Raw genomic sequence first — 130197 nt, 5'->3', positions numbered from 1 at the left:
TATATATATATATATATATATATATATATATATATATATATATATATAATAGTAGTAACATGGAAGACATAGTCAGGTTTATCTACGATGCATCTGATTCTCTACAAAGGATGCATAGGTACCTACAGTAGGCCTCTGTCCAGTCCTGCTCAGCACATCTATTTCTCTTTATATATTCTCTTATATATGGAAACAGATACCTTCTTGCACATACAGCTCAGGAGCTTCCAGGAAATAAAGAGTAAGAGGTTGATCTCACTATACCACTAGTAGAATAGTGTTATTAGGGAAATCACTTAACTCTGGAGTCTCAATTTCCTCATTAGTAATATAGTAATAAAATATCTGTCCTGTTGTCTTTGAAATTTGCTATGAGGATCAGGTGAATTATTATTTTTTGTCTGTTTTTAGTGAAACAACTTTAAAAACTTTAAAAGTATTCACTAGCTTCTCTTCCAGGTGGTCAGGCTCACAAAACTCAAAATAATTAAGTATTTTAAAAAAACAAAAACAAATTAAAGGACACTGAAAAAACTCATCCAAATCTATAAAGTCAATCATCACAGTAGGAAAGCCTTTTTGTGACATAATAGGTTTTGGTTAGAAATCAATCAATCAATAAACATTATTAGGCTTCTTGCATTTTGTAAGTCTATGTGCCAAGTTCATATAAAATATACTAGCAGATCCTGCTAATTGCTCTCTGTACCTCCTCTAAACTCAGCTCCTTTGCTTGATAGTGTTATTTTGACATTTCCCAACAGAAGAGTTGTAACCTTTCTCAGGGGATCAGCTCTCTTACAGATTTCAAGAGTCATTCTGGAACTTTGTCCCAGAGTACTATGACTTAAAAACACACCTTTGGGCAAGAATAACTCCATTCTTCAGGAAAAATTTCTTAAAAACACCTGGGGCCAGAGGATAGTGGGTGTCCCAGTAGGTTAAAATCCAGGCCTATAGATAGGAGGCCCTGAGTTCAAATCTGATCTTAGATACTTCTTAGCTGTGTGATCCTGAGCAATTCATTTAACCACCATTGCACCATTGCCTAGCCTTTACCATACATCTGCCTTAGAAGTATTCCACAGTGCTGATTCTAAAACAGAAGAGTTTAAATAAAAAACACCTGGGACCTATAACCTCTACCATCCTACTTTAAATAGTGTCAGTGTGCTATGAAGTACCTATCTTGACTTGGTGAGTTACAAAGTTTTAAAGGAGTAGAATTCTTTGGCATATGAGGACCAAAGACTGAAGAGAAGTTGGATCTAAAGGTGACAGTGATATGTTTTTCCTGCCATAAAATGGACTCTGATTCAAGTGATTCAAGGGCAAGTGAGTAATTTGAGGGACAGTAAGTTGAGATTATAAAAGATGGGAATAAGACATAAAAGGCTGCTGATAAAAATGGAATCACTACAAGGTGACCCAGAGTCACTACTGACTACCACAGTCAGATAGGATATGTCTGGAGCTGAGGCAAGAGGCAGATGTGATTGTTTCTGAACTTTCTCTTGGAAAAGGATTAATTCAAATGGGGACATTGGAGAAGGTAGATGCAAAGTCCAAATTTTTCTGTTCTTTAAGGTTACATTTATAAATTTCTGGCTAATTAGTTGTGAATTAGCCAGCTACATAAAATAGCCAGTTATAACTATCTTATCTCTCTGTTTGATTCTGTATCTATTGGGAATTGGAAAAAAAAAAAGGAAGGAAAAGTGATTGATATGTCAGAGAATGAAAGGGACTGAAATATAGACATTTTTCAAACTGTCTAGAGGTAGGAGAAAGTACTACCATACCATAAGTAGGGGCTCTAAGTGTGTGTCATAAAAGAGTATGCCTTACACACAGGTATACATATATACATGTGCATATGTAATGTATATATGTATGTATGTAGTACATACATATGTGTGTATACCATAAATGTTCCAAAGCAAAGTAAAAGCTGAATCCAGGGTTCCCCTCTCTACTTAGTTCAAAGGTTCTTCAGTTGTGTTCTATGAACCTGAGTGGTTTTTAAAAACATATATATGTATATATATTGATAACTATTCAAAATAATTGATTCTTTTGTAATACTATATTTTAAAATTCATTTAAAACATTATTCTGAGAAGGGTTTCAAAGGGTTAGCTAGACTAAAAGCCAATCATTTAATTTTTATCTGATAGTGTCCTGTAAACTATTCAATCTTGCTTGTCTTCCCCATTACTTTACATTGTTTCTTCTCCATTGCCTTCCTCCCACCTCCATCTCTTTGTCAGGTAGTGTGTAGCGACTAGATCCCCCCCAGTAAAAGGAGAAAGAAAATGGCTGATAAAGACCCATTGCACTAATATTCCAAGCATAGGATCATCTAAATTTTCCTTTTCCCTTTATTCAGGTGATTCTCAAAGACACCTGGTTATAACTAAATTGAACTGAATGCCACTGGCTCAGTATCCTAGATACAGCTAATGAAACCATGATGTGGAGTAATTCATGTTAACATCAAAAAAAGAAATAACAGAGCTAAAAATAAAAGGAAAGAGGGATAATATATTATGATGGGATTCCTTATGAGGCTAAACTAAAATAATTACAATTAAAATAAAATATAAAAAATAAAATAATAAAATAATTACAACTAAGAATAACATTTATAACATTGTGCAAAAAATTACAGCTATCCCTGAACTGGGGGCATACTTTGAAATTTGAAAGGGTTTAGTTTTAAGACATATCTGAATCACAGTGAAAGAAATCCTCTCACAGAAAGTAGATCATTGATACATGGGTTTTTGAGTATCTCAGCAGATGTTTTTCTTTCCCTCATCAGTCTGAAGATACTTTGTTACTATACAGATGATACTCTGACATTCAATACCTTATGGTACATTATGAAATCCTTTTCTAAACTGCTAATGTACCTACTTTTTTGCTCTACCAATTTGGCTCACTCTTAACTCTGTTGCTGAGGCTGTTTGATCCAGAAGCTTTGGGATATTAAAAAAAAAAAAAAAGTACTTGCAGATACATTTTAACTGGCAGTTTGTCTTATCACTAAATATTTTCATGTTACTTTCACCTACCCAAAGACTCCCAGATAAGCTCCTGTAAGGCAATATTTTTTATTCTTTTAAGGAAGAAAAGTTTGCTTTTGTTGTCATAGTAACCACTATAATTTTTTTCACCAATTGAAACTGGTAATTTAAAGATGGTTTTGTTTTGGTTTGGGAATAAAATTAGCTATTAAATAAGCTAGATACTTTCATCTACCACTGTCTTACCTTAAAATCTTTATATTCCACCTGGCACCCCCAATCACCATTTATTATTGGTTCAGTTTTAGCAGTTGGAGATTTATCCATTTGTTTTGATGACTAGATCTCATTTGTGAATCATGAAAGTATCCTGAAGAATTGATTTTAAAAAATAATGTTATAGGGGCAGCTAGGTGGCTCAGTGAATTGAGAGTCAGGCCCAGAGACAGGAAGTCCTGGGTTCAAATATGACCTCAGGTACTTCTTAGTTCTGTGACCCCGGGCAAATCACTTTAGCCTCATAGCCTAGCCCTTATTGCTCTTATGTTTTGCAACCAATATATAGTATCAATTCTAAAAGAGACAATAAAGGATTTAAAAAACAAAACAAAATCCCATTATCTAAAAGAACTGATTTTTTTTAAAAATTAATTTATTTAAGGGTCAAAAATGGATAAACTTGGTAGCATAAGAGGATTTCTAGTTAAATTTGCCTCTATTTTACTTAAGATAAAGAAGCCAGCCAGTGTCACTAAATCACAAAGTATTTTATGGGGAATAAAGTGTAAGAGGACTGAAAGGGACCAGGTTATAAAGGGCTTTAAAACATTTGTTAAATTGAATTGAAACTAAGGGATGGAATTATTAGAGGTCATAGTGAGGACAAGGAAAATAGCATTAGAGGTTTTAAGGAAAGGGGAAAGATAGAATGACAGAAAATTGCTCAGAAAAAGGAATTTCAGATTTTATGAAAATGGAAGTGGGACAACTATGAATGACAGCAACATCAAGGATGTGACCATCTTTGTTTATAGGTGGAAGAATAAGTCATGGGAAATAAGTAACTCGAGGAACCAGTAGGTTAAGGTGTTGGGAGGAGTATCAAGAAAGCCTGGGAGCCAAGCACTGAACCCATTGAGAAAAGAAAGGAAATTTTGGAGGTTACAAGAAAACTACCCAAATTTTGATTAAGTGGTAAATTTTGCTTTAATAAACCTCAAAAGTGTGGACTGTTGAAGATAACCTAGAGATAGCTGGGAAGATACAAGGTGGATCAGGGATAATTCTCCCTCCAAAACCAGTAAGTTAGGAAGAATATGGGTGAAAGTACACCTAGAAAAGTTGGTTAGAGAGGTTGTGACAGCCTGAGGAATAAAACCAAACTTTAGTGAAATACAGAAAATGGAAGGAATAGGAAAGAAAAAAGAATTAAGATGAAAGCACGTTTGTAACCTATGGAGCAGATATTCCAGAGATCCTGGTGGAAGGAGTGTGTAGTATTAGAATGGGAGGTTGGGGAATGTAGAGAAAGAAAGTTGGCTGAAAGAAGATTGAGGATTGGGAACAAAGAAGCAAGCAATAAGAGGGCTTTGGAGAATGGGGTTTGAATGATGACAAGTGAGATTCAGAACCATTATATTGAGTTGGTAGTTATTCAGCCATTCATGGAAGAGTTAGGGTAGGTTAACAACCCTAAGTGTTAGGCCTCAAGGAAGAGTCCTTTTTGGTATTAAACAGTCATAGGTATCTAGAAAGTGGTGGAGGCAACTGGGGCTGGGCAGACTTATATGTGACCAATCAATTAAACAATAATCAATTTTAAGCACCTGCTATGTGCCAGACACTGTGCTAAATGATGGGGATATAAGAAGGGAAAAAGTTAGTCTCTATCCTTAAGGAGCTCACAATCAAATGGAATATATGCTCAACAGTTTGGGAAGTTCTTTTTTAAGGATTTCCACTAGAATCTATCCCTGATGTTCAAGGCTTTATCTTGGAGGGTAGGTATTGAAAAGTGAAGGGAATAACTACTGTGTGTTAGGGACCTGCTAAGTACTTTTTACAAATATTATTTCCTTTGATATTCACAATAGCTTTGCCAGGTAAATATTATTATCATCCCCATTATTATCATATCCCCATTTTACAGTTGAGAGAACTGAAACAAGCAGTAGTTAAGTGACTTGTCCAAGGTCTCACAGATAGAAAGTATCTGAGGCCAGAAACTCAGGTCTTTCTCATTTCTGTATTAGTGTTCTATCTACTGGACCACCAGCTGCTTTTGATTGGTGGGTTTTGAGGTGGTTTATTCAACCAATGTACACTCAGAAGACAGAATTCAGAAGAGTTAGATTCTTAACTCTTCATTTTACGACTGGTATGATCTTGGCAACTTCACTTCAACTCAATGAGCCTCAGTTTCACAATCTGCAAAATGAGAGAGCTGGATTAAATGAATATTGAGTGCCTTCCAGTTCTAAATCTATGATCCATATGAACCCCCGCATTTGGAGATATTTAATCCATCCTCAGTAGATATGACCTAAAAACCCAAGCAGATATTTCAGGTTTGTGTCTGAATTTAGGAATCATTTAATTAGTATTAATTGCTGTACTTAATTTATCTCTCTAAATGGCTCAGTTCACACAGATTCAGGTCTTGAAACAAAACCTTTTCTTTCTGCAGCTACTCAGAACTCTATTCCAATTGAAAACCAACTTTTAATGACTATATTGAAAAATGGCAATCACTGATCCTACTCAGTTCCTATTATTCCATTCTGTCAAATGAAAAATAGGCTGAATGTATGAATAAAGCCTGTTCACCTACCCTCCTGTTGTCTTCTAGATGCTTCCTTTTCTTTTGGCTTTTTAATTATCCAAGCAAAAAAGGGAATACTCACAATCAGCATTTTAGCTGTCTATAGCCAGTATGGTTTATATTTATTCATAAAATTTATATACATTTATATAAATATATATTAATATTTAGTGCTGTGGAAAATATTAATAAGGTAATGAGGTCTCCAGGGATATTATAAATAAACTAAGTGGTTTGTGGGAACACACACACTGGGATTTATGAGAGACTGGACCAAGATGGAAAGACCAGAGTTTACTGGATTCCCACAGGAATAGCAGTTTATCTTAACTGTCACTCAGCTTCCCCTAGGCCAGAGTCTAGAAACAGGCTGACAAGGTAAAAGGAACTTAACAGCTTTAATTATGTTTGACTAAAAGGTGGGAAAGGGATTTCTATACTTAAAATCTAAAGGATAAAACCACAGGGCAATGGGAGGACTAATTCTACTCTTATCTAAGTGATCTAAACTAACAGGGCCCAAGGAGCTGTAAATGGAGTCTCTGGGTGACTGCCTCAGACCTGGAACCTGCTAGGTTTGAGTACAGCTAGGGGCTTTGTGGCTTTGTGATTCTCAGTGCAATCCACTGATGATCTCTAGATGCCAGGAGCTAAGGTTGTCTCAGGAACCAAGTAGGAAGGGATTGCTTGAAACACTGTCCACCAGATCTCAAACTTCTCCTTCTTCCTTTGGCTCTGTAGATCTTGTCCTCTTTGCTAGATGCCACACCACACAAGATCCCAGGGGAAAAACAGTGTGCAAGGTGTCCTTTTACTCTGAGTTCTCCCAGGGCTCACCACAGTTTGTGTTAACCCCTAATGGAGTCCCTTCTCAGAGCCAAGTCACTTCTTCCTGCTTCTTCATTCCAACCTGGAATTCCCAGCTCCAGCTCCTTCCTGCTATGTACAACTTAATTCCTAATCACTAGCTAATCTAATCTTCCTCACAACAATGCCCACCACATTATATACATAATATCTGAAAATAGAAGATTCATAAAAAACAATACTTTTTCTTTTAAGTAGCAAAACACCTTTTTAAAAACATAGAACATATTTTATACTTTTGAAACAGATACAGAACTATTGTATCTGTTAGTTCAAACCCTGAAAAATCTAGTTTAAACATCATTCCCTTCTTGTATTTCTTCAATATATAATGCCTTTTACAAAGTTCTTTCTTTGTTTTACAATTTCCTCATGCATTTTTTCATATATTATAGCTTGTTATCTGTGTAAATGTGAAATTCCTGACTATACATACTTCTAATTAGCTTTTTTCATGGAATTCTTGATTGGCAATGAATTATAGTCTACTCAGGCCAATCATATGTTCCTCTCCTTTGCCTTCTGGGACACCCTTAACTTCAGTTCTTTTGAGACTGGTAGTCAATCAATCTCAGCCATATGATATTATCAAGATAATCCTGACATTAAAAAATATGTGTGTTTGTTTTGGAAAGAAACTTTGGATCATTAAAAACTATAATTTTTCTGGAAGTGATATAGTCTATTCTCTTCCTTTTCAATTCTGAAACCAGCTGATTGAAGATCGAGCACTATTTGTCTAATTTATTTGTATTGATATGCTGATGGCATGGGTTGTCTATTCAACTGCATATTACAAAGTTGGAAGGACCATAGGTATCCTTCATATGATTGAATGGAAAATAAAGTGGGTTGATGAGTTGGCAAGAACATACGAAAATTAATGGACAGCAAATGATTATATTGACACAATGTTAAGAGAATTAGAAGAAGCCCTGCCATCCTTTATACAATGGGTAAAATCTCCATGTAGGATTTATGGGACTTATGTTCTTATCAGGGCAGATTAAAAAAAGACAGCATTTTTTTCACTGTTTCTAGAGTCTCTACTTCTTAATGCCCAAGATTACATTAGAATTTTTGGTTGCCACACCTCATTCATGATGAGCTTGCAATCTCAGGCTGACTTGAAGGCCATCTGTCTCTTTATTTCCTACCAAGGTAAGCTCCTCTGGACTTCATCATGGCCCATTTTTTCTCTTTCCCAACCAGTTCAGTTTTCTTTTATGTGTTATCTTCCCTTTTATAAAGCTCCTTAAAGACAAAGGGATTGTTATCCTTTTTCCTTCTATTTGTATTCCCAGCACTTACCAAAGTACCCACCACATTGTGTTTAAAAAGTTCTAAATGACTGTCTTAAATCCATAGATCTTTTCCAAGTATCTAACTGCTATCTAACCATGTCTCCACCATTCTATATTGATATTTTTAACCTATCTGTAAGGTTAATTTATTAATCACTATTGAGTTTCATCTTATTAGATTTAGCCAAATACTCTAGTCAGTCAATTAATACTTGTACTTGAAAATATATAATTGAAAAGACTATAAAGTATTCCTTGGTTCATCTATACTGGCTTCTAACAATCCAATAAACTGTGATAATACTGTATTATTTAAAAGCTAGAAGATTTTAAATTCATTTTTGTATATTTCCTAGAGGCTAGTACTACAGTAGTGTGCTACAGGTTATCTTATTCATAGTAAAAATAAAACAAGTAAGAGGCTTGTGATTTGATATTTAGAAAACTACTTCCAAATACAGTATTGTAGAATACTTAACCTGAAGAGTTGACAAGTGATGAGTATTACATTCATCTTCTGAAGACAATATGGCAATAGTGTGTGAAAGGATAGATAGTGAAAAGGACACAGAGACAGGGTCAAACTAAGTTCGAATACCTCCTCAGATACTTAACTATCTCTGTGACCCAGAGCAAGTTATTAATTTTAGGCATGGATAGTTTGTGATCTGTAAATCTGCATCATAGTGAGGATGGGGGAGGAAGAGGGACATGAAAACTGTTTAAATCATAGATTCAATTGTGTATAAAGAAAACAAACATTAAAGGGTTTTAATAAAATAATGTATAAAGTCATTACCTAAAAAGTCTTAATTCATCATAGAAATTAACTGATATTCTTAGTAGAAATTACCCATAGTCTGGCCTGTTTTACAAGAGTATACTGTGGATATGTGAATGTTGACATTCTACCATTTGAAAAAATATTTATGAAGTAAAAATATATTTTGCAGAAGGGAAAAAAAGGCAGGCTTCAATTTTCTACAGTTCTTCCGTTTTTCTCTGTGGACCTTCACATTTGTGCTTCTGGAAAGGCACAAATAAAAGCAAGTATTTAATTCAAAGGTAGGTTAAAACCTTAATGGAACTTTAAAACGAAGATCTGGTTAGAGGGTACTTTTAATAAATGCGATGGTTGGGGTACACTTCTAATATTCTGGGTCCCATGTCCCATGTACATGTCACCATCCAAGCCTTCCTCCCATCCATTTGGACAAAAGGATATAATCGCTCTTATGAAAGGGCTTATCTATTTAAATGTACCAAGGCAGTTCAAAGCCCACTAGTGTAATTAAGCAGACTGCTGAACGACAACTGTAGACAGGTTTAATCAGAAGCCCATACAGCTGAGCCCAGGCTGTTCTGGGTTTTCCCACCCTCCCCACTCGCTCTTCATCCACAACAGACTTTTGCCGCCCAGCACCCTTCCTAAACTAGCACCTAGGTAACACGCTTTCGTACTAGCAGAGACAGTAAATAGAGGGAGAGAATAGGGCTAAGTGGTAGAAGGCGAGGGGAGCGGTGGAGCATGCGTGGAAGGAACCATTCTACGCATGCTCAGCAGTCAGGGCAGCTTCCTGAGGCGATTAATAGCTGTGCTTCTCACACCTTCTCTTCTCTTCCTCGCTGTGACAGCTGAGCTTCCCCTTCCGGCAGCTGCTGCAGAGGCGGAGTGGCCTTTCCACTCTGCTCAGTTCCTGACTAGCACCACTTCTTCCTTCACCCAAGGTCTCCCGCTTCTCTGCATTGGTGAACATGAGAGTTGGAAGCGCTCGGCAGATCCTGCTCTTCTGTGCCGCAGGTAACTGGGGGGTCTGGTCTGGAAGGAGGCTTCCGGACTGGGAAGGGATCAAAGACTGGGCTGGTCCCCTCCTTTGCCCATCTGCTGAGGGCGGGAGGGGGCAGGAATGGAGGCAGAGGTGAAATATTGTGGGGGGAGGGGAGGGAATAGAGGAAGCGCGTGCGCACGCACTGAAAGCTGGGTTGTTGTTGCGTGGTCCTGGCGGGGGAGGGAGAAGCTGGAGGGTGATTGCACTGCCTGAAATTCCACAGGTTTCCATCCCACCTCCAGTGCATCCCGTCAGTCACCTGACTGAACCTAGGTCCCTTCTCAACTTACCTACCCATCATCTTTCCCTGAGATGCATCCTCCAAAGAGAGGCAATATGGTGTAATGGAAAGAACCTTGGCTTTGTAATCGTAGTCCCTAATTTTAAATCTGGGTGGTGTGGCTTTAGGTATGTCACTCCATCCCCACCCTTCGTTTCTCCCTCTGAAAAATAAGAGTTTTATTGAATGTTTTGTAAGCACCCTACTCTGAGGGCTTCTCCTCCCCACTTCCCGTGTTTTGCCTATGGTAGATGCTTAATAAAAGTATTGCATTGAATTCTGGGGCTACATCTTATGAAAGGATGAGGTCTCTTTTGGTTTAACATGGAGGTTGAAGAGTAGAAGGAATGAAGCTGCAGGTGGATTCGAATCCCATGAGAGTGAGCCCAGGCAATAAACAACCTGCTAACTTGTAGCAAAACCTCACCTTTGCTTTTTAGGCCCTTAGTGTGGTCTTAACAACAGAGAAGAGTTAATCGTATATATGGCTGAGGAGGAATATATATGGGAGAATATGCTAGAATAGGTATTGAATTTATATATATAGTTATTGCAGAGAGAAAATGGCAGCATATATCAGTGAATTGATGCAGGTCTCTTGTGAACTTGATTCTATAAAGCTGTAATTTTTTTAACTACCCAAAATTATTTTCTTCAATTAAAAGAAGGGGAAATTTAAAGGTAAGGGCTTTAATAGTTTGGTGGTCAAATAAATTGGAGGAAAAATTGCGTTGTATATTTTTGGGAAGAGGAACACAGGACACAACTGCCACTTATCCATAGAAATGATGCACAAGTACAATGGGTTAAAAATATTTTTGGATTGAATGAACTCACACTGTGTATTCTAGTTGTATACTATAATGAATTAAGATCTCTGCTCACTGTGGATGATGAAGCTTTTTGGCAAAAGATATTCCTTTACCTTAAAATACAAAGCCAGCATATGTATGTTTTGTTCCTCTTCTATTTTTCAGTTGCTATACTTGGTCAGACTTTGGATGCAAATTTTGTGGAAGAGTTAGATGAATCGTGAGTATATGGATATATATGCATATACATAATTTTAAAATATTTAATATTACCTGTTTAGTGTTTCCTTAATATAGATGCATTTGTAACAAGAGGCAAACACACAACCTGATACACTTGAATAAATGTACTTTTAGGAGGTCTGGATCATTCAGTCAATAAGTATTAAGTGCCTGCTATGTATAGCCAGGCATTGTGCTAAGTACAGTAAGACAGAAGACAGAAAGAAGACAGTTCCTGCTCTCCAGAAACTCATAACTTAATATGCAAGTTACAAGAAAGGAGATTGTCAAATAATTCATTTTCTTACATTTTAAACATGAAAAGTGAAATAATATGACACGTAAATTTTAGAAAGATTACATAGTTATAAATTTAAATGGTGATTTGTTGTAGAAATCATTTCATTTTAAAAATACAGTCATTGACTGTTTACATACATGTAATTCTCTTAATTACAAACCTTTTTGGAGCTCAATAAATTTTCTCCTAAAAAAAATAATATTGACTTTAGGGTCACAAAAGCCTGTTTAACTTCTAGTATAATTGAAGTATACTATTGTTAGTATGACTTCTTTATGCCTCGATTTCCTGAGCTTAAAATGATAGTTGAACTAGATTATTTCTGAGTGTCTTTTCATCTTTTAAGCTATGATCCTAGAATAATAAATGGACAAAATACCAGAGTAAGACTCACTCAACAAGCATTTATGAAGTATTTATTATATTCTAGGCACTGTGTTAAGTGCTAAAGACAAAAATATAAAGTTTTCTTCCATGCCCTCAAAGTTCTTACATTTTAATAGAGGGTGCAACATGTTCATAGATAGATAAATATAGGATATATACAGAATCACTACAAGCTAATGCAGAAGTAGAGGGGAGTGGGGCAGGTTGGGCTAGCAATATTTCTTGAAAATATTTCTTGAAAAAGGTGGCTATTAAATGGAAATGTGGAGGGAACTAGAATCTCCAAGAGGCAGAAAGGAAGGAGGGTATTCCAGGCATGGAGGACAGAACAAAAGTTGTTATATTATTTTATGAGAAATGTAACAAATGGGTCACTTAGTCTGGAGTGTAGAGGATATAAGATAGATTAAGATGTAATTAACTTGTAAGATAGGCTAGAACCAGGTTGTAAAGAAATGTTGTTCAGAAGAGTTTGTATTTTATCCTAGAAAAACTTTTTTAAACTCTGCTTTAATATCATAGTGGTAGTTAGGTGAAAGATGCATTGAGGAGAACAACTAGAGACAGAGAATCTTAATTATGAGGCTGTTGGAGTAGTTCAGGAAAGAGGTGACACAAGCCTGGACTATGGTGGTTATGGTATAACTATATAGAAACCAAGTAAAGTGACTTCCAAGTGCTAAGCACTGCATTAAACTTCAGGAATACAAAAAAAGACAAAAGTTTCTTCTCTCAAGAAACTCACAGTATAATAGTGGAGACAAAGATATGTTCAGAAAAAGTTGGAGCTAATCACAGAGGTAAGGCACTAACATTAAGAAGGCTAGGAGAGGCTTCTTGAAGAAATCAGAATTTTAGCTAGAACTGAAGGGAGCCAGGACAGCCATGAGAGGGAGAAGAACAAAGAGGCCAGTGTTACCAAACTGTAGAATTCTTGGAAGGGAGTTAAGTGTAAGAAGACTGGAATGGTAGGAAGGGACAAGGTTTTTTTTTTGTTTTTTTTTTAGACATTTATTAATATTCGTTTTTAATCTGTTTACATACTTTATGCCCCTACTTTCCCCTTCACCCCCCGCTCTCCCCCCACCCATGGCCAATGCACATTTCCACTGGTTGTAACAAGTGTCCTTGTTCAGGGTCTATTTCCCATTCATGTCCGCCTCAGTCCATGCATTCAAGCAATTGTTTATCTTATATGTTTCCTCTCCTGCAGTCCTTCCTCTGAATGTGGGTAGCATCTTTACCATAAATCCCTCAGAGCTGTCTTGTGTCATTGCAGTGCTGCTGGTACAGGAGCCCATTACATTTGATTTTACCATAGTATTATCAGTCTCTGTGTACAGTGTTCTTCTGGTTCTGCTCCTTTCGCTCTGCATCACTTCCTGGAGGTCTCTCCAATTTGCATGGAATTCCTCCAGTTTATTATTCCTTTTAGCACAATAGTATTCCATCACCCGCATATACCACAATTTGTTCAGCCATTCCCCAATTGAAGGACATCCCCTCATTTTCCAGTTTTTTGCCACCACAAAAAGCGCAGCTATACATATTTTCATACAAGTCTGTTTATCTATGATCTGTTTGGGGAACAAACCCAGCAATGGTATGGCTGGATCAAAGGGCAGGCAGTCTTTTATAGCCCTTTGGGCATAGTTCCAAATTGCCAGCCAGAATGGCCGGATCATTTCACAACTCCACCAGCAATGCATCAATGTCCCGATTTTGCCACATCCCCTCCAACATTTATTACTCTCCCCTTCTTTTATTTTAGCCAATCTGCTAGGTGTGAGGTGATACCTCAGAGTTGTTTTGATTTGCATTTCTCTAATTATTAGAGATTTAGAACACTTTCTCATGTGCTTATTGATACTTTTGATTTCTTTACCTGAAAATTGCCTATTCATGTCTCTTGCCCATTTATCAATTGGGGAATGGCTAAGGGACAAGGTTTTAAAGAGTTTTAAAATTTTATTTTTGAAACGGAAGGCAATAGGGAGCTACTGCACTTTATTGAATAAGGGGTTATAGGGAGCAGCTGAATGGATTGAGAGCCATACCTAGAGACAAAATGTCCTAGATTCAAATCTAGCCTCAGACATTTCTCAGCTGTGTGACCCTGGGCAAATCACTTAACCTCCATTGCCTAGCCCTTACTGTTTTTCCACCTTGTAATCAATACACACAGTATTGATTCTAAGATGGAAGGTAAGGGTTTAAAAAAAAATCAAACTGAATAGAAGGTGACATAGCCAGTTAGTTAACAAGAATCTATAAAGCATGTTTTCCATGCTGGTCACTGTGCTTCATGACAGGGATACAAATTAAACAAAAGATAGTCCTTTCTCCTAAGGAGCTTACAGTCTAATAGAGACAACATGAAAACAACTGTCACGATAAGATATATACCAGTTGAATTGAAGTTAGCAATAATGAGGATCAGGAGACTTTTGGAGAAGATGGTATTTTAGCTGACACTTGAAGGAAGTCAAAAAAGCAGGAGATAGAGATAAAGAGGCAGAGCATTCCAAGCATAGAGGGCAGCTAGTGAAAATTTTGGGTTAAACCAATCCGACTCTGTAGGGATAGATTTGATAAGACTTTGGAATTAATTGGATATAGGACTTGAGACAGTGAAGAGTTGAATATGACTTTTAGGTTTTAAACCTGAGTGATAGAAAAAAATGGTACCCTCAACAAAAATAAAGAGATTATTTGAAGTAGTTTTAAAGAGAATGAATTCTGTTCTTTACATACTAAGTCTGAGATACCTTTGGTAAGATGTCTATCTAGCAGGTAATTGAGAGGTAGTTCTGTGAGTTAGAAGGGACATGAGGGCTGAATATTGTGATTTTAAAAAATGATGAAGGCTGATATTATGAGAGAAATTAATATTTTAATGAAAGCCATGTTGATAGAATAAATCGACCACGCTCCTGGCTAAGATCTATTCAAAATGCCTGCCAGTCCATACCTCCTGTTCCCTTTGGCTGCTTCCTATCAAAGTGCCCACTCAGGTAGCAAAGAGGAAGTTCAAAGTAACTTCCCAGTATTTAAAGACATCCTTTACCTTGAAGACGTCATTCAAAACAGGAAACCCGTTGGACCACGGGAAATGTAGTTCCAGGGTCCCCCACATGTCCACAGGAAGTTTGTCAAACACTACATATCTTGAGGCTCAGTACTTCCAAATAGAACCCCAGTAATTTTAAATAACACAATATGAAGATCTCATAGTCACCTACATAAAAATGATATTTGAATCCATAAATGATGAAGATATCACCAAAAGATAGAAGAGGAGGGAGCTTCTGATAGAATCTTTGGATATATTTCCAGTCTACTCTCATTTCTTTCCTTTCTTCTTCCCTATCCCTCTCTTTCTTTTTGTTTTAGAATTGATATTAAGTATCAGTTCTGAGTCAGAAGGGTAGTAAGGGGTAGGCAGTTTGAGTTAAGTGTTTTGCCCAAGGTCACATAGCTAGGAAATGTATGGGATAAGATTTGAACCCAGAACCTCCCATCATCAGGCCTGGCTTTTATCTAGTGAGCTACTTAGCTGCCCCATCTTCTCACTCATTTCTTAATAGTCCATATTTCAAAACACTTATTGCCCCACTGAAACTCCCAAGTTGCCAGTGATCTCTTAGTTGTCTAATCCAGTGGCCTTTTCTCATTTCTTATCCTTTTTTTCACCCTTTGTACCATTTGACTGACTATTCTCCTCTCTCTGGGTTTTTGTGACACTTCTAGAACTCTTGATTTCCCTCCTATATAACAACTGCTATTCAGTTTCCTTTACTGTTATTGGATCATACTTCATATTAGCCCCTTAACTTTGGGTGTTCTCTAAGGCCAAGGCTCAGTCCTAGGCCCTCTTCTTTTCTCTTTGTATACTATTCTTTTTTACTTGTTGACCTTATTAGATCCCAAGACTTTAAAACCTTTTTGTATAAATGTAGATATTTTTCTTCTTTGTCTGCAAGTTATTTAGCCTGCGTTTGTCTCAGTTTTACTCTTATAATATGATGGAGTTGGACTCTATTCTTATTATTTTTTTTTTTTTATCCTGGGACTCCATTCTAGGAGCATAGGGCCACAACCAGTAGGCAATGGGTCGCTCAGGGTCACCCAGCTGAAAAGTGTCTGAGTCCGGATTTGAACCTAGGACCTTTCCTCTCTAGGCCTGGCTCTCAATCCACTGAGCTAGCCCAGCTGCCCCTACTTTAGGTTGCAGTTTCTTTAGCAGATGTAGTTTTTACAGGGTGGGGTTGCAAGCCCCACACCCAACCCTCCTCCTTTTTCATCCGGGCTAGGGACTGTCCTTAGCCCCGGAGTGGTAAGGGTGGGCGATAGGGGTCAAGTGACTTGCCCAAGGTCACACAGCTGGAAGTGTCCGAGGCCGGACTTGAACCTAGGACCTCTATTCTTAAGCCCCTTCTAACTCTAAATGTATTAAGATTCTATGTTGCATTTTAAAATAGCATATTAAATATTGTAATGTTATATTAGTTCATTTTTTCCAAACCACAGTTAGAAATTTTTTTGGTTAAATTTTTAGAAGTATCTTATCTTAGCATATGAAAATATTAATATTTTATGTTTTTCCTTGATTACCTAAAAATAGGTTACTTTAATGGCTTGTAGGTCACCTGAAACAAATTTTTAAAATGAAATGATATACAATCCATCTCAGTGTGGGTGATAAACAATTGGATGGTGTGTTTGTGTTGGAAATTTAGTTTGCTTTTATGCCAACCCTAGGGAAGAACAACTATTGGGTTCGTATTTCTAGCATACTGGTTTTGCTGCTTTAAAAAAAAAAAACACTAAATATTAATCAGGTCACATTTACCATCTTCCTTAACGCTACAGTGGTAAATAATATATTTTAATTTTATGTTTTCTTTTCCTATTAAGTCTTTTATTATCTTAACAGATGCAGATAAAATTCTATCTTAAAAATGTTATTAGAGGGGGCAGCTGGGTAGCTCAGTGGATTGAGAGCCAGGCCTAGAGACTGGAGGTCCTGGGTTCAAATCCGGCCTCAGACACTTCCCAGCTGTGTGACCCTGGGCAAGTCACTTGACCCCCATTGCCTACCCTTACCACTCTTCCACCTATAAGTCAATACACAGAAGTTAAGGGTTTAAAAAATAATAATAAAAAAAAAAGGATTGTAAAAAATTATTTAAAAAAAATGTTATTAGAGATAGAGGCTATTTCAGGGTCCTAAAAGACAATTCATTTTAATGTCACTTTGCTGATTTGATTATAGTAGGTATTATTGACCAATAAATGCTGTAAAAATAAATACTTTTCCAAGTATTAGTTTAAATCAATCTGCTTAATACAGATGTCTTTTTGGTAAGGTATTTTGTTCAGTAATTTCTAGATTAGTCTCTAATATTAAGTATTTCTAAAATAATTCTATGCACAGACACATTTCACAATGTGCTGCCATAGTATCTTAGTTAATGTATTTAGTTACCAGAAATTGAAGTCTAGACATAGGAATAATTTCCAGGACTTAAAGTGAAATTAATATAATAAATTCCTTTATTATAAATTAGGACATTTGCCTTTCTTTGGTATTGTATAATCTCTATAGATCAATAACAGTAATTCAGCAATTGTATTTGCTATTATTTATTCCCTTTATTAGGTTAATGATAGTGACCAATGAGTTTCATCTATTTGTATCAAAGGCTCTCTTTCATTGGCTATTGCAATAGCCTCCTTATTGGTTTTCCTGCCTCCAATTTCTCCCCCTTGATTTGATTCCATCATCTACTTTGACATAAAATTGACATTCCTCTCCTTCACACATTCTGATTTTGAAACTGTCCTGCTTTTTTTTCCCTATTGTCATAATCAAACTCTGGGAGTTGAGAGTCACATCTTGATTGACAGGTGAAGGCTGTTGGACATCAGAATGTTCCCAGAGGCCATGAGGACAGGAGGAAAGGCAGTTGGCCAGAAAGGGTATAAATAACCTGGCAGCCCCTGATAGGACCCCTTAGACCCCTTGTCTTTTGGGACCTTGGCTTTGCCTTGGCTGAGCCTTGCCTAAAATCTTGCCTTGGACATTTGATCTTGAACATTGATTGACCTGTGGGTCCTCTGATTCTCTCTGAATCCCCTTGATATTTAGGCACTTAAACCATCTCTAGATATTTAGGTATCCCAGGGCCCGGGGGGGGGGGGGGATCTGGGAAGTGGGTAGGAGAAGAAGAGGGGGTGGTAAAGGGTGGCATTTCCTGAAGGCTGTAGGACTGGCACAATAACGAGCAGTAAGAAGCTGAGAGATCATCAGTATTTGCATCATCCAAACAGTTTGCTTACTCTGGTTTGGCTTTGGCTAGGCTAAGCCAGAGGAGGTGAAGAACAAGCCCAGCATTACTGAACAGCTTACAGTTCTGAGTGATTATTGTCATAGATTTAGTGATAGGGTCACCTATTCCCCAACCCATTCCTGATCATTTCTTTCCCTTGTTAAACAACATAAAGTTATTAAGTACCTTCCTGGAGTAGTTATTCCATCACCACTCTGGGAAGGGAGCAACACAGACTTCTTGTGATGTTAAGAATTGTAAATTAAGAAAATGTCCAAATGAGGAATGGCTGTACAAATTCTGGTATATGATAGTGATGGAATATATTATTGTGCTATAAAAAATGATGAGTAAGATTGTAGCAAGTTAGTAAGGGATAGAGTAAATTTCACAGATTAGCTTTAAGAGGAAAAAAGGGGAATCTGGATACAAGCCCTGAGAGAAGATTCTGACAAGGAGAAAAGGATCTTAAGATTTTTACTGGAAATTAACGGTCACTCTGAATCTGGTTTTGAGCTGAGAAGGAGGATCTTTTGCTCCGGCAATTTTCCCTCTAGAAATCCTAATCTTGTGGAGAGATTAGTGATTCCTGGGTTTGAGAATCTACCTTGGAGTATACTGCTTTCCCTGAAGCATAGAGACTATCTGCTTGAGATCCATCTGTCAGAAATCCACTGGTGAAAGTAAAACCCAGAGTTTGGTCATCTAGGACTCTAGGGATCCCTATGAACAACCCCAGGCTTTAGGTAAGGACTCAAATACATCTGTGAGTCCTTCCTATTTATCCCTTTTTTTGTAATCCATATTAATTAAGTTAGTTTATAGTCAGATAGCTGGGTTTTTTGGGTCTTAGAGAAAAAGAGGTTGATTGATTAATGGTATTGGGTTCTATCAGCCTTTGGGAGTTAGGTAGTTAGTGAATCATTTATAGATAATGTAGGTTAGATAGACCTGGTGTTTGCCAGCCAAGAAGAAACTGTTCTCAGAAGACAATTAGAGGTAGTTATTAGGAATTTTAGGTATATTTATATGGTAGAAGATTAGTAATCTCTCTTCTTTTCTATCTTTCCCTCCTTTACTATATTCTTTTTCTATCTCTATTTTAATTAAACTTAATTGTTAATTGTTAAAAGCTGTTAGAAGTTTTCTTTTCTTTGGCTTAAAGGGATAATATTTATTTACAATTCTACTATATTCTCATTTAAAAGCTGCTCTCTTATTTTGTCAAAATCCCTATTTTAGCCCTTACACATTTTTTCATATAGAACTATAAACAGTTTGACCTTATTGAATTCCTTAAATTTTCTCTTCCTGATTTACCCTTTTATGCTTCTCAAATCTTGTATTTGAACATCACATTTCCTTTTTTAGGTCTAGTCTTTTCATTGGAAATCTGCTATTTTGTTAAATGACCAGTTTTCCCTTGAAAGAATACACTCAGTGTTGCTGGGTAGGGGATTCTGGGTTGTAAACCTACTTCTTTTACCTTCCAGAATATCATATTCTAAGCCTCCTAATCCTTTAAGGTGGAAGCTGCTAAATCCTGTGTAATCCTTACTGTAGCTCCACAATATTTAAATTTGAAAATGATTGTAGCATTTTCTTCTTGCCCTGGAAACTTTTGAAAATCTAATTCTAAGGAGCTGTCATTTGGGGATTTATATCATGAAGTGATCTGTGGATTATTTCTTTTTTACTTTCTTGTTCAAGAATGTCAGGACAAATTTCTTTGATAAATTCTTGCAGGAAGTTGTATAGGATTTTATTTTCTTTATCTTGACTTTTTAGGTAGTTCAAAAATTCATAAATTGACTCTCCTGGATCTATTTCCCAGGTCACTTTTTTTGAGAGATATTTCATGTTTTTCTCTATTTTTTCATTCTTTTGATTTTGTTTTGTTGTTTCTTGATGTCTCATGAAGTCATTAGCTTCTACTTGCCCAATTCTAATTTTTAAGAAATTATTTTCTTCAGTATGGGAGAGATTAGGTTTAGGTCAACATTTCACACCCTACACCAAGATAAATTCAGAATGGGTAAATGACTTGAATATAAAGAAGGAAACTATAAATGAGTTAGGTGAACATAGAATAGTATACCTGTCTGATCTATGGGAAAGACATTTTCTTGTGAGCTTTTCAACCTCCATTAACATTGGTCAATTCTACTTTTTTTAGGAATTCTTTTCTTCATTGGATTTTTGTACCTTTCTTTCCTTTTGGTCAATTCTGCTTTTCATTGCTTTCATTTTTCTTCTCCATTTTCCCTCTGCCTCTTTAAATTAATTTTTGAAATCTTTTTTGAGCTCTTCCCAAGCCTGAGACCAATTTATATTTTTCTTTGAAGTTTTACATGTATCTCTTTTGCTTTCACTGCCCCATTCATATTCTGTACCTTGTCTTCTTTGTCTCTATTTTCTGTGGTTAGGTTTAATGTTTGCTCATTTTCCCAGCATTTTTTCCCTGACTTATTTTTTATCTTAAAGTTTGTCTAAGTTCTCATAGTAGAGGGGATACTCTCTTAAACTTTACTACTACCATTAACTATTTCTGGGTTTCTGCAAGATTCAGTTATTTGAAGGAGATATGATGGCCTATGGGCCCAGAACTCTAAAAGCCACCTCTTATTGCTCCTTCAGTCTCTCCCTGGTACTGTTGATGGCTTGCAGAACTCAGAGCACTGTGAGCTGCCTTGTACTGGGGCTCAGAGTCCAATCTCAGGCTTGAGCAGGAGCTTTGGGACTCACTTTGAGCTTGCACAGGCCAGGCACACTGGGGACTTGCCTTGGGCTTGGCCAGGGGGGCTGAGGAGTGCCTTGTGCTTGAAAGTTCAGGCCCTGACTCCAAGCTTATTAGCCTGGGACTCTGGACTTCACTTTGCACTTACACAGCCCAAGTGTACTTTGAGCTGAGCTGCCTTGTGCTGAGGGATTTCTGAAATATGCTGGGGGGATTTCTGAATGTGCTAGGGGATTTGTAAAACCTGAATATCTTTAAAGACAATAAGATGTGGAGAGATTAAAAATTCAGGAGATAGGTTGAGCATACATTCTGATAGGCAAGGTAGGAGAGGGTAGGATCCAAGTACACATATATAAAGGGTTTTTTCAGTATAAGAAGGGACACCTCATTTTCAGATAAAGGAAAGGAGAAGAGATTGGGAGATGCTGTCAAGGGATTTTGAGGTGAGGTGAATGGGAGAAGAGGAAGGTCATATTAAATGACTTCAGTTTTTTTAGTAAAGTAAAAGACAATTATCAGAGGAGTGAAGAGAGTCTAGAGCAGTGATTCCCAAAGTGGGTGCCACCGCCCCCTGGTGGGTGCTACAGCAATCCAGGGGAGCGGTGATGGCCACAGATGGATTTATCTTTCCTATTAATTGCTATTAAAATTTTTAAAAAATTTAATTTCCAGGGGCACTAAATAATATTTTTTCTGGAAAAGGGGTGGTAGGCCAAAAAAGTTTGGGAACCCCTGGGCTAAAGGATGGGAAAAAAGGAGAAAGTTTGGAAGAGCTTCTGTGAGGCACGAGATAGGGAATCAATTAGGGAAGAATAAAAGAAATGCTTTGTTACAATGTCCTAATTGAGTTTGAGTTGTAATGTATTCAGTCAGCATGAATAGAGTATTTCCTCCAACTTAGGTAGGATAGTGAGAAATGAAAGATGAAAGTAATCCAGCCCTGTAGTTTGTCAGGCAAAGGATTTAATAGCAGTATAGGGTTTTAATGGCTAACTACTCATTGGAGATGAATAAGAGTGAACTCAGTGCCAGGATAAAATGCCAGTGACTAATTATTCCAGGAATAAGGGGAAAAAAGGAGAAGCCATAGAGGCAATATAATAATGGGTTTCCGGTAAAGAGTATTATAAGAAATTATAGCATAGGTAGTAACTAACATATGACGATTTCCATATATAGAATGTATGTGTATACATATTGACTTAATGTATGAACAGTGATATCAGTGTTCTGAGTCATCTCCTTTGGGAAATGTATTACAGAATTGTAATTTGAGCTCATCCATAAATCAGACATGTTTTTTTTTTTCTCTTTTAGATTTAAAGACAATCGGAAAAATAGCATTTGGCTTGTAGATGTGAGTATATGACTTTGTAGTAGGTTTTCTTTTAGATAATGCTTTTTGTGTTACTTTCTGCCATTTTTTTCCTCCCTGAAAGAAATGATAGGCACTTTCAATTTTTCCTCTGAGTAACACTTAAGTGAGTTGAATCAGTATTTGTATAAATTGATAGAGTAAATAACCTGAGAGTTATACTAAATTTTCATTAATAGTGTTGATCTCAGAGTCAATGCCAGGGAACCAATTTATTAGGAAAAACCATCCTACAATGTGGCCCTTTTTGACATATCATTATTAAACCCTCTTTTGATGAGGTCCATGGTAGGTCTATCTTAAATTGAACTCTACTTTATAATAAAAATATCATAGTGTGATTATAGTTTAATTTGCTTATAAAAATAGACCTCCAGTCATCCAAGCCTTATAAAAGAGGGTTAGAATAAATCAACAAAACCCACTAATGACCCCAAATCTATTTTTTGTCACATGTTTATAGCCAAACAGTTCAGTTTTTTTTCTTACTGAGTATTTTGTTAGATCTGCAAATGATGAGCAAAATTGAATTAATTTGAGTTTCACCTTACCTTCCTTTCCTCACTTTCAGGTCAGGGGATAAGTTTAAATCTTATGGCTCTTCAACAGGTGGACCTGGCCAAGACCCCAGCCATCTGGTGGCAGAAAAGGTCAGGTCCCTACCTGGTTGGGTGGTCAATGGATATTTATTTAAACAGGCCAACTTTTTACAGTCCCAAAACAGAAGCCCTGGAAATTCCCCTATAGATATGGGGGGAAAGTCAGGGAAACCCCTAGTAATGTGGGGATATAATGATAAATCTGATCTAAAAAAAAGAGTGGCAATTAGCTTCAACTATTAATTTTCTTTTTGTATTAACTTATGACCCTTGTGAATATAAATATGAACATATTCACTTGGGATTAATGACTTCTATACTATAACTAGTGTACCCAGTTAAACAGGTATCTCTTTTAAATGAACCTGGCATAATTATTTTTGAACATTTCTTAAACATTTATGGAAAACAAATGATTAACAGGTAATTTAGTCAGAAAACAGAATTTAGTTAGAATAATAGTTCAGAGGCCCTTTAAAAATCTATGTAATATTTTGCAAATGTTTGCTTTAACATTTAGAATCACTGACTTTTAAAAAAAAAAGTTGTCTTGTTCATTCTAGTTCTATGCACCATGGTGTGCACACTGCAGAAGACTGGAACCAGTTTGGAATGAAGTTGGCTTAGAGATGAAAAGGCTTCATTCTCCAGTTAAAGTTGGAAAGATGGATGCTACTTCCTATACAAGTAAGCCTTTCTTTTTTATATCTTACTTGCTTATTATCAGGAATATTGATATCCTAATTTATATAGGCTCATGGTAGTGACATTAAAGCAGTAGCATTATCTTTGCCCTTCAATCTTCTTATACAATTAGAATATTAGTAATTTCTGAGACTATTTTTACATTGTTAAATTAGTTTTTCTTGTTAAACTACTGTTTGATGAACCTTGTTAGACATTTGGGAATACAGAGTGAAAAACAGTCTCAGTCTTTAAGTGATTTGCAATTAAACTTAAGGAGGCAACTTCCTTTGGAACAATTTGAGAACAGTTCAGAGCAGGAGAGCTCAATGAAGATTTGATGGAGGATTTGAGACTTGAGCTATTTCTTAAAAGAATTTAAACAAACAAAGGAGAGGAATGAAAAGATTCCAGGTAGGGAAATAACTGAGCACTGAAGTGAAAATGAACATCAAGTACATACTTAATTTGTTCCACTGATTGAACACTGTTGTTTTTGATTTACTACCAAATAGTTATTTCTTGATATCTGATACCACTACATCTCTTTCATTTGCACTATTTTCCCATATTTCACTTGAATTTATTGTCCTTTTTTCCTTCCAGATAGATGTATTTTTTCCCTAGCTCTCTAAAGTAATACTTCTATAGGTTGTTATGGCAGTGAATGAATACATTAATTTAGATGTGATTGTTATTTTTTATTTGCTGGCAAGACCTAATCATGGGTAATTAATACGTCTTTATTTACACTTATATGATTTTCTATAAAGAGTGTTTTGTAGTTAAATCTCTGTAGTTTCTTTGTGTGTCTTATGAGAAAACTCCAAGTGTTTTGAACATTCTCTTATACTTTTGAATGGAATTTCTCTTTCTCTGTCTTCTAGATAAGTTTTTTTTTTCCTAATAGAAATACTGATTTGCATGGATTTATTTTATATATATGACATTTTGTGTGTTATTGTTTAGTTAATTTTTAATTCTAATTAAAATTCTTATTTGACCATTATCTTATTTACATAAAATGGTAAATTTGTTTCCTTTTTGTCTGTGCTTTTGCTTTGAATTTTTTTCTTTTCTTAAGGCTATCGATACTTTTGGGCAGCTAGGTGGTGTATTGAATAGAATGGCAGACCTGGAGCCAGGGAAAACTCATCTTCCTGAGTTCAAATCTCCAAGCCTGGCTGACTCTCCACTGAGCCACCTCACTGCTCCATTTCCCTTCTAACTTGTGCTACATTGTTTTTATTTGTGCAAAAACTTTTATTACATTTAAATTACCCATTTTCCATTCTGTGATCTTTATTCTTTGTTTAGTAATGAACTCTTCCCTTATCCATAAATCCAAGAGTTAATTTCTTTCTTCTCTTAATTTGTTTGCAGTGTCATCCATCTAAGTCAAATATGCTTTTTGAATTTATCCTGGTATATAATGTAATGGGGATAATTTGAGGAAAGGTGTGTGGTACAAGGGAATTTGAAAGGAGGTTATCAGGGATTTATTAAGATAGTAAATCTAGGCTACAGGTAGGCTGGAATAAGGAGATTCAGGATATAATAGGGCTGAAGTCAGGAGTATAACACAGAAGGGAAATAGAGATCTTCAGGGAGAGGAGAAATTAAACTAAACAGATAAAACAGCAGGCTTTACAGACTGGGACTTAGACTTAAACACAGGCTGAGGGAAATAGACTAAACTGAAATTAACAACAGGCTTAGTTAATTTCACAGGAAGGGACTTGTTTTGAAGTTACACCTTCCTTCAAGATGGATACCCCGGCTTCCCTTCAAGCCCAGAGTATGTTGGTTCTTTCCCTCTTCTTCCCTCTTTTAATAACTAATAGACAAATTATACTAATAGGTCTGTTGAAACACAAAAGGGTTTATTATCTTTAAAGGATGATTTGTCAGGAAAGTGGATTGAGGAAAGCCCTAACAGTTGTCTCAGGAACTTCAGGTGGGGGAAGGGAGGCAGAGATGGAGTCTGAGTAAGGACCAGCCTTTAACTCAGCTTACAAAATGCTCTTGATATCTAAAGGGAATAAATGATGACTGACTAGTTTCTTTATATCTAATACTGTCAAATAACAATTAACCCTTCACAGATTTGAACTCCTCTCTAATTACTCTCCTTATTAACTCCACAGACATGTAAGGTAAGGGAGGGAAGGTAGAAAATAATATTGGGAAGGAAGATATAAAGGGTTTATCCAAAATAACAGTTTCTTAAATAAATATTTCAAAGCTAGGCTAAATTTCAATTGTACAGATAGGTAATGAGGCAGCTTGGCTGGTCAGACATCCTCCCTCCACGGGAGATCCAAACCAACTGTCCCTTCCTCAAGATTCCAAACCCCTAACTGCTTTAGAACTCAGCCAAAGCTTGAAAAAACCGTATGACCCCTTCTCTCTATACTACAAATATGTAATGTCTTAGTCCATAATGTTAGACTATTTGCATTTTCCTATTGCATTTTTTGTGAATAATGAGTCCTCTCAAATGTGATCAATTTTTGCAAACTTGGTATATGCAGCTGAGAATATAGATTCCTCTTTTTTGTTCTCATCCAGTAATCTCCAGTGATGTAGCATATTTAAATTTTTTGAAAGTATTCATGTTGTTAAATTTCTTACTTTTTATCAATTTTTCTAATTGTGAAAGAGATACAAAGAGATTCATTTTTCTTCCATAATTCATTTATCTTTTCTTTTAAGTATTTAAATCTTTTGTCTTTTGATGCATAAGTATTAATATTGTTTATCTATGGTGCTTTTAAGGAAAATGTAATTTCTGTTTGTCTCCTTTAACTTTTGTCTGTTTTAATTGTTACCTTGCTGAGATCCTGATTACTATGCCTGTTTACTATGCCTGTTGAGTTCATCTAGCTTATAATAGATTTTGTTCTGGTTCCTTATTTTAACTATGTGAAGATATTTGTTTCAAGTATATTTCCTATGACAGCCAATTGCTGGATTCTTCTTTCTAATCCATTCTGCTATCCTACTCCCTTTTATGGGTGACCTTATCTCATTGAAGGTTACAGTTGTAATCATAATAGCATTTATATAGTGCTTGAATGTTTGCAAAGTATTTTACATATGTAGATACTTGCAGCAATCCTGTGGCAAGTACAGTTTTTATCCCCTTATACAACTGAGAAAACAGGACTGAGAAAAGTTAATTCACTTGTCCAAGGTCATACAGCTAGTATTAGTGATAGGATTTGAGCTTGTTTTCCTACATCCAACTGCAACTTATCTTTTACTCCACTTAGCAGATCTATCATTGTGTATTTCCCTTCATTCTGTCTTTTTAGATATTTTCTCTTCTTTGTCTTCTGACTCCTTTATAAAGAAAGTCATGAAAAAAAGACAGTGCTTTAACACTGTTGAACTATAATTTGTTCTGTTTTACTTATGACTAATTCCTCTCACAGAATTTACCCTCTTTCTTAACTTCCCTTTCCCCTTTTGTTTCTTATACTTATTTTTTTCTCTTTTGAGTTTAATGTATATCTATACCAAATTCTGTTTTCAGCCTTCTGTTGTGCTATTCTAATGCATGTGTTTCATGTGATTCCCATTTCCTCCATCCCTTTCTCTGTTTTTATATTGTTCATCTAATGTAACTTTATCATATGAGGTGTTAAATTTCCTACCCCTTTTCTTCTTTGCTTCTGTAGGATATTCTTTTTGCACTCTCTTCTCTTTATTCTTTTAAGATCAAAACAAATTAAATTAGTTTAGGTCTCACTCTCTCAGAGGCCCTTGAAGATAGCAAGTTGTTTAAATGGTTGATTGTCTTGGCACTGGTTTGGGTCTGCTTCCTGCTGTAGCTTGTGCAGGGCTCTGTGACCACTGTTTTTTCTAGATACTGAATCTAATCTGTTGCCAGATTTTGTCAATTTTACTTTTAGAACATCTCTCTTATATCCCCCATCTCTCTAATTGATACTGCCAACACTGTGGACCTTATTATCTTATATCTGGACTATCAAAATAACTTTTTGATCTCCTTGCCTCCAGTTTAGTGTAACACTAGACCGTCCTGCACTCCAATATTTGATCTTTCTAAAACTCAGGTCTGTCTGTGTCAACCACCCTTCCTCTTCATGCTCCCCCATTCAGTAAGCTCCATTGATTCCCAGTTGCTTCCAAGATAAAACATAAAATCCTCTCTCTGCTATTCAGAGTTTTTCATAAATTGGCCACCTTCCAGTCTTCTTACAACTTACCTCCACATACTTCGAGATCCAGTGACACTGGCCCCTCTTTTGTTCTTTGCACAAGATGCTCCATGTCTAGACTCTGGGTATTTTCACTGGCTGTCCTTAGGCTTGAGAGTCTCCCTTCTCTTCTCCATCTTCTGGCTTCCTTCAAGTCCCAGCTAAAATCTCACCTTCTCCAAGAAGCCTTGATCCTCTTTAATACCAGGGCCTTCCCTCTGTTAACTACCTCCAACTTTCATGTTGTCTCCTTCATTAGATTATGAGCTCCTTGAGAGCAGGGATTATCTTTTATTCTTCTTTTGTGTCTCTAGCATTTAACATAGTTCCTGGCATGTAGTAGGTGCTTAATGAATGTTTATTGACTGACCTCCATCTTCTTGAGTTCCTTAGTTCCTTCAAAACTAAGCTCAAGCGCCATCTTCTACATGAAGTCTTCCCCAATCTTCTCAATCACTAGCACTTTCTCTCCTTAAATTACTTTATTTTGAAAAAGAGAGGAATGGGTTGAGAGAGAGGGAGAGGATCAGAAAAAGGGGGTGAGTGTATCACTCCCAGCCATCAAGGAGGGGAACAACCCTGGTATGGAAAGATCTGACATCTCTATGGCAATTGTCATTAACGAGCAATGGTCAAGAGCTCTTGAAATAGCAGGGCCCTACAAAACATGGCTAATGCTTCAAGCTAGCATCTACAGTGTTATGATTAAAAATGATGAGGGCCGAGATCAAAAGGGAGAATAGTATTTTAATAAAAGCCATGCTGATAGAGATAAACTGACCACCCGCCTGTAGGAAACCTATTCCAACCTCACCTCAGCCATTTACCTTCCTCTCTCCTCGAGCTCAGGTAACTCAAGAGGAAGTTTCAAGTCACTACCCCCTACTTAAAACAGTCCCTCACCTTGAATACGTCATCCAAAACAGGAAACCCATGAAACCCGTTGGACCACGGGAAATATAGTTTTAAGGACCCCCACAGGTCCACAGAAGTTTGTCAAACACTATATTGAGGTTCAATCCTTCCAAATAGAACCCCAGATGATTTTAACTAACACAACAGCCAGTATCCAGGGAGACAAACTATGGAGAAGCCACATTTCCATCAATAGTAACCACTACCTATAGGACAGGAAAATCATTTTAGCTAAAATTAGCAACTCATTCTGAGGGAGAGACAATTGGGGTTATTGTGCCAGGCAAGTCAAACCATTTCAACTATCACCTTCCCTTGAACTCCAGTGGAGACAGGCCTTAGACTTAAAACTCAAGAACTCCAAGAAACAGAGATTCCCCTCGATCAATTGTCCTGCACTCACCTGACCCCTGTCATGAAAGAGAGAAATCCTGGTGGAGAAGAGTCCCATTGTCCCCACCACAAAAACCATAAACAGTTGCTGGACAGTTGTCTTTGATTAGAAGCACAAGAGCCCTCAGAATAGCAGTCCTGTCCTTCTTCCCCAAGACTACCAACCCTGCTCCTGGCCTTGTAGCTTGTCATTTGGGAATGACTCTTATGGAGACAGGACTTGTCAGTTACCTCTGAAAAGTGCTTCAAGTGCTCCTTGGAGTTGCAGCTATTGAAGACATAGAAAAGGGTTGGTTTTGTTTTTTTTTTTTTCTCATCAGAGTCCTTGGCATTTTAAAATTATTCAGATTTAGAAATCTATATGATTTTATCAAATAAAGAAACATTAAAGAATATATTACTCTCTCTTTTGCTGCTGTATTGAATGACCACTGGACCATCAAATTTGCAATCTAAACCTCTGATATTGTTGTCTTCTGCTAATAGAAGTGTAAACTACTTGAGAAGAAGGAATATCTTGCCTTCCTGTTTTCAATATTCATCATAATGTTTGTGCATAGTGGTGCTAACTAAATGCTCTCTTTTAAGCTATTGTGTGTATTGGAAGAAGTAGGATCATAAATATTTAGCTAGAAGAGACAAGAGGACAAATGGTCCAAATTAGTTGAGGTCCAGGAAATTAAAAGTGGCTTGTCCAACATCACAAATCCTGCTTTTATCATCCACTCTAGAGTGTGTACTCATTCTGCCTTCCTTTATGTCCCTGGTATACTATTTTGCTTCAGACTTGATTAGCATTTAATTTAAAACTTTTGCATTAGTGATATTAGTCCATAGTTCTTCAGCTGCTTTTTCCCCTGCCTGATTTAGTTTTTAGGAGTAGATTTGTCTCATGTAAAAGAGTTTGGCAGAGTTCTTTTTTAGTTTTTTGAAAGTAATTTCTTTATCTTAGGCGCTAATTGATTTTTCTTTTATTAATTAATTTGTTTGTTAGTTACATTAAAATTACTAGTTATCTCACCCCTCTGTTCTTGTATCATAGCTACTGCTTATAATGCTTTCTTGGTTCTCATTTCACTTTTAACATTTTTCATGTAGATCTATCCAAGTTTTGTTTTGTTTCTGGACATCATTTCTTATTCCATCACAATTATATCCTACAGCTTTTTCAACCATTTCCCTATTGATATAATAACATATCTATTATTTCTCCTTTGCCATCCCAAAGAGAGCTGCTATAAATATTTTAAACATATATGTTTTTTTTCCTTTTTCCCTGGTCTTCTTTAGTTAACAGACCCAACAGTGATATTGCCGAGTCTAAGGACTCTAGGCATAATTCCAGATTGCTCTGCTCTCCAAAATAGTTGGATCAATCAGTTATACTTAATTGTTTTTTTAACTGAAAATCTGGACCAAAAGGCATTCTCTCTCAATGGATAATTCCTTTATAAGATATTCATTTTCACTTTTCAAGTTTGAATTGTTTAATATCATTTGTGCATGTTCTATTAATTTTTGACTATTCTATGTTTTTTTTTTCTTTCTTTCTTTTTTGTTAAAAACCCTTAACTTCTGTGTATTGGCTCATAGGTGGAAGAGTGGTAAGGGTGGGCAATGGGGGTCAAGTGACTTGGGCAGGTCACACAGCTGGGAAGTGTCTGAGGTCAAATTTGAACCTAGGACCTCCTGTCTCTAGGCCTGACTCTCAATCCACTGAACTACCCAGATGCCCCCTATTCTATGTTTTAATGAGTATAAATCCATTTTCTTTAATGTCTTTGTTTTTCTAGCATAGAGTTATGTATATTGTTTTAAAATTTTTATATTTTCTTTTTTCAAATTACATATAGATACAACTTTTAATAATCATTTTCTTACAGTTTGCAATTCATATTCTCTTCTCTTTTCCTTCTCCACCCCACTCCAAGATGACAGGTAATATGATATAGGTTATACATGTGCTATCATGCAATACATAGTTTCATGTTCATGTTGGGAAAGAAGACATATTTCTTTTTCTGTGGTTGTTAAAATTAAATTAAAATTTTCCTCCAATTATATGTAAAAATAGTTTCCAACATTTAAAAAAATATTGAGTCTCAAATTCTTTCTCATCCTCCCCAACAATTGCTTCTTGAGATGGCAACCAGTCTCATATTTACATGTACATTCCTGGAAGACATTTTTCCATATTAATCCTTTTGTATAAGGAAACTAAAAAAAATTAAGGAATTAAGTGAAAAAGTTTGCTTTTGTTTGGATTCAGACTCTCAGTTCTTTTTCTCTGGAAGCAGAGGGCATCTTTTTTTTTTATATCATAAGTACTTTGATATAGTTTTGGATCTTTGTATTGCAGAGAATGGCTAAGTTATTTATAGTTGTTCATTGTACAGTATTCCTGTCATTGTGTACAATGTTCTTGTGTTTCTGCTTATTTCAGTTGGCTTCAGTTCATGTAAGTCTTTCCAGGTTTTTCTGAGTTCCTGCTGGTCATTTCTTACAGCACAATAGTATTCCATTATAATAATATACTTATTATTATATCTTACTTAGCCATTCCCCAGTTAATGGGTATCTTCCCACTTTCAAATTCTTTATTTCCACAAAAAGAACTGCTTTCAGTATTTTTGTACATGTGAGTCCTATCTTTTTTGTTTTTTTATCTCTTTGAGAAACAAGCCTAGTAATAACATTACTGGGTCAAATATATGTACTATTTTATAACTCTTTGGGCATAGGTCCACATTGATCTCTAGAATGATTGAATCGTCACAAGTCCCCCCAACAATATATTCATGTCTCAATTTTCCACATTCCCTCCAAGTTTTATTATTTTCCTTTTTCTGTCATAACAGCCAATCTGATAGGTATAAGGTGGGACCTCGGAGTTGTTTTAATGATTTAGAACATTTTTTGCATAAGTATAGAGAGCTCTAATTACTTTGTCTGAGAACTCCCTTGACCCTTTATCAATTGGGGAATGACTTGTATTCTCATATGTTTGACTCACTTCTATATGAATTTGAAAAATAAGACCTTTATTAGAGAGACTTACAAAAAATTTTTGCAACATTATAATTGCTGTGTATTACTCCTCATACTATTTCCCCATTTAGTTTCTCACCACCACCTCCCCCAATTTGCCTTCTTTTCTATCATCTCTATCCCCTTTTCTCTTTTTTCTTCCCCTTTCTTATCTTCTTCCCCTCCTACTTTCCTGTAGGGTAAAATAGAATTCTATACCCTGTTGCTTGTTTATGTTTTTCCCTCATTAAGTCAATTCTGATGAGAGTAAGGTTCATGTGCTCTTCCCCCATTTTCTGCTCTACTATAAAAGTTCTTTCATGCTTTTTTTTTTTTTTTTGAAAAATTAACTTCATTCTATTTTCCATTCCCCCTCCTCCAAATTCATTCCACTTTCTCATGACAATTTATTTTCATTCTATCATGTTCAACTCACACCCTTGTATTCTTTCTATGTATACTTCCTCTAACTGTCCTAATAATGATAAAATTCTTTGGAGTTATAAGAATAATCTCCCCATGTAGGGATGTATCCAGTTTAACATTATTGAATGTCTTATGATTCTGCTTTACTATTTACCTTTTTATCGTTCTCTTGAGTCTTATATTTGATAGCCAAATTTTCCATTCAGCTCTGCTCTTTTCATCAAGAATGTTTGAAAGTCCTCTATTTCATTGAACACCCATTTTTCCCCCTGAAGGATTATGCTCAGTTTTGCTGGGTAAGTGATTCTTGGTTGAAGTCCTAGCTCCTATGCCCTATGGAATATCATACTACAGGCTCTCTGATCCTTTATGTAGAAACTGCTACAATTGTTTTGTTCTGACTATGGTTCCATGATATTTAAATTATTTCTTTTTTGGCTACTTGCAGTGTTTTCTCCTTGACCTTGGAGTTCTTGAATTTGGCTAAAATATCCCTGAGAGTTATCCTTTTGGGATCTCTTTTGAGAGGTGATCAGTAGATTCTTTCCATTTTTATTTTGTCCTTCAGTTTTAGAATATCAGGGCAGTTTCCTTTGATAATTTCTTGAAAGATAATGTCCAAGTTTGTTTTTTGGTAATGACTTTCATTCCAATAATTCTTCCAATAGTTCTTAGATTATCTCTCCAAGATTTATTTTCAAGGTCAGTTATTTTTTTCCAATGAGACATTTCACATTTTTCCTGTTTTTTTTTTTTCATTCTTTTGACTTTGATTTTTGTTTCTTGATGTCTAATGGAGTCTTTAGCTTCCACTTGGCCAACTCTAATTGTTAAGGCATGGTTTTCTTGAATGAGCTTTTGTACCCCCTTGGCCAATTCTATTTTGTAAAAAGTTCTTTTCCTTAGTGAATTTGTGTATATTTTTTTCCATATGGTCATTTCTGCCTTTTAAGAAGTTCTTCTGTTCAGTGTATTTTTTTTTATCTTTTCCCTTTTCACCAAATCTGCTTTTTAAGAAATTTTTCTCTTCAGTGCATTTTTTGCCTCTTTTCCCAAGCTGTTTAGTTTTTAATGATTTTCATCAATCTCATATTTTTTCTCCAGTTTTTCTTTTACCTCTCTTTTGAGCTCCTCCATTAATTCTTCTTCGGTTTCAGAGCAATTTATATTTTATCTTGGAAGTTTTGGATGCAGCAATATTGACTGTGTTGTCTTCTTCTGAGTTTGTGTTTTGGTCTTCCTTGTCACCAAAAATAACTTTTTATGTTGAATTTCTTTTTTTGTCATTGTTATTTTCTCCAACCTTTTCTTTTCTTTTAATTAAAAAAAACAACTCTTTAAGTCGGCCTCTGTAACTGTGGCGAAGGAAGCACTTCCATGCTTCAGATTCTTTGTGCAGCTAACTTCAGAGCTAGCTCTGAGTATCTATCTGCTTTCAGTTCTTTCAAGGTGGTGTTTAAGGATAATTGTGTTTAATATTCTCCAGGCCTATGCTCTGGTTTATGAATAACCACAAGTACCCTTTTCTACCTTGTAACTGTGACCATAGTTTCCTGCTATTTTGTTGCCACAAGTACTGGTGCATGCTGATGCTCCTCCTCACCCTGAAATTTTTCCCCAAAACTGCTACTTGGATTTGCATGTAAATAATGCAGCAAGAGTCTTTGCACCTAGATCCTGCAGAGGTACTCCTGTAATCTCCTCTGGAACAGTTGTCCATTGCGCCCATCTCCCCCCAAACTGTTTTTGGCTGAGAGCTCCAGAAGCCTTTGCTGTTGCTTCAGCTGTACCCATGGTCTTTTGCAGAAGTGGAGCCTATCCTAGCATGCTGCTTTGTCTTCTACTTCCACCTCAGTGCATTAGAGATTTTATCCTGCTCTTCTAAATTCCTTTGCATATAAATTACTTCCCCACATCTTTTTGTGCTCTAAAATTCTTTCTGAGGCATTATATCACAGGTTTTTGGAAGATAATTTGGTAGAAATCAGATAGGTCCAACCTTTGCCACCATCTTGGTTCCTCCCCGCCCCCCACCCTTTTTTTTCTCCCCATATATTTTTTAAGAAAATTTTATTTAAGAAAAAAACTCATAAAGGAAATGAAGTAAAAAATAACATGCTTCACTTTGCTTTGAGACTCTCAGTTCCTTCTATCACATTGCATAGCTTTTGAAAATCTGTATTTGCTATGAATTGAATTCAGACAATTCTCATATTTCTCATATCATGTTTATTAGTCTTTAATGTTGGAGGGATTATGGGAAAACTGGAACATTAATGCCCTACTGATGGAGCTAGAAATTGGTTCAGCCATTCTGGAAAGTAATTTGGAACTATGTCCAAAAAATTCCTAAGTAGTTCATGCTATTCATAAGCCTATATCCTAAGGAAATCAAAGGGAGAAAGGACTAAATAAATACAAATATACTTACATATAGCATTTCACTTTGTAGTGTCAAAGAATTGAAAATTAAGGGAGAGCCTACCTATCTTTTTGGGAATGGCTGATCATTATAATATGGATGTAAAACAATACTACTATTTTATAAATAAAGATAAGTAGGGACTTTTTCACAGACACCTGGGAATGTTTGTATGAACAGTTATATAAAATGAACAGACTCAGGAAAATATAATAACACTATTATTGTAAAAGTAAACTACTTCTGAAAGAATTCTGATAGCAAAATGGTCACCTATGATTCCAAAGGAGGAAAGCATACTTCTTATCTCTTGACAGAAAAGTGATGGATTCAAGGTGCAGAATGTGACATATTTATTTAAAAAATCTGTTAGTATTTCCAAACCAAAAACTAACTTGTAGTTTTGCTTATCATTTCCCTGATTTTCCATTTCATAGCTTTCCCTAATTTTTAATATTCTGTGCTTATTTTAGGTTCATTTATTGATTTTTCTAGTTGATTCATTATTTCACTTTTAAATTTTTGCTAATGTGTGATTTCAAAGATAGAATGTTTCTTCTGAAGGACATTTTAACTCTACAATAATTTTTTAAGTGTATGATCATTTCAGCATATTAGTTCTAAAAGTATCTCACTTGTCCTTTTTGCCCTCTCAACCTATTAATGGTCTTTCCTGCTCATTTTATTTAAGTTTTCATTGATGCTACTTTTCGTAAAAGTCATTTTATTAGCACTTCCCCCCCCCTTCCTCTGACTTTTTTCCATTCTCCTCTATAAAAAAAGAGCAGCCTTTGCCAAGCAACAAGTTAACATAGCCAATCAGAACAAATCTCCACATTGATCATGTCTAAAAATTTATGTCTAATATTGCATTTCTTGGTCTCATCCTTTCTGTCAAGTAATATGGTGATCATTATTCATCATTGGTCTCTTAGAGTCATAGCTTTTGATTGCATGAGTTCTTAAGTATTTCAAAGTTGTTTTTCTTTACAATGTTGCAGTCATTATGGAAATTGTTGTATGTTTTGTTTCTTTCACTTTGCATGTCAGTTTATATAATTTTTTTCAGCTTCCTCAGGATCTTTCCCTTTTGTCATTTTTATGTTAATATTTTATAACTTTAACCACATTTTTTTTTATCTTTTTGGGATATGTTCCTAGTAGTGGTAATCAAAGGGTATTCATAGGGCTCTAGGGCAAGTTTAACTTGAGTTAGTTCCATTGTAGTTTAGGTTAAGTATTGGAACAAAATGAAATACTCACAGGTTATCCAAAAGTGTGCAAAAAGAGATTTATTTTTTCATTGGAACATAAGAATATTCAAACAGTATATTCATTGAAGACATTACTGGTTGCTTCGTTTGAGAAGAAGCTCCCTTGCCTGAGTTATCCAAGAGCTTCTCTTGGTTGCTTTGTGCTCAGGTAACCAGGAAGTGATATCAATAGCATGAGCAATTAAGTCCTTAGAACTATTAAGTCTCAAGAATGGGAAAGGGAGTCTCAAGGGAAAAGGAGCCTATCTTGGATAAGGGAGAGGGTTTGGATTTTATTTCTACCTCTTCATATTGACTTTTTTGGATATAGTTCTGAATGGTAAACCAGATCATAGTGTCACTAGCATTGAATTGGTAAGTCTTCCTTCTCCTTCTCCCCAGAAATTGTTACTTTTGGTTTTTTGAGGGTTGCCATTTTGCTGAATGTGAGAGAGAACCTAAGAGTTTTAATTTGCATATCTCTTATAAATGATTTAGATCATTTTTTCATATGATTTTGTTAGTATTTTTCTTCTTTAGAGAACTAGCTATTTATATCCTTTCACCACTTACAAGATATAGAATGGCTCTTTCAACGTATATTAAGCCTATAATGTGTGCCACATATTATTCTAGGTTCTGAGAATACAATACAAAAAAATGAAACAATCACTACTTCAGTGAGATTACATTCTTGTAATGTCTGTTTATTGATCATATTTCTAATATTAATAGCTGTTTTCATTGATTTTTGACCTGTAAAGGATGTATTTGGTTTTTTTTCAGTCAATAAGTCAATTTATCTTCCTGGAACTGTACTAAACTCAGGGGATGAAAGAAAGACAAAAAAGTCTACTATCAAGAAACTTCTAGTCTAATAGGAGATATAACAAAGAGCTATATACAAACTAACTATACATATAGGATAAATGGAAATAATTGTCAGAGTTGAAGCACAAGAATTAAAGGGATGGGGAAAGACTTCTTGTGGAGATGGGATTTTAGCTGAAGATGAAGGAATCTAGAAGGTGGAGAAAAGGAGGAAGGGGAGCATTCCAGGCATGGAGACGTCCAGAAAAGATGTCCCAGGGCCAAGAGATGGTGTGTCTTATTCATGGAATAGCAAAGAATTTAGTGTTCCTGAATGTAAGAGTATGTAGGGAGTATCAAGTTTAAGACAGCAGGAAAAATGGGACAGGAGGTTAGGTTCTGAAGGACTTTCAGCACCATTCAGAAGATTTTGTATTTGGTCTTGGAGATGATAGGAAGCTATTGGAATTTTTTTACTGTAGGGGAGACATGGTTGAACCTTTGCTTTAGGAAAATCACTTTGGGAACTGAATGGAAAATGAACTGGGATGTAGAGGTATTTGTGTCTGGCAGACAAACTATCAGGTAATTGAAATAGTCCAGGCAGGAGGCAGGAGGTGATCAGGGTCTGTACGAAGTTGATGGCCATATCAGAGGAGAGAGGGAGATATATTGGAGAGATGCTGCAATGGTGAAATCAACAGGCCTTGGTAACAAATTGGATTTGGTAGGTGAATGATAGTGAGGTGAGGATGACAATGAACCAAGGGAGCTGGTGGTGCCCTCTACAGTAATAGAGAAGTTTGGAAGCAGGGAAGGTTTAATAGGAAAGATAATAAGCTTAGTTTTAGACATGCTGAATTTAACATATCTTTTGGACTATCCGTTCAAGATGTCCGAAAGGAAGTTGCTGACAGAATTCAGTCTATAGCAGGGGTCGGCAACTTATGGCTCTCTAGCCATATCTGGCTCCACCTCCCGACCTGCCAGTCCGGGAAGAGCCCCAGGGTGTTCCCCAGGGGGCCCTTCAGCCCCCTCCCCATATTCCAGCGCCTTCCGCCTCCATCCTCCTCCTTCTGCAGGCGTTTATGGCTCTCATGACCAAAAAGGTTGCCAACTGTTGGTCTATAGACTACAACTGGGCATTGCTCTAGATCCAACCTCCGCCATTTAATATACCATTCCCCCATTCATAATAATTTTTCTCTCTCTTTGCTTCTTTGTCCTTTGCTTTATCTTTTATTCTGCACTCCTTCAAAGTCATTAGGTTGGAAATCAAGCTTATAGACTGCACTGGGTGGTTAATTATATTTATAGTAAGACCAGAGTTATCTCTCCTTCCTGATTAGGGCAGCCACCTAAGTCCTTTATTCCTCTAATGGCCCCTACCTAGCAGGGTTGTTGGGAGGAAAAAGTGAGATCATAGATATAAAATATTTTACACACCTTAAATTACAATATAAATATTAACTTATTACTGTTACTATAGTTTTTGACTGAAACTGAAGTAAAGAAGTTTATTCACTAGTCAGCTCCCTAGGGATGTGCTGTCCTTGAGGACTTTCTCCAGAAGATGGTACTGGGATCCCAGGACTGCAGCCTCAAGAGATAGTACAATAGAACCAGATTCAAGTACTTTTTGTAGCCTTTCTATCATGTTTCCTCATTGGTATTAGAGGGCCTTTGGGTTTGCCTCCATCAGGGGCTTCTAAGAGGGGAAATTAGATATTTATATATATACATATATATATTTAAGGTGTGGTCGCCAGGAATCAATCAGATTTAGATTGATTCCATAATTAAAAATAGACCCAAGTCAGGAAGGCTTTTATGGAAGTTTATTTACAATTAGGAAGGTTGAAGGTAGGGAAAGAGAGAAAAACTCTGGTCTGGACCAGCAGAGGTCCAGACCAGGTGAGAGTTAAGAGATTAATTAAACTAGGCTACTAGCCACAAGGCCTTAGCAATTAGAGAGGAAAAGAAGCCTCCTTGAGGTAGAGACTCTAGAAATGCCAAGTTAGTTGAAAGGAAGTCAGCCTAATTTACCCACGTGACAATTCAGAGGGGAAGCTGTCTGAGGTCTCAGCCGAGATCCTTCAGCACCAAGTTCAAAGCTGGAACTGAACTCAACAGGAAGTTACCATCATATTTGAAGGATAGCATCTTTTGTCACTTCCTGGAGGGCCACCTCTAATTCAAGTGGACAAATGGCAGCCTTAACACTATTTTGGACTGCCCAAAGGGCAGTCCCTTGTTCTTGATTTGTTACTTATTGTCACATGTGGGTAACTCATCTCCCCTCCCCACTAAAGGAGGTTGGGACGACATTATCTCTGGTGGCTAGAGTTTAAACTATGAATGGGGTAGAGCTAATTCCATTTACACAGGGTACTGTGAGACTATCCTGGGTAAGTCATGGTGGGCCCTAATTACAGTTCAGAAATTAACTTTAGACTATCTTTTATTTTCAAATCCTTGTATCTATCCTTTTTTCTCCAATTATCTTTTGTGAAGCTTCACTCTTAGATTAGTGTCACCTTTTATTTCCTCTTCTATTGAAGTACTGCTAAGTAAAGCTAAAGAACCAATCACAAAATAGTCATGATTAGGTCCACTACAAATTCTGTGGCCTAGCACCAACAATTTGGAGCTTTGTATTGTTGTTGCTCCAGGATTGTGGCCCTAGGCAGGCTTTTGCTCCCTAGAGGCTGTGGCTGCCTAATTATAGCCAGGGCAGATTTTCAAAGCTTGGAGCCTATGTCTTCACAAGACTAAAAAGATTAGGAGGTTGGAGGTGTGATATGAGAAGAGGGTTTGTTGTAAGTCTATGTTGCAGTCCTTGGGTGTGCTAGAGCTGTCTCATTGTCTTATCCTGAGAAATAAGGGAGGAATTCTGAATGAGGTCAGGGTTGGTGGCCATCAGTTCATTTTCTTTTCTATTTTTTAACCTTCTTTGGGAGTCTGGGTGCCCTAGACCATGAAAACAGCTGAAATTGCTTTATCTTTGGCACATAATTTCTGTTTTGGAGAAGTTTGAGATGTCATGGAAATCAAAGAAAATCCCTAGGCATGCAACTTGTTTCTCATTGATCACACTAATTGTCAACTTCATCTTATCTGATGGCTTCTTCCCTGCTGCCTACAAATATACTTATATCTCTCCCATTCTTAAAAAACGAACAAAAAAACCACCAAACCCTTACTTCATCTGACCATCCTTGATAACTATCATTTTATGACTCTTTTTGTCATTCTTCTTTAAGTCTTATGTACTCCAACAGCTCACCTTATCATTCAACTGAAACTACCTCCCCCAAATTATCCTTCATATTGTATGCATTATATTTAAATATTGAAGAGAGAAGGAGAGATGTGGTTAAGGTGGTGGTAAAGGTGTGATGCACTTGATATATGTTGTGTTACAACTCTTCCACAGAGTGACTTGCAATTTCAAGAAAGCTGGCTTTCCTGCCCAAGAGGGATGAGGGTATCCAAAGAGAAGAGGAGAGGACTGAAGACAGAGCCTTTTCATACATCTACAGTTAGTGGGCATAATATAAATGTTGAGTCAGCAAAGGAGACTGAGGAGTGGCCAGACAGGTGGGGAGGAAAAAAAATCAGGAGAAGGGATGCTCTCAGTGGATAGGGAGCCCTGTCTAGAAACAGGAGATCCTGGGTTCAAATTTTATCTCAAGACATTGTGACTCTGGACAAATCACTTTATTTAATTTCAGTTGCCTAGCCCTTACCACTCTTCTATCTCTGAACTGATACTTAGTATTGGTTCTAAGACAGAAGGTAAAGGTTTCAAAAAAACAAACAAACAGGAGAGAATAGTGTCCAAAACCCCTCCCAAGAAAAACAACCGCAACAACAAAAACCAAGAAAGTAGAGCTTAACAAAGAAAACAGGACATTAGGCTAAATGTTGCAGAGAGATCAAATAGAATGAGAACTGCAAAAAGACTTTTTTATTTGGCAATTTAAAGATCATTGGTAACTTGAGAGAAAATGTTTTCAACTGATTGGTAGGGTCAGAAACTCTTTATGAAAAGGATTGAGTAGTGAGTGAAACAAAAGGACATGGAGGCAAGGGATGTAGATAGATTCTTCTAGGAATTTGAGAGGAGAGATTTAAGATAACAGAACTTGAATGAATCTAGTGAAAGTTTTTTAAGATGAGGGTGATGGGTTAATTTGAAAACAATAGGGAAGGAACCAATTGATAAGGAGAAATTGGAGATTAGAGACAAAGTAGGGTATATTGAGGTTGAAATCTGCTGGAGAAGAGAGGAAACAATGAGACCAGAGACATATAATAAAGAAAGGAGAGAAAGTGGGAGATGATGCCAAGAGGTTTTTAGATCAATAGGAGGGAATGGGGATCCTCAATGAATTTCCATAGTTTGCACCCTCACCCAATAAAGAGGTGAGATCCTCTCCCAAGACAAAGTAGAAAAGTAGAGGTGAGGGAGGTTTTAGGAGAGAAAAGATTGGAAAGCTTTTTTGAACAGTGATATAGGAATCTGTTAGGGAGGAATAATAAGTTTACATTTCTATAGTTAATGTGTTTTTGAATTTAAAGTTGTTTAACAAAATTATAATGTTCCCAGGCAACACAGTTATGAAATTTCCTCCAATTCCCATTCAGCTACCTGTGAGTAAGAGCACAAGGGTAATGAAAGAGGGAAATTTATGAGACTAGCCATAAATTAATTTTATTAAACCAAAAGTAGTAGGAGAAAAAGATGGAAAAATAGGAGAGGTTTAACTTGTCCTTGCTGCTCCATTTAGCTTGCTATTCTGTGACTACCATTAGGGCCCCCTAGCCACACTCACAGGAAGTCCAGCCAGCAACAAAACAGGGAAGAGAAGAAAGCAAAATCCACTCATGCCTCAGTTTATCAAACTTTTTCTCCATCCACTAACTCTCAGACATCACATCTCTGGAGCCAAATGTGACTTTCTATTTTACCGGGGTGGCTGGGGATTGGGGGAGTGAGTGGGACTGTCACTGCAGGAGACATCTGCCCTACCCCTGTCTCCTGATCTCTTGACTCTGTTGCTGCCTGTTTCCAGCTGCTGTTCTGTCCTTGTGACCTAGTTTGCTCAGTAATTTCCTTCACACAGTCCTCACCTTCAGGTTAAATTCAGGCTCATTCCAGTTTAGTCTACAGGAGATGTCATCTGTGCAATCCCCAAAACAGGGGAGGGTAAATCTCCTTCACACAGGAAAAAGATAGAAGAAGCAAACAAGAAGAGAAAAGGGAAACAAAGATTTAAATGGCAAGGAGTGAATGGTGCTAGGATTTGGGGCAAAAAATTTGAAAGTAGAGAATAAGATAAAATTGAACTGGTCAACACTAAGGTCAAAGATTAGAAAGGAGGGAAGCATCAGACTGAAGGTCATCATGATGAAAAATAAGTTTAGAAAGGATGAAACATAGGGAGAAGTGAAATCGTGGTTCCTAGATTTTGTTTTTTTAAGAAAGTAGAACACTGGTGGGGAATGGTGAAGTCCAGGGAATGACCAACTCTGTGCATGATTGAGGTCAAAGGAAAAAAAGATTATAGGATTTAAGGACATCGAGGAATTGAGATGTTAGGTTTGGGGTTTTTTTTGATTGGTAAAGTTATCTTTATTACAGACCCAATTGGGGCCTATATTAGGCAGAACTTGAAGATAGGGAGGAGAAAGGGGTAGGGATTGTTGTGGGAGAAACACCCAAGTTTGTAGCAGGGTCTCAACCCAAGAATGGGAGACTCAAGTTCTATTCAATCTAGAAGTAAGAAAATAATTTTATTTGAAGGAAAAAAGGTTTATGATGGTATAATAGTGTGGAGATTAAAATTAATATGCAAAATACTATTAACAAAAGAGACTAAGAGATACTAAGCAGCCCCTTCCCAGGAACCAAAGAGAAAGAGGTAGGAGTTACAGCCAAATATAAAACAAAAATGTGACCATGCAAACTTGGAGGCACAGGAGAGATTAAAGGGAATTTGGGGAAAACTAAGGAACTTATGGGGAATGAAGTCCATGGTTCAAAAAATCTCCATTTATACAATAGCCTTTTAGCTGGTTGAAGTAGTCTGGGGGCTAATCAGGTAGCCTTAGGGCTGATGGATGATAAGCCCTGGGTGCAGTAGAGTAGTCATTCTAGAGCTGATGGGATAGCAGTTCCAAGTGTGGAGCAACAGTTCCAGCTATAGAGTGGCAGCTTCCATACTCCCATTCCAGAGAAGTCTTCACCTTTCTTGAAAAACTTGGAAAATGGACATGACCAAATTCAAGTGGAGGTGTGTTTTGGGGTTTGACACGTATGTCATAGGGAATAAGGAGCATGCCATGTGCAGGTTTGAAGAATTCTTCTGGAATGTTCATCCCCAGTGCACAGGTTCCATTTTTCCCCTTTGTCCACCTTGTCATCATTTGTCAATGTGGGAGGGGTCTCACTGCTTCTGGAATGGGAATATGGAATGCGGGGGGGGGGAATGGGGTGGGGGAGGGGAGTACATTGAAGGACCACTATATATAATTAATTATGTCATACAGTTCTGAACTATAATAAATATAGAACAATATGAATGATTAGTATAATGGATTAGGTCCAAAGCTGATGCCCAGTATAAAATATTTACAGATCCAGTACACAGAATGGGTAACTTATTAGTCTGCAATTCATGCTTGGCTAATGCTGAAACTATAGGTTTTTCAGGTGGTAGTGGTTAACCAGTGCTAACTGGTGAGAAATACAAGATTTTATGGTATGAGGATCTTATTCCTATTACTACCCCTCACTGCCCACTGTTTGCCCACATCAGGATCAAGCATATGAGGGAGAAAACCACTCCAAGCTCCCCTAGACCCCCTCCCTCCCACAATCAACAGAAGCCCTAAGAACCAGAGCTTTATGTATAGATATTGAAGCCCCATAGTATAACAGTAGTGTTTGGGGTGAAGACAACATTGAAACAGGTGCTAAATTCTTGGGAAAGGAAGAACAATGACATTGCAATTGGCATTCTACAATCACCATGATGTGGATTGTGTGAAAAATTTTAATTGTATTAATTTCAAAGAATGAGAGGTTCCTGAGTGGTTTCCTGTTAAGGGAGAGCCTAAAAATTTCATTGAGTGTTATATCAAAGAGTATTTTTACTTCCCCTCCAGAACCAGTAAGGAGAAATTTGAAGTAGGTTAGGCCAACGAAAAGTCTTTTTTCAGTAGTCCAGATATGAGGTGATAATGGGCTGCATCATGGTGATGCTTGTGTCAGAGGAGAGATGTTATAAAAATAAACATGACAGGACTTGGCAACAGATTGGACTCAGGGATTGAGTGAAGAGTTGAAAATGACTTCTAGGTTAGAAGCCTGAATAACTGAGGGAATCTTACTTTCTCAAACTATATTCTCTCTTCTCTGTCAAATTCTTGGAAAAAACTGTCTATAATATATGCATCTTCATGTTAGTGAAGAGATATATATATACATATATATATAGTGATGTTATAAGGAAATTATGATGGGTGGCAAGGGCTTATGGGATGGGAAAGAATGATAATGAGTACCATTTTGGACATTTGAATTTAAGGTGTTTGATAGGATATCCAGTTTGAGATGACTAATAAGCAGTTGAAGGAGTGAGGTGAGATGACTAATAAGCAGTTGAAGGAATGAGGACAGGAGGGAGGTTAGGGCTGGATATGTAGATCTGAGAATTATCTGCATAGAGCTAATAGTTGATAAGATCTAATAGATGATAATGGAAGGTGATGAAATCAAGTGAAATAATATATGTAAAGAAGAGGGACCTTGATGGATCCCATTAGGATGTATGACTTGAATGAAGATCCAGCAACAGCAAAATAGGTAGGAGAACAATCAATATTGAATAGTGTCATGGAAACCTGGAGAGAATATTAAAGAGAAGAAAGTGATCTACAGTTTCAAATGCAAAGAGGTCAAGAAGGATGATTAATGGTTAAAATATTAAGAAACCCCAGACAGTCAAGTAAAGAATTGTGATTTGTGTAAAGGGAAGGAATATCTATACCAATAAAAATACCAATCCTTAGATAAATACAAGTAGGGTTTTTTTTGTCTCAGTATGTCTCATTTTCATTTATCTATTTTAAATTCATGAATATAAATAAAAAGTAATTAATTTTAAATGCAAAATTCCTATCTTATTTGTTACCTACTTGTTAGTCAGTAAGCATTTATTAAGTTCCAACTATATTTTGAGCACTATGCTAAAACAGCAAGGGAAAAGAGCAAAAGTTAGTCTGCTTCAGAATTTCAAGGATAAACGTACTACCTCTTCCCAGGATGATACAGAATTGTGTGTTTTTGAAAACAGCATCATATCTGGCTTTTGGTTTAGGACTTTAGTGCAGAATTGGTATATAAAGAAGATTAAATGTATTTATTGTGCTTTTAATTTTCCAGGCATTGCTTCAGAGTTTGGAGTTAGAGGATATCCAACAATTAAGCTGTAAGTTATATGCATTTTTATCAATCCATTTATTCTTGATACCTTGAGAAGGGCTTTTTTTTCCCAGCATCTATTTTAATACTATTACTAATACTGATGGCAAGTTATAATTTACAAAAAATGTTCTTGAAAACATTTTTAGTAGTTAGTTAATGAAAGTACATATTTTATATATTATCCTACTAAGGCTCAGAGATTTGAGGAATTTGCCTAGCACAGAGCTAGATATATCATCAGTCAAGACTTGAGCTCCCATGTTCATTTCTCTGAGTCTTATGTTTTTTTCCAGTGCAGCATATATTTAGATCCAACTTGGTATACCAGGGTATACTATCATATCATGATTCTTATAAATAAAAAAGAAATGAATAAATTTGTTAATTACAAATCGGGGCCAGTGGTTTAGTGAAAAGAACAGTGGTCTTGGAATCATAAGACTTGTGTTACAGTTCTGCCTTTCCTACTTACCAGTTCTGTGATCCATGTCAAGCTACTTAATTCTGAAGTGCCTCAGTTTCTTATCTATAAATTAGAGATAATAATGACCTCCCTCTTAGTGGTGTTGTAAGGATTATTTGAGATGTTGATTGCTTTGTAAAATATAAAATGCTATGTTAGTTATTATTATGATGATTGAAATTCAACTGTAGAATTTGGGATTTAAATGAGAACTGTTCAAGATCATGTGGATTAATGAAAATGTGAATTAAATAATATTTTGTATTTGTTGTTCAGGGATAGTGTAGAATTCCAGAACTGAAACATATTCCCTGGGACTTAATTAAATAAAATAAAATTAAGACAACTAGTTAAATCATTTTCTAAAATCTCTTAGATTTGTTTGCTGAGGCTAAGGGAAAATAAACAACTAAGCAATTTCATCATAATCAACCTAGCAATTTTCATTGCTATAATTTTAAAAAAGGAAAAGAATAGTCTACAAACTATATATCAATATGCTTACCTTTAGTTCTTTGGACATTCTGGGACACAATTAAAAAGATGGTTGGAAATCTGACCTTAGATACTGCTCAGATTCACAATCCCAACTGCTCAACCATTAACCATTCTTCTGTCTTGGAACTGATACTTAGAATCAATTTTAAGTGAAGTCAATATAGTCATCAAGAGCAGATCCTGACACACTAACCTAATTTCCCTTTAAAAAGAAAAAAAAACCTTCTCTTCTGTTTTAGAATTGATACTAAATATAAGCAGCAAGGGTTAGGCAGTTAGGGTTAAGTGACTTGCTTGCCCAGGGTCACATAGCTAGGAAGTTTCTGAAGGCCAGATTTGAACCCAGGACCTTTCATCTCCAGACCTGGCTCTCTATCCACTGGCTACCCCCCTAACTTCCTTTTTGAAAGAATGTCTAAACAAACAGTGGATAAGAAGAATGCTGCAGTTATTGTTGACTTGTAGTTTAACAAAAGGCTCTTGTAAAATATTCCATAATTCTTTTGGAAAAGGGGTCTCTGCCTTTGTGTATAAAAAAGAGAGAGATTGAGATTTAACAAGAGGGATTCAAAGTTAGTTGGATGACGGGACACAAAGAATAGATAATAACTTCCCATTTTCTCTATGTAACTCTTTTCCCATGACCTATTCCTCTACTTCAGCATACCTATATAAAAGAAATGGCCCTCCCTGCCTTTGATCTTTCCCAAATCCACAGCTGCCCTACTTATTTGATCATAATTTTTTATCATGTTTTGATTTGTACCTTCTCTCTCACCATTATTCCTTCTCTTAATTCTTTCCCAGGCTCTCACCTCTACATTGTCCATATCCTTTTATTTCTTCCCCTGCTACCTACAAATATTCCCATGTCTCAGCCATCATTAAAAAAAAAAAAACAAAAAAAACTCTAAATCTGACCATCCCCACATTTTATTATCCTATCTCCTTCCCTTTTAGACAAAAGTTTTTGAGAAAGCTTTTTGTAATAGGTGCTTCTACTTTCTCTACTCTTTCTTCTTAATCATCTATAATCTGGCTTACTCTACCTTTCAGCTGAAACTGTTCTCTCCAAAGTAATTAATAATCTCTATTGTTAAATGTAAAGTCTTCATTCCTCATCCTTCTTGAACCCTTTGCAGCACGACATTAATGATTACTCTCTCCTAAACACTCTTACTGTTTTTATAACACTACTGCTTTCCTGGTGTCTTCTCATCTGTCTGACTGATTGATCTTTCTCAGTCTCCTTTGTTCATTTTTCATCCATGACATAACTTCCTTATTGTGGATTTCTCATAAGGCTCTGCTCTAAGCCATCTTCTCTTTTCCTGCATAGTTTGATGGCCCTTTGGGCATGGTTCCAGATTGTTCTCCAGAATGTTTGTATCAGGTCAGAGCTTCACCATCATTGTATTAGTGTCCTGATTTTTTCAAATTCCCCTCCAATATTTATAATTTCCTTTTTTTTTTTTTATCATGTTAGTCTATTGGGTAGGAGGTGATACCTCAGAGTTGTTTTAATTTCATTTCGCTAATCAATAGTGATTTGGATCATTTTTTCATATGACTAAACATAATTACATAAACATAATAAATGCAATTTCTTCATCTGAGAGTTGTTTGTTTATATCATTCAGCCATTCACCAGCTGGAGAATGAATTACTTATCTCTTCCCATGTGGATTCATTTATCATGTCTATGGGTGATTTCCAGTTCTTTATATCCTTTCTCTTGAGCTCTAGATGTAAATTAATTACCACCTATATCTTTTGGACTTTTCAGATGGTATGTTCCATAGACATCTCAAATTCACCATATCTAAAATAGACATTATTATGTTTCCTCACAAACTTTTAGCTCATGACAACTTCCTCATTATGATTTGGTCTATTGTTATACTAGCCTCACAGTTTTACAACTTTGACTTCGTACTCTTCCTCAAAACACATATAAAGCCCATTGCCAATTCTTATTTTTTTACTCACACAGCTAATCCATTAGTTGAAGCCTTCATCCCATTTCACTTATATTATAGCAAAAGCCTTTTAATATGTGTCTGTGTTTCTTATCTTTCTCCAGCCAATTCATCCTCAGCTTTGTTAACAAAGTAATTTTTATGAAGCACAAGTTTTCTAAATCCCGGGCACCATCCTTACTCATTAAATTCTATTGTTTACCACAGTAATATATAAAGTCTTCTATTTGCCTTCTAAAGTTCCTCTCAACTGGCCTTATCTTTCTGCCTTCTTAAACTTTACTCCCATTCCTATACTGTGATCATCAACCTACTTGTTTTTTCTCACACGTGACACACCACTTAATCTTCTCTTTGCTTTTTTCTTTTTTTAATAATAAATGTTTTCCAGATTAAATGTCAGTACAATTTTTAATATTCACTTTCTGATATCTTGCAATTCATGTTCTTTTTCTCCCTCCCCAAGAAGGAAGGTAACATGATAAAGGTTGTACATATTTTCATGTTCATTGTGTTATTAAAGAAGACGTGTTGCCTACATGCTTCAGTCTATATTTTGACTCTGACATCTTATGTTCCTCTTATGACAGTTAAGTCATTCACAATTGATCATCATATGTTATTGTTGTTACTGTATACAACGTTCTCCTGGTTCTTTTCACTTTGCTTTGAATCACTTTATATAAGATTTTCTTTGGGGAATCATCTTGTCAGTCATTTCTTATGGCAAAATGGTACTTCATTACAGTCATATTCCTCAACTTGTTCAACCATTCCCCAACTGATGGACATCCCTTCAGTTTCCACTTCTTTGCCATCACAAAAAGAGTTGCTATAAATATTTTTATATAAGTATTCTTTTCCCCTATCTTTAATAACACTTTGAGATACAGAACTAGTTGTGATGTTGCTGAGTTAAATTTAATGGATCTTTGGGCATGATTCCAGATTATTCTCCAGAATGTTTCGATATCAGTTCCATAGCATCACTATCAATGTATTAGTGTTGCAGTTTTTCCACATCCTCTCCAACATTTATTATTTTCTTTTTTTTGTCATGTTAGTCTGATGGGTATGATGTTTTAATTTATTTTAATTTGCATTTATCTAATCAATAGTGATTTGGATCATTTTTTACATGACTAAAAATCGTTTTAATTTCTTTATCTCAGAATTTCTTATGCCCTTTGACCATTTGTCAGTTGGGGAATACTTTGTATTCTTATAAATTGGACTCAGTTTTCCATATATTTGAGAAACAAAGCTTTTATTAGAGAGACTTGCTGTAAAGATTTTTGTCCACCTCCAGATTGTTGTTTGCCTTTTAATCTTGGTTACATTGCTTTTGTTTGTGCAGAAACTTTTTAATATAATGTAGACAAAATTATCTATTTTACAACTTATACAAGTCTTCTCTTACATAATCTATTCGCATTTTCACTAGACATCTTGAGTGTTCTTCCTCAATACTTCCTCCTTCCTTTCCCTAGTTTGCTTCAAGACTCATCTCAGATCTGACTTTTATGGACCTTTTTCAGTCTCCTGCCTCCCAGCAAATTCCCCCCCTGTTTAGATTATCTTCTGTCTACCTTTTATTTGTCTTTGGGATAAGTGTCTTGCCCTGTGTGCCCTTTCACATTTTTATTGATAACTTAAATAAAGCCATATATAGTATTCTCATCATAGTTTCAGAGAAAACAAATCAGAGAGACAGGTAACACTAAATTAGAGTCAGGATTCAAAAAAGCTAGAGGATTGAACTGAATCTAGTAGGATAGAATTCAGTAGGTATAAATATAAAATTTTGTTTTGGGGTACAAATAAATAAGCTTCACTAATGTATAGTTGAAGAGTCATGTGTGGATGGCAGTTTAAAAAATATCTACTAGCTTTAGCAGACTGCAAACTTATTATGAGTCAACAGTATGATTTGGCAGTGAAAAAAAAGCTTAAGTGATTTTGGGCCAAATTAAGCGAGGCATAAATTTGAAGAATAGGAGATGATAATCTTGTGCTCTTCTCTTATCAGACATTAGCTATGGTATTGTATTCAGTTCTGAATGTATGATTATAAAAAGACATTGCTAGAAGAGGGTAAGAAGGATAATGAAGGGCCTTGAGTTCATGTCATATTAGGATCACTTGAAGGAACTGGATTTGATTAGCCTAAAGAAGAAAAAGTCTCAGGGGCAAATAAAGAGTTGTTTTCAAATATTTTAAGGTATTTGACATAAAGGAGATTTTTAAACATTTATTTATTTATTTGTTTTTGCCAGAAGGCAGAACCAGCAGCAGTAGCAGGAAATTGCTAAAAGACTATGGCTTTGATATTAAACAAAACAAAACAAAAAGCTTCTTAACAATTAGAGCGGTTTTAAAGCCAAATGGGTTTTCTTGAGAGTGGAAGAGAACCTCCTTCTTGAAGGTCTTTAAGCAGAAGTTGCATTACCAATTGTTGTGTATGTTATACTGACAATTTTTTCTCTTTGTTGTTTATAGTAGTTGAACCTAGATGAATAAAGTGAAGTGCCTTCCAATTCTCAAAATTTTGTAATTTTGTTTTAAAATTTTCATTGATTTTTAGTCCTTTTTCATATTTTATTATGTCTTGCATCTCTTACCACCCTAACATGAAAGCAATCTATTTTATTATGTCTTCTATTAAATATCCTCACAATTAATTATCTTCCTATGCTATTACGCTTTTTCAACCTTCAATGATTGCTTTGTTTTGCATCTCAGAGTTGTATGCTAATTAATGAGACATATGATTCTTGAATGAATTTGGAGAAAAAAATCACTTCAGTGAAATAAACATTTATGAAGTACCTACTTTGTGCCAGGCACTATGTTTTATAGCCTCAGAGGATATAAAGAGACAAAGAAATGCAGTCCCTGCCCCCAAAGAGTTTACAGAGTAATAGGAGAAGATAACACAAAAGGGAATTAATTGGGAGTATGGGGAGGACTAACAGGGAATGTGATGTAATGTAGAGTTGAAACTAAGCAGAACTGCTGAAGAAAAATGGAAAAGTTCAGATCCCGCTCTCTATTAAGGAAGGCTATGAGAAGAATTTGTTATTTTGTCCTTTCAGTAATGTCTGACTTTATAATCCCATTTGAGGTTTTCTTTTTCTTTTTCTTTTTTTTTTTTTAACCCTTATCTTCTGTCCTAAAATTGATACTGAGTATTGGTTCCAAGGCAAAAGAGTAGTAGGGTTAGGTATTTGGGGTTGTGACTTTGCCCAGAGTCACACAACTAATGTCTGAGGTTACATTTGAACTAAGATCTTTCTGACTATAGGCCTGGAAGTGTATTCACTGTGACACCTACTTACCTTTAGGAAAAATTTAATTCTTTACTTTGTAGCCCTCTAGTAAGAAGGGAGTGTCAGTTTATGGATTTGAGAAGGTGTTAAGTATCAGAAGCTAAGCTAACTAAACATGTATTTAGTTATATCTGCCTCAGTGGCAGGAGAACCTAAGATATATATGGAGGTTGTTTGTTCTTTCAAGTTCTGCAGGGAGGTACGATCAAGGACAACCCCTCTTACTCTTAGAATGATTCTTGACCTTACCTCCTGCCTTAGTGTCACCTACCACTTCCTCTTCAGGGAGAAAAGCCATTAAAAAAAAGGGGGCTGTAGTATAGAGAGGTAGATTGGGGTTTGATCCGTATTTTCTCCTCTCCATATCCCTGTTGACTCTGAGAAATGTTGCTCCCCTCATCTTTCTCATAGCTCTCAAAAAATTGTGTGTGTGTGTGTATACATACATACATAAACATAGATTCATTTTATATACAAAAGAATATATACTTGTCAATCTATATCTGTTTACATACATACATACTTTTCCTCCCAGGTATACAAAATCTTCTATGAGATAGCTACTAATTTGTTCAGAATATATTTTTCTTTGCAATTTGGTTGAACTATCCTCCATTCTATTGCTATTTAATGTATATCCCTGTAACTGTTCCTTCTGATACTTTGAATATTTTAGAAACTAGCTTTTCATAACTATAATCAAATAGCTATTTCTAATTAACAAATCAAAGTCACATTCAAATATTGAAATAATTAGAGATCCAAATCAATTCTTTTTTTTTCTTTTTCCTTTTGAAGGTTAAAAAATGACCTGGCATATAACTACCGAGGGCCTAGAACTAAAGATGATATCATTGAGTTTGCTCATAGAGTGTCTGGGTAAGTATTTGTTCTTTTTTTTGAAAATAATTTAATATAATATGGCCAAGTATGGAGAATTAAACTATAAAAGATATTATTTTAAACATTTATTTTCAAAACATTAGTTTATATAGCATATATGTAGGATACAGATGACTTACAGAAATATGCCATTTTTGGGGAAGGGGTCCTTAAATGATTAACTTTTTTTTCCATCTGTTCCTTAAAAATTGTGTTTAAAATGATGTAAAATCATTACTTTCAATTTCAATTATATATATATATACATATATATATATTTATATCAATATAAAATAAATAAAATGTGATAAAAACTAACTCAATAATCATGCCTTTATCTTTAATGATATAACTCATTTGTCACTTTTATTTACTTAACTCAAGGAAAGTTAAGTGAATAGATTTCATTTAATCTTTTCTAGCTTAACTTCAAATACATTAGGTACTTTTAATTCTTATAATATTTACAGGCCATTGATTCCATGGTTTGAATCCATTGAATCCACACTGATTTCTCTTTGCTAAACATTAAAAAAACAAGTAACTCTGGAAATGTGGCTAAAGGAGTTTCTTTCATAAATGGAATTTTTGGTACAAAGTGTAAAGATACTTTATTAATAGTGTATTAGGACTTTAATAGGACACATTAAGGGCATAATAGTATTTGTATTTTGGTTAGTTTAATACCTCTTAGCAAAATTTTTAAGTTTTGAGGCTTGTTTGGTACTACCTTGCTATAGGGTCACAGAGACTCTTGAAATCAATTTTTCAAGTTGGTCCAAACTTTTTTCTTTTTCATTGCATCCAGAATGGCTGCAACTGAAGCATGAGCAATGTGAGACCTCATTTATGTAAGTCGATCATTGCCATCATTTATTAAATGTGCTTATGTTGAATTTCATAAAAGTTCTATTCAGGAAGCAAAAGTGATCAAAATTTGACCATGAGGTGTGAAAGTAAATACATAAAGTTGGATCTTATTCACTGATTCAATATTTACCAACTACTGAACACCAATTGTTTTTCAGAGTACTGTGTTAAGTGCTGAGGGATATTCAGACTTTAAATAAGATACAGTGTCTATAAGCTAATAGTCCAATTGGTAGGCATATAAGAAGAGTTGTAAAGTATTATATGAAGTATAAGTTTGAAGATTGTTTAACCTTAGCTGTGTAAGGTTTGCAGGGTAGAGGGTAAATCAGGTTAAGTCTTCATTAAAGAGATAATTTACTAATGTTTAAAGGCATTTGAAATATGAAGACAGATAGGAAAGACTTTACAGAAATAGAGATACAGAAGGGCAAATGATAGAGCATAAGGGAGACAATATTCCACTTGATTGGAAATTTATGGAAGGGATTGCTATACCTATCATTTATATAGTACTTTAAGTCCGCAAAACATTTCATAAAATATCTCAATTATCCTCTCAACAACCTTGAGGTCAGTGCTATTATCTCTGTTTTACAGATGAAGAAATTCAGACAAACAAAAGTTGAGATCAATCAGTCCAGAGTTACACAGTAGCTAGCTCTCTGAAGTAGAATGTGAACTCAGGTCTTCCTGACTCCAGGGTCAGTGTTCTATTTACTCAGCCACCTAGCTGCCACTCGCTGGAAAGTCAAGGTTTATCAGATGTTTGAAGGCCTTGAATATTTTTTTTTTGTATGCAGTAGAAAAAACCCCTAAATATTTTTCAGTAAATATTTGGATTTAACAGATTCATTTCAGTTAATATCCATGAAGTTCTAATTACATGTAAAATACTGTGCTACTCAAAAAAAGCTAAAAATACAAACAATTAACTCTTATCAGAGAATTTTCATTCTCTCCTAGGATGCATAAAGATTAGTCTAGCAATGGGATTTACTGCTGGAATGAGAATAGAAAGCAAGTCAAAGTGAGAAGAACCAGTTGGAAACAATTGTAAGAGTTTAGTTAGGTGAAAAGAACTTTACTAGGGTGTTGACTATAGGTATAGTGAAAAAGGCATAGAAAGAAGAGATTTTATAGTGGTAGAAATGCCAGGATTTGATAAATATTGGACATGAAGGGCAAAGGAAAGGAAAGAATTAAAGATACCCAAGAATTAATGGTGGTTTCACTGAAAAAGTCAGAAAGACTAATAAGTGTAAGGAGAAAATTTTTAAATAAACTATGTTCTTGACATATTTAATTTGAGGTTCTAATGGGAAATCAAGGTGGAGAGGTGTCCTGGCATAATTAGAATTGTAGTATAGGAGGAAGTTCAGAATTTTTGTTCATCTTATCTGATATCAAACTATTAGGACTAAAAGAGATTGCTGCTCTCAATGAACTCCTACAGTATAATTGGGAAGCCAACATGTAAACAATGTGCAAATAAGATACATACAGAATAAATTAGAGATAATCAACAGAGTGGAGGCAATAGTATTAAGGAGGATCAGAAAAAGATTCTTTAGAAGGGAAGATTTTAGAGGAGACTAATGAACTGGAGAGAGTTGAGGGTATTGGGATTAAAATAAGTATTTTGGAGTAATTAGGATCTTAGTAGTTAAAGATAGGATCAGATTACCTTTAAGGCACAGCTAGAATCTTGGAGAGAATTCCTACTGGGAATCCTGAGGAGCTTGTAGTCTGTTGAGATCCAAGTGCCAACTCTCTCCTGGAAGTGTGTTTGCCTTGGGAGGAAACTAGTGGAATCACTCTCTGGGAAACTGGAAAACTGAGTGACAGTTGAAAGAGGAAGCAGATTGGAGTGTCAGGAATAAGGTTGTGGAGAAAGCCAACAGAAAGGAGAAAGAGACTGTGTTTTCCTCTGTGTAGCTGCAGACAGAGGCAGGCCATTTTTGAGGCCTATCTTAGGCCCAGAAGCCTAACTTAGGCCTGGGAAGCTGGCAGTTGGCAGAGTGAGAGAGCTACAAACTGATTCAAAGCTGGAAGAGATATACAGAGACAGTAACTTAATTATAACTAAGAGGATTATTAATTAGCATAATATATTTAGAATAGACCCTGGGAATTAGAATAGATTAAGGGGAGTATTAAGGAGGCTCAGGGAAAGAGATTTCTCAGGAATCAGAGGTGTGGGTTAAGTTTAGTTTCTTTTTACATTAGGGAATAAATCCTAAATCCTTTGTTTGCCTTTCCTTTCCTACCTTAATCCTTTCAAGAATTGTTAAAGACTGTTTCTAAATAGTTTTATTCAGCCATTTTTAACTAGACCCAAACAGTTACTACAACTGGCAACCAACTGCCTTTCACCACAATAACAACAAACAGATAACAAAGATACTGTATTCCAATTTCCAACTAACAAGGAGGAAAACAATTCCAGACATAGGAGATAGCCAATGAAGATGCCTATGGTATGGAAAAGAACTGTCTTCTGTGAATAACAGCCTCTGTTACTGAATCTCAGGGTATGTGGAGATGAGTAAAGGATAAGAAAATTGAAAAAGATATGAAGGACTTTAGAAGCAAAACAGAGGATTTTATCTTTGATATTTTGTTATTATTAGATTTGCTTATATTTGATCCTGCAGGTGATAGGGAACTACTAGAGTTTATTGAATAGGGAATGTTATGATCAGACTTGTACTTTAGGAAAATAATTTTGAAAGCCGAGTGAAGGCTGTATTGGCATAGGGAGACACATGAGACAGGGAGACCAACCAAAAGACCATTACAGTACTTGAAGGATGAGATGATGGGGGGAATGAACCAGGATGTTTAGCTGTATCAGAGGAGAGAAGGGGACATACATGAAAGATATTATGAAGGTAAAATTGAGAGGATATTTCAATATATTCGATTTCAGGGAGAGATGAAAAAACATGAGGAGTTGTAGATGACACCTAAGTTGTAAACCAGTGAAACTGGGGTGATAGTGGAATGAGAGGAAAGAAGTAGAGGAACTGAATTATAGACAGAGTTTAGATAGGTAAATGAGGAAAGATATATCTGTCAGACAGCATGGGCTTGTTTATAGATAATAGGGAAGCAGCAAGTAGACAGGGAGAGATTGAAGATTAATAAGAATATTGTTTATAGAGGAGACCATCATCTACTGGACAAGATTGAATTGAATGAGATAATTTATATGTAAAAAAGGGGTTTTCCTTGTCACTTTCTAACTTGGAGTCAGGATCCTTTTGTTCCTACCTGTGTTGTCATGAGTAGACATTTATCTTTCAGCTTTAATTTCTTTAGATTATCTATATATTTGCCTGTGTAAATATATGCACATGTCTGGGTGTATAGCTATAAATATACGCATATATATGTACACACACATAAATTCTCACAGACAGACAGACAGACACACACACACACACACACAGGTACCACCTTATTGGATTGTTCTGAGAGAAACTCTTTGCAGACCTTAAATCATTGTATAGATTTGACAGTATTAAGATTATTCACAAAATGGCTGCTTTTTGATAGTACAGGTCTTCATGGGAGTGAGAGTGTATTTGGAAAGCTTAGCTTTAATTAAGAGTCGAGCTTCCTCTTATACTCGAAGAGAAGAGGAAAGAAGAAAGAATGGATAAATGATATTGATAAGTTTTGAGGAAGGGAGAAAAGAATAGATTAACAATCTGAAAGGGAAAGTGATTTTAGCAAGCTAAACATTTTTATATTTTGATAACTTTTGTCTACAGAGTTTAGGGAACGTGAGTATAGTGATATCTAAATATTTTAGGACAGATTATTAAGGAAAGTTTTTTGGTATAACCTGACTCTACTTAAGCAATTTTCTTTAATTTTTTTTTTTTTTGCTATGATCCTTCATTATATTTTTTTCACTGGAATAACTTTTTTTTTATATTTGCTAGGTGATTACATCAGCATTTTAAAATTAAAATCATTGAGACTTATAAGGAATTTTTTGGTAGGGTTTTTTTGGGGGGAAGGTTGTTTGTTTTACAAATTTCCATTGAAAATAATGAGATTCTGCTGATGCAAGTAGTAGTGAAAGTATTGCAACAAAATTTTTAAAAATAACTTATGCAGTTGCATCATTGTCTATCTAATTATTAGAGAAGAATAAATGGAAGTCAGAATGGTGCAATAATTCTTTTAGAGAACTGCCTATTTTTTAAACACATAAAATTTAAAATAACATTTTCTTTCTAAAATTTGTGGGTGGGAAAATTTCAAATTCTTTGTTATGCATAGTTTATAGAATTGGCCTTTGAATCAGGGACACAAAAGAGCTCAAATTCTGCCCCAGATAAATTGGGCAAGTCACTTCACCTCTCTCTGCCTCTACTTCCTCATCTGTAAAAGGAAGATAAGAATAGCACTTACTTCCAGGGTTATTCTGAGAATGAAATGAATTAATATACATGAAGATTTTTGCATATCTCTCAAGTGTTTATAGAAATACGAGCTATTATTATTATTATTATTATTATTATTATTTTACAGTGAGTGGCAGGGTAAAAAAAAAGTTTCAGAAGAGTAATCACCTTACATTAGCTTTTCCTTTAAGTCCATTAATATGTCCATAATAAAGTCCATTAATATTAAATTTTTAAAAATAATATTTTAAAATCACATTGTACCTAAAGTATTATTTTGAAAAAAATTACAATCTTTTAAAGTACAGTAACAAAAGAATGAAAAATGTTAATTATTTTCATAGTGATTGTCTTAAATGAAGTATTGTTTAAATTAAGTCATATTGGTTATATTTGCTATTTCCCATGTATTAAAATTCTTTGGATCTCTGTATTGTGATAATTTTTTCTAGAAACAGTAAGACTTGTAATAATTTTTCTTATGTTAATAAGTGTTAATAAAATGTAATCAAGTGAGCTATTATTTTTAAATAAGTGAGCCATTATAATTTTAGTATATACAATATAATTATTTCACTTCCCTTTTTATTTACTAGTTATTATTTTAACATTTATTTAAAGTAGTGACTTAATTTTGGCTATAAAATGAACTAAAGCAGTGATGGACAACCTTTTGAGCTTGGTGTGTCAAAATTCACCAAAAAACCAAGCATAACTTAAGTGATATGTCACTTTGAGAAAAAAAGCATAATTTAGCGATATTTATAGTTTAAATAACAAAAATGTATAATTGTAATATATAACTATATTTAATAAACCAAAATAGGTAAATTAATATAGGTAGAATTGTCATCTATAGTTCATAGAGTGTCTATACTACAATATAGCAAATGTTTCATCCTCGACATGTGGCCCCATATTTCTCTGTATGTGGCCGCCTGTCATTGAAAATGACTGCGTGTATCAGTGCTGACACGTGTGTCATAGGTTTGCCATCACTGAACTAAAATATTTTAAACTGTTTTGACATTTTGAATAGGGCAAAATAGATTTCCTTTATTTCTGTAAGTATAAAGGCCTTAGTTGTGTTACTTATAGTTTCAGTCTCATATGTGTGTGCATTAGTATGTGTGTTTATGTGCACACAAATCCACATACTTGATTATACTAGGTGATAACAAACATTTAAAAATATATTTTAAGTGACTTTTTTTGTTTTGTTATTTTTTAATATAGAAAGACTATTAAAGTCTTTTAAAAACCCTTGGCTAATCGTGGAGCTATTTAACATGCAAATCATTTTAAAATAAATGGATAGCAATGATATATTAGTTGAAAATTGGGTCTTATTTTAAATTTAAAAGAAAAATTGCCTTTTTAAATACAGGGCTCTAATCCGTCCACTTCCAAGTCAACAGATGTTTGAACATGTGAAGAAGAGGCATCGTGTACTATTTCTTTATGTTGGAGGAGAATCACCTTTAAAGGTTTGAAATGAAGATAAATTTTGAATACCAAGTTAAAACTTGTTTTGTCACATTTTGAGTAAGTCATAGTTATTATAGCATACTGAATTCTAAAATATCCTTGCAAGAAATCTTGATTCTAGATATTTAGAAAAATAGGCATTATAAAATGTATGCATTTATAAACTTTTCCTAAATATTAGAATCTAATTTCTTGCTTCATATTTTTGGAATATCTGAAAATAGTTTTTGTAAGTATTAAGTAGCTGATCTGTTTCCTAAGGTCATAAATCTTTAATGGAAAATTATCGTAAAAGCAAACTTAATACAATACTCTTATTCTTCAAATGAGAAAATTGAAGTCTGCAATAATCAGTAGAGGTGAGATTTGAACACAAGCATTTGATTATAGAACCAGAGTTCTTTATTCCTATTGCTTGACTAATTGTATCCTATTGTGCCAGTATACCAAATATTTCTCTTTTTTATGATTGTTAGTTAATATGCTTGCTTTTAACTTTCAATTTATTTAGTCCTATAAGTAAAGTAAGAATATTTTCTTGGTTTTCATTATTTCTGGCTTTTGCTTATCTTAGAAATGAGGAAACAGATGAGCGATACCTTAGGTAGATTCACTATTTTCCCATTTAGGGAATTACTTCTGTTTTGGGAGTGTACTACTTACCCCTTAGAGAGAGAAAGTAGAGGAGGACTTTGGCATAACATAATCTTGGTATGATCTTGGTATGCAGGCCTTGGGATGGAGGACTAATGTTGATATATACTATATCCAAAAACAGAACAATCAAACAATGAATAGGCACTTAAGCAATTACTCTATACTAGGCACCATGCTAGGCACTGAAGAGATATAAAGCTCCTCTCTTTAAGAAGCTTATTTTCTGGGGGCAGCTGGGTAGCTCAGTGGATTGAGAACCATGCCTAGAGATGGGAAGTCCTAGGATCAAATCTGGCCTCAGACACTTCCCAGCTGTGTGACCCTGGGTAAGTCACTTGACCCCCATTGCCTACCCTTACCACTCTTCCACCTAGGAGCCAATACACAGTAATGACTCCAAGACGGAAGGGAAGGTAAGCGTTTTTTAAAAAAAATAAAATAAAATAAAAAAGAAGCTTATTTTCTACCGGGGAGATGAAATAAATAAGCATATACAAAACGTACACAAAGCAAATATGAGGTAATTTGTTATGAGAAAGAAAAGGCAACAGCTGAGGGGATCAGAAAAAAACCTCATATAGAAGATGTCCTTTGAATCGAGTCTTAAAGGAAACCAAGAGTTCCAAAAACTACAGAGGTGAAGAGGGAGAGCTTTTCAACCATGGGAAAACAGATGCAAAACATACAAGAAGGAAGTTTGTTCAGAATCAGGAACAAGAAGGCCAACAAAGCTGAAACATAAGAGTGAGTAGCAAGAATATTGACTAATATGGGAGAAAAGGTAGGTAGTATAGGGTGAAGTTGTGAAGAACTATAAATGCGAGTCAGGAAGTTTATATCTGATGTTACGGGGATAACTAGGGAGCCACTGAAATTTATTAAGTATGTATATATATTTGGGAGTGAGGCGATACATACTCACCCTTCCCCTGCTTTGATAAAATCATTTTGGCTGCTATGTAAAGAATGAATTAGAATAAGGAAGAGATTTGAAGTTGGTAGAATGATTAGGAAGCTGTTGCAATAGTCTAGATGTATTATAAGGACCTCAACTGACATGGTGGCTGTGAGAGTATAGAGAAGGGCCTTTATGCAAGAGCTAGTATTATAAAAATGATAGGACTTAACCAGTCTTTTTGCTCTGTGGTTCCAGTGAGAGTGAGGAATGAAGGATGACACCATGATTACAAATGTGGATTACTGGAAGGCCAGTGATACCTTTGACTAAAATGGAAGAGAGGAGAGATAGGTTTTATGGGGAAAATAGAATTTTTTTTTGGTTTTATTTTGTTTTTGGACATGTAGAGTTTTAGATATCCATGAACCATCCATTTTGAAATATCTTTAGGTAGTTGGAATTGGAAATCAAAAGAATGACTAGAACTGAAGCTAATAATATATGGTTTGCTGTAATGATAATTGTTCCTTTAAAAAGGTGGAGGAACCAGTGAGGGTAACTGCTATTTTAGAAATGACACTGGGGCAACTAAGTGGCTCAGTGGATTGAGAGCCAGGCCCAGAGATGGGAGGTCCTGGGTTCAAATCTGGCCTCAGAGACTTCCTTAACTGTGTGACCTTGAGTAAGACACTTAACCCCTATTGCCTAGCCCTTACAACTCTTGTGCCTTGGAACCAATATGCAGTATTGGTTCCAAGATGGAAAGTAAGGGTTTAAAAAAAAAAAAAAAGAAATGACACTCACTAGCAAGGAACAATAGGTTGTTTAAGCAGAGAAAGTAAGGTGTGGCCATTCCATTTCAGAGTTTGTGATGAGAAGTCAAGGAAAGCTAGGGCTTAGCTTTAATATCTATTCTAGCTTTTAAAAAAATGAAGATTTCAAAGGTTTTATAATCCAATCTCCTAAAATTCTACAGAGAATGTCAACTAGGAAAAGCTGAAAAGCTCTCAAGAACAAAATTCTGAAAATATAAAGCAAAAAGAATTAGGGAGGAATAGTTTTTAAAAACTGAAAATCAGAATTTATTGACCAACTTAGATATTTGAAAGTTATGTACAAAAAATGAAGGCAAGGTTTTATCATATATATATGTAAAAAAGCAAGATGAGATCATATCAGAAGCACTCAAAAAGCTCAAAATGAGGCACAAAAAGGTAAATCTTTGTTTTTATTTTTCATTTAGACATATTGGAGAAAAGGAAGAATAGGATTGCTACTTGGGGGAAGATAAAATTATATAATTCCATCTAATTATACACATTATATTCCATCTATATAATTCCATATATACATCCATATAATTCCATATAATTATAATTTATAATGGCAAGAATCCAGAACTATCTTACCTATATTCTTTTATACAGAAAATAATCTTTGAGTTAGAAGGGAAATACCAAAGATGGTGAATGATAATTTGACACTCGAAAGAAGTAGGCTTATAATAAGAGAGATGAATTCAAGAAACTGGACCCAAATAATAAGTCTCTGGGCAAAGTCTTTGGCAGATATTTTTGCTCTTGTATTATTAGTGATCTTTGAAAGATTGTAGAAATAAAGAAAGATTTTGTAGACTTGAAGAAGGGCAAATTTTGTCCTAATTTTCAAAACAAGATAGATTATTAGAAGAATATGAATCTATAAACTATAGACAAATGTACTTGATTTTAATTCCTGGCAAAAGTTTAAAATATTTTATTAAAGATAGTTATTGAACATTTATAAATGAAAGTAGATGACATAAACCACAGAGAGATGACTGATGGATAACAGATTAAGGCTACAAAAAGATCTCAAATTTTAAAAATTAGGCTGAATCTATTTAGATTAAATTTAATAGGGAAAAATCTAAAGTTTTACATTTATAAAATGTGGAAATTGAACTAGAGATAACCTCTCATCTTTTTCCTAATTCTTATTTATGATCATGAAGAATATTTAAGTGTGTTCAGTTTGGTACCAGAGGGCAGAACTAGGCTAGCAGTAATGTATGGAAGTGTGTATTTGGTCATTTAAAAGAACATCTTCCTATCAATTAGAGCTATCCAAATGTGGAATGGGCTGTCATGAGAAGAAATTGAGTCTCTTCAAGCAAAGGGTGATAGCAATATGTTGTACTATAGAGGAATTTCTTCTCAGGTTCAAAGTTGGATTTGGATAGTCTCCAAAATCCTTTGAAATTCTGACCATTTGGGGATTAAATTTTATCCCACTATAATACAGATGTAGATTATCATATGAAGGGTGGGTGTGAGTCTGGGAGAGGTCTCAAAAACAGTTTCAATTCAAGACTTAACATTCGTACAAGATTATTTCTTGAACAGGTCAGTTCAAATTCTTGAACATGGGAGTTATATAATAAAATTGATAGTTTAGAGAGATTTGTCTAATATCTGTATACAAAGTATATCAGAAATTCTGGATATTCTGATTGTAGGAAATTATGAATCTTTTTTTAGTAATTTAGTTTGCAAGGTAATGGTGGTATGGAAATTTTGGTTTTGATTTCTGAGCAAACAAAGGGGGAAAGGTTTAATCTTATAAGTATTTCAAAGAGAAACATGATCAAGCTTGTTGACAATGTGAGAGATGAAAGAGGAGTTGGATAATTCTGTGATTTCAAGCTTTGGTGAGTAAGAGAATAGTGGTGATGGTGTCATTGATAAAAATGGAGAGGGGGCAGCTGGGTAGCTCAGTGGATTGAGAGCCAGGCCTAGAGACCTGAGGTCCTAGGTTCAAATCTGGCCTCAGACACTTCCCAGCTGTGTGACCCTGGGCAAGTCACTTGACCCCCATTGCCTACCCTTACCACTCTTCTGCCTTGGAGCCAATACAGAGTTTTGGCTCCAAGACAGAAAATAAGGGTTAAAAAAAATGGAGAAAAAAATAATTATAAGAGATACCCTGTTTGTAAGAAGGGAGAGGTAAGAGGATAATTAATTTAGTGATTCGTGAGTTGATTTTTTTACTGTATATTGCTTCTAAGACACAGAAGAGCAATAAGGACTAGGCAATGAGAGTTAAGTGACTTGCCCAGGATCACACAGCTAGGGCATGTTATTATAAGGAGTTTTATTTAGTTTATTCTGTCTCATAAAGAGCCAAAATGTTGTGTTAAAGGAAGGTTTAGAAATATCACGCTGTCTCCTTTAAGAAACCAGAGCAGATAGCTCTCTCCCTCCATCATGTTAAGAGGCCTATTGATAAAAGAAAGAGGCAGTTGGAGTTCTGGGTCCAGTCTTTCTGACTTCCTTGGAAGCAGGTTGCTGGGTCAGTCTCTCAGAGAAAGAAGATATATTAGTAACTTTTTAGACCTTTACTTTGAGAGTTGGAGATAAACAGACTAAGCTGAGTGTTTTATATATTACTTTAGGAGTTAATAGCATAGTTTAATTAGATAGAAATATTATTATAAATAGCTTAGAGTATTTTAAGGAGGTCTACTTTGTAGGCAAGAAGAAGCTATAAAGAAAGCAAGCCAGTTTTGGGAGAGAGGGTTTATTTAGAAATATTAGAATAAGGTTAAGAGATTCCTGTCCTGTTCCTAACTCCTAGTTTCCTATTTCCTATATTTCTTTCCTTACTTCTACTAGAAATAAATAAGAGTTGTATTAAGCTGATTCCGGCTTTCCATCAACAGCCTGCAAATAGTTTAATCCATGACAGTTTTAGTTGATTATAACAGCTGGGTATTACCAGTTGGCTATCAATACTCCATACCAACATTAGATCAGTTATACTTATAACAGCTTGGGTTTCAACATACCAGCTATTATTTGACTAAAACAGGCATGAGTTAGTTGATTTTGAGGTAGAGCAAACCTAGGAAGTAACCAAAAATATAGGATAGTATCCTGAATGAGCGTTGAGAGAAAACATCAAAGTTCTAAATGTATTTGCGGGGTCTCCAGAGTTGAAAGCAAGATGTAGAAAGGGAACTTTGATAGGGTATGAAAAAGTAGCAGTTCAGGATATAAGAGAAAAACCAGGAAACATTCTATCATTTCCATCTAAGAAGAATATTTTAAGTATGAGTTTGTTTTTAACTCAGAGATACAATTGGTTGAGAAGAACTTAAGAGAGTCATTAATAAATTTTGAGATAAAATTTTTATAGAGTTTTGGTAGGGGTAGAAAAGATTTCATAGAAATTAAATGATAACTAGAAAGAGTAAAAGAATCTAGTAAAATAGTTTTTCTTTTTATGTCACTTGGTATTTTCATTTAAATTATAACTTGAAAACATAAAAAAGAAAAAATAATCCAAATGGGAGTACAATTTTCCTTGAATAGTAAAATAATGAAATTAATGGAGTTGGTTTGATATGTTCAAAGGCCACAAGAAATATGATTTCAGTAGGATGCTTGAACATCTTAAATTGTGGTCTTTATCATGAGCATTACCCAAAATGAAAATCTTAAATGTAATTGCAGCTTATATTGATTGTTAAATCTGATGCAAAGGATGAGGAGAAAAAGAATTTTTTTTAAACCCATACTTTCTGCCTTAGTAACAACTCTAAGACAGAAGGGCAAGAATATGGCTAACTGACTTGCCCAGGGTCACAAAGCTAAGAAGTGTCTGAGGTCAGATTTGAACCCAGGTCCTCCCAATGCCAAGCCTGGCACTCTCCACTATGCCACTTAACTGGCTCAGAGTTTAAAAGAACTTGTCAAAATACTCCAGTATCAAATGTTTCTCGGACTCTGGTCACTTCGGTGGAGAGATCTGCATGGGGAAAATGGTGAAAAAATACACTGGGAAAGATGACTTAAGATTAAGAATGAAATAAACCAATAGCCCGGAAATGGCAAAGAAATTTCACAACTTTGTACCACGAATATTTTTTTCAAAAAAAGGATCAGAAGGCACTGGACATGGCAAGCACTGAAGAGTAATTCAATAAAAGACTTTGATTGCACTGATAGGCAATGGCTGACTACTGATGTGTTCATCATATCAGAATAAATTTATAGTTGAGTTTCTAAAACAAAAGTCAAAACTGACAACAATTTTGGAGAGGGGGAGGGAAGGATATGAATATGATAATGTGTGCAAGAACATCTACAGCCTGTACTATGTATTAACTTCAGAAAACAAATGAAGAAAAAAAAAAACCATGAAAACAGTTACCACTATTTTCTACAGAATTTTAAGTACTACGAAAGAATCCCCATAACAAAGAAACGCTCAGAAACTGCCTGAGCCAGCAAAATCTGACATCTTTTTTTTTTTTTTTTTTTTTTTTTTTTAAATTTTAAATCCGTAACTTCTGTGTATTGACTTATAGGTGGAAGATTGGTAAGGGTAGGCAATGGGGGTCAAGTGACTTGCCCAGGGTCACACAGCTGGGAAGTGTCTGAGGCCGGATTTGAACCTAGGACCTCCTGTCTCTAGGCCTGGCTTTCAATCCACTGGGCTACCCAGCTGCCCCCGAAATCTGACATCTTTCCCAGATGGAGACAAGTGAATATGGGTTTAAAATTTTTTTTTTTGCAAAACCTTACTGAGGAAGATGGTTGAAGTTTATGAGCAATTCAATCCTATGATGACCAGGAAAGAAATTGAGTCAATAGTAAAAGTGAGAGGTAATTGATAAGCATTACCTCCATTTGTCTCTAAGAAATGATGATATCCAAACAACAGTTTACAGCATTTTTTGTGTCACCCTCTGAGAGTTTTCAAAGGAAAGTGATAAAAATTGCAAAGGATTAGATCAGGGGTCGGCAACGTATGGCTCTCGAGCCATATCTGGCTCTTTTGAGGGCCATATCTGGCTCTTTCTGCAGGAGCCATAAAGTCAATTTTTTTTTTTTCAGGCACTGTTACAGGAGTACACACTGAGCACTCTATGGCTCTCACAAAATTACATTTTAAAAAATGTGGCGTTTATGGCTCTCACGGCCAAAAAGGTTGCCGACCCCTGGATTAGATGATAATTAGCACTATTGGAACCAGTTCCCCTATTTGAAAAGATCATAGGTCAGAATATGTAAATACTGTTTGATTTGATGATGAGTTAATGCTTAGGGCTTGTAATGGAGTTATTTTTTTGGAAAAACAATGCATGGATAATTGGGTCTTATAAATCTATGGGACTTGTGGCAGATCTATTATCTCACATTTATAGCAAAGTATGCCTAACATTTTGATAGTAAAAGGCTATTTACTACGAGGGTGGTACCATACTTGAATTCAGGAGACAACTTTTTTTAAAGATGAATCACTTTCTAAAAAACTAAAATATTATCTTCTTAGTTGTTTATCTGCAGTGATGTGGTTAATGACTGTGATGGTCACTATACATCCATTTCATTTTTTATTTTTATTTGTAATTAATTAATTTAATTAATTTAGAATATTTTCCATAGTTACATGATTCATATTTTTTCCCGCCCCTCCTCTGTCTCCCTCCCATAGCCAGTAAGCAATTCAACTGGGTTTTACCTGTGTCATTGATCAAGACCTATTTCCATATTATTAATATTTGTAGTAGAGTGATCATTTAGAGTCTACATCCCCAATCATAGCCCCATCGAACCATGTGATCAAGGAAATGTTTTTCTTCTGTGTTTCTACTCCCACAGTTCTTTCTCTGGATGTGGATAGCATTCTTTCTCATAAATCCCTCAGAATTTTCCTGTATCATTGCTGTCCAATTCATTTTAAATCAATTTGTGAATCTCTTGATTCATGTCCTTCTTTCCTGTATTAGATTGTTAGATTGAATTTGTTCTCTGTTATGAGTTAAGTAAATATTAGTCTCTAAATATACATGTTATGTTGACTTAAATACTGATTATGAATTTGAAAATGGGATTAAAGTGAAGTAAATTTGGCATGTGTTTTATGAATCATGAAGATCATTGTAATAATTCAGTTGTTTTAATTTTTTAAATGCTATTTTGGATGGAAATTTTGATATTCTCGTATCCTAACCAGTATATTAAAATGAGTATTTAAAAAGTAATCATTTGGAAGACCTAGTTATACTTTAATCTTAGTGTAATTTATAATAGTAATATCTTTTAACATATAGTTTCTATGTACCCACAAAAAAATACAAAATAATACTCTTTTTTTCTATTATAAATGTTTCTATAGGAGAAATACATAGAAGTCGCTTCCGAATTAATTGTTTATACCTACTTCTTCTCAGCCTCAGAAGAGGTTATACCTGAGGTATGTGACTTTTTAATACATTTTATAGCTTTTTTAATGAGCTTATTTTTTTTTTTTTTGTAATGGCAACTTTTTTGTTGGACTGAATTCTTAAGTTGTATTATGAATAAAGATATCCTGAGTATTGAGAAGAATCAGTAGGGGAGAGTTAATCCCATCTTCACAGAACCCAGAAATGGTAGTTGAAAATACAGTAAGATATGACTATTAACCAATCACACATTAGAAATAAAATTAATTTTAGTAACCAGCTTGTTCACATCATAGCTATCAATACATTGCCATTCTCAGCAAATCAGCTATTTGGTTTTAAATGTATTCTTTCCATTCAACTTTCATTGATTATATGTATATCTATACATATACTCAGTACACGTAGACATATATCTATGGGTATATACACACACAACATACATAATGGATTACATAGATATTATTTCAGAAGTTCTTTGAAAACAGACCAATATGAATAAAGTACAGAGAGATAAATTGTTGACAATAAAGGTAGAAATGACAATGTAATTTGTGATTTTAGACTCAGAACTTATATCCAAGCATCTATTACATTAGGAACTACCACATTTTCAACAGAAATAATGTTTGAGAGAAAGATTCATATTATGTTAACTCATAGTTTTTATTTTCCAGGCTAATTTTTTTTTGGTCCGGACTTATTATTTTATCAGTTTCCTGAAAAGGAAACTGTCTACCAAAGCAGATCAGGAACTATTCTGCAATTTATAGCTTTAGAAAGTTGCTTGAGGACACTGAAAAGTAAGTGACTTTTCCAGGGTCATACAACCAGTATGTGTTAGAGATGAGGTTTAGACCAGTTATATTTAACACCAAGTCCATCTCTATCCTCTATGTATGTTCACTCTCAAGTTAAAAAATTATAATAATTTTAGACTTTTCATATTTAAAATTCATGATTTATTTTAAGAACATTATATTTTAATACTTTATTAGAAATTTACTAGTTGTTACTATATTTGCAGTGTACTTAATATTCATTTTATAACAACTAGTAAAGTTCAGTTCAATATTAAGCACACACTATGTAAACAAATACCCTCAATGCTGAGACTGTAAATAGTACCAATTTTTTTTTCTACTCAAGGTGCCTTATAATCTTCTAGGGGAGGAGATAAGGAGATATACAAAGAAAATTAGAATATAGTGGGTTAAAGGGAAGATCTAGAAAAATAGTTTAGGCATATTTGAAGGACTCTTTTTTTTCCCTAGAAAAATATAGTTACAATCATATAAGAAGAGTCAATGATGAAAATAATATTTATTATGACTAAATTGTCCTCCAATCAACTTTGTTAAAAGACAAGAAAACAAAAACTTTATTGATATTTTGCATAACCATCTTGATGATAGGCATAATAATCCTAAGCTATTGAAAACTTTTAGAGACTGTAGTTAGAGACTGTAGAGACATGATCAGTTTACAAAAAACTTTTTAAGTGACTTTTCTCAGTGCAAAACTTTTTATTAAAGTTCTTTAAAAAGTTGCACTAGTTGATTTAATTCCCATTCAATTTACTACATCACTAAAAAAAACCCAACGAACTTTGCATTTATCTTACAAAACTAAAACCCCTCAAAATTTACACATATCTTCTCATTATGCTACAGTTTTGCAAGGTAAAATCTGTAAAATTATATTTTCCCTTGATTGTTTTATTACTGCATCGTTATTTAAATATAATCCTAGAGTTATTTTAAAGGCAGTTATTTTTATATAAGCTACTAGCTACTTACAAAGTGATAATATGACAAAATAATAGTTGTTGACAAGATTTATCTCATCTTTTAAAAAATCATTGATATCTTTGTTTTTATATCATGTTCATTTTTCAGTAAATCTTTTAGCACATACCAAGCAATTCATCCATATACAAGAATAAAAAATGAGGTAGGGGAAGAGAAAATTGCTCAGAGAGCTTGGCCATGATTACATTTTGTGTTCAATTTTATGTTAATGTCATTTCTATTTCCATTGTGGAAATTTCAATTACTATGTATATTGGTTTTTTAAAATTTTGTTTTGTTTTGTTTTGACATTTTTAAAAATTATATATGTATATATTTTAGTATGATTTACTTAACTTTTATTTCATAAATCTTTTATAAAACTTCATAAATCTTTCTATAAGTTTCTGTATTCATTTCACTCATCATTTTTTACAGTGCCATATATTGCATTACATTTATATGTATCAGTGTTGAGTCTTTTCCTCACTCAATATGCATCTCCTTTTCTTTTCTTCCCTTCCTTCCTTCCTTCCTTCCTTCCTTCATTTCTTCCTTTCTTCCTCCCCCCACACACACTTTCTTTCTATCTTTGACTCTTAGGGTATAGCTTCACAGTGCAGTATCTCTGGGTCAAAAGGATATGGACATTTAATTTGGAGTCAAGAAGACTCAATTTCAAATCCTCCCTTCTGACATCTACTAAGTTTTTAATTCTGAGCAGGTCATTTAATCTCTCTTAGCTTTAGTTTTCCTTTTCTGAGAATCAAATGAGATAATATGGAATGCTTTAAAGACCTTAAAGTGGTGTATAAATTTTAGCTATTATTGTTGCTATTTCTTAACATATTACTAACTTCTTTATAGAATGACTGGACCAATTCACAGTTCCATCAACAGTATATTACTAATGCCTGTTTTTCTATAGCCATCCCATCATTGACTATTGCCACTAAAATTTTTAATTGTATGCAAATTTGTAAAGTGGTAAGTTAGATTGAGTGATGAGATGTTCACAGAATTTAAATTGATTTTCTTTTGGTAGATCTTCAAAATTTTTTTGATAATAAGAGCTCTTCTTAATAGTTGTGAAATGATAGTCACAAATTTTTTCAATGATTAAGGTTTGAAATTTCTGATTTTTTTAGTATGTAACCCTGAATGAGATGCCTGCTGTTCTTGTTTTCAAAGATGAAACTTATTTTGTATATGATGGTAAGTACATAATTTTGCATGTAATTTATAACACAATTTGATTAGAATAAATTTTTTTCTAAATGTAAAAAATTCTTCAGAATCCCAATAAATTGAATAGACTTAAAATACAAATTCCATTTCATCAGTGCAAGATATAAAGATAACTTAGCTTTAACAGAATTGTGGTTTGAAACAAAATTTAACAAGCCTTAAAAAATTGCTTACTTATTTTTATTTATTGACCCATCAAATATTATTTTTACAAGATACACAGGGAAAAGGAGTGGAAGAGTTAAACGTTGTCAAGTGATTGACTTCACTTGAAGAATATGACTTAATACATGAATAAGTTAATTGCACAATTCCATAGGCTTTTATTATTTAAGCTTTGTTTAACGCTATTTTGAATTTTTAAATAAAAAATTATTATATCACTTATTTGATGATAGCCTAATTAATATGAATATATATTGACATATTTTTCATATAAATAGGAAGGTTAATTCTAAGATTATGATAGAAATATACACTTTCAGATTTTCTATTTAAAGAACTACAAGATGACAAATCAGTAATCAAAAATGCTTCAGAAATTAACTTTTTTTTCCCACAAGAATTCTTCCTAACATTTACTTTTTTACTTTTTTATTATTTATTTTTTTCAAAAAACCCTTACCTTCCATCTTGGTATTAATAAAATGTATTGGTTCCAAGTCAGAAAAGGGGTAAAGGCTAGGTAATGAGGGTTAAGTGACTTGCCCAGGGTCACACAGCTAGGACTTCTCTGAGGTCAGATTTGAACCCAGGACCTCCAATCTTTGGGCCTGACTCAATATACTCAGCCACCTAGCTGCCCCCTATTTAGTTTTTTAGTAGAAAGAAGGACATTGTATTTAAACCTAGTTTTTCTTGGTGGCTATCTAAATGATTTCTCTGTCCCATTTTTCCTTCTTTTCTTCATATGATCTCCCCATCCCCAATATAAAATACTGTTTTGAATTTTCGAGGTATTTTGTAAATAATTCAATTTGGAATCTTCTGGAGGTTGTTTCTTTGAAAGATAGCCTGCTATAAGATTTCACCTTTTATATAGTTTGAGCATATTATCTTCAACAGTCAATCTATCTCTCTTTACACAACAGCATTTTTTTTTATTGATTTGGGGGGTAAACTTTTAATTTAGGAAGATCTGGGTTCAAAGTGTGTTCCTAACTTATGGGAAAATCACCTATTCTATAGATTTTCTAGACAATTCTTTGTAACCAAGTTAGAAAAATTTCTTATCTACACTGGTTAATAGATTTTCCAAACCAGAAGTACTCTATCTGGATAAAATTATGACCAGACTATATTCACCTATAACCCTCTCCCCTAGTAATTTATTTTTTGTACCCCTTTGGATTATTCCCCCAACTTAAACTTGCATTTTGGATTTCCTCAGGAAACTACTACCCCTAATACAGATATTGGTTTGGTACACATCCCTAAGGTTAAAGCTCACCAGCCTCCACTGATGTTTTTACCTTTGATATATAGCCTGGAGACAATCAGCTTGAAACAGAGGCACCGACTGAAATGTTATAATAAGAAAGGTAGCAAGAAAGGCACCTCTCCCAATAATACATGCTACATCATTAGAAAGAATGGATGTCAATAAAATCTCTAAGTGGAGAAGTACACTTTCAGGGACCTTTTACTGCTGTATTTCCCAAGATCTTCTTTGAAGTCTCTTAGGCTGCTTCTCATGCTTCTCTGCTAGGCTTCCAGGGTGCTTTATCATGATTTTTCCCCTATTTTTAGCTTTCTACTCAGTTAAAATCCTCACTTAGCCTATTCTTCTTCACTTTGAGAAAGGACTAGAACCTATATATACACTATGATCAGAAGGGATCTTGGCTTTGGGTCCTGTTATCTCCTGAACAGGATACTACATTTCATGTTTTAGATTGTTGATTCTTCTCAGTAACTCAAATGGACTCCACAGCTTTAGCTTTTCCTATAAATAATACTGTATTTTAAAACTAAGTTAATATATGACCCTTAAGAATCCTTATGTACAAATTAGTTGCTCCCATTTCTGTTTAATTATTGATACCACTGCTCTAAAGTTCTATCCTTGGCCCACTTCTTTTTCTTCTTCTTTAGTAATCACAATTGGATTTTTATATTTAGTTATATCTATATTGATGACTTAAATATCTGTATCTGTAACCCTGATCTCTTCTTTAAAGACATCTCCAACCAATTGATAGGTTTCCTAACATGTCCTTTTCTTTCTCCCTAATTCATCCCCTTCTTCCAACTATTCTCCCTTCCCAGTTACACAGGTTTAAAGTCAGCCTGCTTTGGCTGAAGAATTCTTGTTATCCTTCAAGAATTATCACAAGAACCACTTGCTGTGGAAGCTTCTCTGATCCCCTCAATTAAATGTTCTTTTTGTTTAAAATTTCCAGGTAGAATTTTTATCTCTTTGTGCACATTATTTTATGCTTTTTTACTCCTAAATATATATAATATAGATGTTATTTCACTTTTTCCTTCTAACAAAGACTATAAGCTCCTTGAGAATAATTAATATTGTCTTTTTTAAAATATGTATATCTGGGGGCAGCTGGGTAGCTCAGTGGATTGAAAGCCAGACCTAGAGACAGGAGGTCTTAGGTTCAAATCTGACCTCAGACACTGCTCAGCTATGTGACTCTGGGCAAGTCACTTGACCCCCATTGCTTGCCTACCCTTACCACTCTTCTGCCTTGGAGCCAATACACAGTATTGACTCCAAGGTGGAAGGTAAATGTTTTATAATATCCTGAGTGCTTACATAGTATCTTGGAAGTAGCAAATTAAAAAAAAATGTTGATGGAATGAAGATAAATGAAGAGGTGATTAATAATTGATATCATGATTGAACTTTTCATTGCTACCATATTAATTATGGAGGGATGAATTGAGGTTTTATAATTACCTTCATTTCTGAATAAATCTTTTCTCCTTCCTGATATAGCAGACTGTCTTTTAGTAAAAAATAGGGAGGAAAAAGAGGTATAATAGTTCAGCAGAATTAACCAGAACATTGCTAAGTTTGATAGTTTATTCTGTGTTCCCTAACTTTATTGCTTCCCTTGAGCAAAAGAATAAGAGAATTATATTTTCTCATTACTGTTCCAGTATGAAGCTTAGTCATTTTAGTTGCACAGCTTTCAGTTTCATTTTGATTGTTATTCCTTACATTGTTTTATTGCATCAAATGTTTTCTGGATTTGCATATTTAATTCTGCTTTAGTTCATACAACTCTTCCCATAATTGTATGAATTTCCATTTGTTGTTTTGCATAGCATCTCACATAGTCTTTCTAGAAGTTAGTTGGAAGTTATTTGTATTGTGCTCTGCATTTCTGAAATATTGGAATATTATCACTCTTAAAAGTCACAGTTTTAATTGTGATGTAATTTAGTTTCTTAATGAGCTTTTAAAAATTATACTTTTTTTAGTAAATAAAAAGGAAGTGATCTTTAAAAAATTTTTTATTTAAGTTATGACCTCAGAAGGTAGATAATTAAAAGCGCATTTTACTTTTTTAATTTTTTAATTAAATGACATTCTAAGTAAGAAGATATTTTGAAACATATTTTTGGTAACAATGGTAAAGTATATTTTCACCTTTTTAAATTTTGTTTCCTTTTTAAATGTATATGTTAAAAATAATTAAAATATGCTTACTCTCATCCTAATTTTTTTTTAAAGAATATGAAGATGGAGATCTTAAATCCTGGGTCAACAGAGAGCGATTTCAGAATTATCTTACTGTGGATGGCTTTACCCTCTATGAACTTACAGAGACAGGTAAAATATATAACTGCAGCATATATATTTTTGTTGATTTAATAATTCTGAGAAAATTAGTTTTAGACTTAGAGCCAAAGGGGATCTTAGCAGTCTTTTGGTCTGTCTTCTCATTTTACACATGAAAAAGCAGAAACATTGAGAGAATATATATACATTAATTAAGGAACATCACATAGTAAGTGGTAGAACTAAGATTCAAAATGAGACCTTCTGACTAGAAATCCAGCTCTCTTTTTATTATACCATCTGAATCCTAGTTTTATTTCCTTTGGAATAGAAGTTGTTTTTATTGGCTTTATAAAATGAAAATTAGAATTAGCTCTGTACAGATAACTATATTTTATAGAATTGGACAATATACTTAGCAAACTCTTTTTGACAGTTCAAAATAATTCTAGTACATTGATAAATAAATAGCCAAAGAAGAAACTTTGTATAAAAAATGTTTTGATGGTCTGTTGTCACCTTTTACACATTATAGTTGATTCAGAAGTGAGAGGGGGATTGTTGTTCAGTCCTTTATTTGTATCCAACTCTTCATGATTCCATGGACCATGCCTGCCTATGGGGCTTTCTTGGCAACAATACTGGAGTGGTTTGTTGTTTCCTTTCTCAGTGGATCCTTTTTCCAGACAATAAGAGGTTAAGCCTAAGGTGAAACAGCTATTAAGTGTTTGAGGACAGATTTGTACACAGACCTTCCAGCCATTCTATACTAGCCACTTAGCTGCCTCCTGGAATGTACAAAAATGGGCAGCCATTTTCTGTAGGTACAAAAAAGCAGTTTACCACTTTGGAACTCAGAACCTGCCAAAGCAGTCCTGGGCATGTGCCAAGGTGACAGTTAGAGACAGGGTATAAATTGAGGTCCTCAGATCCCTCAGGGACTCATTCTTCTCCTTGGGTTAGGGAGACAGGAGGTGACAGTCTGGGCCCTAGGAGGTGACAGTTTGGGCCCCGGGAGGTGGGAAGTTTTGATATAGGCAGACAGGCAGGGTCAACCTTTATTGCTAGCCATGTCAGACACCTTTTATTGGCATAGTCAATAAGCTTTATTTCCATTCAAGATTATTCAACAAACAACAAGAATTTCAACAGCATCTGACCCAGGGATTTCATGGCCTTGGGCTCAGCACCAAATAGGTCCAGAGTAAGAGGGAGAACCCCAAAGTCCTTTGAACTCTGTTCCTTAGGGAACATCTTCATTTTCAATATTTATTTAGACTTACAACACTTTACGCAAGATTTTTAAGGGTATCCATCACCTACTCTTCTCCCAATTTACCTACCCTTCAATTTACTAACTAAACCCAGTTTAATCTCTATGCCTATAGTGATCCTTAAAAGGCTAACAACTTACTTTGATGACAAGATCCTGATAACATCTTTAACTGGTCATAGCCATTTCAAACTAGTGCTAACCCTTAAATATAACCAAAGGTTTCAGGAATCAACATTCTACTTCCTGGTTACCTTCTACCTAACTGACTACCAGAGACTGGTCTCTAAGGCTTGTGGTTAGCAAGAGAATTCTCACTCTTAAAGGAGGCTTAGCCCAGTTGGTGTGGGGAACAAATCTTATTCCCATATCAAGCTGTGGTTTGGACTTCATCTGAGTTATCCCAAATACCACTAAGCCCCCTACTGGTCATAACACTCCTAGACATACAGAGTTGAAGTGGCTTGAACAGAATCACAGCTAGGAAATGTCATATCTGAGGCTTTTCCTCAGTACTCCAGGAATAGTGCTCCTAACTCCTGAAGCTATAGCTGCCTCTTTAACTTAAAGGTTTTAAAAATCTTGATTCAGAGGTATAGTAGCCTGAGCAGATTATGCCTTACCTCTGTTACCTTACTAAAAGAAAGCTGTTGACATTTTAAGAGTATAATAATGTCATATTTACATTGTACTTTGCCGTTTACATAGCACTTTCCTCACAAAGTATACATGAATGTAATTATAAATATTAATTATCTTTATTTTAGAGATGAAGAAAGTAGCCCCTTTCTTAAGTTTGAGTAACTACCATTCTCACCAGATTGTTGAATTTCAGCACTAGGACTTGAATCCAAGTCTTTTGACTCCAAATGCAGTGTACTTTATAATATGTTGTGCATCTATCTAATTACACATCTAATCTAAAAAGCATTTTTGTTTGAGACTCTGACCTGCCAAATACCAAACTGATACCTTAGTAGCTCTTTTCTGCGAGACCCTGACATTCAAAAGTGCAGAATATAGGAAACCTTTCCCTGGGACATATGTTATGTTTTCCTGGAGGTAACTATTTTTATCTCGTGTTAATAATAATATCAAATATGTTTGTGAATTCCTTTGAGAAGCCTGTTTAAAAAAAAGATTTTTATCTCGTGTTAATAATAATAACAAATATGTTTGTGAATTCCTTTGAGAAGCCTGTAGTAAAAAAAGAGAAAGGAATCAAGGGAAGAATGTTACAGAAAAGAAAAATGAATTATATATTGAAGAGGATGGTTTTATTTTTCTAACTTTTGACATGTAACCAAAGCAAATAGCAAACAAAAGATGATATAGGAAAAAGTGAAGTACAAAGACCAATTATGTGTCATATGCATTAAATAAAATGGATTCAGAAAGATTCCAGCAGTATGCTCTAAAATATATTTTGAAAAGTTAGTGAATAAATGGAGAAGTATTCAGGTATAAAGAGAAAATGCAACCATGTTGGTGCAGATGGCAATCTGTGCTTGAACCATACTTTGTCTTACTTGTACTTTCTTTTACAGCAACTTTTCTTTCTCTTAGACTTGATACTGAAGGAAAATTTCCATATAATTAGATCTGTACTAATGTAGAATGACCTTTCTCAAGAGGTAGCACACTTACTTTCACTAAAGATCTTCAGATAGCGTATGTACAATATTGTCCAGGGATGTCACAGACTGGATTCTTTTCAGGTTGAGTTGAATCAAATGACCTCTAAAGTCCCTTCCAACTATAAGAATTTTTTATTTTGCTCCTTTCCTCCTAACTAGTCTTCAGCCTTCTGCTTTTTTCAAGATCACACTCTTATAAAACTCATTTATCCAACTTATAGCTATATGCTAGTTATACTCATATTTTTATCATCAGTCAGGAACCTGTTGCTTGAATTCCAATTTCATTGTTCCAGACACCTTCATGGAATTTTGTAATTGAGGCAAAAGATCTGGAAAATTAGGAATTAGGTAGTTGGAATATAGGCTCTTTAAGATAATTTCTAACTCTTTAAGTCTTGTGACACTAGGAAAATGATTTTAATTTTCCAAGTTTTCACATGTAACTGAGAAAAGTAGAGAAAAAAGTATTTCAAAGTAGGAAAAATAGAAAAGAATAAATTACAAAGTAGTCTAATTATGTATCATGTGAACTAAACATAATAGATTCAGGAAGGAATTGTCAGTGTGGTCTAGAATATATTTTGAGAAGCTTTAGTGGAAGAATGGAAAAGCATTCTAGTATAAAGAGAAAAACACTAAGTGGTCTTGGAGTCTGAAGGACCTGCGTATAACTGCAAATTGTCGCATTTATACTGTGTAACTTTAAGCAGCAAATCACTCCCATGGTCTCAACTATCTAATGGGGTTATTGTAAGGAAATCATAAAATGGTATGTCATTCATTTTTATATTTAAGCTTGACGTGTATAAATATTAAAAATGATAAAGGCTGGTATAAATATATATATTAGTATTTTAATTAAAGCCATGCTGATAGATAGTCATTAGACCACGCGCTTGTAAGCATTCAAAATCGCCGCCCTCGCCATTACTGTCTCCTGTCTCCTCCCAAATCTGCTGGCCAAGAGACCACTCCCTCCTAACCCAGGAGATTATAAACTCTTCCCTGCATCAAGACTTAGGCCTCCCCAAGCCCAAAAACCCGGAAACGGAAACCAGTTGGACCATGTTGGATCACGGGAAATGTAGTTTTGATACATTTCCCCTGTCCATAGAAATATATACACTTTTTAGATGGCATTTCCCAAATTTCACATTTACACATGGAAGAAATTATTTAAATTGGTGGAGAATTGAATGAAAAGATGTTTTATGTGAATTAAACAGCTGAAAAACTTGAGAGTTGCAAAATTCTTTTCATTTCTATTTCTATTCTGCCTAGTGATTTAATAAATGTTAACTGTTCTGACTATATTTGTGTGTTATTGTTAGAGAGAAATGTTTTTTAAGGTTAGGGTGGTATTTGGTGGCACTGCCATAAAAGAAGTTGAGTAGTGCACAGTAGGTTACATATAACTTCTTAGCTCAGCACTCTTTTATTCTGTCTTATTTTTCTATGATATACTTAAAATTTTACAGCATCATTTGGTGTATTTTAGTCTCATTTACATCTTAATGGTTTTACTTATTTTTTATTTTCCAACAGTTTGCTTTAATTTTCTTTTGCATTATCATATACTTGATAAACATCAGGAAACATCACCACACACTCACACACTCAAACATACACTGAGTGGTAAAGAAGTATAGAAAAAGGGGATTATATGAAACCACAAAAATCTATTACATTCATCTGGTTTGTTTTTAATAAATGTAGCATATTCAATTTAGAGGCGTCTACTTCTGAACTCCATTCTGCTCTTATTTATGCATTTTGAATGTTTTTTAAATATTCTTCCCTTCTTTCCCTCTCTCTCTCCTTCCTTCCTTCCTGCCTTTCTATCTTCTAATCCAATCCAATCTAATCCAGTTGCTAACATTTATATAACCCTTTAAGGTTTACAAAATGCCTTATAACTTATATTTCAGTTGATTCTTACAACAACCCTAAAAGGTAGGCTCTATATAGTCTTCCTTTTACAGATAGGGAACTAAGGCAGATTGAGATTAAGTGACTTGCCCAGAAACACATAGTTTATAAGTGTCCAAGGCTTGATTTGACCTCAGGGCTTATTAATTGCAGGCCAGCACTCTATCCACTGTGTAGTATATTTCCTGTTAAAATTTATACACACACACACACACACACACACACACACACACACACACACACACACCACCTCCCCATACCTTTGCTGCTCAAAAAAAAAAATGGCCTTTCATAGTAAAATTTCACTGTTTTTAAGAAATGATATTTCATATAGTTGCTTGAAATGAGAATTATCTCTTAATTATGTCTGACTTGAATCAGACAATTTTGTTTGGATTTTAGACACATTACTTAACTCATTTCCTCATTCAGTAGATATGAAAAAGTATGTCATAAATATAAAGTCACATCAGCTACAGAGAATTTAGATAAATTTAACATATTCTTTTCATTTCAGGAAAACTTATTATCATAGCAGTTATTGATGGGAAAAATGCAACAATCGAACATACCAGGTATGGTATTCATAAAAGATGTAGTTCTTTTTTTTTTTTTTTTTTAGTTTATTTATTTAATTAGTTTGGGGTATTTTGCCATGGTTGTATGAATCATGTTCTTTCCCTCCCCTCCTTTCACCCTGCTCCTACTGGAAAAACTAGAAACAGTATCGGATAGATTAGGTTTAGATCAACATCTCATACCCTACACCTAGATAAATTCAGAATAGGTTAATGACTTAAACATAAAGAAGGAAATTATAAATAGATTAGGTGAACATAGAATACTTTACCAGTCAGATCTATGAGAAGGAAAGATTTTTAAGACCAAGCAAGAGATAAAGAATATTACAAAATGTAAAAATGTATAATTTTGATTACATTTAATTAAAAAGGTTTTGTACAAACAAAACCAATACAACCAAAATTAGAAGGGAAGCAACAAATTGGGAAAATATCTTTATAGTAAAAACCTCTGGGGCAGCTGGGTAGCTCAGTGGATTGAGAGCCAGGCCTAGAGACAGGAGGTCCTAGGTTCAAATCCGGCCTCAGACACTTCCCAGCTGTGTGACCCTGGGCAAGTCACTTGACCCCCATTGTCTACCCTTACCAATCTTCCACCTATAAGTCAATACACAGACGTTAAGGGTTTAAAAAAAAAAAAAACTCTGACAAAGGTCTAATTACTCAAATTTATCAGGAGTTAAATCAGTTGTACAAAAAAATCAAGACATTCTCCAATTGATAGATGGGCAAGGGACATGAATAGGCAATTTTCAGATAAAGAAATCAAAACTATCAATAAACACATGAAAGCATATTTTAAATCTCTTATAATCAGAGAAATATAAAGCAAAACAACTCTGAGGTACCACCTCACAACTAGCAGACTGGTAATATGACAGCAAAGGAAAGTAATAAATGTTAGAGGGGATATGGCAAGATTTGGAAGGCAATTTGGAACTATGTGCAAAGGGCTTTTAAAGACTGCCTGCCCTTTGATCCAGCCATACCACTGCTGGGTTTATACCCCACAGAGATAATAAGGAAAAAGACTTTACAAAAATATTAACAGCCCCGGTCTTTGTGGCGGCAAAAAATTGGAAAATGAGGGGATACCCTTCAACTGGGGAATGGCTGAACAAATTGTTTTATTCTTCTAATAACTATGATAGTTAATACAGTTTTGAGAGTTACAAACATCATTTTTCCATATAGGAATATAAATAATTTGACCTTACTGAAGCCCTTAAAAAACTTTTTTCTCCCTCTTTCTTGTTTACCTTTTTATGTTTCTCTTGAATTTTGTATTTGGACATCAAATTTTCCATTTAGTTCTGTTCTTTACAAATACTTGGAAATCTTCTATCTTGTTGAAAGCCCATACTTTCCCCTAGAAGTATATAGTCGGTTTTGATGGGTAGGTGATCCTTGGTTGTAGACCCAATTCTCTTGCCTTTCTGAATATCATATTCCAAGCCTTGCTTTCATTTAGTGTAGAGGCTACCAGATCCTGTGTAATCCTGATTGGTGTTCCTTGATATATGAATTTTCTCTTTCTGGCTTCTTGCAATATTTTCTCCTTAGCTTGGAAGCTTTTGAATTTGGCAGTGACATTCCTGGAGGTTGTTTTTTGAGGATTTAATGTAGAGCATGATCAATGGACTCTTTCAATGTCTATTTTGCCCACTTGTTCAAGAATATCAGGGCAGCTTTCTTGGATAATTTCTTGTAGAATTATGTCAAGATTTCTTTTTATTTCCCGGATTTTAGGTAGGCCTATGATTCTCAAATTGTCTCTTCTAGACCTGTTTTCCAAGTCTTTCATTTCTCAGTGAGATATTTCATTTTTCCTTTTAATTTGGTATACTTTTGACTTTGCTTTATTAATTCTTGCTGTCTTGTGAGATCATTAGTTTCTACTTGCCCAATTCTAATTTTTAAAGACTGGTTTTCAGCTATGATCTTTTGATTTTCCTTTTTGGTTTGTTCTATCCTGCTTTTCATGGCTTCCAACAGGTCAATTCTGGTGTCCAATTTACTTATCATTTCATTTGATTTCTGGGCTTCTTTTTCCAAGTGGCAAATTCTGTCTTTTAAATTGTTATTTCTTTTCGAACTATTTCCCACTTTTCTTGCCAAGTTCCTTTTATCTTTCTCACTTGGTTCATAATCTCAAATCTGTACTCCTCAAGAGCTTTTGACCAATGTCCATTTTTTTGGAAGGTTTGGATGTGTGTGCTTGTTTGTTGTCCTCTGCTGTCTCCTCTGAAGTATGGGGTTTTTTCCATAGAAATTATCCAGAGTCAAGGTTCTTTTTCTATTTTTTTTGGTAGTTGCAGATTGTAGTTCCTGGATGTTGGTGGCCATTTTTGTACTATTTCTTTCTTCCCTTCCCTGTCAGAAGTCTGAGTGAGAAGGCTTGGCAGGTCTTTGTATGGAGCTACAGAGAGCAGGTTTTTGCCCTGAGGCCACTTTTCAGTCTTTGCCTTGTCTGATGCGTGCAGCCCCTCTCTGCCCTTATCTCTGTGCCTAATCTCCGCGTTCCTAAGCCTCTGGGGTCCCAAGTCTTGCTGCTCTCAGTAGTAAGTCCATGGTGTCTTCAGCCAGCCCTCTGAGAACCTAGTGATTGTCCTGCACTCACTCTGACTCTGACACCCTAGGTGGAGTGGGGGAGGTGTGATCAGCTCACACTTTGGTAGGAGTAATTCTACCCCCTTATAATGTAGAATTGCCCAAACCCTGCCTTCCTTCAAGGCTACACCCTACAGAAGAGCCTCTTCACTTGTCTGGTTTTGGTTTTTGTCCTTTTGTGGTGCTTTTATATCAGTAGGTGGTGAGGAGAGGAAGCCCCTTGCTTCCTCTGTGGCCATCTTAGCCCAGAAGTCAAAAGCTCTTTGAAAAGCAGTTGTCTGCTTCAATTTTAATTATCTTTATCTTCAAATATCATTATCTTTACATAAATTTAATATTTTATTTTTCTCTTTTTAATGTACCACAGAAACACAGACAGACAAGTTTTGAGAAAACTGACTTTGTCGTGACACCTATTTAGTCATGGATTCATGAAAAAACTCAAATGTACTTATTCCAGTGAGCATTTTTTCCTTCAATAATTGAGGTTTTATACTGTTATCTTAAATGACATCTCCTACAGTACTTTTGAGTCTCTGGAAGGCTTGATAGCCTCAGCTGGGACATGTGTAGTTATGTGTTCTTTTGAATAGATCTCTCTGCCTCTAACACTGATATTCATTAAGCCTAGAAGAAAATAGCTCATACCTCCCTTTCCCCTATAATATCAGGCTATAAATTCTGTTCTCTTTAGATGGAGTATCAGAATCAATATGTTATCTTATGGCTTAGTGTCTCTAATAATTCACCAATAATAGAAAACTAAGTATGACTTAGCTGCTTATTGAGAAACCCCAAGGCTTTGCTTGGTGAGGGAAAGCCCTTTTATTTCCAAAAAAATTTGTTTCTGGAAAACAATCTCACTACTTTTCTCTGTATTTATGACCTGCAGCTTATATAAATTTATAAGATCTCTAAGCCTCAAGTTTCTTTTGTTAGGTATTCTCCCACAACTGGTGAAGTAGAGCTTTTTGTCACAACCTTACACTTGGTCAAAATGAAAGCTTTACCTTACACATTCCATTCTAGGCATTAATCCACAGCTTTGTTGTCCTTAATACTGTGTTCCTTATGGAAAGGGGATACTTCTTTTTAAAGAATAGTGAGCCTTTGCCTTTCATCACTAAATACAGTCAGTTTTTATCTATTGAAATGACACTAAAAAGGGGAAAGGCATATAACTGGTAAATTTTTAGTGCCTAGAAGCAGAGGCTTTGTGAGGCAGTGTTTTTATATTCTGTGGAAGTAAATAGGTATTAATTAATTTGTTAGCATTGCTGTCTGTACACTGCTGCTATCTGCTCTGTAGGCAGTTGAAATAAACTAATCAGTGTGTTAAATACTCAGTGAATTAAAAAAGGGGAGAAAAAGCCTCTTCGAGTAATTTCTGTTTTTAAACTAGGGAACTATCACACTAACTTTATTTCTGTTTTGACAGAAACAAAAATATATCTTCTTAGCCATTGGAATCATCTCAGGATTTTTCATTATGTATATCCTATACTTTATAAAGGGATACAGAGCTTAGAAAGAAGAAAAATTTTGCCTGGTTTCTCTGCTTAACCCTAAGAAAATGGGGATTTGACTAATCTTGCATTGTTTTCCCCATAGAGCACAGACTAGATTACTGTGAGAGGATTTAATATATTTATCACAACTTCAGGCTATACTGATAGAGGCCATGAGCAGAATAGCTACCAACTCAAGACTAAATCCTCATTGCAAAAGAGCTTTTTAAGAAGAAGAAACCAAATATCTTAGGCCAATTAATGGTTCTTGTAATTCTCAAGGACAACATGATCATGACCAGAGGAATTTTAAAAATCATTTCAAGTTCTATTTGATACTTTTTATCATATAAAACTTTTTTTTACAATGTATTCTTTTACTTCATTCCTTTAATAGTTCTTTGAAGAAAGTGATACAATAATTTTTTATTTCATTTTACAAATTAAGTGCATTATCCAGTTCCTATCAAGAGGTGGAGCCAGGAATCTTAAGTCTTCATGAAGTTCCTACCATTGACCTTATTACTGTACTATGTTTCTGAATGCAGATTACAGATACACCACTGCCAAATTAGAAGGGCTAGATTAACTATATTAATAAAGAAAAAGACCTTAGAGGGTGAGAACGTAAAATTGTAATTTAAGTTGTAAAGAAAAGACCCACTCCATAAACCAGTGATTCCCAAACTTTTTTGGCCTACTGCCCCCTTTCCAGAAAAAAATATTACTTAGCCCCCCGGAAATTAATTTTTTTTAATTTTAATAGCAACTAATAGGAAAGATAAATGCACCTGTGGCCATTCCTGCTCCCCTGGATTGCTACAGCACCCACCAGGGGGCGGTGGTGCCCACTTCGCGAATCACTGCCATAAACCATAGGATGAAAGAAGGGATGGTTAGGTAGTTATTATGAAAAAAAAAAAAAAGGACTTGTGGTATAGTATTAATATTATTGAATATTGGGACATGATGACAACACTACCTCTTTACCTCCAAAACCAGCTAATATGATGTTAGCATTAAGAGAGGTAACTAGTGTCTTAGAGAAATTCTCTTTTATTGTCCTCCAAAATGTATTCTTAAGAGACAAAATCTTTGCTTAGACTTTATGATGTTCTCCCTGAAAAGGTGGTTGCTAAGATGATGCAAGGATAGTTGGGTATAGAGCTTCCTACTAAATTCTATTCCTGACTCTTTTCTCACCAAAGTGAAAACAATTCAAAATGTCCTTTTCTGTGAGTATTAGTTTCTTTAGTAATGATACTCTCCAGTATATCTAATATCTGTTAAATAGATATCTACAAGTCTTATTTGGTCAAAATTAAACCTCCTCTCACCTGTACTCATAGAATCACCTAGTATTATAACTTCCAAGAACATCTTCAGAGAAACTACTTATAGCTTCCAAGAAACTAGCTTCCAAGAAACTATTTTCATTTATCAGTATAATTTTTCTTTATTTCAAAGTGAAATTATATTTACTTTTATTTATGCATTTACACATAGAAACTATAGTAAAATATTAAAAATATATATTGAGTCATTTGATGTTTCTAGTCTGTCTAGTTTGAGCATATATAATATATATATGTACATATATATATTTGCAGAAAAGCAAAATATTATTCAAGACAACCCTTGAAATTGGAGAGGAGGGGTAGAATACATACCCCCATATATATGTGCTGTCTCTCCTTGGTCTTGCCCCTTAATTCAGCAGATTCCTCACCTCAATAAACAAGAACAACTAAAAAGAGTGAAATTGGAAGCAGAAGAGATCATTGCTGGAGGCAGATTGCTTTTGCTGGCTTACTTTCAGTGTTTTGGGGTTGACCAGGATAATTGAAATCTCAGGAAGTGATACCTTGGATAAGGGGGGGGGGCTACTGTGTGTGTGTGTGTGTGTGTGTGTGTGTGTGTATGTGTGTGAGAGAGAGAGACAGACAGACAGACAGACAGATTGATTGATTGGATGAATAGATGGATATTGCTTTTCTCTATTGTCCTGTCTCAAAGGTATTCAATGTATAGTTTAGGCTTTGGGCAAAACTCTTACAGAACAGATTATGGAATTAGGAATGTTTAGGAAAGGGTAACACACTTATAAAGACGACCAAGTGCGAGTAGTTAGTTATCTGTTGAGATACCAGAGATAATATTTTTTGGAGGAAGTCTACTAATAATTAGAATTTTCCTTTAAAAGTTTTCTATCAAAATATTTAAGGATCCTGAAGATGAAATGCTCACAAAATAGCGTAGCATTCTGAAATGTAACAAAAAAACATTTTGTTTAGAAGCAGAAAATTAGATTTATTAGAAAATATAATTAATAAAGCTTTTACTACCAATCCATTAGGAACTGATAAATTTGTTAAGTCCTTACTTATATATAGTTGTCAAGCAATTATTAAATACTTAAAATGTGCTAAGTGTCATGAATATAAGTAGAAGTAGAAAGAGTCCCTGCCCTCAAAGAGCTTATGTTTTGAATGGGGGAAGACAACATATGTTAAATGGAGCTTCAGGTGGGGAGGGAGGGGAAAGTAAGATAGAAAATGTACTATAGAGTAGAATCAGCTGTGCAGCTTGGATATGATGAAAACATGTCAGGCCTAGACTAGTGATGGTGAACCTATCTCCTGGGTGCCAAAGTTGGCATAACTCTGTGGTCAGGTGGCTGCTCTCCCCACATCCAGTTTGTTATTAGAAAGGCAGAGGAACTTGGGCAGAGGGGCTCTCTTCCTCCCCCCCCAGACCCCCCCACTGCACCTGATGACATTTTTTCCCATCACCTGCCACTCTGCCTGGCAGCCAATGGGAGTGTATGGGGGTGGGATAAGGTGAGTGGCACACAGGCATCCATCAAAGCTGGAGGGGAGCCGGGTGCTGGGGCCACTCCCCTTCCCCTCTCTACACTTGCTAAGGACATTTCTCACCTCCCCCCTATCCCCCAGTGGCCCCAATGGGAGCACTTCCTCCCTTCCCTGTGTGGGATAAAGGGGGAGGGGCAGCATTCAGTCTGGGGGGTGGGGGTGGAGCCCAACACTTGATATTTAAAAGGTTCACTATCACTGTCCTCGACTTTCTCCTTAAGTTAGAGCTTCTAGGAGGAGTTAGACAATCAGAATGTGATTGCTTCCAATGTGAAGTTAATAAGGCATAGTAGAGAAAGTTCTATGGGGAAGTTAGCAATATAGCTTAAAGAGGAATGAAAGGATTAAATTATTCAAATCACTTAAGTGCCTTTGTTTAAAATATCTTTGACTTCTTTGATTTGATTATTACTACTAGTCATTTTTAAGAGTATATTTGAGACTACTATTATTTAAATGTTTATTTTTCTACAGAATGAAGGAATTTGTTCAAGAAGTAGCTAAAGATTATAGAAATCGTTTTAACAGGTAGGTTCTAAGCTCCTAAATGGCTCCTTTTTCTCTCTTACATTTATTTTAGTCTATTGTTATTAGTTTTAAAACAAATTTGCATTTTCCCAGTTGAATAAAGTAATTGAGGTGAATTGGTAATTCCTACATTTTACTATGTTAGGAGCATTTTGAAAAATTAATAGTATACTAACAGTAAAAATAATTGAATAAGAAAAAGCATCAGCTAGTTGTTATGCATTAAATTTCACCTATATATTAATCTCTTTGTTTTAATAAAGAGCACCAAATAAAGTTTCATATTTATAATATTTATTAATTGGCCTCTTTCAGATGGTTTCTAGTGATGCAATAGTCTTTTTTTTACTGTATCAATACAAATGTTTAATTGAAAACTGTTTCAGTTATACTACCTCTACAACCTTATTTGTGATTACTACATCTTGTTCACAAGAATAGATTTAGTTTTATCTCCTGTAAATCCTGTGTTAAGTAAATATGGATATTATGTAAAATCATATTGTCTTTTTAAAAGTATGAATCAACTCAAGTACAAAGAGCTTATTATATAAATTCTCTCCAAACAAATCAGTAACCCAGCAAATAAATTAGTCACATTTTCCTAGAAGATGCTGTTTGTAGTGTTTTAATAGGATTGTGGAATTTAGGATTTAGAAACACTTGAGAGATCATATTTTTACTTGAACCATCAAAGATTGGGAAATCTGTAATTTTTTTTTTCTCCCTATCCCAATTTTTTTTCCTGAAAATTTAACCAGTCATTCCCTTTAGCAATTTTAAACCAAGGGCAGTATTTTTCCTCTCAATTATTTTTATTACTCTTAAAAGGTAAGGGTATAATCCCCACTCAGAAAAATTGCAAATGCAGTTAACAGTTAAGAGTTTGTATTTATGTGTTCTGAGACTAAATTAATTCTACTATGTAATTGTTTAATGTCCATTAATGTTCATTCTTTTTGTATATTAGGAAAGATTTCCAGTTTGGACACATAGATGGAACTGACTATGTAAATAACATGCTGATGGAGTAAGTAAACTAATATAGTAGTTTCGTGATCATTTGGTAACTTCTCATTGACTTTAGAATGAAAATACATAATTTATTTGAAGTATGCATTATGTTTAAAAATTATCATTCGTGTATCTATAAATATAATTTGGAAGAAAATTGAGGGAAAATTATTTAATTTTATTAACTTAGAATAACCATAACCATTTTATAATGCATCCCACAATTTTTAATAGGATTGTATTATTCAAGTCACTGGTCTAATATGTTTCTTAAATATGTAAGTTTTATTATTTCACTAAAATAAATGATTATAGTGGTAGCTAAGTGGTTTAGTGGATAAAGAGCCAGCCTAGAGTTGGCAGAGTCCTGGGTTTGAATCTGGCCTCAAATACTTCTCCTTGTGACTTTGGGCAAGTCACTTAACCCCCATTGCCCAGCCATTACTGCTCTTCTGCCTTAGAACTGATAATTAGAAGTGATTTCTTTTTTTTTTTTTAACCCCTAACTTCCATCTTAGAATCAGCACTTTGTATTGGTTCTAAAACAGTGGAATTAAGTGACTTCCCCAACTAGAAAAATTGGTCACTCGTAATAAGGACATGAGAACTAGAAAATATTTGAGGCCATATTTTAATCAATATCAATTCTAAGACAGAAGGTAAGGATTTTTTTTAAAAATAGGTGATTGTATATTCATTAGATTTTAAACTAGTTTCATTTTATCAAACTGTTTTGTTTTTTAAAATCACAACTTATGCTTTGTGTAAATGTATGCCTTGTCTTCTGATGGAGAAGCCAAAGAGATCACTCATTTTAAAATGATGTAACAGGACCTCTATAGTTTCTCTTATTAAGGAATAAAAACAAAGGTACCTTTGAATGATTTAGATTTTTATGATCCAAATATTTCCTAATTCTAATGCTCCAAATATATAAAGCTTTATTATAATCTAGCTCCAGGACATAACAAAAAGATCCTACATGTCAGAGAGATATTATGATTTCTTACCTAGAACTATACCAGTTAAAAATCTAGTTCTATATGATAAATTTCTTATAACTTTTTTAAGGGAAAATCTAGTTCTCTTGAGAATAGTCTGTGGTACTACCAAAAAGTTACCATGATAGTAATAAATAATAATAAATAACTTTAAGGTTTGAAAAGCTCCATACAGATATTATCTCACTTGAAACAACAACACTGCGAATAGGTCCTTTTCTTATACTAATTTGATTTGTTGAAGAAACTTAGTGAGGCAAAGGGTGAGTGATTTGTCCAGGGTCTCACAGCTAGTAATTGTAAGAAGAATTTGAATTCAGTTCTTTCCAGCCCAAGTCCAGCACTCTGTCCACTAAGCTGTCTTGCCATCACCAGAAGTACCATATAGATAATGGTGTTAACCTCAAAACAACAACACTCCAAATAATACTTTCTTAATCTTACCCTTTCATGCTATAATCTCAAGTTTTAAAATTTTTTCAATATATGTTTTTCATCCTATTTTGAAAAGCAAGATTAAATTTTTAAAATAGTGCAATTCTTTTCAGTTTACTTTAGTTTCTTCTACCCACAAATATTTTCCATTTTCTATTAAGAAGAGGACTTTTTTTTTTAATGTCTGAAGACTTTTAGAGTGATCTGTGAATAAGGGAAATTTAATTGGCTTCTGACTTCTTTTGGCTTAATTACTTTTCTTTTTTAACTCTTACTTTCTGAGGCCATATCTGGATCCAGCACCTCTCATCTCTAGGTCTGGCTCACAATCCACTGAGCCACCTAGCTGCCCTCCTTGGCTTAATTTCTCAAATAAGGTAATTAGGTGTGGTAGAATCTCTTGCTTGTCCTAAATAGGGAATAGCATTGCTAAACATCTAAACTCCATTTTTGCCAATTACTAGTGAAAATAAAATAAAACTTAAGGTCAAAATGTGTCTGTCATGTCTTCCTCTCAGGACATTACAGTAAGTCTACAGCTGTAGGGGGGAAAAATTACACACACACACACACACACACACACACACACACACACACACACATTTATTTATTTGTTTGTTTGTTTATTTGACTTTGAGGGGTTCTAATGAAATAATAGTGACAGATTAAACTAAATTTATAGGTATTTAGTCTTAGGTTTTATTGTTCTTATTGTTTCTTTTTTTAACCAACTTTTTAATAAGCAGTTTTGTTAAGTAAAAGTGACAAAAATAATTTTTATGTGATTTTTGGTAAAAACAGTGTTCAGTAAAAATATTTTTCCCCTCAAGATATTCACCAAAATAAATCTTCAGAAGCCTGAATGTTGGGAATGACAGTATAATTTTCCTTGGAAGAGTATTATCTTAAGTAAATATATTCTTCTTTCTTTCTGGTGCCAAACAAAACAAATTAGCTCCTTTTTCCAAAGTCTTTTCCTATTCTAGATGATTGTTCTCATGTCCTTATTAAGAATGACCAAGCCTTTACAGATATTGTATATTAATATATGTAGGAATTAGATCTCCTTAGTAATTAATGTTTGCTTATCAATTTAGATTGGTGAACTACTTTGTCTACTTTCAAAATGCTAATAATTACTGTGCCAAGTTTTTTAAGTAGTTAAGACATCAGTAATATTATTATAAATTTTTATATTAAATTATTATCATTAAATTTGTTAAAAATTAAATTAAATTTAAATTAAATTTTGTATTAAATTATTATAAAATTATAATTATTTATTAATTGTATTCTTATAAAATTATAATTAAGTTAGATTCTCATAAAAATTATAATTAAATTATTATTAAATTTGTTAAAATTAAATTAAAAACTTCAAGTTTGTTGAAATATAATAAATATAGTTAATTCTGCTATGAGTGTTAGCCAACTTTAATTTTTTAATAAGGCTAACGGCTAACACTCATAACAGAATTAACTATGTAATACTGAAATTAACTACATCCTGTACTTTCAGGAAGACACATCAGATACTTTTATTTCTGTTACATATATACACCTTTCAAAGTTATATTTGAAAGCATAACAATGTTCTCTTCAATTCAAATGATGAGCTTAGGGTGGAACAGGTATGAAGAAATTTTTTCTTTAAGGAAGAAATGCAATGTAAAATAATAGAATTCTTCAAAATTGATCCCCAAATCTCATTTTAACTAAATTTATAGACTTTAGAGCTAGAAGCTAGAATTAATTTTATTAGAGATAATCTAGTTGAAATTCATTTTGCTCGTAAATAAATATACCCAGAACAGTGAAATGACTGGACAAGGTTTACAAGTGGTGAAATGACCAAATGATAATAATCAGGGGAAGAGGAAAGTAAAGGAGCAAAGGATTTGGCTCTTCTATACAGACTTGCACAAGATAGTTGACTATGTCATCAAAAATTTTAATCTACTCCATATGTATGCTATCATAGTTTTTTGCTATAGAAATAGTAATATAAATGTCTCTCTAGAAGCTTAGAATATATAAGAGAATATGTTTATGGATATAAGATGAACCTGTTGCTAACATAGGTAAACAGTATACATATTAAATTATTAAATCAAAATACTATATTAACATGGATATTTGGCATATTGTCAGTTATTTAGGAAAGATATTTTAGATATGCCAATTAAGAAACATACATGATCAGATTCTTGTCTAAGCAATGTCACTAAAAATGACAATGAAGAACAGTTTGTAACATATTAGTTGCTCTTCCATGATATCTTTGAATGTTGCTATCTTTATACTATATACTATATACTATACTATACTTTATACTATATACTATATAATATACTATATAAACTATATAATAGTTTTTCATGGTTTTATCATTCATGTCTTAAGGACTAATGACAGGGTAAATCAAAGTTTCTGGAATGAGTTGAAAACGTACCCAAAAGATGAGGTAGAGAATGTGTTTAATGATTCTAAATGTTTAGGATAGGAAATTTGGTTACAGATAAGAAACTAGAATTGTATGATCAAAACCACAGGAAGAAATTACCAGAGATTATATTTTTAACTATAACATATCCACGAGTTTATGTGTTGCAAATAAATTGAAACAAATGTGTTTCATAACTATGTTTCAATAAACTTGTAGTTTTTAATTTAATTTTAACAAATTTAATGACTTTAAATGCACCACTAGATTTACCAAAGAAGACCAGCTTGAACATTTTTGTATTCCATTTGATGACTGAAGCTTGAAATATGTGTAAATATTTAAATTTTCTTCTTTATTCATAATATTAAAGCATTCATTGAGTTCAGTATTATGAGTTTCTTAAATTACTATGAAGACTAAGCATGTATGTTTTTTATAATATAATATAGCCCATTTATGTATATTCTAATTGAAGAGTCTAAAAGGCTGCCTAACATGATGGATGAAGTACTAGATTTGGAGTCAGGAAGGTCTGAGTTCAAGTTCTGCTTTTGATGTTAGTTCTCTGAATGTGGACAAGTCTCTTAACTTCTTCAAGCCTCAGTTTCATCTCTAAATTAGGGAAGATAATAGTGAGTACTTACTTCACAGGACTGATGTGAAGCTCAAATAAGATAATGCATGTAAAATTATAATATTTGCATTGAAAGTAAGAAGTAAAGAAGATTTCTATACATTGCCAAATGTCAATTTCTTGCTTTTATATCATGAAATTGGGAAAAGATGAGCTCGTTTGTCTTGTAGATAAGAAAACATGTTTTTTCAGTGTTCACTTATTTTTTACAAGAAAATATATTTTTTTAATTTTTTAGATAATATATTCTATTTTTCCCAATTACTTATAACAACTATTTTTAACATATACTTTTCAAAATTATGATGGTCTCAATGTAAATGAAACATACCATTCTTCACTTAATTTCTTCCATGAATTTTTCTCTATTATAAGCAATATGTGTCTTTCACAATATGACAAATACGGAATTATGTACTGCATGACAGTACATGTACAACCTATATTATAATTACCATTTTGAGGAGGAGGAAGGAATTGGAGAGACGGAGAGAACATGGATCACAAATGATCAGAAAATGATTTTTTTAATCGTATCTACTTGTAATCTTTAAAAACTATAAAAAATAGAACATGTATTATCCCCTACTCCCCCCAAAAGAAAGATTAACTACAAGAGCATTTGTGAGAGTCAAATAAGATATTTGTAAAGCACCTAGCATAGAACCTGGCATACATGCAACATTTATGCTAGCTGCTGCTATTATTATTATTATTATTATTATCATCATCATCATCATCATCATCATCATTATTACAATCCACATGCTTGCAAAAACAATATTGTCTAGAAATACTGTCAAATTGTCTGATATTGAATAATTTTTAAAATCCTCTTGAAATAAAATTTTAAATTTGAAACATTATTAAAATTTAACATTTAAAATCATGATTAGGTATAAGTAAGTTGTTGGCTTTGTAATTATTGTTGTAATTAAATATAAGGAAATAGGCACCAAGAGAGGTAAAATGATGTGTTCAAGTTCAGATGGCCTCTTGATGATGTATTGGTTACCTCAAGCACTTGGAACTTCCCTCCATCTACACTTTCTCTTGGTGATCTCAGCAACAACTATGGATTCAATTGTTATGCCAGTATGGATTTCCAAATCTATATATTCAGCCTTGATCTTTTTTCCCCAACCTCCATTTTCATAGTTCTAGCTATCTGCTAAGCATTTCCTGCTTGCCCTATAGGCATTCTCAAACTTAGACTAGAAGTTCCTTGAGGTTAGTGACTTTCTCATTTTTGTCTTTGTCTCCTTAGCACTGGGTCCTTTTTGTTTTCATCACTGACTTGTTTGCAGGGAACTCCCAGTAAGAAGATTCTCTCTGGCAATGCAAATCTACACATTTTGTTACTTTAAATAACTTACCCAGAATGTATCATAAGTGCTATCTGAACCCAAAGTCTTCTGACTCTCATGCCAGATTTCTACAAACCTTTATGACATTTTGCTTGTTATCTGGTTCATAGTAGGTGCTTATTAAATGTTTTTTAAATAAATTGAACTTGTCACATCAAAAATCAAATTCATTATCCTTACCAAAAAACCATACTTTTTGTAACTTTAAAATTTGTTAAAATTACTATCATCTTCATCCTGGTTAAAGACATCATCATCATTGCTGATTCTCCACTCTTCCTTAACTCTTCATTCCCAAATATTTCAATTATACATTTACCATAGCCCTTTCATATCCCCCCTTCTCCTCATTGATGTGGCCACTACCCTAGTGCAAGCTCTTGCTGGACTGTTAAAATACATTCTTTTGTTGTTGTTGTTGTTTTTAAAACCTTACCTTCTGTCTTAGAATCAATACTAAGTCTCAGTTCCAAAGCAGAAGAGTGGTAAGGGCTAGGTAATGAAGGTTAAATGACTTGCTCAGGTCACTATTAGGGTTAAAATTAAGATTTGAGATTTAGTTGTGGGGTAGCCTAATATCACACAACTAAGAAGTGTTAGAGGTCAGATTTGAACCCAGGACCTCCCATCTCTAGGTCTGGCACTCAAACCACTGAGCCACCTAGTTGCCCTGGAATATATTCTTAATTCATCTCCATGTATCCAGTTTTGTTCTAATGTAATTTGTCCCTTACAGAGCTGCCAAAATGATCTTAAAATATTGATCTAACCATGTTGCTTCCCTTTTCAAAGAAACTAGTGACTTCCTATAGCTGTTTGTAAAAAATATATATAAATTCCTATGGTTATCTTTTAAAGCCCTTTATATAACAAAGCTCTCAACTAACTTTCCAGACAATTTTTTTTAATCTCATATTACTTCTTTTCATTCATTCTGAGTTCCAGCTATATCGATCTGTTTGCTATTCTGTGAATGTGGAATAATCATACATTCATTCTTGGAATCATTTAGTGGTTCCAATTGAAAGCATACTAACTTTCAATTGTACAATTAAAATCAGTACAATGGAAAGTGTACTGACTACAGAGAGGACTTAAATTCAGAGTACGCCTCTAACATTTGTTACCTTTGTTTTCTTAGGTAAATCACTTCATCTCCTTGAAACTCAGTTTCCTTATCTGCAAAATCTATATGGCTTTTTAGATAACTTCCTGCTCTGAATCTTTGAATTTGATGTATTTTCTTTGTAGTAGTTGATCATTGTAATGCTACTTCTTTGCACTATCAATAGCTCTTGTTAACCTGACCTGAAATAAAAGTAATGGAAATGAACTCCATATATATCATGATATTATTTAAGGCAAAGCAGAAAGGAGTAGATATGGAAGTAAAAAACTTCACTATAAAAATTATTTCAAGTTGCAAAATTATGTTAATTTGGCTTAATTGAGAAACATCTTTTCAAAGTTTAATTGAATAATATTTTGAAAAACAGTTCTTTTAGGGGGCTGCTCAGTAGATTGTGAGCCAGGCCTAGAGACAGGAGGTCCTGGGTTCAAATGTGGCCTCAGATACTTTCCAGTTGTGTGACCCTGGGCAAGTCACTAAATCCCCGTTGCCTAGCCCTTACTGCTCTTCTGCCTTAGAACCAATATATAGTATTCATTCTAAGGTAGAAGGTAAGGGTTTAAGAAAAACAATTTTTTGTAATTAAAAAATGGTATAGCTAGAACACAACTAATTGGATCAGTTTTAAGGAATACATACAAAAACAATGCAACCAAAATTGGAAGGGAAACAACAAACTGGGAATATAAAGTATTTAGTATGTCAGTTGAATTATAATTCTGGAAGAATTTCTTTTTCTTTGTTGTTCCTGGTCGTTAAGCACTTGAATTTGAGTCCCAATTGTATTTCCTCATATCTATGGATCATCAGATTGAGTTAATTAAACTTAAAAGTTTCAGTTAATAATCCCTGTCCTATTTTTAGTTAGCTAAAATAATTCCTTCAAGACAAAGGAGGGGAATAATTTTCCACTTTGCATTGCAAATGCATTCCCATTTTAGCTTTATATTTAAGGTAAAAATCATTTGAGTTAGTCTTTTTTGATTAATTTTCATGTTCAGTGAAATAGATTTGTCAGAGAGATTAAGAATTCCTGGCACATTTCTGAAGTAAAGATGAATAGAGGGCAGCTAGGTGGCTCAGTGGATTGACAGCCAGGTCTCTAAATCAGAGCTTCCTGGGTTCAGATTTGGCCTTAGATACTTCCTAGCTCTGTGACAATGGGCAAGTCACTTACTCCCCATTGCCTAGCCACTCTTCTGGTACAATATTGGTTCTAATACAGAAGGTAAAGGCTTATTTAAAAAAAAAAAAGTTAAAGTGAATAGACAGCCAGTCCAGGTGTCAGTTAATGGAAGTGTTGTATTTCTGACTATAGAACAAATTATGAAACTGAAAGTTATTCAATTTTCAAGGCAATTGAAAAAAAGTATGTATATATTCATCAGAAATAAAAGTTCTTCATTATATTTTTCTTAAATCTAACATATATAAGTACCTAAGTTTATATGTGCTTGGTTTTTAGCTAAAACTGTAGTGGTAGGATGTTTAATAAATTTTAAAAATATATTTAATGCTGAAGGTGGAAAATTGAAAACATTATTTTGAAATATGAGTAGTTTCTACTTAATAGTGGCAATCAAGAAATATTGTTTAGTATTTATAATCACTTCAATATAAAGCATATTACAACTTTAATACTGAATTTTAGGAGAAACAATAGGATTTAGTGAAAAGGAGAATTTGGTCTTGGACCCAAGAATACCTGAGTTCAACTTCTCTCCTCTGAAACACACTATCTGAGAGACTCTGGGACAGTCCAAAAACCTCTCAGGGCTTCATACAACTCTCAAGACTCATTTGCAGACAGAATACCTACTTGCATTGATACAAAGGAATTTCCTCATCTGGGAGTTCCCTGTTATGCCAATAAAATCAGAATTCTAGTCTCTATATCTGTTTATTAAGTTTTAGATCCTGTAAGCATTCTCTGAATTTTCTGTATTTTGACTTCCTTCTTTTTCACGTCTTTAGAGAATTAAGTGTTCCAACTGTAGTCATAATAAATACTTCAAGCCATCAGTATTTCCTGCCAACTAGACATATTGAGACTCTTGAAGATGTGATGCAGTTCATTAATGATATATTGGATGGCACAATAGAAGTAAGTGGTTTTATTCAATGTAAATACAACTGTAAAATTATTTGGACATGTTTTTTTATTCTCTTAAAAAGAGCAGGATAAAGTGCCATACACCAGCCTTTTCTTAAGCCTCATGTTTCATTTGAAACTTTCCACTTCTCAGTATTATATTATATCCTCCTTTCACTTACATTACACTGCATTTTCACATTCCACCTGATTTTCTGACTATTACATCTCTTCATCTTCATTCTCAGAAATAGGAGCTTACTTAAGAAAGGATCTCAGAGGACATCTCTTCCAATGAAAACATGATAGAAAATCTCAATATCCCTAAGAAGTAGTCATCTAGCTCTTATGCATAAGAACCTCCAATATAGGGTAATATTCTACCTCTGTAGGCATCCACTTTTAGATAGTTTCAGTTGTTAGGAAATTTGTCCTTGAAACAAACATTATTTTTAGTTCTTCTGGACAAATTTAATAAATCCAATCCATCTTCCACAGAAGAGCCCTTTACATTTTTCAGAGCACTTATTTCCTTACGAAATCTCTTCTTCTCCAAACTGTGACCCTTGGTTCTTTTAACCATTCATTATTTGGCATAATTTTCAGATATCTAAATATCCTAATTTCCTTCTTCTAAACATGCTCTAAATTTTTATCATTTGAAAGTATCTTCTAGAATAATTATAATATGATATAAAGAGAAATAAAAAGATTGACATTTTAAGTGTCTCTGTTTAACTGAATGTTTTGTCTGAAATTTCAGGGCCGAGGCGGTGATGGAATTTTGCATAGATTGAAAAGAGTATTTTATGATATTAGGACTACTGTTGTGGTAAGTATTTAGTACAGGGGAAAAGTAAATCATAACATAGATTTTTATAATTCATCCAAAGTAAAACCTCATTACTGTAAAATCTGGAAACAAAAGTGAGTAGGAAAAGATATATTTTGAATTAATCAGACTTAAACCATTCAGTAAGCAGATAGGTGGCATGTAGATAACATGTTGGTCCTAAAGTCAGGAAGACATCTTCTTGAGTTCAGATCTGGCCTCAGACATTCATTAACTATGTGACCTTAGGCAAGTCACTTAATCATATTTGCCTTAGTTCATCCTCTATAAAATGAGCTAGAGAAAGAAATAGCATACTGCTCCAATATCTTTTCCAAGAAAACCACAAATAGGGTCACAAAGAATTGGACATGACAGAAATGACTGAACAACAGCAAAAACAACAGCAAGCCATTTAATATTTTTATTAACAAATAATCTCATCATCTGAAAAATAGTAAAGTCCTTTATTTTACCTACTTCCTCTAATTCCTATGGTTAATCCAAAAAGATAGTTAATTTGAAATGCAAGATTCCCCTGCTCTGTTTTGAAGGGATTATTTAATTAACTTGAAGTTCATATAATGTTCTAAGGCAGTGATGGGCAAACTTTTTAAAGAGGGGGCCAAAGGAAAGGAAATGCTCGTCTGTCAGTCTGTTTCTAAGGCAACTCTTTCGAAGTTTCATTGTATTGTATCCTACTCATTATATTCCTCAGATTAGGAATAATGTCACAAGACTGGATAGAACATTTCAGGGGGCCACATCTGGCCCGCGGGCCATTGTTTGCTCATCACTGTTCTAAGGAGTAAGACTGATAAGACTACTATTACTTGTTAAAATTGTAACCTCCATCACTGAACCCTGAAAAATTTAAACCAAATGATTTTTAAACTTCATTCTTCCCTGTCCCCCCATTCAAATTTGTAAGTAATCAGTATCACCACCTTTTAATTTCTTAAATAATCATGATTTTAAAAGTATAATTAAATTGAGATGGTTCAAGTTTTTATTCAAATTTCATTATTTGTAACTGATTGTTCATTTATGATATAGACTTCCAGTGATGTCATAGATAATTGGATCCATGTGTGGAAAAATAAGAAAAGAATAGAATTGATGTCAAAGAGACCGTCAAAAAGTTAAATTTCAGTCAACATCTGCCTAATTTTAACTCTTAATGTATCTTTTACATATATTTGAAATTCAAATGGAAAAGTAACTCTGGTGCCATCCTTTTGAGTCAGGAAGAACTAAACTCACATCCCCTCCTGACACCTTTTAACAGTATAACTAAGAGACAGAAAATCCAATTCATAACCTTTCTGAGTTTTAATTTCCTCATCTGAAAAAGGAGGATAATAATAGTTGTATTAAATACCTCACAGGGTCATTAGGAGATCCCAAGGTCACTTTTTAAAATATCTGGCCTTTACAGTCAGAAGTTCCATTTTCATCTTAGGGAAAAACAACTTTCTAAAGTCATATAGGCATTTTATATCTTTATTTTCTCCTCTCCAATGACATTCTTCATAATAATTGTGCTTGTTTAAAGCCCTTATCCATTTGTTCATGTAAACATAACAAAAACTGCAACTTATTAAATTTGTTTAGAAATCAAATATATATATATATACACACACACACACATATTATCTACCATGTACATCTGTTTATATTATGTATATATGTACGTATAGAGTATTCAAGGAGGAGAGCACCTCTGGTGTAAGAATTTGCAGAGTCCTTTCCAGGGCTTTGGTGTGTGCCTTTCACCCAACCCTCACTTGTAACTCCCAGAAGCTGGAGTGTGCACAGGGGCCACACCCAGTAAAACCATCTCAGCAGACTGACTAAACCCAGGTTGAGAGTAGCCAAAAAGTTTTAAACTTATCAATGAGTTGGGGGGACGGCTACCCCCAGCACATGAAGACCTCCCCTCATGGAGTGGAAGGATGAGAACAGCCTGTTCTGAAGGCCATGAATGAAGGCAGCTGAAGTAGGCACTGTGCCACCACCAAAGTCATCCACAGTGTCCCGGGCCATCCCCAGGAGTCTAGACCTTTGTGTCTTGCCACTGAACTTCATGCCTGGAAGAGCCATATGAAAATCCAATTCATAAATAAGGCTAGACATCACCCCATAATGTGATTTCTCCTCTTCAGTAATGAGGGATGAACAACTATATACATTGTATATGTATATATATACACACACACACATATACATACGCATATTTATTACACATGTAAAATAAAACTTGAATTTATTTTTAAGTGAAACATGGTCTTGATCCTTTTAGCAATAATAGGAAAAAAGATTTTTTGGGAATTTCTAGGACAAAAAAAGAGAACAGAAGTCCAAAAACTGAACTTTTGAGGAAATTTAAATTTCAGTGTCTAGAATTTAGTGTACATAAAACAGGAAGAAGAGTGAAATTTCTCCAGAAATAAACATTGGAGTTAAGTTCACCAACTGAAGTAGTGTAGAGAGAGGAAAAGGGCCAGTAGCAAGTCTTGGGGTATATCCATAATTAGGGTTACAATATGATTGCTGAGTCAAATAAAACTGTGAAGTAGCAGTTAGATGTCTAGGAGTAGCAAGGAAGAGAGGGAGAACAAGATGGGGAGGGGGAGGAAGAGAGACAGGGAACAAGAGACTGGTTGTTAAGTATTTATTCTGTTCTGCTTTTGTGCAAAGCACAAAGGAAAAAAAGTGAGTTTACTCTCGAGTTTACATCATAATTGGGGAAGATCTATAAAAGAAAGTTCAGGTAGAAAACAAATGGAAAAGGGCCAGAGTACAGTGACCCAGGCATTTGTGGCTTCACCAGTGGGTACTAGTAAGTCTACGAGTGACTAGAAGTCAAGTCCTGAAAGAAGCTTAGGATACAAAGGCAGGATAAATAGTGAGGCCGGGGTCTCTTCTATCTTACTAGAAGAACTAGATTTAGTGACTCTTCTCTTATCTAAACCATATGATGCCATGAAGCAGATCAAATGGGTTTTGGGTGCCCACTCTCCCTTGGTGGTGGCATATCTTTTTGCCATTATCTATGTCAGGAAGGAGAGACTAAACCAAATTGTTTGTGTTCTGCTAGTATTTACAGTAGATTATTGAGGAGGATCAAATGAAATGCAAATCATACTTAGTATATGTATTAATGATTTTTAGAGAACTAAAACTCCTAATTTTTATGCCTATATACTTGTTACCATAAGTAAATGAAACTTTGAAATTAAAGTTGTTATATGTTGACATTATGAAGTAAAAATATTGATATGTTGATTTTCGTGTCAGCACTGTGGATGAAAACCCAAAATATTTTTAATGACAAAATTACATCTAAATAGTACTGAGTTATCATTCTTTTTTCTAGTCTGTATTCAGAAGCTCACCATTTTTGGGCTGCTTTCTCTTTGGTCTGCCACTGGGTGTCATCAGTATCATGTGCTATGGAATCTACACAGCTGACACAGATGTAGCTTATACAGAAGAACGAATTGAAGTATCTAAAACAGAAATTGAAACTCGAGGTGAAAACAATGAGGAAGAAAAAAAGGAAGAAAACAATGAAAATTCCCTAGTACTTTCAGATGCAGAGCAAGAACCCAAAGATATATTGGAAAAGAAAAATGACTGAGTCTCCTATCATTTAGGATATTTGATGGGATTTCTAATTAAAAAAAAAACTTATTTATTGAATTTAGCCATTTAATCATGGTCTTTGCTGAGGAAAACATCTGATCTGTATTTTGCTAATGTTGATTGCATGGACTAAAATCTTCCCATATTTGGGAAGAAAGGTGGGTCATATGGATAAGAAATGAAATATTTATCTTTTTTTTTTTTAAAGTAGTCTTTGAGGTTTTAAAGATCATAATGAGAAACTAAATCAATTTGTATATTCCTTTATCTGAATACTGTCTGGCAAAGCTGAGGTTCTGGGGCAGAATATTTACATCTTTCAGGGAGATAGAAGACACATTTTTGCTTAGAACAATAAGACTTAATTATTTTTGAAAAAATTAAAAATTGGCATTTATTTTAGTCATTTCAAAGAGAGGACTTTGAATGTGTAAAATTTGTAATCTCCCACATGTGAAAACCACTCATGTTATTTAGACTTTAATAGATAAAAATAATTTGACTTTACATCACATGCTAGTTTTATTTTGGTTAAAAGGAGAACACATTTTACTTTTTTGCATTATCATAAAAAAATTTAGTCTCCCTTCCATACCCTAAATCAGCAACCTCATGCTTTATAAACCTCAGTGTCTTGAGGAAAATTATTTAAAGAAATACTTTTAGACCAGTCAAAATTGTTAGATTTGCCATTATTCCACAGAAAAGTTCACTCCACTGTGTAGACTGTATTTAGATAACCTAACTTTTAAAAGTTGTTGGCATTATGTGATGTCACAAAACAAAAATTCTTACAAAAGCATATCTATTAAGGTCATCCACACAGATCTCCTTATGGACCCTTTCCTTTTATTTTATACTCATCTAAATATTTCACTAAATCTATACAGAGTAATGTCTATAAATTGTTATTTTTACATGACAGTGTTATTTATTTTAGTTTGGGTTTATATTGATAATTTTTTATTTTACTTACCATTTGAACAGTAAGCTATCAGTTGTTTGTGTATTTAATCTTCACACAATCATGTTATCCCATATAATGTATTTTTATTAAATAATGAATTATAAAAGTGATTTCTAATTCAAGTCCATGCTACTGAAGGTGTAAGTTATCTTGTGTCCTGTTCCCAAGGGGCTATATAACCTTTAATTAGCACTGAGGCCACAGGGCTCACTACAGAAACTAAACTTAAACTCTTGATGTTATAAGTATTGAGATGATGTTAATGTCAATTTTATTGTGATTTCTTGGGCTCATGTTTTTTAATGTTTCTTATTGCAGCACTCATTCTTTAAATACCTGCCAGCTTCATTACTTTTGGATAAAGCAAATATGTGTGACACTGAATTATGTTCCTAAATGAAACTTTTAACTAGTAATGGTGTACTATGTGTAACTTTTTGGCAAATTCCATTCCAGGTAGTACTCATTCATTCTCTGCTTTAAACATGAATGTTAGCTTTCATATTATATAATAACACTTAAATTTTTATGGCTTCAGTGCAAAGTTTAGAAAATTATTGATGCCTAAATTGTGTAAGTGTGGATGCTAAAGAATCATGGATATGAGGAAATTGTTCTGAAAAAGGTCATTGGTTTCTTTTGAACATGTTTCTTTGTCAGATTTAGTTGTCAGCATGATTTTGGACCTTGAAAATGAAAAATCCATTTATCTCAACCTAAAAAACGAGTGACCTCAAGAAAAATAACAATCTACTATGTATACAGAATAACCCAGTGATCTTATATATTCTGAAGATTCATATGTATGATTTAGTGGTTTAATTTTATTTCTTTTCTCAACTCTATAATTTTGCTCCTGATTGTTTTTTGTCCTACTTTTGTGTTTTCATTTTAAAATTTCTGCATCAGGAAGATTTTACTTTTTGTGATTTAGGAGTAGATGACTCCATTATCACTTTTTCAAATTGTCTATTTTTTTAAAAAAACTTCAGACAGACTAGGAATTTTTAAAAATGTATTTCATCTGCCAACGGATTTAATATAATTTTTATTTATTATTGTACTTTTATGTAATCTTGCCTGGGAAAAATGTGAGCAAAATTATGTTGTCAGAAAAAAAATATTTTAAAGTCAGACTCCTTGTTTAGTAATTTTTTTTTCAAGAACAACACAGATACCAGTGGTTTGTGGGGTGTATCATGTTAAAGTGAAATATCAACAATGTGAAAAATTATGCGGTATAGATTTGGGCCTCTTATTTAAATTAAGGAGGTTTTTTTTTAATTCAAGCATAATTTTGAGTATCCCATGTAGAATTCAGAAGGTTTGCAGATGCTTGCTGCTACTAAACTGGTGCCTAAATGATATTTAAAATTAGTTTTTTTTCAGCATTTTCAAAAAGAAATCTGGTCAATATTTTTTCTCAACCTGCCTATATGCCTCACCCCAAATTCTCTCTTTTTAACATCATTTCTTCCTTTGGCCTAAAACTTTATAGAGGAGATTTCTGATGAGAGTTTCTGTCTTAGTTTCTATATTCTCTCTAACAGACAGTGCTTGTTGGCACCTGCTGTGGAAATAATATACCAAATATCTGGTGGACTGTCCAGCCTAAGTTTGTAAAAGGCATTTGTCTCACTCAGGTACAGATGAGTCATTAAAATAACCAGCTATGCTGTTGTGTTTGCTTTTTTTTTTTTTTAAGCAATTTAAATGCACTCACATTCTCATCAGTACTCCATCCCAGAAATGCATTTCTGTGGTGTGAAGAGCAAAAAAAAAAAATCACATACCTATTCTTAATATCTTGATATTGTTGTAATAAGTTAGTATGAGAAAAGACAGGTTTGTGACTTAATTTGTGAGATTGGTTTTGGCATTTTATTTTTATATATATATTTTTTTTTCCTGAAAGAAATTAGATGTCTGAGTCCAAGAGAGGGCAAAAAATAATTTTCTATTACTTTACCTTGGACTAATTCTGTAAGTGTTTCTGAAAATCTAACATACTGAGTTTATGATATGCTGCCTTATGGGTACTACATGTAAACCTTTGTTTTTCTATAATAAATTAATTGAAAAATATTTAGTTGTAATGTATTTTTATTGTCCCAACATATACTAATAATCTACTTAAGAGTCGGGTAGTTATTTATAAAGCAGAAATGAAATAGGGGGCTTAGGTCAATATATCATATCCCTCTACTGTTCTGTGAATCTGTTGTCATCTTGTTGCAAACTACATAATCAGATCCTTTTTTTTTTCCAAAGCAAGTGTCATTTTTTTTTGTCAAAGGAGACATTAAGAATGTGCCTTAATTCAAATGAATTGCAACATGAAATACCTGCTTAAGGAACTATTCTCAATGCTAGAGATACAAAAATAGAAAAAGTTTCTGCACTCAAGGAGCTCATATTCTTTTGGGTCAGTTTTCATCTCTAAGAATCAAAAATTGGTCTTTGCAAATATAAATTTGTACCAGTAGCCTAATTTGAATAAAAAGTTCTTGCTTCTTTTAAGAAACATGAACTGCCCTGACATATTTTTTTAAAACCTTTGCATAACATTTTAATTATATAGTTTGATAAAGTGTGCTTATTAAATTGTCCTCCCTCTTATTTAGAACTGTCATAATGGATATTGACCATGGAGGTATGCTAAGTCATTAGAAGTATAATCCACTGTTAGTAAATTGATTCTGAACCTCAATTTATACAAAGATTTCATTTGTTTCTCACTATTGTGAGTTAGGTGCTATTTCCGTTTTGTAGTCAAGGTAACTGAGGCAAATCGGTTAAGTGGTCACATGGTAAATGTCTTAACACCAGATTTGAACTTGGGTTTTTTCTGACTCCAGGTCTAGTGCTCTTATCAATTGTGCCTCCAGTTGCCAGTATTCTACCCCATTTTTTTAGTCAACTTTCATATTAATTTTTTGCTCAGATTGTCAGATAACAATGTTCTTAAATCAGAAATACTTTACAGAGCTCTTATATTTTATCCCTATTTTCTCCACACCTTAATAACCATTATACCATTATTTTCATATTATCAAATGGATTACTGTTAGTAAAGTACTTAACCACAGTAATCCATTTGATAATATGAGAATAATGGCATAATGGTTATAGTAGGTCCTTAATATTTGCTTGTTCTCTTCCCTTTTTCTCTAATAAATTATTTAGAGGGCCAGTAGTTAATAAACACTTTAGACTTTAGAATCAAAGATTGTCGTTGTGTAATTATGTCGGACTCTTTATGACCCTTTTTTTGGAAAGTTTTCTTGAGTTTAGGTTTTCTTGGCAAAATAGTTGAGTGGTTTGCCATTTCCTTTCTCAGCTCATTTTACAGATGAGAAAAATGAGGCAAACAGGATTAAGTGACTTGCCTATGGTCACAAGGCTAATAAGAGTGAGGCTGTATTTGAACTTAGGTCTTCCAGACTCCTGACCCTTCTCTTTCTAATCCATTTTTAATCTAGAACTAAAATATATCTTAATGGTAGAATTAGAGTAGTCACTTTTCCCCTTCTGTCCTGCTTCTCACATGAACTGGTTTGGGATTTCCATTTGTCACAAATCCTTTACTTTCTGGACTTCTTCACCCCTTGCTCCTCCCAGCAGTCACTTCATCTTGCTGCTGTCTCTCACCCTGCAGCCCTTCTAAATTGTTCCTGCCTGAGACTATCATTTCATGAAATGCCCAGGCCATCTATGTTTCCTCCTCCTAATTCCAATCCTGACTTCTTTTTTATTCTCCATAAAATGACCTCTTTCTCAAATAAATCTTTTGGGTAAAAATAGAAGATAGGGATTGGTATAAAAAATTCCTAGATGAGCAACCCCCCTTTACAATTAGAGCTAGCATCTTCTCTGCAACTTAATGTTAAAGAGTTGCCTAAAGGACCATTGAGATGTTGAGGGATTTTTCCAAAATTGCATAGTCACTGTGTCACCAGTCAATTTCTTCCTATTGCTGTCTGCTCACTCTGTGGTTTTATAACCTGTGAGTTCCTGCCAGAGACTACCATTTCATGAAATGCTCAGACTATCCAGGCTTTTCCCAATTTCAATCCTGAGATGGCCCTTTTCTACCTGTCCCCCAGAACCTTGCCCCTTCGTGGGCAAATCTCTCCCCTCTTCTGTGTTCTTTTTCTGCTTTAAAGTGAAGCTCCTGGAAAATAGGGACTATCTGTTTCTTTATCTCTGTATTGCCAGTTTTTAAGACAGAGCCTGGCACACTATATATGTATCAATCATCTAACTGGTTCTGATATGGATTTTATCTACAAGTGATGTTCAATATGAACGGGAGCCTCTATATGTTTTTTTAAAGTGATATATATTTTGCACATTTTACTTGACTAATAAATGCACAACAGATGGGGAAATCCTTTCATTTGAATTAAAAGCTTGATCCATGAAACTTTAGACAACATGAATGTCATTTTAAAGTATTGTTTTAGCTACATATCTGGAACAGGAAAGGAATGTCCTGAGAGTCAATACCATAATTTGCAAACATCTCTTTTTTTTTATTATCCAATTAATCAAGCCCCAAATTTGAAATTCTCTTTCAAAGTTCTCCACTAAGTATTGTTAGACAAAAGTCCTACAAACATCTCTAGCATCTATAAGAAATTGTACTTAATCACTATCCCTTAGTAATCAGGCATGGATCTTCAATAAATTATTGGACTTTATGATCAGGGTCAGATCTTCACTTAGGTAAACAAACTGAATGACTGAATTACAGAAGGTTAAAGCAAGAAAGAAGTCTAATCTCAGAGTTCAGTAGAGAGATGCTAAGCTTTTAAAGTAGAGATAGACTTCAGATAACTGGAATACAAATAATGAAGAATTCCACTCATTGAATTATAATCTGTAGGAGAGGCTTTGGCTTCCAGTCCTGAGGAGTAAATTTATTTCTACTTTTAGCTAATAGTTTTTATAGTATCACAAATTTTAACATTACATAATACATTTCTAATATCAGGTATAATATTGTTTTCTTAACCTCTCTGGGCCTTATTTTCTTGCTCTATAAAAATTATTCTAGGTAATCTTATGAGGTCCTTTTTTATTCTAAGTTCTGAAATTCAACTGATGATCAAATCATGTTTACTATTCTGTTCTGAATGGTATGACAATCTACTTTCCAGTGACTCCAGAATCCTCATGAGCAGAAACTCTTCCCTGGCTATTACAACTCACCATTCATGACCACTCATGTCAATCCCATCCCTCCTGTGTCTTGTCTCCCTTTCTACCCTGCCCTTCTAGTGTGTCTTCTAAATAACTCCCCTGTCCTGTTGTAAAACTGCCTTTCACTTGAAATGTATCCTAAGAAATCACTATGTGTATTTACATTTAATTTTCTCTATATTGCCTTGTTCTCACCCCCCAAAAATAATAGAATTGTAAACTCCTTAAGGTCAGGGTCCATTTCATTTTTGTCTTTGTATCCCTAATGCCAAGAGTAATAATAATAATAATAACTAGCTTTTACATACAGGGCTTTTAAAATTGGCAAAGCACTTTATAAATATCTCATTGGATCTTCATAACAACACTTGGAAGAAGGTGCTATTATCCCCACTTTACAGGTAATAAAACTGAGAAAGATGGAGATTACACAGTTTTTAAGTGTCTAAGGTTATATTTACACTTGTATTTATTTTTCTGATTCTAGACCCAATGCTTCAAAGATATATTGTTCTAACCAGGAATCCATCATTGTCACTGCATCATTCACATTAAATAATCCTAGCTTTTTAAAGGCAGTTGTAAATCCCAATTCATTTCTGAAAGTAAATCAAGGGCAATATGGAAGTCTAGTGCTAAAGGTTGTGTCCTCATGCCAAGCTTTAAAAGAGACAATGGGACACAGTTTATACACATTTGTTGAGCAGATATCTATCTACTATCACATACTACATGATGCTCTGAATACAAAGAAATAGGAGGCACAAGTCTAGCACTCAAGGTGCTAAAGAAAGGCAGGAAAAATAAACTGAAGAATCATATATACTTAATGACTAAAAAGTGATGTTAACCAATAAATTGTTCTTATGACTATACTTAGGAATAGGAGTTAGGGTGATGTAATATTGGTATCCACAGTTATCTTGCTTGGAAAAGGAGCTGTATTCAGTTGACTGTTTAGAAGATAGCTGGAGCATTGGCATAACAAGTTGGGTAGCTAGAATCTTTTTCTAATTTTTTGTTTTTATATTAGGGTTATGTAGATATTTTTTTGGCACCTGAGCTTGATTTAGTGGGTAATCATTATACATATATAGAGAAGTAGTTTGTGACTAGAGGACAGAGGTTTGGACAAGCCAGTTGAAACAGGCAACAACATACTTTGATTCTAATATGCATTTTCATATGTAAAATTATATCAGGTAAATGCTTCTATCATCATTTTTCATAACCAATAAAACAAATACTTTTTGAAGCACTTATGAAAGCTCTGTACAGACCATATTTTTCTCAAATGTTTGTCTTAGTCAATGGAAAGAATAGCCCAAGGGGAAAAATCTTTTTAGTCAAATTCTTTGGTTAATTTGGCTAACACAGCATTAAAAAGTAAACATATATTGCAGTATAATTTCAAGGAGTGAAAAATTGCATTAAAATCCATCAAATTAGGCTATCTACAATTAAAATAGGTTAATGACAGTGAAACAAATTTTAATTGTGGTATAGTCTTTTAAAATGTTCTTACCTACCCTATCATGGAGAGATTCCGGACTTTTTTAAAAAGATAATTAATATACTGACAGTTCAAAGGGTTTATAGAGAAAATTTGGGAACAAATCAAATCCACATATCAGTCTTGACATTTTTACTCACTCATTCAAGCTCAAATTGTTAATAACTTTATTGACATGGAAAGGGAAGCAAATCTTTAAACCATGACATGTCTAACAACAAAAATTATATTTCATTCCACATAATTGAGCTTGATAATGATAGGAGTGAAGGTATTGATGCTTAGGATGAAGGTGAAACCAATCAGAGTCACATTCATGGGCTGAATTAGTGGCTTCCACAATCATAGAGAAGTTTCTGCTTTATGACTGCACCTGATGTATTCATAAGCTTAGTATTCTTGACAACTGAGTCAAAGTTGAGCAATCTTCTTTGTATAAAAATATGTTTTACTTTTCAAAAAAGGTACATAGCATGTGTAAAGAATAGAGGATATTCCATTTGTAATTGGAATAATGGATGAAGGTATATGTTGCTTAGAACTCTTCATAAAAAAGGTAAATTAATAAGTTTTGCTGTGTATTTTGGATGAACTTGTTAATAAGATGTGATGATGCTAAAGGATGTTTTAACTGAAGTTTCAAACAAAAGTTGCATTGGTAAGTAGATATATAGGGTCCCTCAGAGGCTAGAGAGTCCAACTCATGTAAATGAAGAAACTGAAACTGTGACTGAAGAAGTCATTGTCCAAGAACACATGGATAGTTAGCATGAGAGGTAGGATTTGAATGTAGGTCCTTTAACTCCTTACTTAGTTATCTTTTCCCACTATCATGGTTGGGATCAATGGAATCAGTTTTAGTCTGACATCTAAGCCAAATCTATAAGGGGATGATCAGTAATCAAATTAGGTGACCTAGAAAGACAGATATCATAGATTCACTTTAAAATACATATGATGACTAGGTAGCAAGACTATAGGGAATGAGCTCCTATTGAGACCGTTATCCCAACATCAAGAGCCCAGGAATTTATTTCAGAATTATAAGATCCCATCCAACAAACCCAGATGTAGGAAGTGACTCCTACATCTCAGGTATTGAGCTAAGCTCTAAATAAAAAGACACTCCTTGTCCTCAAGAAGCTTGCAATCTAATGGAGTTGGAGGAGACAGCACCCAAAAGGAAGCAAGAAAGCTGGCAAGAGAGGGATGAAAGGAACAATGACAGGAACCTGGTTTGGGAATCTTGTTCCATGGACTTTAAAAACTCAGCAAATGCAGAGTCCAGTGAGCCCCAAATTCTACTTTCTACTGCTAGAAAGGAAGGCATTGGGAGGAGTGTGGTACTACACTCTCTAATATTCCATTCAGAAGAAAGAGGATGCTGTCGGAAATGTTTACAATCAAGCTTTGAGTTAACAGCATGGTGATGAAAATAGAGGGATTGAACTTAAGCTTTTGGGATATATTGAGAAGAAACACAAGTTCAGGCTGAGTAAATTTGAATAAAATAGTACTTAATGATTTGGAAATTATTAAATAAAATTACTAAAACATCTAGACCCTTTGAACCAGACTCCATTATTGATCTTACACCCCAAGGAAGCTATTGATAAGAATAAAGCCTCTGTATACTCCAAAATATTTGTAACAGCAGTTTTTGTAATAGCTAAAGATTGGGAACAAAGTAGATGCTCAACAATTGGGGAATTGGCTAAATAAATTGTGGTACATTAATATAACGGAATAATATTATGCTGTAAGAAATGTGTGTGATGAATATGGAGAAGCATGGAAAGAGCCATATGTACTGATAAAAAGTAAAATGAGTAGAGCCAAGAAAATAATTCTTACAACAACTACAAAGTAAATGGAAAGAATTATGCACCAATAAATAAGTAAATAAGTGTAACAAAATTGTAAAGATCAGGCTGGATTCAAATGAAGAAATATGAGAAGATACACCCAACTTACCCCTTTTATGGAAGTGAAAGGTCCCCAGGTATTACACATTGCACATATTTTTGGACCTTTTCAAGGTATCAGTCAATTATGCTGATTTTTCTCCCCTCTAAAAATATGACTAAAAAGTCATATGGGATGGCGCTCTTTGAGGAAAAAAAGAAGGGACACGGGATAACTATGGTGTTGTAAGAAACAAGAAATATCAATAAAAATGTATTACAAAATGCTTGAGTGCCATCACTATCTCTAGCTATTCCTGGATGTCTACTGTATTCTACTATGAATTCACAGTAGATTAATCTTCTGCCTCTGGCCTGCCCACTTTATAAAAGTGTTCTGCCTCTTTTTACTTACTTCAAGCTGCAAAGAGAGACAGAATATTCCTAGAGTGGTTTTGGAGGCAGCAAATCTGGGTCGGAGTCCTGCCTCTAACATACACTAATGTGTAACTGTGTGACTAGTGGGGCATCCACAATGCCCCAGGCAACTAAGATGACTATCCAATTGAGTTGTCCTGTTCTGGTGGAAATGTGGAAAGTTTCCACTTTGGGAATTCTGTACATTGCTGAAATCACAAGTTTAAATTCAGCATTCAAAAAATCTCTCCAAAGATATCCCAGGGAATAAAAAAAGCATGCTTATTTCATCGCAATTCATCCATTCAGTTTTCTTGTCTGTAAAATGAAGGAAGGGCTTGATGTCCTCTGAGATCTTCTCAGGCTCAAAATTGAACATATTATTAAATGTCTCTATGTTCTTCTAATTGGTAATTTTATCTGTGAAATGTATGAGTTTTTTGAGAGACTGTATGTCTCCCATCAGAACCTAAGAAACACATCACCAAGGTGGCCATTTGCAAAAACCTTCTACACAGTCATAAAGATGTGTTGTTGTTTTGGTTTGGTTTGAAGTTTTTTTGGTCATTGGAGGGAGGACCCATAGTAATGACATAATTAGTAATTGTAAAGGAGAATTTAATTTCTAGTTGTTTGATGCTTCTTTATAACTTTATATCCTTTGCATGCAATCCCATTTTGGTAATAAGTTGCAACTCCAGATTTAATAATAAGCATTAGTCCCAGTTAAAAAGACAATAAGTAACTATGCATGAAAACAAATAATCAATAATTAGTGTCCTTAAAATTAATAATAAAATTCCCTATAGATATCCTCACCAATGAATTCCTTCAGTGTCTTGCAATGTGTCTAGAGATTTCTAAAGCTAAGTTCAAAATATCTCATTTTAGCTTTGAAGAAACAACAGAATGGCTCTGGCTGCCTTTACATCATAATATATGGACAGGTGGCTTTCATAAGGGAGCTGTCCTGCCTCCAGAAGAAAGATCCCACTTGATAGACCCTTCTAAATGGAATTTGTGTAATCTAGCTCTTTTGCATAAAGTATAAATAGAAGTCAGCTGATAAGCTCAGGGTATCTCAGGTCATGCTGGCTGTGTCTGGAAACTCTGACTTCGTGAATAATAAAAATAATTTTTGCTCAGAAGATCATTTCCCAATTAGTACACTATTGCTAGAGTATAGGCAAAAATTCATTAATTAAGGGATGAGAATTAATATTATTTCTATTCATTAATCCACCAATACTGTCAGAAATTCTACCACACATTAGTAAAACAGGGTACCTGGATGTCTATTCTATTTATTTTGCTAAAGAGTATAATAAATATATTATTATTACTAGGGTATGTGATATAATCTGAGTGAAAAATAAATTCAAATGACACAGAACTCAAAACAATTAGTAATTCAATGCCTTAATCTGATTCAGAAAGTAGTGTATCCTGGAATAGATGCACCAGTTTCACACGAGTAATGTATTAAGGACTAAATAATAGAAGAGTTATGATGATTTAATGCCCATTATGCTATTTATTTCAAAATCTTCCACTTGGAAAAAGCCTTAAAATATTGACTAGAACTCTCAAACTAATATTGTGCAAGGGCATCTCATTAGATACCTTATTTTTCCTCCTTGGTGATCCATTGAAGCACCTGGATGGTAATAAAACACATGTAAAATATGTCTGCTCATCACTAATATGATAGCCAAGAGAATAAAAATTATTATAAAGCACTTGGCAAATCCAATGTGCTATATAAATGCTAAATAATGAAGCAAAGTCTGCCAGGCAAGTGACCTATATCAAATTAAGCAGTTTGAAAAGAATGTTAATTCTTTCAATGTACCGTTGATTGGTTTTGTAATAGTACCTCAGAAGGTGACACCACAATGCAGTGAAAGAGTTAATATATTTCCTGTCAAGGCTAATTTGCAGAAATTTAGATTTTGCATCATAACAGGCAAGGATGGATGGAGATTAAGACTATGGATTCCTTTAATTAAGGTGTAGTCTGTCTCTGAGCTTTTCTTCCTAATGCCTCTCTAGAGACAGCATGATTTAGAGAAAGGAACACTGGCTTTGAAATCAGAGAAACCATATTCATGCCCTATATGTACTGCTTAATATCTAGGGAAACTTGGACAAGTCACTTATGCCCTTGAAGCCTCAGTTTCCTCACCTGTTAAATGAAGGTGTTGGAATAAAGGCCTCTGAGGTTCCTTCCAGCTCTATATCTTATGAATAGATGAAGGTGATGAGTCAGGGACAGCAGCTTCCAGCAATCAGAACTTTAATCTATGACATGCTGGATATTGTTTGACAAGGTGCTACTAGAGGATAGCCAAGAATCAAGGACAGTTGTAAAATAAATGATTGTAGGAAAAGAAACCGCTCTCAAGATGGAGCAAGCGAGCACAGCCAGGGAAGGTGTTTGTAAATCTACAACCTCACTGGTTATGTAGCCTAACTCTTTCATTTTTGTGTATGAGTAAACCAAGACTAGGAAAGGGACTCATCCAACATCACCCACTATTAAATGTCAGCTAGGATTTGAGTTCAAGTTTTCTAATTTACTCTAAAGCCAATGTTCTTTCCGTTGTCCTAAACTGCCTATAAGTATGGTATTTGAGGGAATGAGGATAAGAACAAACAACTCTGGGACTACATGCCTAGTAGTGTCAAAGGACAGGTTAGCAATTTGGGAGCATAAACAAACAATACACTAATGTGGCTGTTTTCCTTACAGCATCACAAACATTTGTCATTTTACTTTGGTGAAAAATTTGGATGTGAGGTGAAATATAAGAGTTTCTTTATTTGCATTTCTCTACTTATTGATGACTTAGAGGATTTTTTTTCATATTAGTATCATATGGGGGAATGAGGACAAGAACAAGAAATTTTTCCCAGCCAGGGTTTCAGAGAGTGGGTAACATTAAAAGGAAGAAAAGGACAGAAAATGACACTCAACTAATCCTATATGTTAAACAAGTAGGAAATTCTTTACTTTCATTCAATAGCTGAACCCAATGAGGTCAAGGACTTTTAATGCTTCTTATACCTTGATCTCATCCATGACACAGGCCTCTTTCCTGTTTTTCACACAAGACACTACATCTCTTACCTCTGGACATTTTCATGACTATTCCTCATGTCTCAAATACTCTCTCTCCTCTTATCTCTGGCTGCCACCTAGCCTGGTTTCCTACAAGTCTAAGCTAAGTTCCACATTCTATACCATTTTACACAGTCTTACTTAACCTTACTGCTTTCTCCTGAGGTTATCTCTAATCTTCAAATATATATGTATATATATATATATGTATATATACACACACACATATATATGATATATATTTATATCCTTTAACTTCTTCTGTGATTGCTGAAAACATAATCTTTTGAATCTCATTTTCCATATATTTTTACAAATGAATTTATAATCTGAACCCTTGTTGCCCCTTGGCTCCCAACTTATTTCATTTCACATGTAAATCAAGAGTTTACTGATCATTGTATTTTTAGGGTCCTTATTGTTTCCTCAATATGACCATTGATTTCTATCAGTTAAACTTCAGTAGAAAATTATTAAAATCCCTGTGTACTTTATTCCTTCCATAATCTATTTTAATTATTAATAGTGTATCTAAATGGAGGCAAAGTGGAGGTGTTTCCATTGCATACCATATATATTTTTTCATTTTTATTCTTAATCCTAGCTTATTATTTTCTAATATTTTTTCTAACTTGTCAGTGTTCTGTACACTGACAATTGATTGACAAATTAATCCTACATGTATTTTCTCATCTGTTAATATATAATCATTTTGTGCTGTTATTGTATGGGCTTGCAAATTCTAGTGCTATTTAATTCATTTCTTGAAGAAGGTATTCAAGATGTTTAAGTAAAAGTTTTGTTTAATCTGTACATCCCTAATCAAATATTTCCACTTCTGTGTTCCACTTAAAGTTTTTGAGTATATATTGACTTAATTTGGAGGGTCTTACCAAAGGCTTTAAATAAATTTTTTGCAACAGATGTGTGTATAGGTTATAATTATTTTCAGGGGGGGCTTTTTGCAAATACCTATGATAAACACTACAACACAAGATAACTTGTATCCCATTAAATGATCTTACTTATCTTTGGACAGATGAAGAAAACAATTCCACCAACCATGTTATTTACTCAACCTTGGAGAACCTGTTAACAATTCTTTCATTTAGCTACTTCCTTCTCTTTTGGTTTTACAGTATCAAGACTGATACATGTCAGCTACTCTAGTAATATGTCTATTCATTCATTGGACAAGGATTTCACCTTAGTGTACCAATAGCAAAGTTGAAGTTTATAGATGGTCTAAAATGTGCTGTTCCTAGCTACTTCTGATAATCTTTTGACCATGTTTCTTATCTCAGTGGAAGAGAGCTATTCAGGAAAGGGTCATTTTTTATTTTATTTGTTGCATGAATTGTCATGGCCAAAGAATTCATGGTCAAGTGGAAAGAGGTGAGTTTCTTTGCACTAAGCTAATATGATCTTTGGACTCACTCTGTTGCCAGAACCATACTTGCAACCTTTCCAGCATGGTAGAACTTACTAATATTTGACCCTCACTAGCATAGCCTGAGGCAATCCAATGTCATCCTCATGAAATGATGAGAGAATGCAGTGTATCTTTGTGAAAAAATTATATTTTGTATTTACTTATTTCTAAATGTACATACAAAGTACATGTATATTGTATATAAATATATGAAGTATATTATTCGTAAGACTATATATTGTGAATGTATATTCATACATTTATGCATGTTTTCCCTAGTTTATTTTAAGCTCTATGAGAGCAAAGACTGTTTTGTTTGTGTCTTTGTATCTTCAAAGTCTATGACAGTATTCTGCGCATAGTAAGCACTAAATTAATACTTGTTGAATTGACTGGTAGAAAGGCAGGGCTCCATGGCTCCATCTATTATCCCAATCCACTTAAAAGTAATTATCTTTGTTCAGGAAGAATACTTATTGAGTGAATCAACAGATCAGAACTAGATGTGGACACCTCTTTGAATCAATGAAAGACATTTCAATTATATGCAACAGAAAGTCTGTTCCAATTTTATAAGTGACTTGGTCATGAGCCGAGGAGCTTATATATGAACAGGAACTAGTTCAGAGCCAGAGAGAGACTTTTTATCTATGGAAGAGAAGAGAAGGTGTTCAAACTAAACCTCTCAGAAGGATCTGGAAGAGAATAACTCAACATTCTTCATATCTCTCCTCACCCTTAATTGGAGTAAGACCTTTGTGAGCTTCAATGGGTTTGCAGGATTTTGGATTTCTCATTGCTTCTTAGCAACAAAACACCAATGGGTTTTAGGAGCCAGTGGCAGATTGAGCACAGATTCAAGGTTTTACACATAGTCTAGAAGGAAACAAACAACTAAGGCAGAGGCAAGGAGAACATCTTGAGGATACCAAAAAAAGAAGTTCCAGGAGCTGCGAGTTACTCTTTTGCTACTCCTTCTTTTTGATTTGAACTTGCTTATCCTTGTACCCCATGTTTATTAGTGAAATAATATGTTGCGAGTTTTGGGGGTGCTTTGTATCAACTGCTCTTACTATATTGCCTTATTAATACAATTTTCTTAAAATGAATTATCAGTTTGGCTAACTGATATTAATCAATAATCATTATGTTAACTGATAAGCAGCACACACCAGTGAGGGCTTTGCATGCATACCTAACGCATATGTGTGTGGCAGGCATTGTATTAGGTGTTGTGGTCTCAAAAACGTGGCTGTTATGTTTCCTCAGGGCTCTGGTGGCAACCATGATAGGTAGAAGATTTTATTTCTGATGGCTAATGCTAGAACCCTGAGGAAATATAATAGCCATGACTTTGAGATTCACCACACCTAATACGATGCCTGATATAATAAATACTTATTGAATTACTAATTGACCTTCCATTTTAAGGCAAAGTTGAAAGAATAACTTCAGAGGATGTGCTCCATGAGAATATGATATTTTGCTACAAATTTCAATCATCTTCATCTTTGGTAGGTTAAAACACATACACTTTTTCCTTGAAATATTATGATGTTTCATTTATTTGACCCTTTTGGTTATTGTTGGAAATACCAATAGACATAGTCCTGCATGGCAAAAGCTAAATAGTGTTATCTGAAATAAATGCTTTATATCTCTAAACATGGGATTTGTGAAAGTTGACCATAAGAACATTAATTTTTAAGAACTTTGTTTTTTAAAGTATCCTTTTAAAAATTTGTATTATTTAATTAATTAATTTAGAATGTTTTTCCATAGTTACATGATTCATGCTCTTCCCTTCCCCTCCTGTCTCCCCCCTTCTGCAATTCAAATTGGGTTTTACAAGTATCTCTGATCAAGACCTAGTTCCATATTATTAATATTTGCAATAGAGTGATCATTTAGAGTCCTCATCCCCAATCATATGCCCATCAAACCATGTGATTAAGGAAATGTCTTTCTTCTGTGTTTATACTCCCACAATTCTTTCTCTGAATGTGGATAGCGTTCTTTCTCTTAAGCCCCTCAGAATTGTCCTGGGTAATTGCATTGCTGCTAGTACAGAAGTCCATTACATTCGATTTTACCACAGTGTATCAGTCTCTGTGTACAATGTTCTCCTGGTTCTGCTCCTTTCACTCTGCATCAATTCCTGGAGGTCATGCCAGTTCACATGGAAATCCTTCTGTTCATTATTCCTTTGAGCACAATAGTATTCCATCACCAACAGATACCACAATTTGTTCAGCTATTCCCCAATCAATGGTCACCCCCTCATTTTCCAATTTTTTTGCCACCACAAAGAGCGTGGCTATGAATATTTTTGTATAAGTCTTTTTCCTTATTATCTCTTTGGGGTACAAACCCAGCAGTGGTATGGCTGGATCAAAGGGCAGACAGTCATTTAAAACCCTTTAAGCATAGTTCCAAATTGTCTTTCAGAATGGTTGGATCAATTTACAACTCCACCAGCAGTGCATTAGTGTCCCAATTTTGCCACATCCCCTCCAACATTTATTACTTTCCCTTGCTGTCAGCTTTCTTTGTTTTTAAAAGAGCATTCTAAAGTCTAGCCAAGGTCAATATATTTAGCACAATATAGATTTGTGAGATCACTTGCAGAGAGAAAGAAATATGGAGTACCAGTAGCATCATAGTAATTTAGTATTAAAAGTGCATTAAAAGTGCTATCAAACCCAGGATCTAGCAGTCTAATCATCTGTGAGATTGAATATCAATATAGCAATTGCCCTGAATTATATATAAGAAACTCTTAAAGTGAATGTTGTCAGAGAGAAAGAGCAGAAACGGGGTCTTAGTTGAAAGACTTATTCACAATTGTTGCATGGAGCAATTCATAAGATATCTCTTTTTTGCTGCATTAAGTAATCCTGTTTTTTCCTAGTGACATAGGTTGTTGATTGATACACCATCACTTCCACCACCCCACTTATTATTAATCTAACAATTATTATTAATCTAACAGTATCCAATAATCTGGATCCTCAAATCAAATCATTAAAATATTTTAGGTTTCTAGAAGAGGAATGAGGGTCTCAAAAGCTACTCTCCTGAATATGTATGAGCAATATTTTAGTCATAAAAATCTTGAGTTTATAGAAGGAATAAATGACTTCTTAGATTGTGTTCTAGTTAAGAATTCATCTCACTCTACATTTTTTCCAATGAAGGGCTTAGATTAATTTGATGTTGACCTAAATGATAAAAAAAACCACACCCTAACAAATTATTTTCCCCTGTAGGCAATTTTATAATATTGTTACTATTATCTAATCCTTACATCAGTCATTGCTCTCTAGTTAATTAAAATCACAAATATAATTTTAAAGGAAAAGGACTACCCTATTAAAATTTTTCTGCAATTGTTATTTTTGTTCTAAAATGAGACATGACAATAATTGATAGAGAAATCTATAAGTGGCATTTTGGGAGGGGAGGGGAGCAACAGATGAAAGAAGGCTCTTAAAATCCACTGTATTGGAATGGATAAGCTTCCATGTAATATGTAGATTTGTTCTTATTCCTTTTTGAGAAAAAGAATCCTGTGGAAGAGCAAAACAAATGCTCTCATTACATTCTACTTTTCTTCTATAACCTCATATTACTTGGTATTTATTTAGATAGAGTTTATTCCTGGAGAGGAAACAAAAATCACAACCCACCACCTAGGGTCATTTCAATAACAGCAGCCAAACTTTCAAGAAGTAAGTTGCTAAGGGTGAATAAATTCCAGCATCTTTAGTAAGACTCTATTACCATTAAGCCAGGCTGAACAATATTCCTGAAATGAAATGGTGAAGTGAAGATCATCCTAATCATTAGAGGAAGAAATCACCCTATGGAAGGATAAATTAAACTGTGAAGACATATTCACTGAATTCTCTTTTCAGGATCACGAGTGTTGAAGATGAGAGATATTGTAATATTTAAGGAGAGAATCCTTCCCCACTGATTTCACCCACCTTTCTTCTCTGGCATTAAAAGAAAAAAATTAAATCTCCATTCTTCATTTTACTATTCATTCTATTTTACTCATTCTGTGAAACATTTAAATGCATATGTTATATGGATTTAATCTAAATTTTACCCCTCTTTCTTAGTGTCTAAAAGGAAAATTTTGAAAACAGATTTTAGTCTCACCTCCACCCTTTGACTGAGTTGGGAACTTGAGACCTGAGGCTTATCCGTGTAAGGAGTTTTTGGCTCCCCGGCTTCCCAGAGGACACCTGTATCTTGTCCCTCATGACTCCTGGCATCTGGAGGAATGGCTTCTGACCAGGTCTGAGGTTGAGTCTATATCCAGCCAAGGAGACCCAGAAGGAGTGACATCACCGGTTTATAAGTTGGGAATCAAGGAAGCAGCAAGGCTCTTTGGACTTGCTTGGTTGGAGCAGCCAGTGTGAGATCTCTCTGCTAGATAATGGAGACTCAAGGTGAGTGGCAAACTCAAATTAGCCAGGCAACTGGTGCTGTGATTATGTGCCTTTACTCTCTCTAGCCTGCTTTCACTGCCTAATAAATAATGATAAATTAAATATACAGTCTTGTTATGAGTAAGATTAGATTAGCTAGTTATTAGGTATTGATTATATATTGATTAGGAAGTACCTAGCAGGAAGGAGCTGGAGCTGGGAGTTCCAGGTTGGAAGNTTCTCACTGCAATCCACTGATGATCTCTGGATGCCAGGAGCTAAAGATGTCTCAGGAACCGAGTAGAAAGGGGTTTGCTTGAAGCACTGTCCACCAGAACTCAAACTACACCTCTTCTATTGGCTCTGTAGATCTTGTCCTTTACTTGATGCCACACCACACAGGATCCCAGGGGAAAACAGGAAGCAGGGTGTCCTTTGCTCTGAGGTCTCCCAGGCTGGCAACAGTTTTTGCTTACCAATAATGGAGTCCACACACAGAACACAGATAGACTTCCTCCTCCTTCCTTCCAACCTGGAACTCCCAGCTCCAGCTCCTTCCTGCTAGGTACTTCCTAATCAATATATAATCAATACCTAATAACTAGCTAATCTAATCTTACTCATAACAGTCTCCAGAGAATGTTAATCCTAACAATGTTTATGTACATGTACACACATGCACACAAGCACATATATTTGGATTGCATATATTTATATGCACATATGTAGGTATGTGTATTGTATTAAATTATGGTGTACATATGAATATTATGAGTGGGGCTGCAATTCTTGAAGACAATTATTTTCATATTCATGCCCATCATGCTACTTGAAGAGAAGATATATGTATATATACATGCATATGTATATATACATAGTGAGAATTCCCATTTCCCTACCACCTGCCCTCAAAGTCCTAAATTATTTTTCACAATATCTGAAACATAGAACAGTGGTTTTCTTCTAAAATTAAGGGAGCAAGAAATACTTTGGTTTTAACCATAAAAGCCAAGTTAGATAGATTGAAGGAACCAACCAGACGGTTTCAAGAAGTGTCTGTCACAGAATGATAGCTTATTGTGAGGGCAGTACATTGTCTTAAAATAGAACTGCTTCCTATTTAGGAGCATGTGGGGATAAGGAAATCTTCCATACAAGTAGTCCTTCCCAGAGATCAGACAGGGAGGCAAACCCTGAAGCCCTGACTTAAAAGACTATAGCTGTTTCAAGCTAACGGAGCAGAACAAACCGTAGAAGCTATTTTTTTAATGCATTATTTTTTTAATTCTTTAAATAAAGGCATGACATGAAGTAGAAAGAAGTTCCAATGAGATTATTTTTTTTAATCCTTATCTTCTTTCTTATAATCGATACTAAGCTACATAGATATATTCATTCTTGTTTAGAGGTTTAATAAATTAGTTTTTTTTTAATGTGGGTTGACTTTATTTTGTTAATTTCAAATACTTCTCCATGTTTGTATGATTCATTTTCTTTCCCTTCCCTCTTCCCTCCCACCTCCCGGAGCCAACAAGCAATTCCACTGCATTGTACAAATGTTATCACTTGATACATATTTCCATATTATTCATTCTAAAGCCTAAACCCCAAATCACATACCCATATATACATGTGATAAGTGATGTCATATGTTTTGCTTTTGCGTTTCTACTCCCATAATTCTTTCTTTCAGTGTGGATAGCATTCTTTTACATAAGTCCTTCAGGAGTATCCTGGCTTGTTGCATTGCTACTAGTAGCAAAGTTCATTACATTGGATTTTTCCACAATGTTTTACTTTCTGTGTACAATATTCTTCTGGTTGATATTATTTTGTTTTTTTTAACCCTAACCTTCCGTCTTGGAGTCAATACTGTGTATTGGCTCCAAGGCAGAGTGGTAAGGGCTAGGCAATGGGGGTTAAGTGACTTGCCCAGGGTCACACAGCTAGGAAGTGTCTGAGGCCAGATTTGAACCTAGGACCTCCCGTGTCTAGGCCTGACTCTCAATCCACCAAGCTATCCAGCTGCCCCTGGTTGATATTGTTTTACTGATGATCTTTTTTTTGTTGCCCTTTTCCTGATTTCTCCAGCTTATTGCTTCACACCTTTGTTCTCCTCTCATATCCCATTGCTGTCTCGTCATCCACTCACTTCAAGATCTTTTTTGCCTCTATTCCATTGGTCTAACTTGTTGCTGAATGTACCACAGACAAAGTTCAGACTCCTTCAACCATGATATTTTGCATCAAGATACCCCCCTGGTATCTCAAGACTCTTTCTTTATCCCTTTGATCTGTTCCGCCAGAGGTCTACTCATCGAAAAAGCAAGGTGGGATAGGAGATGGTAGGAAGGGGAATTATATTGCCCTGTTATGTCTTGGTGGTTAAGGAGTAAATTATGGGCATGTTGTATGCTCATTATCTTTGTTTCACTAGCTGTCACCCTACGCCACTGGACCACTGCCAATAGAAATTGCTCTCATTTTTCCAGTCAATAAAAGACTAATTCATTGAGTTAGGACTAGAAAGGGCCTTGGAGGATACGTAATATGACCCCTTCATTTTATTCTTGAGGAAACTGAGGCCCAGAGAGATTGCTACTTGTCCAAAGTCATACAAATAGCAGTTGACAGACTCGAGATTTATTCTTTGCATATTCGATAGTAAAGTTTATTTAAGTATTGGTAAAAAAGATCTTCCCCTCAAAAAAGAACACTGGAGTCAAACTGGCTCTGTAAGATAATTGATTCTACATTCTGATCCCACTGAAAGGTATTTCTCCTAAGTGCCAATGAAAAGAACACAATGATAGAGCACTTAGATATGGCTTGTCTTTTTTCTCCTTCAAGTCCTCCCACCATGAACTTGACAAAACACACTCATTCTCTAGCCATACTAGTAAATGATTGCTTTACTTGGACTATTTTGGCTACTTACTATGAACATTCCAGCCAATTGTACTTTCTTAACATATTCTAATAATTTCTGACATAGGGATGAAAGTTATGTTATGGTTATGTTATGAACAATAGGGGACCAGGGATTGAAAACTATTTGGATCTACTATGAGAAGGCCTTAATAGAAGGGTCATGTAAAAATTATTTAATTTGTTTTTAATGTAAAAGAAAAAAAATGTTATGACTTAATTGGGCAACAAATGGTAAGTACTAACTTTATTTATATAAATAATTTATGTGAACTGCTTTAATCCATGGGTTGATGGGAAAATGACTGGGGATATTGACTCTAAATGATCACCCTAGTGCAAATATCAGTAGTACGGAAGTAGGTCTTGATCAATGACACATGTAAAACCCAGTGGAATTGTGCATTGGCTATTGGAAGGGTATGGGGGAGTGGGGAGGGAAAGAACGTAAATCTTATAACCATGGAAAAATATCCTAAATTTATTAATTAAATACAATTTTCAAAGATCAAAAGAATAATAATTTCTGTCTTTTTAAGAATATCACAAAATAGAGTTGAAAATAATCTCAAAGATTATTCATTCTAACCCATAATGCCACAGCAATCCCCTTTATGGCTTGCCCAATAATTGTTTATTTGTAAAAACCTTCAATGAAAGTGAGTCCACTGCACTTTTGAATAGTACTAATTCTTAAGGATTTCCTTATCCCCAATATCTGTCTCTCTATAATTTCCTCTCCTTGCTCCTATTTTGGCCCTAAAGGATCATGCAATGTGTCTGGTCCCTCCTCTTCATGACAATATTTGATACATTTTAAGATAGCTATTATTTTGTCAGTACTTCCCATTTCCTAATTTGTTCAACTAATCCTTTCACCATCTTATAGAGCTAGAAAAAAATAAATGTATTTGAAAAAATAAAAGGTAAAGAATATCAATGAATTAAGGAAAAATACTTTTGTGATAGCAAAGAATTGGAAAATTGAGAGGATGCCTACAAATTGGGGAATGACTGAACAAATTGTGACAATATGACTGTGATGGAACACTATCATACTACAAGAAATGATGAGCAAAATGCATTCAGAAAAATATAGAAAAACTTACATGAACTTATGCAAAGCAAAGTAAACAGAACCAAGAGAATTTGTACATCACTAGAGAATATTGAATAATAAACAACTTTTTGATTAAAAGGGTTAGGGTAGCTATTGATATCATCTCACTTTCCTTTTTATTAATATAATTATTTATGTTTTTTAAAAATAATCATTTGGCATCTTCTTGATTTCCAGCTGTTTTGGAAGAAAATTATTCACAGTCTTTCAAATTATCTTAATCCAGCATAGATTTTCTCTAAGAATACTCAGCTGTTCTAGCAATTTTTCCCATTTTAACTGCTGTCAGTGTCATTTCGATAACCTCATACAATACTTTAAGGTCTAAGATAGTCAAATCCATTTGTAGTGATTCTATTATCATTCATGAAGAAAATATTTTGTTAAAGAAATCTTGGCTAGTATGCACCATTTTCATCTCTGTTATACTTTTAATTTCACATTACAGAACAGGCAGGTGCTACAGTGTATAAAGATCTGGGCCTGATTTCAAATCCAGTTTCATACTTTGTGACCCTAGCTGGTCACTCAACACTGCCTTAGTTTCCTCATTTGTAAAATAAGCTAGAGAAAGAATTAGCAAACTACTCTAGTATCTTTGCAAAGAAAACCCCAAATGGGGTAACAAAGAGTTGGACATGACAGAAATGATTGAACAAAAACGAAAATTTCACTCTTAAATATTCTTGGAATGATCTGACATAACTGAGTCTCACATTTAAATTTCTTCAAACTTTTTCTTGTCCTGTCCATACATAATATTGCTCATGGTCTCCCTCTATTTTCTTCCACAAGGATTCGATTTACAAATAAATTTATATTCTAAACCAATTTTGTCATTGGCTGCCATATATTTCTACAGGACGAAAACATCAGGTAGTTTGTTTGAGGTGATTGCTGGGCTCTGTTAACTTCTTTATTGTGTTGATTACTTTATTCTAGTTAAACTTATGAAGGAAAAGGTAAAAGTTGACACTTTCCTTTACCATACCACTTTTGAGTGATAGTGACTTGTCTAAATAGTTAAGTTGTAGTTCTTGTAGTTGCATGAAATGTAGTCTTCATCCTACCAAACTGATGTTGACTTTGCTGTGAAAAATTGATGGTGTGAGTGCACACACACAGGCACTTGATTTAGCAATGTCTCTCTTTCTGTCTCGCCTAGTCTTCAACCTCCTGGGGGAAGAAAAGAAATGACCTTCTATCCCACAAAATCTCCTGCCTGATCTCCCATCTCTTTTGGGAAACTCACAAAGACCAAAAACAGTTCCTATTGCCAAGAAGTAGAGGGAAGTACAAAGTACATATACGTATTAAAAAGATTACATAAATAGAATAGACAAAAATAGAGAAGGGAGAGTGGGAGGACAATAGCAGCTGAAAGGACCTGGAAAGGTTTCATGTAGAAAGCTATACGTGGCGAGACACTGTTGTAGGACTTTTTGTATTACCTCTGTCTGTCTCAGTTTCCTCATCTATAAAATGGGCATAATAATAGCACCTACCTCACAGGACTGTTGTGAGGATCAAAAAATACGGAGTATGTATTATATATATTATATACTATACATATATACAGCACTTAACAAAACTGAAAATACTATGTAAATTGTAACTATTAATAATAATTATTATTAAACCTTATATTTATTTGTGTAATGTATAGTTTTCAAAATATACATATGAATTATTTCATTTGACCTTCACAATAGTCCTGTGAGGGAGGTGTTACTTTTTCACAGATGAAAACACTGGGGCTTAGAGAGGTTACACAAGGTTTTCAAGGTCATGGAGCACATCATAGACTAGATTCCAAGTCTTCTGATCCCTTTTTCAGTATCTTCAGTGTCCACAAGTTAATCTAGTCTACAAAAGGGAAATTTCTCATTTATTCTATATTAAATGAATGGAGTTATGAATGGAATTGTTATAGCTCATTCACTGCTGCATGGAAGAGAATATGTCATGTGGCAAGATATGATGTCAAATATGCACACGTTGTATATTATAAAATGTAAATAATAATTTTACAAATTGAGACCTTTACTGTTACCCTGCTATTTAGTTGATTCTTGTAGAGTCCAAAAGGGGGCAGCAAATGATTTCTATAGATCAGTAAGTAGTTTCCTCAAATTTGTTTAACAATTTACAAAGATTCCTTTATTGTCTGATAAGTTTGTTCTCTACTGATTTTTAAAATTTAAATTGTAATGTTTATAATAGTTATCTTGCCACCCACCAACATTCTTCTCTACAGACAGTATGTTTTAGTGATTTTTCTTTGGTTTTTCTCCAGAGCACAGGTGACTGGAATTGTATGATTTCAAATTCTCAACTCTGATCCGTAGAGACAAAAGGCTAACATGGGATAATATTGCTAGTTCCTTCTCAGATGACCCCTATTAAAGGGGGATTTCTGGTCATGGCAAGACAAATTCTAAAATCATACAGTTTGGTAAGCAAGATTTAGAATACAGAAGGAACTGCACTTAAGGAATTCAAAATATAAATTCTATTTGCTTGTGTTAGTAATGGAAATCAAGGCATCTTTCCAATTTTGTTGTTCCTGTCCTCACACATATTGATTTCAACAGTAAAAACCATAGGACCATTTAGTTTATGTAAGATGGTTGAAGCATCTAAATGAAACACAAGGACTGAATGACTTTTAAAGAAATGTGTTATTAATAGTAAATGGTATATTAAAATTATATGAATTAAACATAAGCTTTGTTATTAAATTTCTATGCTCATTGTGTTCCTTAAAATTATCTCTGATTTTAGAATGAATGGAGCTGAAAAGGTGATTAATATTCATTTTAATGGTTACATTTATCTTTCATGCAAATGATGGCTAATGGATTAAAAAGAATGATGCTTTAAGATCATAACTAAACCTTAAAAATAAGTCAAATTAGCTTCTTTTATATTAGATGTCTAGATTCTTGGTCTTAATGAAAACCTTTTTCTGTCATGAGAGTAAATTTAGCTTCATCTTCAAGAAAATGAAAATGAAGTAAGCATACAGTTTCTATGAGAGCATATAGTACACTACAATGTTTCTTTTAGGAACAATATGACTGTGTTCAATTAAATTAAACAGTTACATATTAAGTACCTCCTCTGTGCAGGACTTTGTGCTAAGCAATTAGACTACAGTGGAAAAATGATACAGTACCTTCCGTCAAGGAGTTAGTATTCATGTATTTTTATTCAGTCTCTAGACTGCTGAAATAAACTGGCACCTAAGAGATATGGTCTTAGGAGTTCTAATATAAACATCTAGCTCCAAAGTATTCCTTCCCCCATTCTCATATGAGATAGGAAATAGCAAAGAAGCTCATGTATTCAAATTATAGCAAAACAGAAATCACAGAAGATATTCATAGAAGAATATAGATCAGACAATATAGAATGAAGTAAATAACTCTCCTACTGGTACTGAGGTAATTCAGCTTTACCAAGAGAAAGAGTGGCAAGCTAGGAAAAGAGACATGATGGAAACTATTCATTCCTGTCTTGCCTTCCCAGATTCTTTTCCGTCAGCAATTTGATCCCCCCTCCATTCCCCGCCCCCACCTTCATCTCCACCAATAAGGAGAGAGCCTTTGGGACAGAGTTAGTTCACAATTTTCTATTACTTACCCAGAGAAGGAGGTATATGAGAGGCACCACTAAAAGTTAAATGAAAGAATGAATGAGTAAATAGGCATATGATAGCCAAATAAATTTTGTTCCATCCTATTTGTGGAAAGGAAAGTTCTTTTACCATGGAGTCCTGCCTGTATTAGAGAGGAAGCCATCTCATTGCAGTAACCTAAACACTACCCAAATATAAAGGTCTATGGATAAGGAGGTTTGGAAAGAGAACCAAGATGAGTTGTACTATCTTGTCAAGTTATATAGGCATAAGTTTAGGAACTTGGAAAATGACATTGTTCTCAGAAGGAATTGCAAAGAATACTTTGTTGTCTTCAAAATCATTTTTTAAGTAATATTTACCACTTTTTTGGTTTGCTTTATATAGAGGCTTCCTTCCCTGATAGGGAGAGATTCTTAAGAACAATTCCACTGAGAGTATGGCTTTCTCAGTTAGCACTTGTTGGATTATTGCCAGTATTTGTTTTAGTGGTTATCATTGTCAATAATCCCATCACTCACTTATCTCTTAGTGTACTTTCAGTACTTCCTCTTCCTTGGATTGTCTATGAATATGCTCCATTATACTAAATAGACTTGAGAATAACTGGTAATAACAGGGATCCCAGAGTTCTCTGCAAACATTGAAAGGGGAAAAGAGTGCTAAACTTAGCTAAGGGCAACCACTCACAGTATGTGATTTCAGGAAAACCTTGATGCATTCAAAATGACTCTTCAAAATGTCTCTTTCATCCAATAATATAAAGCAGAAATTATTTCCATGAAATTTTCTCTCTATCTGTTAAGGCTTTACTCTCTATTAATAAGTAAATGATTTAAGCCATTCTGAGTCATTTATGCTTCAATATGAAGAAAACATCTGATATTAGGTATCTAGAAGATACAAAGGACAAAGAGTTAAGCTGTCATATTATGTTATAGCTCT

General features: G+C 34.5%; 1 protein-coding gene across 1 annotated transcript; it reads left to right on the top strand.

The window, feature by feature from the left end:
- Window positions 1-9574: 9574 nt before the first annotated feature.
- Window positions 9575-103288, top strand: TMX3 (thioredoxin related transmembrane protein 3). Its single transcript, XM_044683317.1, has 15 exons — window positions 9575-9822; window positions 22242-22281; window positions 23462-23585; window positions 45507-45552; window positions 52616-52696; window positions 59378-59477; window positions 68198-68275; window positions 71185-71251; window positions 74979-75077; window positions 80386-80443; window positions 87915-87968; window positions 88939-88998; window positions 97969-98098; window positions 98850-98918; window positions 102298-103288. The coding sequence occupies exons 1-15, from the start codon at window positions 9575-9577 to the stop codon at window positions 102559-102561; spliced, it is 1518 nt and encodes a 505-aa protein (XP_044539252.1). The 3' UTR covers window positions 102562-103288.
- The last annotated feature ends 26909 nt before the right edge of the window (window positions 103289-130197 follow it).

This window comes from Gracilinanus agilis, chromosome 1 (assembly GCF_016433145.1).
Source record: "Gracilinanus agilis isolate LMUSP501 chromosome 1, AgileGrace, whole genome shotgun sequence".
Classification (NCBI taxonomy): Eukaryota; Metazoa; Chordata; class Mammalia; order Didelphimorphia; family Didelphidae; genus Gracilinanus; species Gracilinanus agilis.
The sequence above is the reverse complement of the archived record's forward strand: the minus strand, read 5'-3'. Positions and strand labels throughout refer to the sequence as shown.

Coding starts and splice junctions, on each gene's coding strand:
- TMX3 (XM_044683317.1), top strand. CDS start 9,575: ATGCTCAGCAGTCAGGGCAGCTTCCTGAGGCGATTAATAGCTGTGCTT. Junction 80,444..87,914: donor GCAACAATCGAACATACCAG/GTATGGTATTCA, acceptor ATTTTTCTACAG/AATGAAGGAATTTGTTCAAG. Junction 88,999..97,968: donor GTAAATAACATGCTGATGGA/GTAAGTAAACTA, acceptor TCACGTCTTTAG/AGAATTAAGTGTTCCAACTG.